Source organism: Nerophis lumbriciformis, linkage group LG35 (genome assembly GCF_033978685.3).
Source record: "Nerophis lumbriciformis linkage group LG35, RoL_Nlum_v2.1, whole genome shotgun sequence".
NCBI classification, from domain to species: Eukaryota; Metazoa; Chordata; class Actinopteri; order Syngnathiformes; family Syngnathidae; genus Nerophis; species Nerophis lumbriciformis.
In genome coordinates, this window is record NC_084582.2 from 6,293,820 (window position 1) to 6,411,361 (window position 117,542).

A 117,542-nucleotide genomic window follows, 5' to 3' on the forward strand; every position below is an offset into this window, starting at 1 on the left:
GTATTTTCCGCACCATAAGGCGCCCTGGGTTATAAGCCGCGCCTTCAATGAACGGCATATTTCAAAACTTTGTCCACCTATAAGCCGCCCCCGTGTTGTAAGCCGCATCTAACTGCGCTAAAGGAATGTCAAAAAAACAGTCAAATAGGTCAGTCAAACTTTAATAATACATTAAAACCAGCGTGATGTGGGCGCGCATGGAATCGTATATCAACATGGACAGAGCTGCGTGAAAAAAGCCACCCGGCCTCTTCGCGTAAACTTAAACTTACCTTAACCACTCGCTCATCTTTTCTTCATCCATCCCTTCGAGTTAGCTTTTATGATGACGCCGGCTGGAAAGGTCTCTTTTGGCAAGGTCTTCCTTTTGAATATCACCATGGGTGGAAGTTTCTGGCCATTAGCATGGCAAGCTAGAACCACAGTGAAGGATGACTTCTCATTCCCTGTGGTGCGAATATTCACCGTACGTGCTCCCGTTGTATCCACAGTGCGGTTCACAGGAATATCAGTTGCTGTGAAATAGTAATCCGTGTGCGGATGGAGAGATTGCATCTTTTCATGAACCGGATCCCTGTCGCTTAGTAGGAGCCATTTTGTGGTCTTTACAGATGTAAACACACAAAGGAAATGAAACGTACGGTAATATCCGCGCGCTTTTTCTTCTTCTACGCGGGCGGGTGGTTGCTTACAGTAGAAGAAGCAGCGCTTCCTGTTCTATGGGGGCAGGTGCTTACCTTGGCGGTTGCTTGCGTAGAAGAAGAAGCGCTTCCTGTTCTACCGGGAAAAAAGATGGCGGCTGTTTACCGTAGTCACGAGACCGAAACTTTATGAAAATGAATCTTAATATTAATCCATATATAAAGCGCACCGGGTTATAAGGCGCACTGTCAGCTTTTGAGAAAATTTGTGGTTTTTAGGTGCGGCTTATAGTGCGGAAAATACGGTACCTTTCAGCATTAATGGTGCCTTCACAGATGTGTAAGTTACCCATGCCTTGGGCACTAATGCACCCCCATACCATCACAGATGCTGGCTTTTGTATCAAAAACCGACATCAATCTCTAAAGGATATCACCACATGGGCTCAGGAACACTTCAGAAAATCACTGTCACTAAATACAGTTCGTCGCTACATCTGTAAGTGCAAGTTAGAGCTCTACTATGCAAAGCGAAAGCCATTTATCAACAACATCCAGAAACGCCGCCGGCTTCTCTGGGCCCGAGATCATCTAAGATGGACTCATGCAAAGTGGAAAAGTGTTCTGTGGTCTGACGAGTCCACATTTCAAATTGTTTTTGGAAATATTCGACATCGTGTCATCCGAACCAAAGGGGAAGCGAACCATCCAGACTGTTATCGACGCAAAGTTCAAAAGCGAGCATGTGTGATGGTATGGGGGTGCATTAGTGCCCAAGGCATGGGTAACTTACACATCTGTGAAGGCACCATTAATGCTGAAAGGTACATACAGGTTTTGGAACAACATATGCTGCCATTTCATGGACGCCCCTGCTTATTTCAGCAAGACAATGCCAAGCCACATTCAGAATGTGTTACAACAGCGTGGCTTTGTAAAAAAAGAGTGCGAGCACTTTCCTGGCTCCGCCTGCAGTCCAGACCTGTCTCCCATCGAAAATGTGTGGCGCATTATGAAGCGTAAAATACCACAGCGGAGACCCCGGACTGTTGAACGACTGCAGCTCTACATAAAACAAGAATGGGAAAGAATTCCACTTTCAAAGCTTCAACAATTAAAAGTGTTGTTAAAAGAAAAGGTGATGTAACACAGTGGTGAACATGCCCTTTCCCAACTACTTTGGCACGTGTTGCAGCCATGAAATTCGAAGTTAATTATTATTTGCAAAAAAAAAAAAAAGTTTATGAGTTTGAAAAAACAAATATCTTGTCTTTGTAGTGCATTCAATTGAATATGGGTTGAAAAAGATTTGAAAATCATTGTATTCCGTTTATATTTACAATCAACACAATTTCCCAACTCATATGGAAACGGGGTTTGTAAAACATTTTTGCGTTAAAATTCTGTTGACTGAGATGCAATATTTTTTACTGTAAAATCTTGTTTTGAACGGTGTATTACTGTAAATGTAAAAACGACACATTTGTTTTTATCAAACTTGCCAACCCTCCCGAATTTTCCGGGAGACTCCCGAAATTCAGCGCCTCTCCCGAAAACCTCCCGGGACAAATATTCTCCAAAAAATCTCCCGATTTTCAGCCGGAGCTGGAAGCCACGCCCCCTCCAGGTCCATGCGGACCTGAGTGAGGACAGCCTTTTTTCATGACGGGAGGACAACAGGGTGACAAGAACTAAATCATCCAGACTAGAGATACAGTAAATTGTATTATTATGTTTATCTTACCTAAAAATAAATATATTTATTAATAAAAAATAAAAATAAAAATAAATACATGTTTACTATATTTTGCTAAAAACATCAAAATTAATTGTATTTTTATTTGTATTTTTTCCTGACTCCTTATTACATCCAGCCATAGAATTACACATTAAAATAAACATATTTGAAATAATTGATTTTAAATTAACATAATAATTCATTTAAAATGACCATATTTAAATATTAAAATAATTGCTTATTTATCAACAACTTCAGCATTTTATTCATTACATTTTGAAACTCTCAGAAGCCAAGTTATGTTATATTCCTTAATATTTATTTATGCAAGTTTGAAGTATCAATTATCTAAACACAGTTTTGTTTGCATATTTTCAGGATGTAGATATCTCTATATATATATATATATATATATATATATATATATATATATATATATATGTATATATATATATATATATATATATATGTATGAAATACTTGACTTGGTGAATTCTAGCTGTCAATATACTCCTCCCCTCTTAACCACGCCCCCAACCACGCCCCACCCCACCCCCAACCACGCCCCCACCCCCCACCTCCCGAAATCAGAGGTCTCGAGGTTGGCAAGTATGGTTTTTATGGTGGAAAAACTGGCAGCAAAGTTGCCAGAATAAAAAAACAACTTGCACTGTTTTTCTATTAACAATACAATGTTGTAAAAACCAATGTAAGTTTGATAGTAAAATTCCGGCAACTCTATTTTCTGTAAAAAAAAACAAACTGTGTTTTTATATTCACTGCAAAATGTTGTAAGAAATAAAATTAAATAAACACTATTTTACAATAGCATTTTGTAAAAGTAAAGTTTTTACTGTAAAATCGATAGTCTACTTAAAAAAAAAATATATATATATATATATATATATATATATATATATATATACAGAGGTGGGTAGAGTAGCCAGAAATTGTACTCAAGTAAGAGTACTGTTACTTTAGAGATTTATTACTCAAGTAAAAGTAAGGAGTAGTGACCCAAATATTTACTTGAGTAAAAGTAAAAAGTATGTTGTGAAAAAACTACTCAAGTACTGAGTAACTGATGAGTAACATATATACACACACACACATATATATATATATATATATGTATATATATATATATATATATATATATATATATATATGTATATATATATATATATATATATATATATATAAATATATATATATATATATATATATATATATATATATAAATATATATATATATATATATATATATATATATATATATATATATATATATATGTATATATATATATATATACATACATTGATATATACAGTATATAATTTATATTTATTTATTTTGCCGTTTTTGTTTACATGTTAAAGGTGTTTTAATGAATATACATGCATGTTTAACACATATAGATTCCTTTCTTTCATGAAGACAAGAATATAAGTTGGTGTATTACCTGATTCTGATGACTTGCATTGATTGGAATCAGACAGTAGTGATGATAACGTCCACGTTTTCAAATGGAGGAGAAAAAAAGTTCCTCCTTTGTGTCTAATACCACATGAAAGTGGTTGGTTTTTGGCTTCTTATTTGTACAGCTTCCATATTTGTTTTTATACACTTTACAAGAAATACATTGGCGGCAAACTCCGTAGCTTGCTAGCTTGTTTGTGCTGGCTTTCGGAGACTCTTATTTTGAAAGCGCAGGCGCGATGGAGCGGCACTTTTATTGTGAAGACAGGAACTGTGAAGTCAGTCTTTAGGCTTTTGACAGGATGTACGGTTGAAATAAAAAAGGGTCTTTTTTCCTTCACACTTTTGATTGATTGATTGGAACTTTTATTAGTAGATTGCACAGTACAGTACATATTCCGTACAATTGACCACTAAATGGTAACACCCGAATACGTTTTTCAACTTGTTTAAGTCAGGTCATGTGACCACCTGGCTCTGTTTGATTGGTCCAACGTCACCAGTGACTGCATCTGATTGGTGGAACGGAGTGAACGTCACCAGTGACTGTATTTGGTGAAACGCAGGCACTATGAAGGTCTGTCTGACAGACCAAAACAAACAAAGCGTGCATTAACAGATCGATAAAAATTAGTAGCGAGTAGCGAGCTGAATGTAGATAAAAGTAGAGGAGTAAAAGTAGCGTTTCTTCTCTATAAATATACTCAAGTAAAAGTAAAAGTATGTTGCATTAAAACTACTCTTAGAAGTACAATTTATCCCAAAAGTTACTCAAGTAGATGTAACGGAGTAAATGTAGCGCGTTACTACCCACCTCTGTATATATATATATATAATTAATAATGAAATCCAGAGGGAAATTCATACATTATTCACTGTTACAAATGGCCCTCTGAAGGCAGCCATAACTGCGATGTGGCCCTCAATGAAAACGAGTTTGACACCCCTTACAGTCAATAGTGAAAAACAACTTTTACAGAATAATCTTTGTGATAAATGCTCAGCGATGTTTAGTGGGGGCCAGAACTAAGCGCTGTGTAAAAAGGTTGTCCAAACAATCGTACAAATGTACTGAAGGACATTGTCGCATGTCTGTTTAAGGGAACAACTAATCTGATTGTCCAAGGAAACGGATTAGAAAAAGACTATAAAACTTTTACAAGGCCTGCTAATGCAGCCACAAAAGGGGAGGATGGCTACTAGCATAATGTGTCTGCCATGGTGTGCTTTGCATCAAAATGTTATTGGAGTCTACTCGCTATTTTATGCTGCACTTTCTTTTCCCCGCTGCAGCTGTTATATATGCTGTAATATTGTACATGGTAATTGAGATTTGTCAAATATTATATATATTATTTACAAATATAATATAATATAATAATGTAAAATATCAGTATGTATTATATACTGTATATATAATATGTAAATATAACATATATTGTATATACAAATATAATATAATACATCAGTATATATTATATACTGTATGCATAATATGTAAATATTACATATATGTTATATTTTATATTGCTACTATGGTACATTTTTAGTCTACTTAATACCTGCATTATCCTTTCCATCCTCACCCTTTCCAGCCTTTAAAACTGAGCTACTGTGTGGAACAATTTGCCTTGTGGATCAATAAAGTTTGTCTAAGTCTAAGTTTTACAGAGCTACATTTCCTGCATTAGAAAGTCCTTTAGTTTCCTTGCTCAATCAACACGGAGAATTGTCAAGACTTGGTCTTGGGTGTTTGCTTTTCCGGAATGCAACGGAAAGTTGGCTCGGGCGAGACGGGAATGTGAGTACATGATTTATTTAATATATTAAAAAAAAGTACAAACGAAAAGCGCGCACAGTGGCGGAGAACAAACTATGAAACCAAAAGACTATAGCATTAATAAACAAAAACTTAACTTGGCTTGGACAAAAATAGTAGCATGAAGGATGGACATGAAAAACAAGTGTCAGGAATGGACAGAGCATAAATGTGAGATGTCACCAGAAAGACAAACTGAAAACAATGAACTTAAATACTACAGACATGATTAATGAAAACAGGTGCGTGACGTGACAGGTGAAAACGAATGGGTTGCTATGGTGACAAACAAGAGTGCACAATGAGTCCAAACGTGGAACAGATGAAACTAATGGGTAATCATGGAAACAAGACAAGGGAGTGAAAAGCCAGAAACTAAAGAGTCCAATAACTAAACATGACTAAAACAAAACATGATTACACAGACATGACAAGAATAACTGTTTATTTTGTCCTTTTACTCATTACAATGCATACAAATGCACAATTTTCAATATTATTCAGGTAAATGTTTTTGCAATTTATGAATGGAATATTAGTAAAAATTAAAACTATGTAATAGTCAGAGGTGGGTAGAGTAGCCAGAAATTGTACTCAAGTAAGAGCACTGTTACTTTCGAGATTTGTTACTCAAGTAAAAGTAAGGAGTAGTCACCCAAATATTTACTTGAGTAAAAGTAAAAAGTATGTTGTGAAAAAACTACTCAAGTACTGAGTAACTGATGAGTAACCTGTTCGTTTAATGACGGCGGCAACAAATAATGCACAAAAACATAAAAATAGCAATGAGCAAATTCAGAGCCAGGAATATCTCTTAAGCAACTAAAACAATAATATATATTAAATAATAATACATTAACATAAAAAAACAATTAAGGCAAATTGAGCCACAATAATTTGACAGCACCATAGGCTCAGTAGGCAGAGATTACAAAGGAAAATAACAAGTCAGCCTTTACGCAAACCATAAACTGATCGGTGTGGGCTGCACCTGGGAAGACACTGATTAGTGTTTCTATGCATGCGTGTGTGTGTGTGTGTGTGTGTGTGTGTGTGTGTGTGTGTGTGTGTGTGTGTGTGTGTGTGTGTGTGTGTGTGTGTGTGTGTGTGTGTCTATGAGGCTGCAGTGCGTTAATAAATGTTCCCACACGATCTACATTTGACAGTGATTCATAGCAGGGAAGCTAACATCAGCAAAAGATCTACTAACGTTACTTACCGCGATGTGCTTCCTCAAATTTGACGTTGAGTTCATGTAAGCTTAAGCTTGTTAATCATGTGACCGCCTGGCTCTGTTTGATTGGTGAAACGGAGTCAAACGTCACCAGTGACTGTATTTGATTGGTGAAACATGCAGGCATGCGATAGATCCTACTTTGAAGGTCTGTCTGACAAACCAAAACAAACAAAGCGTGCATTAACAGATCGATAAAAATCAGTAGCGAGTAGCGAGCTGAATGTAGATAAATGGAGCGGAGTAAAAGTAGCGTTTCTTCTCTATAAATATACTCAAGTAAAAGTAAAAGTATGTTGCATTAAAACTACTCTTAGAAGTACAATTTATCCCAAAAGTTACTCAAGTAGATGTAACGGAGTAAATGTAGCGCGTTACTACCCACCTCTGGTAATGTATGTAACACTTATTGCTTTTATAATAATAATAATCATTTTTTAATAACTTTTTTCCTAAGTGTGAGGTCAGCGGTTCGCTCCATATATGGCAGAAATTCACCCCAAGAGCTTTGTACGAGTCTGCCATTGTTGTCAATAAGCTCCTTCTTTGTCTCCATCCTCTTGTTGTGGGGCAGACTGGCTCGTACATGCACATGCATCTTTTGCTGTGGCCATTTCTAATACAAAGTAGCGTATGATGCTAACTTATATCTGTCAGTAGACTCCGTGTAGAAGAGCAACAAAATACAACATGGACGACAGGGAGAAGACCCTATCGAAGTGGAGGCACGTAATAAGACACAAAACGGCGCATCCCGAAAAGACGGTCAGAAAGCGCCTCGAAGATGGTCGGTAGATATAATCCATGCAAAACACAAGATAGTGGTTTCTTTATGTACAAACCCCGTTTCCATATGAGTTGGGAAATTGTGTTAGATGTAAATATAAACGGAATACAATGATTTGCAAATCCTTTTCAACCCATATTCAGTTGAATATGCTACAAAGACAACATATTTGATGTTCAAACTGATAAACTTTATTTTTTTTTGCAAATAATCATTAACTTTAGAATTTGATGCCAGCAACACGTGACAAAGAAGTTAGGAAAGGTGGTAATAAATACTGATAAAGTTGAGGAATGCTCATCAAACACTTATTTGGAACATCCCACAGGTGAGCAGGCAAATTGGGAACAGGTGGGTGCCATGATTGGGTATAAAAGTAGATTCCATGAAATGCTCAGTCATTCACAAACAAGGATGGGGCGAGGGTCACCACTTTGTCAACAAATGCGTGAGCAAATTGTTGAACAAGGCATGGGTAACTTTCACATCTGTGAAATGCTGAAAGGTACGTACAGGTTTTGGAACAACATATGCTGCCATCTAAGCGCCGTCTTTTTCATGGACGCCCCTGCTTATTTCAGCAAGACAATGCCAAGCCACATTCAGCACGTGTTACAATGGCATGGCTTCGTAAAAAAAAGAGTGCGGGTACTTTCTTGGCCCTTCTGCAGTCCAGACCTGTCTCCCATCGAAAATGTGTGGCGCATTATGAAGCGTAAAATACGACAGCGGAGACCCCGGACTGTTGAACGACTGAAGCTCTACATAAAACAAGAATGGGAAAGAATTCCACTTTCAAAGCTTCAACAATTAGTTTCCTCAGTTTTCAATCGTTTATTGAGTGTTGTTAAAAGAAAAGGTGATGTAACACAGTGGTGAACAGGCCCTTTCCCATACTTGCCAACCTTCCCGGATTTTCCGGGAGACTCCCGAAATTCAGCGCCTCTCCCGAAAACCTCCTGGGACAAATTTTCTCCCGAAAATCTCCCAAAATTCAGGCACACAATATAAACAGCGTACCTGCCCAATAATGTTATAACTGTAGAATGATCGAGGGCGAGTTTCATTAACGTCCTTCCAGCGCGGCAACAACACACAACAACAGCATTTCGTCTACCATAAAGCAGTACGTCTGCCGTAAACAGCAATGTTGTGACACTCTTAAACAGGACAATACTGCCATCTAGTGCATTTGATGAAAGCGCTTTTTGCGTGCCACACAGCAATGCATCATCAGAGAGGGTGTTCAGCATGGTTAGAAAAATAGTGACAAATAGAACAAGGATGGACAATTCAACCCTTAACTCAACAATGAGTAGATGAGTGTTATGTGTGTATATGTGTAAATAAATGAACACTGAAATTCAAGTATTTATTTTATTTATATATATATATATATATATATATATATATATATATATATATATATATATATATATATATATATATATATATATATATATATGAAATACTTGACTTGGTGAATCCTAGCTGTAAATATACTCCTCCCCTCTTAACCACACCCCCAACCACGCCCCCGCCCCACCCCCCACCTCCCGAAATCGGACGTCTCAAGGTTGGCAAGTATGCCCTTTCCCAACTACTTTGGCGCGTGTTGCAGCCATGAAATTCTAAGTTAATTATTATTTGCAAAAAAAATACAGTTTATGAGTTTGAACATCAAATATCTTGTCTTTGTAGTGCATTCAATTGAAAATGGGTTGAAAAATATTTGCAAATCTTTGTATTCCGTTTATATTTACATCTAACACAAATTCCCAACTCATATGGAAACGAGGTTTGTAGAAAAAATAAAAAATATGACCCCGTTTAAACGCACTGATTAAAAAATTAAAAAATATATGTATATCAAGAATAACAGGAGTCCGGCTACTGAAAAATCAAAGATTACTCAGTCCTCTTACACTGACATCATAAAAAAATGTGAACATTCCACAAGTCACATAGTCAGAGGAAGTTGTATCATTCAGATTTTTTGTAAGTTTGCTTATCTATTTTTTTTTTTGCATATTCTAATCTCAATCAATCAATCAATCAATCTTTATTTATATAGCCCTAAATCACAAGTGTCTCAAAGGGCTGCACAAGCCACAACGACATCCTCGGTACAAAGCCCACATACGGGCAAGGAAAAACTCACCCCAGTGGGACGTCGATGTGAATGACTATGAGAAACCTTGGAGAGGACCGCATATGTGGGTAACCCCCCCCCTCTAGGGGAGACCGAAAGCAATGGATGTCGAGTGGGTCTAACATAATATTGTGAGAGTCCAGTCCATAGTGGATCCAGCATAACAGTAAGAGTCCAGTCCATAGTGGGGCCAGCAGGAAACCATCCCGAGCGGAGACGGGTCAGCAGCGTAGAGATGTTCCCAGCCGATGCACAGGCGAGCGGTCCACCCCGGGTCCTGACTCTGGACAGCCAGCACTTCATCCATGGCCACCGGACCTGTGCCCCCCCCCCCCTCAAGGAAAAGGGGAGCAGAGGAGAAAAGAAAAGAAACGGCAGATCAACTGGTCTAACAGGGGGGCTATTTAAAGGCTAGAGTATACAAATGAGTTTTAAGATGGGACTTAAATGCTTCTACTGAGGTAGCATCTCTAATTGTTACCGGGAGGGCATTCCATAGTACTGGAGCCCGAATAGAAAACGCTCTATAGCCCGCAGACTTTTTTTGGGCTCTGGGAATCACTAATAAGCCGGAGTTCTTTGAACGCAGATTTCTTGCCGGGACATATGGTACAATGCAATCGACAAGATAGGACAGAGCTAGACCGTGTAGTATTTTATACGTAAGTAGTAAAACCTTAAAGTCACATCTTAAGTGCACAGGAAGCCAGTGCAGGTGAGCCAGTATAGGCGTAATATGATCAAACTTTCTTGTTCTTGTCAAAAGTCTAGCAGCCGCATTTTGTACCAACTGTAATTTTTTAATGCTAGACATAGGGAGACCCGAAAACAATACGTTACAGTAGTCGAGACGAGACGTAACGAATGCATGAATAATGATCTCAGCGTCGCTAGTGGATAAAATAGAACGAATTTTAGCGATATTACGGAGATGAAAGAAGGCCGTTTTAGTAACACTCTTAATGTGTGACTCAAAGGAGAGAGTTGGGTCGAAGATAATACCCAGATTCTTTACTGATTCGCCTTGTGTAATTGTTTGGTTGTCAAATGTTAAGGTGGTATTATTAAATAAATGTCGGTGTTTAGCAGGACCGATAATCAGCATTTCCGTTTTCTTGGCGTTGAGTTGCAAGAAGTTAGCGGACATCCATTGTTTAATTTCATTAAGACACGCCTCCAGCTGACTACAATCCGGCGTGTTGGTCAGCTTTAGGGGCATGTAGAGTTGGGTGTCATCAGCATAGCAATGAAAGCTAACACCGTATTTGCGTATGATGTCGCCTAGCGGCAACATGTAAATACTAAAGAGTGCAGGGCCAAGAACCGAACCCTGAGGAACTCCACACGTTACCTTAACATAGTCCGAGGTCACATTATTATGGGAGACGCATTGCATCCTGTCAGTAAGATAAGAGTTAAACCACGACAAAGCTAAGTCTGACATACCAATACGTGTTTTGATACGCTCTAATAAAATATTATGATCGACGGTATCGAAAGCAGCGCTAAGATCAAGAAGCAGCAACATAGATGACGCATCAGAATCCATCGTTAGCAGTAGATCATTAGTCATTTTTGCGAGGGCTGTCTCCGTAGAGTGATTTGCCCTGAAACCGGATTGAAAAGGTTCACAGAGATTGTTAGACACTAAGTGTTCATTTAGCTGCTGTGCGACAATTTTTTCGAGGATTTTCGAAATAAAGGGAAGGTGGGACACCGGTCGGTAGTTTACCATGAGGTCAGGATCAAGGTTAGGTCTTTTGAGCAGAGGATGAATAACCGCTTTCTTGAATGCTAGGGGAACAGTGCCAGAGGAAAGTGATAAGTTTATAATATTTAGCACTGATGGACCTAATAATACAAAAAGCTCCTATATATACGATATTATGATTGGTGTCATGATCTGTTGCCCGGATCATGTTTTGTGGCGTTAAAGACTTCCTTAGTTCTGTTTCAGCACCACTGGGTTTGTGTTTTCTTGGTTGCTGTGGGTGCTGATTATTTTCACCTGCCTCTAATTAGTGTTCGAGACGCTCACCTGCTCCCGGGCACTAACCAGAGAGTTATTTATTCCTGCTTTTCGCCACACTCAGTCTGGCTGTTTTGTTTGCTTCATGCAACAAGTTGTGTACCTTTTTGATTCCTGAGCTTAGCTTCGCCATTTGTTTGCCTGTTTCTATGCTAAGCTTTTGCTTTTTCCTTAGCTTCCCGTGTTGTCGGCACGCTTTCCTGTGCTTTTGTATTTTGACCGATTTGTGGAGAATAAATCATTAACCTACCTGCACGCTGCCTCCGGAGTTCCGTCTGCGTCCTGGAAAAACGATCGGGACATTAACATACGACCCCACCGTAACAATTTGTGTTGTTAAAATGTCAGCACCAAATACATTTTTAATGTTTTTTTTTTTTTTTAAATGCCACTTTTTTGTTGAATCACTGTGATTTTCTTAGAGTAAACGTGCAATTAGTATAAATGCCATGTGGTGACATTTTATGTTTTTTGGTGATTCTACGCAATTGTTCCTGTTACTTTCAGTCCTGTAATGTCGTGGTTAAAATAAACTTATTTAGATCAGGATCAAATTGCCTGAGATGAAGAAAAATACACATTTTGGGTAATTCAATAAGTGTATTACCAGATATAGAGTTGAAAAAAGAAAGAAAAAGTAGTTTATTTTCAACGTGGTATAAAAACAAAAAAATGTCCCATATTCGTTGAAATTGCCCATTGTGGAGGGGGGGCGTGGCCTGCGGGCCTGCCGTGGAACGGTGTGTGCCAGGACCGGCCAGGTGGGCCTTGTTATCTAATCACCTGTCGCCTTTATTAGCAGCAGCCGGAATGAGACACGCTGTTGGAGTTGGAGTGGGAGCTAGAGAGAGAGAGAGAGACACGAACAAAGAGAAAAACATTTTGCTGGAAAGCAAAAGCCTCTCCATATTTAAGAAAATAAAACAAAGTTGTACCCTGAATTCCGGGCTCTCCTGGCAGTGTGTGATTGTCCGAAGAACCCACTAGAGGGAAACCTCTACACCCATATATTGTTCTTTCATTAATTCTAATCATAAAGTTTTTCATGTGTAGGTCTAGGGAAATGTACATAGTTCTGCCTTACAGTGATGTGTTTTTTAATAAATACAATAAACAACATCAATATTAGACAAAGGATTTTTTTTCCAATTATTTCGTACAAACCAACAGCAGTATAGATTCAACAACTAAAATGTAATACACTCAAAGTTCGATATAACGCAGCCCAATATAACGCAATATTTTATAAAAGGCGATCGTGCCATGGAACCCGAATTTTCACCCGTTTACGTGACGGTGTGGTGGCTGTAGGACTAGCCCACGAGCTAAATCTGTTATGCAACTTAGCCGACTTATCGTAGTTTGTAGGCCGTTTGGGCTGCTACAAAGGGGGCTAGTTGGCTCAATTTGGCTAACACTAGCAAGCGTATCCACGGCATCTAAAGTTATATATATATATATATATATATATATATATATGTCTTAATAAGGTTATCCAAAAAATAGTGCTCGATACCGTAGTAGAGCGCAATATATGTACCGTATTTTCCGCACTATAAGGCGCACCGGATTATTAGCCGCACCTTCAATGAATTACATATTTCATAACTTTGTCCACCAATAAGCCGCCCCGGATTATAAGCCGCGCCTACGCTGCGCTAAAGGGAATGTCAAAAAAACAGTCAGATAGTTCAGTCAAACTTTAATAATATATTGAAAACCAGCGTTCTAACAACTCTGTCCCAAAATGTACGCAAATGTGCAATCACAAACATAGTAAAATTCAAAATGGTGTAGAGCAATAGCAACATAATGTTGCTCGAACGTTAATGTCACAACACACAAAATAAACATAGCGCTCACCTTCTGAAGTTATTCTTCATTCGTAAATCCTTCGAATTCTTCGTCTTCGGTGTCCGAATTGAAAAGTTGCGCAAGCGTGGGATCCAAAAATGGCCGGCTCCGTCTCGTCGAAGTCATCGGATTCAGTGTCGCTGTTGTTGTGCAGCAGTTCTGTGAATCCTGCCTTCCGGAAAGCTCGGACCACAGTTGTGACCGAAATATCTGCCCAGGCATTTACGATCCACTGGCAAATGTTGGCGTATGTCGTCCGGCGCTGTCTGCCCGTCTTAGTGAAGGTGTGTTCGCCTTCGGAGCTGTGTGAAAAAAGCCACCCGGCCTCTTCGCGTAAACTTCCCTTAACCACTCGCTCATCTTTTCTTCATCCATCCATCCCTTCGAGTTAGCTTTTATGATGACGCCGGCTGGAAAGGTCTCTTTTGGCAAGGTCTTCCTTTTGAATATCACCATGGGTGGAAGTTAGCATGGCAAGCTAGAACCACAGTGAAGGATGACTTCTCATTCCCTGTGGTGCGAATATTCACCGTACGTGCTCCCGTTCCACAGTGCGGTTCACAGGAATATCAGTTGCTGTGAAATACGGTAGTAATCCGTGTGCGGATGGAGAGATTGCGTCTTTTTATGAACCGGATCCTTGTCGCTTAGTAGGAGCCATTTTGTGGTCTTTACAGATGTAAACAGGAAATGAAACGTACGGTGATATCCGCGCGTTTTTTCTTCTTCTTCCGGGGGCGGGTGGTTGCTTACAGTAGAAGAAGAAGCGCTTCCTGTTCTATGGGGGCGGGTGCTTTCCTTGGCGGTTGCTTGCGTAGAAGAAGAAGCGCTTCCTGTTCTACCGGGAAAAAAGATGGCGGCTGTTTACCGAAGTTGCGAGATCGAAACTTTATGAAAATGAATCGTAATAAAGCGCACCGGGTTATAAGGCGCACTGTCAGCTTTTGAGAAAAATTGTGGTTTTTAGGTGCGCCTTATAGTGCGGAAAATACGGTATGTGTGGGGGAAAAAAATCACAAGACTATTTCATCTCTACAGGCCTGTTTCATGAGGGGGGTACCCTCAATCGTCAGGAGATTTTAATGGGAGCATTCGCATACCATGGTTTATATAGGGCACAGAGTGGGTGGGTACAGGCTGGCCTAGGGGCGTGGTGATTTTTAACATGCCTCAAAACAGCAGCTTTGGAATTTGGGACATGCTCTCCCTGAGAGAGTATGAGGAGGTTGAGGTGGGCAGGGTTGCGGGGGGTGTATATTGTAGCGTCTCGGAAGAGTTAGTGCTGCAAGGGGTTCTGGGTATTTGTTCTGTTGTGTTTATGTTGTGTTACGGTGCGGATGTTCTCCCGAAATGTGTTTGTCATTCTTGTTTGGTGTGGGGGTTCACAGTGTGGCGCATATTTGCAACAGTGTTAAAGTTGTTTATACGGCCACCCTCATTGCATTCACTTGTGTGTGTGAAAAGCCGTAAATATTATGTGACTGGGCCGGCACGCAAAGGCAGTGCCTTTAAGGTTTATTGGCGCTCTGAACTCCTCCCTACATCCGTGTACACAGCGGCGTTATAAAAAGTCATACATTTTACCTTTTGAAACCGATACCGATAATTTTGAAACCGATACCGATAATTTACGATATCACATTTTATAGCACGATATCACATTTTATAGCATTTATCGGCCGTCCTTTATCGGACATCCTTAATATATATATATATATATATATATATATATATATATATATATATATATATATATATATATATATATATATATATATATATATATATATATATATATATATATATATATATATATAAAACCTCTGCATGAGAAGGGCGGAAGAAGAACACAAAGCCATACTCACGTTTTTGTCAGGGTTGTCACTGACAGTTTGGTTATGTTTGGGTTTTCCTCTGTTTGTGTTTAATTTCCTGTCAGCGCTCTTATTTTGGTTCCAGTTCCTGCACGTCTCCCTGAGTGCTCGTTTCCCTCACCTGTCCCTGATTGGCAGCCATGCACACCTCAGGCTACTATTTATACCTGCCTCGCCCTGCAGTCAGTGCTGGAGGATTGTATGCTATAGACCAGGGGTGCTCATTACGTCGATCGCGAGCTACCGGTCAATCTCGGAGGGTGTGTCAGTCGATCACCAGCCAGGCATTAAAAAAATAGTCCTAAAAATGAGCGATCATAAATCTTCACTATGACGTCACTTTCGTCACTTGATTGACATTCACGGCACCCGAGGGTCTTCTGAGATGACGCTGGCTGCTGCCAGCTCCTTAAAATTACCGACTGGAAGGCGAGAAACACTTTATTTCAACAGACTCTGGCGCCGTACCTGTCGTCAAAACTCCAAAGACCGACTGCACAGTTGCACAGTTGCGCTAACAAAATAAGAGTCTCAGAAAGCTGGCGTGCACAAGCTAGCAAGCTACGGTGTTTCCCGACAATGTATTTCTTGTAAAGTGTATACAAAGGAGTGCGGAAGCTGGACAAATAAGATGCCAAAAACCAACCACTTTCATGTGGTATTGGACAGAAAGGAGGACTTTTTTTCTCCTCCATTCAAAAATGCGGACGTTATCAGCACCACTGTCTGATTCCAATCAATGCAAGTCATCACAATCAGGTAATACACCAACTTATATTCTTGTCTTCATGAAAGAAAGGAATCTATATGTGTTAAACATGCTTGTATTATCTTTAAACATCTTTAACTTATTAACAATATTAACTATATGTGTTAAACATGCTTGTATTATCATTAAACACCTTTAACTTATTAACAATATTAACTATATGTGTTAAACATGCTTGCATTATCTTTAAACACCTTTAACTTGTTAACAATATTAACTATGTGTTAAACATGCTTGTATTATCATTAAACACCTTTAACTTATTAACAATATTAACTATATGTGTTAAACATGCTTGTATTATCTTTAAACACCTGTAACTTGTTAACAATATTAACTATATGTGTTAAACATGCTTGTATTATCATTAAACACCTTTAACTTATTAACAATATTAACTATATGTGTTAAACATGCTTGTATTATCATTAAACACCTTTAACTTATTAACAATATTAACTATATGTGTTAAACATGCTTGTATTATCATTAAACACCTTTAACTTATTAACAATATTAACTATATGTGTTAAACATGCTTGTATTATCATTAAACACCTTTAACTTGTTAACAATATTAACTATGTGTTAAACATGCTTGTATTATCTTTAACCACCTTTAAGTTGTTAACAATATTAACTATATGTGTTAAACATGCTTGCATTATCATTAAACACCTTTAACTTGTTAACAAAAACATATATTTCATAAATAAGTAAATATAAATTATATATATGAATGAGGTAGATCCCCACGACTTGATCAATTGAAAAGTAGCTCGCCTGCAGAAAAGGTGTGAGCACCCCTGCTGTAGACTGTTCGCTGTCTCCAGTTTTCTTTGAATCCTGAATCCTGTTCCCTGCTTTCCTGGTATCCATGGTCTCCTGGTTCCTAGTTTGTGTTTTCCCTGCATTTTTTTTACATTTAAGTCATGTTTTCCCGCATAAAGCCCGCCATCTCTGCATATTGGGGTTCGTCACCAACAATTCCTGACAGTTTTTTCCTTCACCGAGTCGAGTTCTTGCTGTCTTTGGAGCGGGGGGGGGGGCTTCGGACCGAGGCTAGCTTAACTCCGTTAGCTTAGCTCCGTTAGCTTAGCAGCCAGCAAGCTGAAAGTTAAGCGGTGAAACAAAGAGACAAACAAAGTGCGTTGTAAATTCGATAAAACTACAACATGTGTTGGAGAAGAGCTAAAGAAGGCTATAAAATATTTAGAGGCACACAAAATGTAAAGATAGCACTTAGCTTTGACGACGAAGGAGTACGAAGGTGTAGAGCCGAACTAACCATACTTGCCAACCCTCCTGATTTTCCCGGGAGACTCCCGAATTTCAGTGCCCCTCCCGAAAATCTCCCGGGGCAACCATTCTCCCGAATTTCTCCCGATTTCCACCCGGACAACAATATTGGGGGCGTGCCTTAAAGGCACTGCCTTTAGCGTCCTCTACAACCTGTCGTCAAAATTAGCCTCTAGAATGGAACCGAGGTCACCTACCTAGGTTCCATTCTAGAGGCTAATCTTTCCTGTGATAAAATGGCAACCAAGGTAATCAAAAAGGTCAACCAACGAGCGAGATTTCTCTACAGAATCTCCTCTCTGGTCAACAAAAGCACCATGAGGATTCTGGCGGGAACTCTCGTTCAACCCCTTTTTCGATTACGCATGCACCTCCTGGTACTCTAGCACCTCCAAAACCCTCAAATCTAGACTCCAAACATCCCAGAACAAGCTAGTCAGATTACTTCTAGACCTCCACCCCAGATCCCACCTCACTCCTACCCACTTCTCCAAAGTGGGCTGGCTCAGGGTGGAGGACAGAGTAAAACAACTTGCACTGAGCCTAGTCTATAAAATCCGCTACACCTCCCTGATACCGAAGTACATGTCAAACTGCTTCCTTAACGTAAATGACCGCCATAACCACAACACCAGGGGGAGCTCCACTAACCACGTTAAACCCAGATTCCGATCCAACAAAGGTCTTAACTCATTCTCCTTCTATGCCACATCAATGTGGAATGCGCTCCCAACAGGTATAAAAGAAAGGGCATCTCTATACTCCTTCAAAACCGCAATAAAAGTTCACCTCCAGGCAGCTACAACCCTAAACTAACACCCTCCCCAGGTTGTTAATAATCAAATGTAAACAATCAAATGCAGATACTTTTTCTTATGCCTTCTGATCTCTCTCTCTCTCTCTCTCTCTCTGCCCACTACTTGCTGTCCATATCCTACCAAGTCAGACCTACACTGTTTCAATATCCATTTCTCTGTTCTCATTTGTTGATGACTGATGATAACAACAATTTATTTTAAATTGCCTTTTAAATGTCTATTCTTGGTGTTGGGTTTTATTTAGAGATGTCCGATAATATCGGTATCGTTTTTTGTTTTTTTTGTTTTTTTTATTAAATCAACATAAAAGACACAAGATACACTTACAATTAGTGCACCATTCCCAAAAAAAAACTCCCTCCCCCATTTACACTCATTCACACTCATTCACATAAAAGGGTTGTTTATTTCCTTTATTAATATTCTGGTTCCTACATTATATATCAATATATATCAATACAGTCTGCAAGGGATACAGTCCGTAAGCACACATGATTGTGCGTGCTGCTGGTCCACTAATAGTACTAACCTTTAACAGTTAATTTTACACATTTTCATTAATTACTAGTTTCGATGTAACTGCTTTTATATTGTTTTACTTGATTTTTTATTCAAGAAAATGTTTTTAATTTATTTATCTTATTTTATTTTTTATTTCCTATCCTATCCTTTCCTATCCCACAGGATATTTTTATATCCTGTGGGGAGTGCTCAGAGAGTATGGGGTATCGGACTGTCTGATTGTGGCTGTCCGCTCCCTGTATGATCAGTGCCAGAGCTTGGTCCGCATTGCCGGCAGTAAGTCGGACACGTTTCCAGTGAGGGTTGGACTCCGCCAAGGCTGCCCTTTGTCACCGATTCTGTTCATAACTTTTATGGACAGAATTTCTAGGCGCAGTCAAGGCGTTGAGGGGATCCGGTTTGGTGGCTGCAGGATTAGGTCTCTGCTTTTTGCAGATGATGTGGTCCTGATGGCTTCATCTGGCCAGGATCTTCAGCTCTCACTGGATCGGTTCGCAGCTGAGTGTGAAGCGACTGGGATGAGAATCAGCACTTCCAAGTCCGAGTCCATGGTTCTCGCCCGGAAAAGGGTGGAGTGCCATCTCCGGGTTGGGGAGGAGATCTTGCCCCAAGTGGAGGAGTTCAAGTACCTCGGAGTCTTGTTCACGAGTGAGGGAAGAGTGGATCGTGAGATCGACAGGCGGATCGGTGCGGCGTCTTCAGTAATGCGGACGCTGTATCGATCCGTTGTGGTGAAGAAGGAGCTGAGCCGGAAGGCAAAGCTCTCAATTTTCCCATCCTCACCTATGGTCATGAGCTTTGGGTTATGACCGAAAGGACAAGATCACGGGTACAAGCGGCCGAAATGAGTTTCCTCCGCCGGGTGGCGGGGCTCTCCCTTAGAGATAGGGTGAGAAGCTCTGCCATCCGGGAGGAGCTCAAAGTAAAGCCGCTGCTCCTCCGCATCGAGAGGAGCCAGATGAAGTGGTTCGGGCATCTGGTCAGGATGCCACCCGAACGCCTCCCTAGGGAGGTGTTTAGGGCACGTCCCACCGGTCGGAGGCCGCGGGGAAGACCCAGGACACGTTTGGAAGACTATGTCTCCCGGCTGGCCTGGGAACGCCTCGGGGTCCCACAGGAAGAGCTGGACGAAGTGGCTGGGGAGAGGGAAGTCTGGGCTTCCCTGCTTAAGCTGCTGCCCCCGCGACCCGACCTCGGATAAGCGGAAGAAGATAGATGGATGGATGGATATTTTTTATTTTTTAAAGGACCTTATCTTCACCATACCTGGTTGTCCAAATTAGGCATAATAATGTGTTAATTCTACGACTGTATATATCGGTATCGGTAATTAAAGAGTTGGACAATAGCGGAATATCGGATATCGGCAAAAAGCCATTATCGGACATCCCTAGTTTTATCAAATACATTTCCACAAAAAATGCGACTTATACTCCAGTGCGACTTATACATGTTTTTTTTCCTTCTTTATTATGTATTTTCGGTCGGTGCGACTTATACTCCGGAGCGACTTATACTCCGAAAAATACGGTAAGAGCGCGGATAGGAAATAAGCACACAACAAGGACACACAAACCGAAGTGAAGCAACAGATCGTCACATAAGGACTTTAATATCGACCCTGGGACAGATTATTTATATGACAACCATTCGAGAATTTAGGTATGTGAAAAAGAAGAGTGGCATGAATAAACACAGGTAGATAGCCGAGAGCGGCATGGGGTGACATGTGGAAGAGTGACCCCTCCATTAGTGTGCGACTCTTTTGGTGTGGGCGAGCTCCTTTAGCCACTCGTCTGTGCCGGAGCCTGCGCTGACATGTGTGCTGTTTCTTTTCCACATCACACACGCCAACTTGTCAGATTGCAGGCGCGGGTTTTTGCCATTTTAGTCGCTCTGCGACTTGACGGCGTCTGCACCCAAAACGCATTTTGGGTGCGTGTCAACATCATCTCGTCCGTGCATCTGCAAACACCAGAGGTGGGACCAAGTCATTGTTTTGCAAGTCACAAGTAAGTCTCAAGTCTTTGCCCTCAAGTCCGAGTCAAGTCCCGAGTCAAGACAGGCAAGCCCCGAGTCAAGTCCAAAGTCAAGACTGGAAAGTCTCAAGTCAAGTCCTAAGTCCTGCATTTTGAGTTTCGAGTACTTTCAAGTCCTTTTAACCACAGACTAATATATTAACACAGATTGTGTATGCTTTTCAAACGCTGTATTTATTTATTAAAACAAGTGCATTTTAAATTGCAGGAAAGAAAATTGTGCTGACATTGCACTTTATAATAGCACTATTAACCAGTCATTTTAAACATTAACTCATTCCTTTACAGAACAAACACATTGAAAAATAAAGTGCAAATGTACTTATTTGTACAAAAGTGTTAACATTGAAAAAACATGACATATACGTGAACATAACAAAAAAGTTGTACTTTTTATGTCAGGGCCCTATGCTGCATTGCATTTGCAAAAGACCAAATTAGCCAAGAGTCTGTCAGTCATTTGTGCACGATGGGGGTGTAGTATGATGCCACCATGGCTGAAAACTCGCTCCACTGGAGCACTGGAGGCAGGCACTGCCAAGACTCTCATGGCCACTCGGAACAGTGAAGGAAGAGTCTTCATGTTCAATGCCCAGAACAAAAGGGGGGAGAGAGTTTTTTTGGGTTGGTGCACTACTTGTAAGTGTATCTTGTGTTTTTTATGTTGATTTAATTAAAAAAAGGAAAAAAAAAGAAAAAATTCTTGTGCGGCCCGATACCAATCGATCCACGGACCAGTACCGGGCCGCGGCCCGGTGGTTGGGGACCACTGAGGTAAACAACCAACAGTATGTCAGAAAGCTAGCTAAAACGGTACACATATTCATAATATAGTATACATTTTAACTGACCTTTATTTTACTATTTTTGTCTTTTTTTAGGTGGCTAAAATACGCGGTGCTGCTGACCGCCGTCTAACGTTACGTGTGATATATTGACTAACGTAACCCTGCTTAAAAAAAATCACTGAACAAAAAGTATGAATAAGATAGTGAACTGCAACAGATTCCCGTGTTTGCAATAACGTTATAACGTTAGCAGTGAGTTTACAGCCTCACTACAAATAAAAGTCACGTTACTTAGCCAATAAACGTTATCTTACATTCAAAACTTACCGTTCTTTGTGCAACTTCAAATGCCGGACGAAGTTGGAAGTTGTTGCCTCTCCATCAGTCATTTTCGAACCGCATGTGTTGCATACTGCAAACCGTTTTGTGTTGACCACCTCGTAATTTTTATACCCAAACGAAATTATTTTAGGTATCATTTTTTGTTCACTGGCGTGTGGTTTGGACATGTCTTCTTCCTGCAATTTGATTGGATGAATGCTGTGTGATGAAAACAAAGTAGATCTAATTTGATTGGCTGTTGTACTGAGACCACACCAGCTGACACACGCAACGCTGATAGACAAGTACACGATGAAAAATACGGAGCGCTCCCGAATAACTTTTTCATCTTTGGGTTTTGGGGAAAGTAGCAAGTCATGTCAAGTCATGTCAATTCAAAAGGCTCAAGTCCAAGTGAAGTCACAAGTCATTGATGTTAAAGTCTAAGTCGAGTTGCAAGTCTTTTTACATTTTGTCAAGTCGAGTCTAAAGTCATCAAATTCATGACTCGAGTCTGACTCGAGTCCAAGTCATGAGACTCGAGTCCACACCTCTGGCAAACACCCACCATTGCATTTCAGTCACACAACACACGGCTTATCCGGGCTTATGCAGGACGGTAAAAGAAAAGCGAAAATGGTTCAAATGTTAAAACATACACACGCAAAAAATGTTGGGTTAAAAAATAACCCAATTTTAACCCAACTGTTGGTTCAGAAAAGGACGGACACCTTCTTTGAGTTATTTTAACTCAACATTTTGGGTACATTTTTTCAACCCAACTCTTGCGTCGAATTATTGCACCAAAAAGTTGATTTATGACAACTTAATGTGGTTTGTTTCCAACCAAACTATTGGGTTGAATTATTTAACCCAAAAGTTGAGTTATGCTAACTAGGGATGTCCGATAATGACTTTTTGCCGATATTCCGATATTGTCCAACTCTTAATTACCGATACCGATATATACAGTCGTGGAATTAACACATTATTATGCCTAATTTGGACAACCAGGTATGGTGAAGATAAGGTCCTTTTTTAAAAATATAGATAAAATAAAATAAGATAAATAAATTAAAAACATTTTCTTGAATAAAAAAGAAAGTACAACAGTATAAAAACAGTTACATAGAAATTAGTAATTAATGAAAATGAGTAAAATTAACTGTTAGTACTATTAGTGGACCAGCAGCACGCACAATCATGTGTGCTTACGGACTGTATCCCTTGCAGACTGTATTGATATATATTGATATATAATGTAGGAACCAGAATATTAATAATAGAAAGAAACAACCCTTTTGTGTGAATGAGTGTAAATGGGGGAGGGAGGTTTTTTGGGATTGGTGTACTAATTGTAAGTGTATCTTGTGTTTTTTATGTTGATTTAATAAATTAAAAAAAAACAACCAAAAAAAACGATGCAGATAATAAGAAAACCGATACCGATAATTTCCGATATTACATTTTAAAGCATTTATCGGACAGCTCTAATGTTAACCAAATGTTGGGTGATTGTAAATAATGATAATGAGATTAATCCATAATAAAATTCCCTTCAAGAAAAAAGTAACTTTTTAATAATAATAAAAAAAAAGAAAAAGAATTTTATCCAAAAATGCATCATTCGTTGAAAAATAATTTTGAAAACCCAGAAATTTAGTTAAAATAATACCCTTACAACCCAAAAATGGATTGCTATTCATAAAAATAACTCCACAATTTAACCCAACACTAGCAACTCATAAATTGGGTTATCAAAATGTTAGAATAATTACATATGAGTTATCACACAACTCTTATGCTTAAAGGCCGTTGCTCTAGTTATTTATTGTGCTCAAGCTGTACTTTTTCTGCTTCATGCAAGGGCACACAATTTGTTATCTTCCATGGCATGTGAGGAGTGGCCTCGCCACAGATGTTTTCTGTCTTTCAGCTAGGGATGTCCGATAATGGCTTTTTTGACGATATCCGATATTCCAATATTGTCCAACTCATAATTACCGATACTGATATATGCAGTCGTGGAATTAACACATTATTATGCCTAATTTGGACAACCAGGTATGGTGAAGATAAGGTCCTTTTTTTTAAATATAAATAAAATAAAATAAGATAAATAAATTAAAAACATTTTCTTGAATAAAAAAGAAAGTAAAACGGTATAAAAACAGTTACATAGAAACTAGTAATTAATGAAAATGAGTCAAATTAACTGTTAAAGGTTAGTACTATTAGTGGACCAGCAGCACGCACAATCATGTGTGCTTACGGACTGTATCCTTGCAGACTGTATTGATATATATTGATATATAATGTAGGAACCAGAATATTAATAACAGAAAGAAACAACCCTTTTGTGTGAATGAGTGTAAATGGGGGAGGGAGGTTTTTTGGGATTGGTGTACTAATTGTAAGTGTATCTTGTGTTTTTTTATGTTGATTTAATAAATTAAAAAAAACAAAAAAAAAACGATGCAGATAATAAGAAAACCGATACCGATAATTTCCGATATTACATTTTAAAGCATTTATCGGACAGCTCTAATGTTAAACAAATGTTGGGTGATTGTAAATAATGATAATGAGATTAATCCATAATAAAATTCCCTTCAAGAAAAAAGTAACTTCTTAATAATAAAAAAATAATAATAATTTTATCCCAAAATGCATCATTCGTTGAAAAATAATTTTGAAAACCCAGAAATTGCGTTAAAATTTTCAACCCAAAAATAGATTGCTATTCATAAAAATAACTCCACAATTTAACCCAACACTAGCAACTCATAAATTGGGTTATCAAAATGTTAGATTAATTACATATGAGTTATCACACAACTCAATATATATATATATATATATATATATATATATATATATATATATATATATATATATATATATATACCGTATTTTCCGCACCATAAGGCGCCCTGGGTTATAAGCCGCGCCTTCAATGAACGGCATATTTCAAAACTTTGTCCACCTATAAGCCGCCCCGTGTTGTAAGCCGCATCTAACTGCGCTAAAGGAATGTCAAAAAAACAGTCAGATAGGTCAGTCAAACTTTAATAATATATTAAAACCAGCGTGATGTGGGCGCGCATGGAGTCGTATATCAACATGGACGTAGCTGCGTGAAAAAAGCCACCCGGCCTCTTCGCGTAAACTTAAACTTACCTTAACCACTCGCTCATCTTTTCTTCATCCATCCCTTCGAGTTAGCTTTTATGATGACACCGGCTGGAAAGGTCTCTTTTGGCAAGGTCTTCCTTTTGAATATCACCATGGGTGGAAGTTTCTGGCCATTAGCATGGCAAGCTAGAACCACAGTGAAGGATGACTTCTCATTCCCTGTGGTGCGAATATTCACCGTACGTGCTCCCGTTGTATCCACAGTGCGGTTCACAGGAATATCAAAAGTCAGTGGAACCTCGTCCATGTTGATAATGTTCTCTGGCCGGATCTTTTTTTCAGCTATCTTGTTTTTACAATATGCACGGAAAGTAGCCAGCTTTTCTTGAAAGTCTTTAGGCAGTTGCTGTGAAATAGTAATCCGTGTGCGGATGGAGAGATTGCGTCTTTTCATGAACCGGATCCCTGTCGCTTAGTAGGAGCCATTTTGTGGTCTTTACAGATGTAAACACACAAAGGAAATGAAACGTACGGTAATATCCGCGCTTCTTTTTCTTCTTCTACGCGGGCGGGTGGTTGCTTACAGTAGAAGAAGAAGCGCTTCCTGTTCTATGGGGGCGGGTGCTTACCTTGGCGGTTGCTTGCGTAGAAGAAGAAGCACTTCCTCTTCTACGGGGAAAAAAGATGGCGGCTGTTTACCGTAGTTGCGAGATCGAAACTTTATGAAAATGAATCTTAATATTAATCCATATATAAAGCGCACCGGGTTAAAAGCCGCACTGTCAGCTTTTGAGTAAATTTGTGGTTTTTAGGTGCGGCTAATAGTGCGGAAAATACGGTGTATATATATATATATATATATATATATATATATATATATATATATATCAAGAGGGACAGAGACAGCGCACAGTGCATACATGTTACCATGGCGAGAAAACATGGAGAGACTGCCAGTTATCTAGTCTCCACCAGTTGCAGAAAATGTGCCATCAGTACAACTGGACAGTGATGTTTCAGTTCCATCACCAGGACCATCAAGTGAGTCAGACGCAAACTAGTCTCATCATTGAACCAGATTCAAGGGCTGCTGAGTTGCCATCATCAGAACCCAGATCACCCACAACAAAAACCCCACCAGTGATCCGCAGGTACCCAGAAAGGTTTCGAGTACCACCAAAAAAAACTGAATCTCTGAAGACAGTATAAAAATCTGTGTTAAAGATGTACAAATACTGTTTGTATAATAAGCATGTTATTGTTTACAAATGAGGGTTAAGAGTTCAGTACTAAAAAAAAAAAAAAGAATGTGGCTTAAGTACAGTTTTTTAATTGAGCTGCTGCATTTTTTGGTTGGGTTGTTTATTTCTTTTGAGTAAATTCTACAATTCTAAAAGGGGAGGAATTTAATAGAGTGATCTATGTTTGTCTGTTGCCATCTCCTGGTGAATGTTGGCTATAGCGTACTGGGGTTACTTTTTGGTTGGCCAACGATTTACGTGGTGTTGCTCACCTGACGTCAAGTGTGTGAGTCTGCTCTGAAGTCTACAGTAAAGAGACGTACTTCATCACCTCGCCGGTTTATTGCCTCCAACTCAATATATTACAACAACATTGCTCCATGCGGACCTGGAGGGTGGAGGGGGCGTGGCTTCCAGGTCCGCCTGAATTTCGGGAGATTTTCGGGAGAAAATTTGTCCCGGGAGGTTTTCGGGAGAAGCGCTGAATTTCGGGAGTCTCCCGGAAAATCCGGGAGGGTTGGCAAGTATGTCTATATGATTAATCCGAACGCTGTGACTTTGGAACAGCGAGGGACGACCACATTCGTGACCGCATAGTTGTGGGTATCGTGGACTAAGACCTGGTTTGACGCTAACCCAAACCATACAGACTGTTCGCCAGTCCGATGAGGTGAATGCACAAGTGCACCAGCAACAAGGAGAGGCGTGCACGGCGGTGCAGGAGATCGCCCGCGGACCTGGGAAATTTGCATACAGAGGAAAACAACAGTAATAATAGTGAGCTTTTGTTAAACCTAATCAACCTATCTGGATTCGATAAGAGAATCGATAAGGAATCGGTTCGATAAGAGGATTCGATAATGGGCTCAAACATCATCCCGAGCTGCATATTTCCCATTGATAGTGTTTACTTTCATAAACCCCCCGAGACCTGGCAGAGCACCCACATCATTTTTCTTAATGAATCCACTTTTACTGCCATACAGTGCATGTAACAATGTGAATGAAAATGTCCCCGTCCAGCGTACTGTTCTTTGCCAGGAATCTTTTGGCGTTGGTATGCAGACCACATCTTTTCACCTTGACGGAGGTCTGCACTCCGTTGAGTGCCTTTCTAGTGTATGTAATGTTTCAAGACAGTAATACATCTTTGGGCTTCGAAGAGAGGTGAACCGCAGATAAGATTGTTGGGAAGTTATGTTTCAGAGCAATACAAGCCGAGGTGGCATGTGTTGTGATTTAGCATAATCATGCAATCACATCACTGGAGCCTGATGCATATCTGGCCCCTTGGGCTTCTGATACGCATAAATGTATGCTTTGTATTAGCTTCTGCTCCTTTCTTTGGTTTTTCTTTTTTTATAGGAGTGTTTGTGGCAACACAGTCATGCATTCATCTGTTAAAAGCCTGATAAAAAGCAGCATACAAATCAATGAAAGATTTCAGTTTTTAGTTACAAGCCCTGCCTTATCACTTCAAATCCATCCATCCATCCATCCATCTTCTAAACAGGGAAGCCCAGACTTTCCTCTCCCCAGCCACTTCGTCCAGCTCCTCCCCGGGGATCCCGAGGCGTTCCCAGGCCAGCCGGGAGACATAGTCTTCCCAACGTGTCCTGGGTCTTCCCCGTGGCCTCCTACCGGTTGGACGTGCCCTAAACACCTCCCGAGGGAGGCGTTCGGGTGGCATCCTGCCCAGATGCCCGAACCACCTCATCTGGCTCCTCTCGATGTGGAGGAGCAGTGGCTTTACTTTGAGCTCCCCCCGGATGGCAGAGCTTCTCACCCTATCTCTAAGGGAGAGCCCCGCCACCCGGCGGAGGAAACTCATTTCGGCCGCCTGTACCCGTGATCTTGTCCTTTCGGTCATAACCCAAAGCTCATGACCATAGGTAAGGATGGGAACGTAGATCGACCGGTAAATTGAGAGCTTTGTCTTCCGGCTCAGCTCCTTCTTCACCACAACGGATCGATACAGCGTCCGCATTACTGAAGATGCCGCACCGATCCGCCTGTCGATCTCACGATCCACTTTTCCCTCCCTCGTGAACAAGACTCCTAGGTACTTGAACTCCTCCACTTGGGGCAGGGTCTCCTCCCCAACCCGGGGATGGCACTCCACCCTTTTCCGGGCGAGAACCATGGACTCGGACTTGGAGGTGCTGATTCTCATCCCAGTCGCTTCACACTCGGCTGCGAACCGATCCAGTGAGAGCTGAAGATCCTGGCCAGATGAAGCCATCAGGACCACATCATCTGCAAAAAGCAGAGACCTAATCCTGCAGCCACCAAACCGGTGACTGCGCCTAGAAATTCTGTCCATAAAAGTTATGAACAGAATCGGTGACAAAGGGCAGCCTTGGCGGAGTCCAACCCTCACTGGAAACGTGTCCGACTTACTGCCGGCAATGCGGACCAAGCTCTGGCACTGATCGTACAGGGAGCGGACAGCCACAATCAGACAGTCCGATACCCCATACTCTCTGAGCACTCCCCACAGCACCTACCCTAAATCCAAAGTCTAACAATCCAACAGCATCAAAGTGATTAATAATGAAAGAGAACAAAGGCTTATACTTCATACAGATGAAACCATAGAGCGGTATTAACAAAAGTACAATCAGTGATTCCAGACTTTCAATATTCTTCACAGACTTTCAAGTAAGTGTGTAATCCTTAGGATCTGATCTCAGTGTTGAGTGCAAAGCCTTTGAGTTTGAGTTCGCTCACTGGTCGGCGGATTGCACTGAAGCTTTCTAAAAGATCAAAACACAGTGCGATAAAAACACACTTTTTTTTATTGAGTTTATGTTTGATCAGAACGTAAAAGACGAATGGCACAGGTGATGCGACCATGCCGGAAAACAGTCGTATTGTGTCAAAGACTTTGCTCTTCTTAAGCCAAGTAGTTTTTGGGCGAAATCAGGATTTGTCTCAGTTTGTCTTTAAATGTATTGTTCGGTGGAGCACAGCAGATGTGTATCGTAAGAAAATAAGTGTTGTCGTGGTTCACGTAAGCTTGGCATGTGTCAAGGTGTAGTCGGGCTTCAGCTCCTGGTGTAAAACCGGAACAGAATAAGCAGCAAACAAAATGATAGCATGTCTGAAGGCAGCAGGTGAACCCAGATTCCTGAGAAATGCCCTTTGTTATACGTTTATCTCTGCTACGTTATTGTTCGTCACAGCCGCTGAGGGTTTACTCTTCAGGCCCTCCGTGGCACACCTGGAGGTTTCCACCAGGAGTAAACGTGGGATGCACAAAGCGAGGACGATCGTCTTGTATTCTTTGCGAAAGTTTTGGTTGAGCAGTCCGTATATGATGGCGTTGAGGCAGCTGTTGAAGTATGCCATGAAGTAGCTGGTGACAAACAGCCACTGCGGTATGTTCGGAGCAACTCTGGCCGGGTTGATCGCTACCGCCAGGCCGATCAGGTTCAACGGCGCCCAGCAGACAGCAAACAACACAAACACCATGAACATAGTCAGGAAGTTCCTTACGTCGCTGGGTTTTAGTTTGGCTCTTTGTTCTGGTTTCACCCGATGTTTCACTTGGATCACCCTCACCCATATCCTCAAGTAGCAGTAGGACACCACCAGCAGCGGGATCAGGAAATGGATGATGACCACGGAGATGGTGTAATAAGAGCTAACTGTCTGGGCGAAAGTGCAGGAGTAAATGCGAGGGTCGTACTGAAGCGAGCCCACAAAGAAGTTGGGGACGGTGGCGATGGCCGTGAAGATCCAGGTGAGGCCCAAGTAGCAGCAGGTGTTCCTGAGGCTGAACACGCGGTCGTAGTGGAGGCTGTGGCAGATGTAGCAGTAGCGGTTGATGGCGATGGCCATGATGTTGAAGATGGAGCCGATGACGCTGATGCCCATGATGAAACCGCTCGCCTGGCAGTGCATGTCCCCCATGGTCCAGTCGTCGTGGAAGATGGCCGTCAGTACCAAAGGGTAGGGGTACAGCGCCACCACCAGGTCTGCGACTGACAGACTCACCACAAAGATGTTGCCTGGAGAGACAAAGGAAGTTCAAATACCAGACAAAGCATGACCACAAATAACTAAAACTCAAAAAAACTAAAAGACTGGAGAAAAGACTGGACTAAAACTCAAAAACCTAAAAGACTGCAGAGAAAAAAAGGAAGTTCAAATACCAGACAAAGCATGACCACAAATAACTAAAACTACATAATGAAACCAGGCAGCACCAAAAATAAAACAGTCTCCTAATAACAGCCCAGTTTGTTAAGCCATAAAGTATCTGGGCCAGCAAGGCCTTTTTTCTGGCCTGAACTCAGTCAGAAGCACTGACTTACATACACAACCTAAATTGTACAAACCCCGTTTCCATATGAGTTGGGAAATTGTGTTAGATGTAAATATAAGCGGAATACAATGATTTGCAAATCCTTTTCAACCCATATTCAATTGAATGCACTACAAAAACAAGATATTTGATGTTCAAACTCATAAACTTTATTTCAAAAAATCTCACGTACCCCTTGGCATACCTTTTAAGTACCCCCATTTGAGAACCACTGTGTAGACTGCCAGTCAGTCAGAGGGTCATAGGACTTGTGGCAAACTGTTTTGTTTGGTCAATCCAATTAAGCAGTTCAGAGGCCCAAAGCCTTTTTCATTTTGATGTTTTTTTAATACTCTGTTAGTGGACATAAATCTTTGCAACAGTCTCCTTTTCCTTTTTGAGTGCCAGACACTCTTCTTTTGTCAGTCAGTATCAAAGCTGGGAATTGATAACTTTTGTCGATATAAGTTTGTGATTGTAGATATAGTAAGTTGCCTTTCTGAGGGTAATTGGTGTAAGAGGGATCATTGTTCAGCCCTAAAATGTTGGGTTTGGGCCTCAGATTCCCAGCAGTCCTGTTGAAATGTCCTTGAACATTGTAGAAATGTTTCGTGAAATAAATATTTTGATGGAACAGTACTACCATGTTCAGGCCAAAACAAGTCTTAGCAAACAAACTGTCTCTTTCATGAGTTAGTAGAGTCAAAGTGGCCCTTGTTTGTAGGATTAAACCCAGGCCACCATGACGTTTTCCAGGAAATTAAGGCCAAGACAGATTTTCACTCTGGAATGAAGAGAGAATGAAGAGAACATGGGTTCTCTTTTTTGTAGACTTTGTAGAAAATCCAGTGTTGGGTGATGCATTTTATATCTTGGCCTTCACTTGGGACTTAACAGACCTAACCCACCTCCTGATAACTACCATTATCCCATCAAAACATCAATAAATAGCACAAATCAATGTTTATGTATTGAGGATGAATACTATTATTTCCATTACCAGCAGTATAATTTGCACTTGTAGGCAGGCAGTGGTCTGGATGTTGAGAACAAACACCTTGCTCAGACAAGTTAGCTACTGTAGCTTCAGGATTGTCCGACAAAGCTTAGAAAGTCCCTACGATGTTGAGCTTTTTCTGTAAAAGGCTGATTGAAAATAGATTTTTAAGAATTTTCCGACACCAAGTCCCTCTAAGTCACAGGTGTCAAACTAAAGGCCCCGGGGCCGGATGTGGCCCGCCACTTCATTTTATTCGGCCCTCAAAAGCCTGGAAATAATATGTATCAATGAAGTACTGTAAGTTTTCTTACTAAATGTTTCCTTTCTTTCTATTTTGGGAGAAAAAATATATATGTACCCATTTAATCGCAAATTATGTTAACTTAAATGTTGTCTAACCATCCATCCATCCATTTTCTACTGCTTGTCTTGTTCGGGGTGGCGGGGGGTGCTGGAGCCTATATCAGCTGCATTCGGGCGGAAGGCGGCGTACACCTTGGACAAGTCGCCATTACGCAAAAATATTTTATCAAACCGTTTTTATCAAACCATTTTTTAAATAGAAATAAAAACTAATAATAATGGTTTCAAAGCAAGTTATCCATCAAATTGTGCAATGTAAAAGTAGCAATGGATTTCATGGTAAAATAGTGAAATGTACTGTGGTTTTTACAGCATTTTACTCTAAATGAAAAAAAAGAGTACCTTTTTTTTACTGTGATAAACTGTGGTGCCGTTTTGGCATTAACAGTAATACACCGAAAAATCTACAGTTGTTGATTTGCGGTAAAAAAATAAAAACAATAAAAAAACGACAAACAAACTGGCAGCTAAGGTGCCAAAATGTTACTGTAAAATATATATTTTTTAATTTACAGGAAAAAAAAAACTAATGTTAACTTTACAGTAAAATTGCAGATTTTTTAAAATTTACAGTAAAAAAAACATGTAAATTTTACAGTAAAATTCTGGCAACTGAGCCTTTTTTTTCCCATTAAAACAGTAGTACTGTTTTTCTATTTAGAGTAATATACACTAATTTTTTAGGTTAAATTATTGCAACTTACCATATTTTTTTTTACATTTTAGTTTTTAAAAAAAATCTACTAATAAAATGCATTAAAAACATTGTCAAATAATAGTATTCACTGTTAGAAGAGGCCCTCAGGGGCCAAACATAACTGCGATGTGGCCCTCAGTGAAAACGACTGACACCTCTGCTCTAAGTCGTTGTGGGCAGTTTTGCTCTGATCAACCAATTAGAGAATATTAATTTCAAAGTAAAATTGCAGATTTTTTTAAATTTACAGTAAAAAAAAACATGTAAATTTTAGAGTAAAATTCTGGCAACTAATCTGCCTTTTTTTCCAATAAAAACAGTAGTACTGTTTTTCCATTTAGAGTAATATACACTAATTTTCTAGGTTAAATTATTGCAACTTACCATATTTTTTTTTACATTTTAGTTAAAAAAAAAAATCTACTAATAAAATGCATTAAAAACATTGTCAAATAATAGTATTCACTGTTAGAAGAGGCCCTCTGGGGCCAAACATAACTGCGGTGTGGCCCTCAGTGAAAACGACTTTGACACCTCTGCTCTAAGTCGTTGTGGGCAGTTTTGCTCTGATCAACCAATTAGAGAACAGAACATTTTTTAAATTTACAGTAAAAAAACATGTCAATTTTACAGTAAAATTCTGGCAACTAAGCTGCCTTTATTTTCGCATAAAAACAGTAGTACTGTTTTTCCTTTTAGAGTAATATACACAACATTTTTAGGTTAAATTATTGCAACTTACCATATTTTTTTTTACATTTTAGCTAAAAGAAATCTACTAATAAAATGCATTTAAAAAATTGTCCAATAATAGTATTCACTGTTAGAAGAGGCCCTCTGGGGCCAAACATAACTGCGGTGTGGCCCTCAGTGAAAACGACTTTGACACCTCAGCTCTAAGTCGTTTTGGGCAGTTTTGCTCTGATCAACCAATTAGAGAACAGAAAAATGCTAATGTTATTGTTTCGCTTGCATGCAGGCCCTCAGAAGCAAATCTGAAATCTGATTGGTTAAAGAATCAGCCCCGTTGATAAAAAAAAACCTGAAGTGACATAGTCTCGTACTCCTGATTCTAAAGGCCCCCGGTAGCTTAAATTGACAAGGCAACACACAGACACTGAAATCTTACAAAAAAATGAAGATAATAAACTGTTGTGAATAAATTGATAACATTTCACCAACAAATAGTACAAACCCCGTTTCCATATGAGTTGGGAAATTGTGTTAGATGTAAATATAAATGGAATACAATAATTTTAAAATCCTTTTCAACCCATATTCAGTTGAATATGCTACAAAGACAACATATTTGATGTTCAAACTAATAAACTTTTTTTTTTTTTGAAAATAATCCTTAACTTTAGAATTTGATGCCAGCAACACGTGACAAAGAAGTTGGGAAAAGTGGCAATAAATACTGATAAAGTTGAGGGATGCTCATCAAACACTTATTTGGAACATCCCACAGGTGAACAGGCAAATTGGGAACAGGTGGGTGCCATGATTGGGTATAAAAGTAGATTCCATGAAATGCTCAGTCATTCACAAACAAGGATGGGGCGAGGGTCAGCACCTTGTCAACAAATGCGTGAGCAAATTGTTGAACAGTTTAAGAAAAACCTTTCTCAACCAGCTATTGCAAGGAATTTAGGGATTTCACCATCTACGGTCCGTAATATCATCAAAGGGTTCAGAGAATCTGGAGAAATCACTGCACGTAAGCAGCTAAGCCCGTGACCTTCGATCCCTCAGGCTGTACTGCATCAACAAGCGACATCAGTGTGTAAAGGATATCACCACATGGGCTCAGGAACACTTCAGAAACCCACTGTCAGTAACTACAGTTGGTCGCTACATCTGTAAATGCAAGTTAAAACTCTACTGTGCAAAGCGAAAACCGTTTATCAACAACACCCAGAAACGCCGTCGGCTTCGCTGGGCCTGAGCTCATCTAAGATGGACTGATACAAATTAGAAAAGTGTTCTGTGGTCTGACGAGTCCACATTTGAAATTGTTTTTGGAAACTGTGGACGTCATGTCCTCCGGACCTAAGAGGAAAAGAACCATCCGGATTGTTATAGGCGCAAAGTTGAAAAGCCAGCATCTGTGATGATATGGGGGTGTATTAGTGCCCAAAACATGGGTAACTTACACATCTGTGAAGGCGCCATTAATGCTGAAAGGTACATACAGGTTTTGGAGCAACATATGTTGCCATCCAAGCAACGTTACCATGGACACCCCTGCTTATTTCAGCAATGCAATGCCAAGCCACGTGTTACATCAACATGGCTTCATAGTAAAAGAGTGCGGGTACTAGACTGGCCTGCCTGTAGTCCAGACCTGTCTCCCAGTGAAAATGTGTCGCGCATTATGAAGCCTAAAATACCACAACGGAGACCCCCGGACTGTTGAACAACTTAAGCTGTACATCAAGCAAGAATGGGAAATAATTCCACCTGAGAAGCTTAAAAAATGTGTCTTCTCAGTTCCCAAACGTTTACTGAGTGCTGTTAAAAGGAAAGGCCATGTAACACAGTGGTGAACATGCCCTTTCCCAACTACTTTAGCACGTGTTGCAGCCATGAAATTCTAAGTTAATTATAATTTGAACATCAAATATGTTGTCTTTGTAGTTCATTCAATTGAATATGGGTTGAAAAGGATTTGCAAATCATTGTATTCCGTTTATATTTACATCTAACACAATTTCCCAACTCATATGGAAACAGGGTTTGTAGTTTATCCGCAGCAATGGAAAATTATTGACTTAGGGGAGCTGCTCAATTAGATGCTTACTGCCTCTTTTGCAGCTTTTTGATTTAGCAGCAGGATAGGAATCAGCGTTTAAAAATGTGGACGGCTCTGCGAGAATAGGAATGTAAGTCCTGGTTACCATCGATGGCCAACCCTTACTGTTGATTCAATGATATTGCAGTATTTCACAGACTGTGGCTGACTTTCAAGCAGCCGTCTAGATTACTAAACATTTTATATGTCTTTAGAGCCAGAACTAACACAATTTATGGTTTGACAACACACAGCACACACATCTGTTTAGTCCAGTAATTGCAGAGTGAGGGCAGTCCTTCTCCATCCCTCGTGTTTATGTTTGCACACTGCGGGGACAGACAGACCATGGATTGTGATTTTAGAGCAGGAGCAAGAGCGTTATTATCCCGTCCTCCTCAGGTCAAAGCTGACATTTGCGTGACACTGGGTCTTCTCAGAGGGCATGCATCATACAAAATGACGTTTGATGTCGTTACGGTGCAACTGTCCCGGGCCGGGAAGACGACACATAAATCAAATTGTGATTTTGTGTCGGATAAAATATCAGATAAGAAGCTCATGCAGTGGAGCCTCAATTCTGCAAAAGCATGAGCATTAGCCTCCCTTTTTAAAACAAAAAAATATCACTGTATTTATTTGGTCTAGGAATTCACTTTCCTGGTGGGTTGCAAGTAACCTCAGTGCATTTTAAATAGTTCAAATATTATTTTGATACTCAGGTTATAATATGTATTGTGGTTGGATGCTCACCCTGTTTTATATATTAATATAAAAAAAATATATTACACACAGCATTTTCCTTGCTAACTTGAGCTGCTTCATAAAACCGAAAAAGTAAAGAGAGAAAAAGTCAGGTATTAAAAAAAGTTACTGCAGCATTATAACATTAGGGGTTTTCTAAACCGTATTGTATGGATATTAGCAAACATCTTCGACAATCAAATCATGAACATAACAATCCACATTTTGCGTTATTTATGCGTGAAACAGTTCTTTAAACATGGAAGTGTAGCTCCTCCTCTGAATGCAAGTGCTCCTAAAGCAGGAATACAAATTATGTATTTCTACAAAATACAAAATCTGGTAAGACACCAACACGCAGTAGATATTTTTATTGTTATCATTGTCATTAAATCGTGTTTGTCCTTTTTGTGTTGAGCTGTTTATAAAAAGCATAGAGTTTAAAACACATTTCATTAAAGCAAATTAATTTTCCGTTCATAGTGTTAAAACCTGAAAATGATCTGTCAAGGGTACACTTATTAATGATGAAAAATCCTTTATATCTGTGATTAATTGCGATTCATTTTGAGTTAACTATGAACAATGCGATTAAATATTTACAGTATATATATATATATATATATATATTAGAGATGTCCAATAATATCGGCCGATAAATGCTTTAAAATGTAATATCGGAAATGATCGGTATCGTTTTTTATTATTATCGGTATCGGGTTGTTTTTTTTTGTTTTGTTTTTAATTAAATCAACATAAAAAACACAAGATACACTTACAATTAGTACACCAACCCAAAAAACCTCCCTCCCCCATTTACAGTCATTCACACAAAAGGGTTGTTTCTTTCTGTTATTAATATTTTGGTTCCTACATTATATATCAATATATATCAATACAGTCTGCAAGGGATACAGTCCGTAAGCACACATGATTGTGCGTGCTGCTGGTCCACTAATAGTACTAACCTTTAACAGTTAATTTGACTCATTTTCATTAATTACTAGTTTCTATGTAACTGTTTTTATATTGATTTACTTTCTTTTTTATTCAAGAATTTTTTTTAAATTTATTTATCTTATTTTATTTTATTAATTTTATAAAAAAAAGGACCTTATCTTCACCATACCTGGTTGTCCAAATTAGGCATAATAATGTGTTAATTCCACGACTGTATATATAGCGGTATCGGTTGATATCGGTATCAGTAATTACGAGTTGGATAATATCGGATATCGGCAAAAAGTCATTATCGGACATCCCTAATGAATATATATATATATATATATATATATATATATATATATATATATATATATATATATATATATATATATATATATATATATATATATGTATATATATATATATATGTATATATATATATATTGTCGGAGGCAGATATTTACATATATCCGTATTTAAGTGTTACTTCTTTAATTTCATAATCATATTACAAAACAGCTAGTGTTTTTCTTCCAATTGTGGTCTTTTGGTTGTCTGCAAATACTGTGTGCTAACCTTGAGTGTGGAATGTAAGAAAGAGAGATACTCCTTCTTCTTATCTATTCTTATGTCCTGGTGCGGAGGACAATGGGCATGTGTTTGGGCTGAAAAGACAAGACAGCGAGGGAGGGAGGGAGGGAGAGAGACTTTATAGAATAGAAGGTTTCCATTTCTGAGGGCAGACCATCTTAGCTGCGTGATTGAATGTTCTATGCTGGACTGGTCTCATTTATATTTACAAAGCTTTGCAAATATATACAAAATACCTATTCTGTCGCTGGTGGTTCTTTTACTCAGCTTTAAGTGTCGTAAAGACCTTGGGAGCGACGACCAGAAACTTGAATTCCCTGGGAGGAACAACTGGTCCAAACGCAACAATTTGGGGGCTCGTCCGGGATATATATATATATATATATATATATATATATATATATATAGTTTGTAATGTCTACCAAACCGCCCCCCGGCCGTTTGGTAGACATCCAGACGACCGTGGGCGCCCCCCTCTACCCCCGGCGCACACCAGGGTTCCATCCCACCACTTCAGGTGGGATGGAACAATCCATATAACACGTCACAGAAAACGTCACGCTAACATCACGTGACACCTCTGATGAAGGCTGCAGAAGCAAGGTAGCCGAAACTTGTCAGGTACAAAACTTGACCTTACTAGCCTATATAAATCAACCATTTATAAATACACAACAGTAGGCTAAATGAACCTTTTTAACATATTAGGTAATATTAACTGTTGGGAGTTTTACCGCGGTTATTATTATTAATTAACGTTTATTATTTACCCCTATTTGACGGTACGGGAATTGTCATTCCCATGTAAGATACGGTTGGAATTTGAAACCGCATCATATGAGCAGGTATTTTTTTCATGTCCTTTTATTTTCGGAACAGTATCAATCAATAATGCAGTGCATTTGGAGGTGGAACTAACTGTTTCCGAGTTGTTTCCACAGTCACTTAATGACGTCGCACCAACTTAAAAAAAGAAAAGCAGACAATCACAGTGGATTCGGCAAGTTACAGTAAGAAGGTAGAAGACAAAAGGCATGTTTAGGAACTTTTATGAGGTACAAGCATTGTGGAGCTGTTTGTTGGGAGTGAAGGTCTGAAGTATAAATACATAAATACAAAAAAAGTATTTAATTAGCTCAAATATTCGACTTTTGGAATTTTGCATACATTTTTGTGCAGTAGGAGATTTTTTTCCACAGAGCTTTTTTTCTCAGTTACGAGTAAAACAGCAGCGGCCATTGCTCAGGCTTGATAAAAATAAAAGCATTCGCTCTCCATTCTCAAGTCTGTCACTTTGTATTTGCCATGGTCATCTCGCTGTGTGCTTTTGTCGTCATGCAGAGGTTTGATTTCAGCCCGACACAGCCCAGCGTGTGCATCTGCACAGGCCGGCAGGGCAGGCCGAGCTGCAGCCTGAACTCTTGCCGGCTCAACTATCTCTCCTCCTTATCGTCAAGAGGATGAGGTAAGCACTAAAACGCGGCTCGGAGGACAGCGGTGAAGCGGCCAGGCGACTGACTGTCTTTGTTTAGTCGTTATGCATTATTAAAAAACAAAGAATGAACTATTACTTTGGGTGTTGTTTAAGTAACCACAACGTCAGGAGATTTTCTGACGAGCAAGGAAACCTGCGAAACAGGCTTGTAGGGATGAAATAGCCTCTGTGTTTTTTCCTGACCTCACGTATATTCCGTTCTACCGCGGTATCGAGCACTGTATAACGGTTAAACCGCAGAAAACTTGACTATATATATATATATATATATATATATATATATATATATATATATTAGAGATGCGCGGATAGGCAATTATTTCATCCGCAACCGCATCAGAAAGTCGTCAACCATCCGCCATCCACCCGATGTAACATTTGATCAGAACCGCACCCGCCCGCACCCGCCCCTTTGTTATATATCTAATATAGACGATGCAAGGCATTAGTGAGGTTATAAAGCTTTTGCCTGTTAAAGAAAGGAGACTGATCCAATGCAGCACAGACATTCGCGTGCCACGCTGTCACGACCCAGACGCACACCAGTGCGCAATCATATGGGAGCCGCGCTGAGCGCGTCTCGCTGCCGGCGACGGCCGGGTATGGGCCCGACGCTCCAGCGCCATCCATTTTCAGGGCTAGTTGATTCGGCAGGTGGGTTGTTACACACTCCTTAGCGGGTTCCAACTTCCATGGCCACCGTCCTGCTGTCTATATCAACCAGGGTGAGCCCCACCCCTTTCGTGAGCGCACTGCGCGCGGAGTGACCCCTGTTACGCGCCCCCGGCCACGGGGGTGGCGGGCAGGTAAGCTGCTTACCTGCTGCGCGTGACGCCGGCCGCGGCGGAGGCGGACGAGGCGGGGTGTCGGTGCGGTGGGCGCGGTGGTGACCCTGGACGTGCGTCGGGCCCTTCTCGCGGATCGCCTCAGCTACGGCTCCCGGTGGGGCCCTCTCGGGGGAAGGGGCCTCGGTCCCGGACCCCGGCGAGGCGTCCCTTCTCCGCTCCGTAAAAGTGTCCATCTCTTTTTTTTTTTTTTTTTTCTGTTGTGGCATATGCAGCAGGTGCCTGCTCGTTTTTCGTATGTGGGTAACAAGATTTAACTATGTATATATATTTCCGAATTGGTTTAACTGCCACCCGCCTGAATCTATTTAAAATCTAATTTTTTTTTATTTCAACCGCCCGACCCGACCCGACCCCCGGATAAAATCTAATTTTTTTTAATTTCATCCGCCCGATCCGCGGATAATCCGCGGACTCCGCGGTTGTGCCCGCAAACCGCGCATCTCTAATATATATATATATATAATTTTATTCAAGGACCTTTGTCATGAGATGGCACAAAATTAGTACCCAATGTACCAGATTTAGCCCAATGAGTACCACAAAAACATAGTTTATAAAGAAAGTTATAAATAGACTAGGTTATAATAAGCATAGGTTAATAGCTATATATTGTAAATACAACAGTGTGTATATATGTGTTTTAAGTGTGTGCAAAATACCTGCCTACAGTTGAGTCAGAATATGGTATTATTGTTAAACCCACTGTGAATATTAAAATACGACAATTCATTTACACTGAATCATTACTAATATGAAGTTTGCATTAAAAAAAAAAAACAATTGTTAAAATCAGTTATGTATTGAGAAAGTTCCATCCATCCATCCATCTTCTTCCGCTTATCCGAGGTCGGGTCGCGGGGGCAGCAGCCTAAGCAGGGAAGCCCAGACTTCCCTCTCCCCAGCCACTTCGTCCAGCTCTTCCTGTGGGACCCCGAGGCGTTCCCAGGCCAGCCGGGAGACATAGTCTTCCCAACGTGTCCTGGGTCTTCCCCGCTGCCTCCTACCGGTCGGACGTGCCCTAAACACCTCCCTAGGGAGGCGTTCGGGTGGCATCCTGACCAGATGCCCAAACCACCTCATCTGGCTCCTCTCGATGTGGAGGAGCAGCGGCTTTACTTTGAGCTCCCCCCGGATGGCAGAGCTTCTCACCCTATCTCTAAGGGAGAGACCCGCCACCCGGCGGAGGAAACTCATTTCGGCCGCTTGTACCCATGATCTTGTCCTTTCGGTCATAACCCAAAGCTCATGACCATAGGTGAGGATGGGAACGTAGATCGACCGGTAAATTGAGAGCTTTGCCTTTCGGCTCGGCTCTTTCTTCACCACAACGGATCGATACAGCGTCCGCATTACTGAAGACGCCGCACCGATCCGCCTGTCGATCTCACGATCCACTCTTCCATCACTCGTGAACAAGACTCCGAGGTACTTGAACTCCTCCATTTGGGGCAAGATCTCCTCCCCAACCCGGAGATGGCACTCCACCCTTTTCCGGGCGAGAACCATGGACTCGGACTTGGAGGTGCTGATTCCCATCCCAGTCGCTTCACACTCGGCTGCGAACCGATCCAGTGAGAGCTGAAGATCCTGGCCAGATGAAGCCATCAGGACCACATCATCTGCAAAAAGCAGAGACCTAATCCTGCAGCCACCAAACCGGATCCCCTCAACGCCTTGACTGCGCCTAGAAATTCTGTCCATAAAAGTTATGAACAGAATCGGTGACAATCGGTATTGAGAAAGTTATAATGGATTAAATGTGCTGACACTTCATTGATCCTGTCACTAAATGGAGATGTTGACCGGTTTAAGATAGCGGCCCTATGGCTCGTCAGCGCCAATAGGCAGTAGCGGTCAATGCGGCGTCTACATATTAGATATTTAATCCTACCCCTTCTCTATATCCCATTGGTTGCTAATAAACATGTTCACTTCCTATATCCTGTACTCCTGCACACAAAGGGCTATCGACATCAGACCCTGTCGATACCCTAGGATAAAGCTAGAATGCAACGCTACCTCCATAAGCAAACCCAACCCAACCTCCGCAACACCCGAGCCTCTGCCCAGACGTCCAATGGCCACAAGGATGATCTTTAAATATACCAACCATTTGACTGTTCAATTAGAATTGTCACTTGAACCATTCTTTACATTTTGCTGCTCCACTGAGACCAAGATGGCACCCAGCCAGGTGGTCGGTACCTCAACTTTGCGAGGATGAAATAGCTGGAGCCATATCGATATGCCCACATAAAGAATACTGTATATGACTAGTAGAATATAAAATAGCCATGTCAATGCTCATTCATTTAAGTGTGGTTTGCCAGCTGCACTGCTCAGGAAAAGATAGCGCTCCAGAGGGTGATAAACACAGATAAAAGAAAATAACTGGCTGCCCTTTCCTCTCACTGGAGGAGATGTACAGGTCCTGCTGCTACAGGAAGGCCCGGAGCTTCTTCTGGGATCCATCTCACCTCTGTTCCAACTGCTCCCCTCAGGAAGGCAGTAAAAGATAAGTACATATCACAGGGTGGTCTACTAATACATCAATAACTGCTCCTTCTCATATAGAACCACCTGTGTAATATCCTATGTGAACCTTACTGTTTTAAAGGGGAACAATATCACCAGACCTATGTAAGCGTCAATATATACCTTGATGTTGCAGAAAAAAGACCATATATTTTTTTAACCGATTTCCGAACTCTAAATGGGTGAATTTTGGCGAATTAAACGCCTTTCTAATATTCGCTCTCGGAGCGATGACGTCACAACATTTTCTCAAACACCGAGTCAAATCAGCTCTGTTATTTTCCGTTTTTTCGACTGTTTTCCGTACCTTGTAGACATCATGCCTCGTCGGTGTGTTGTCGGAGGGTGTAACAACACGAACAGGGACGGATTCAAGTTGCACCAGTGGCCCAAAGATGCGGAAGTGGCTAGAAATTGGACGTTTGTTCCGCACACTTTACCGACGAAAGCTATGCTACGACAGAGATGGCAAGAATGTGTGGATATCCTGCGACACTCAAAGCAGATGCATTTCCAACGATAAAGTCAAAGAAATCTGCCGCCAGACCCCCATTGAATCTGCCGGAGTGTGTGAGCAATTCAGGGACAAAGGACCTCGGTAGCACGGCAAGCAATGGCGGCAGTTTGTTCCCGCAGACGAGCGAGCTAAACCCCCTGGATGTCTTGGCTCACACCGTCCCTTATGCCACTGAAGATGATCAAGAGAAGAATATCGACCCTAGCTTCCCTGGCCTGCTGACATGAGGGTATGTCTACAGAATATATTAATTGATGAAAATTGGGCTGTCTGCACTCTCAAAGTGCATGTTGTTGCCAAATGTATTTCATATGCTGTAAACCTAGTTCATAGTTGTTAGTTTCTTTTAATGCCAAACAAACCCATACCAATTGTTGGTTAGAAGGCGATCGCCGAATTCGTCCTCGCTTTCTCCCGTGTCGCTGGCTGTCGTGTCGTTTTCGTCGGTTTCGCTTGCATACGGTTCAAACCGATATGGCTCAATAGCTTCAGTTTCTTCTTCAATTTCGTTTTCGCTACCTGCCTCCACACTACAACCATCCGTTTCAATACATGCGTAATCTGTTGAATCGCTTAAGCCGCTGAAATCCGAGTCTGAATCCGAGCTAATGTCGCTATATCTTGCTGTTCTATGCGCCATGTTTGTTTGAGTTGGCATCACTATGTGACGTCACAGGAAAATGGACGGTGTATATAACGATGGTTAAAATCAGGCACTTTGAAGCTTTTTTTAGGGATATTGCGTGATGGGTAACATTTTGAAAAAAACTTCGAAAAATATAATAAGCCACTGGGAACTGATTTTTAATGGTTTTAACCATTCTGAAATTGTGATAATGTTCCCCTTTAAGAATGGTTACTGTAACCAAGGTGCATTATTATTAACCGCAATATAAATGTATCTATATAAATCAATCAATCAATCAATCAATCAATGTTTATTTATATAGCCCTAAATCACAAGTGTCTCAAAGGGCTGCACAAGCCACAACGACATCCTCGGTATAGACCACATAAGGGCAAGGAAAAACTCACCCCAGTGGGACGTCGATGTGAATGACTATGAGAAACCTTGGAGAGGACCGCATATGTGGGTAACCCCCCCCCAAATGTATCTATATAAATGTACAATTGAAGCCTGAGAATGTATTGTTTTTTTTACATGTGCCGTCCAACCACTCAAACAAATATATATATATATATATATATATATATATATATATATATATATATATATATATATATATATATATATATATATATATATATATATATATATATATATATATATATATAAATCCAGCCATCCATTTTTTACTGCTTGTCCCTTTCGGGGTCCCGGGGGGTGCAGGAGCCTAACTCAGCTGCATTCGGGCGGTAGGCGGGGGTACACCCTGGACAAGTCACCACCTCTTCACAATATAAATATATATGTGTATACCGTATTTTTCGGAGTATAAGTCGCTCTGGAGTATAAGTCGCAACGGCCGAAGATGTATAATAAAGAAAGAAAAAAAACATATATAAGTCGCACTGGAGTATAAGTCGCATTTTTTGGGGAAATTTATTCGATAAAACCCAACACCAAGAATAGACATTTGAAAGGCAATTTAAAATAAATAAAGAATAGTGAACAACAGGCTGAATAAGTGTACGTTATATGAGGCATAAATAACCAACTGAGAACGTGCCTGGTATGTTAACGTAACATATTATGGTAAGAGTCATTCAAATAACTATAACATATAGAACATGCTATACGTTTACCAAACAATCTGTCACTCCTAATCGTATATGCGTATATATATTAGGGCTGCAACAACTAATCGATTAAATCGATTAAAATCGATTATAAAAATAGTTGGCGATTAATTTAGTCATCGATTCGTTGGATCTATGCTATGCGCATGCGCAGAGGCTTTTTCATATATTTTTTTAACATTTTAATTTATTTTATAAACCTTTATTTATAAACTGCAACATGTACAAACAGCTGAGAAACAATAATCAAAATAAGTATGGTGCCACTATGCTGTTTTTTTTTCAATAAAATACTGGAAAAGATAGAAATGTAGTTTGTCTCTTTTATCCAATTATTAATCGATTAATCGAAGTAATAATCGACAGATTAATCGATTATCAAATTAATCGTTAGTTGCAGCCCTAATATATATATATAGCATACTTGCCAACCCTCCTGGATTTTCCGGGAGACTCCCGAAATTCAGCGCCTCTCCCAAAAACCTCCCGGGACAAATTTTCTCCCGAAAATCTCCTGAAATTCAGGCGGAGCTGGAGGCCACGCCCCTTCCAGCTCCATGCGGACCTGAGTCCCTTTCCCACGATATAAACAGTGTGCCTGCCCAATCACGTTATAACTGTAGAATGATCGAGTGCGAGTTCTTGGTTTCTTATGTGGGTTTATTGTTAGGCAGTTTCATTAACGTCCTCCCAGCGTGGCAACAACACACAACAACAGCAGTCATGTTTTTGTCTACCGTAAAGCAGTTCGTCTGCCGTAAACAGCAATGTTGTGACACTCTTAAACAGGACAATACTGCCATCTATAACATCAATAACATATACGGCTTTTAGAGAGTGCAGTGCACAACTGCGCACACAACAAGGAGACGAAGCAGAAGAACGAGGAAGATACAGCCATGGCGACGCCGACGACGAGTAAGATGAAGAAATACGCTTAGTTGCACCTTTCCTGCCTGAGTCCGACGATGAGTTGCAAATCTTGCTTTATTGATTGCTTGCACACAGCCAATCCAACACAAAACAAACTAGTCCCCGCCCGCACTCACGCTACTGCTCCCTCTCTTCTCTCGCCCACACACTCACTGACGTCACTCACCTCACATGCTCACCTATTAAAGGGCCACACACACACATACGCTACTCTCATAACAGCTTTTAAGTTCCAAGCCGCAGCTGCGATTGGACCTGGATAACCTCCGGGAAGAAGTAGTGGACTACCAAGTGCTTGGCAGTGAAGATCTTACTCAGGAAGCAAAGATTGACCGGTTTTGGGCCATGCTAGGGAGAGATGGAAGATTCCAGACTCTAATGCATTTGATGAAAGCACTTTTGTGCGTGCCACACATCAATGCATCATCAGAGAGGGTGTTCAGCATGGTTAGAAAAATAGTGACAGAGAATAGAACAAGGATGGACAATTCAACCCTTAACTCAACTATGAGTAGATGAGTGTTATGTGTGTATATATGTGTAAATAAATGAACACCGAAATTCAAGTATTTCTTTTATTTATATATACATATATATATATATATATAAATATATATATATATATATCCATCCATCCATCCATCTTCTTCCGCTTATCCGAGGTCGGGTCGCGGGGGCAGCAGCTTAAGCAGGGAAGCCCAGACTTCCCTCTCCCCAGCCACTTCGTCCAGCTCCTCCCGGGGGATCCCGAGGCGTTCCCAGGCCAGCCGGGAGAGATAGTCTTCCCAGCGTGTCCTGGGTCTTCCCCGTGGCCTCCTACCGGTCGGACGTGCCCGAAACACCTTCCTAGGGAGGCGTTCGGGTGGCATCCTGACCAGATGCCCGAACCACCTCATCTGGCTCCTCTCGATGTGGAGGAGCAGCGGCTTTACTTTGAGCTCCCCCCGAATGACAGAGCTTCTCACCCTATCTCTAAGGGAGAGCCCCGCCACTCGGCGGAGGAAACTCATTTCGGCCGCTTGTACCCGTGATCTTGTCCTTTCGGTCATAACCCAAAACTCATGACCATAGGTGAGGATGGGAACGTAGATCGACTGGTAAATCTGGGTCCTTGGTTTGTGTTCTTCATCGAGGTCTTCGAGCTGCTCTTTGTCTGATCCCTCACCTAGGACCAGTTTGCCTTGGGAGACCCTACCAGGGGGCATAGAAACCCCCGGACAACATAGCTCCTCCCCTCTTAACCACGCCCCAACCACACCCCCCGCCCCGCCCCGACCACGCCCAACCCCTCCCCCCACCTCCCGAATTCGGAGGTCTCAAGGTTGGCAAGTATGATATATAGTCACGATCAGAAGTTTACATACACTTGTAAAGAACATAATGTCATGGCTGTCTTGAGTTTCCAATACTTTCTACAACTCTTATTTTTTTTTGTGAGAGTGATTGGAGCACATACTTGTTGGTCACAAAAAACATTCATGAAGTTTGGTTCTTTTATGAATTTATTATGGGTCTACTGAAAATGTGACCAAATCTGCTGGGTCAAAAGTATACATACAGCAATGTTAATATTTGCTTACATGTCCCTTGGCAAGTTTCACTGCAATAAGGCGCTTTTGGTAGCCATCCACAAGCTTCTGGTTGAATTTTTGACCACTCCTCTTGACAAAATTAGTGCAGTTCAGCTAAATTTGTTGGTTTTCTGACATGGACTTGTTTCTTCAGCATTGTCCACACGTTTAAGTCGGGACTTTGGGAAGGCCATTCCAAAACCTTAATTCTAGCCTGATTTAGCCATTCCTTTAACACTGCCATTGTCCTGTTGGAACACCCAACTGTGCCCAGGACCCAACCTCTGGGCTGATGATTTTAGGTTGTCCTGAAGAATTTGGAGGTAATCCTCCTTTTTCATTGTCCCATTTAAAGCACCAGTTCCATTGGCAGCCAAACAGGCCCAGAGCATAATACTACCACCACCACTAGACGTATAAGATTTCATGGGATTTAGCGATTCGGAGTGACAGATTGTTTGGTAAACGTATAGCATGTTCTATATGTTATAGTTATTTGAATGACTCTTACCATAATATGTTACGTTAACATACCAGGCACGTTCTCAGTTGGTTATTTATGCCTCATATAACGTACACTTATTCAGCCTGTTGTTCACTATTCTTTATTTATTTTAAATTGCCTTTCAAATGTCTATTCTTGGTGTTGGCTTTTATCAAATAAATTTCCCCCAAAAATGCGACTTATACTCCAGTGCGATTTATATATGTTTTTTTACTTCTTTATCTTGCATTTTCGGCCATTGCGACTTATACTCCGGAGCAACTTATACTCCGAAAAATATGGTAGTCAAGTTGAATCTTTGCATCTTCTAGCTTTGTAATTCACCATTTTAGATTTGTTTTCTTCTAAAAACATAGCCCAGCAAAGAAACCCTTTTTCCATAGTGGTCCGTAAACCTTATGGCCCTCCACAGGAGGAGCTCCTCATCCCAAAGACTATCTCTGATGAATGATGCATCAAGCGAAACAACACAACGGGGAGACATCCCCCGTTCCTGCATATGTTTGTCACCGGCGTACAAAAGGGCTGCAGCACTTTCAGACATACAAACTGACTCACTCCTACAAGCCTGCGCTGAAGTATAAAAATAGATCCTACAAGTCGGCATATTTATGGTACGCCGTGTCAGTCATACAAAACAGCAGAGAGACCGACGCGAATGAGCAACAACAATAATACACCGAGAGGGAAGACAAACAAGGCCAGAGACAGCTTGCATGGCTGCACAAGAGAGTCTCGGAGGGGTTTAATCTTCACTTGTCACACTCTAGGCTGTTTCCGTGTACCTCTCAAAGAATGACCTACAGAGCATAACAAAGAATATGAGCATTCCTTTATTATGATTGAATGTTACAACCGTCCATTTATACCGTTTATCCGATCAGGGTCACAGTAGAGGGGGGACACCTCTGCAGCGGTCACTGGTCAGTCACAGTACAAGTGGAACCTCCACACCAGTGTTGTTTTGGACAGCAGCTTTGAATGTATATGGTAAATGGTAGAGATGTCCGATAATGGCTTTTTTACCGATATTCGATATTCCGATATTGTCCAACTCTTAATTACCGATACCGATATCAACCGATACCGATAAATACAGTCGTGGAATTAACACATTATTATGCCTAATTTTGTTGTGATGCCCCGCTGGATGCATTAAACAACTAAATCAACTGAAGTTATGGAAAACAATTTTTTATTTTATATTAATAATATTTAGGAAGCAGTGCCTGGGGAGTCTGTGGTGGGCTCTCCTATTTCTGGGGCTGAGGTTGCTGAGGTAGTTAAAAAGCTCCTCGGTGGCAAGGCCCCGGGGGTAGATGAGATCCGCCCGGAGTTCCTTAAGGCTCTGGATGCTGTGGGGCTGTCTTGGTTGACAAGACTCTGCAGCATCGCGTGGACATCGGGGGCGGTACCTCTGGATTGGCAGACCGGGGTGGTGGTTCCTCTCTTTAAGAAGGGGAACCGGAGGGTGTGTTCTAACTATCGTGGGATCACACTCCTCAGCCTTCCCGGTAAGGTCTATTCAGGTGTACTGGAGAGGAGGCTACGCCGGATAGTCGAACCTCGGATTCAGGAGGAACAGTGTGGTTTTCGTCCTGGTCGTGGAACTGTGGACCAGCTCTATACTCTCGGCAGGGTCCTTGAGGGTGCATGGGAGTTTGCCCAACCAGTCTACATGTGTTTTGTGGACTTGGAGAAGGCATTCGACCGTGTCCCTCGGGAAGTCCTGTGGGGAGTGCTCAGAGAGTACGGGGTATCGGACTGTCTGATTGTGGCAGTCCGCTCCCTGTATGATCAGTGCCAGAGCTTGGTCCGCATTGCCGGTAGTAAGTCGGACACGTTTCCAGTGAGGGTTGGACTCCGCCAAGGCTGCCCTTTGTCACCGATTCTGTTCATAACTTTTATGGACAGAATTTCTAGGCGCAGTCATGGCGTTAAGGGGATCTGGTTTGGTGGCTGCAGGATTAGGTCTCTGCTTTTTGCAGATGATGTGGTCCTGATGGCTTCATCTGGCCAGGATCTTCAGCTCTCACTGGATCGGTTCGCAGCTGAGTGTGAAGCGACTGGGATGAGAATCAGCACCTCCAAGTCCGAGTCCATGGTTCTCGCCCGGAAAAGGGTGGAGTGCCATCTCCGGGTTGGGGAGGAGATCTTGCCCCAAGTGGAGGAGTTCAAGTACCTCGGAGTCTTGTTCACGAGTGAGGGAAGAGTGGATCGTGAGATCGACAGGCGGATCGGTGCGGCGTCTTCAGTAATGCGGACGCTGTATCGATCCGTTGTGGTGAAGAAGGAGCTGAGCCGGAAGGCAAAGCTCTCAATTTACCGGTCGATCTACGTTCCCATCCTCACCTATGATCATGAGCTTTGGGTTATGACCGAAAGGACAAGATCACGGGTACAAGCGGCCGAAATGAGTTTCCTCCGCCGGGTGGCGGGGCTCTTCCTTAGAGATAGGGTGAGAAGCTCTGCCATCCGGGAGGAGCTCAAAGTAAAGCCGCTGCTCCTCCACATCGAGAGGAGCCAGATGAGGTGGTTCGGGCATCTGGTCAGGATGCCACCCGAACGCCTCCCTAGGGAGGTGTTTAGGGCACGTCCGACCGGTAGGAGGCCGCGGGGAAGACCCAGGACACGTTGGGAAGACTATGTTTCCCGGCTGGCCTGGGAACGCCTCGGGGTCCCACAGGAAGAGCTGGACGAAGTGGCTGGGGAGAGGGAAGTCTGGGCTTCCCTGCTTAGGCTGCTGCCCCCGCGACCCGACCTCGGATAAGCGGAAGAAGATGGATGGATGGATGGATGGATGGATGGATATTATTGAAGTCACAAAGTGCTTTTTTTTTTTTTTAACATGCCTCAAAACAATAACAGTGCAATACTTTTTCATAACATGGTCACTACTGCCTAGTTTCTCTTGTTATATTCTTATTTTACTGCTATATTTTTATTCTCAATGTTGCTTTTTATTTTTATTCTTATTGTAATAGTTTTCTATTCTGTTTCCATTTATACCCCCATTATTTACTTTTTAAATACGATCTGATTCCTGAGGGAACTCTCCTGAAGGAATCAATAAAGTACTATCTATCTATCTATCTATCTATCTATCTATCTATCTATCTATCTATCTATCTATCTATCTATCTATCTATCTATCTATCTATCCAAACAGCAGCTTGGAATTTGGGACATGCTCTCCCTGAGAGACACTATGAGGAGGTTGAGGTGGGCGGGGTTGAGGGGGGATGGGGGGGGGGGGGTATATAAGATGTAGTACTGCAAGGGGTTCTGGGTATATGTTCTGTTGTGTTTATGTTGTGTTACGGTGCGGATGTTCTCCCGAAATGTGTTTGTCATTCTTGTTTGGTGTGGGTTCACAGTGTGGCGCATATTCGTAACAGTGTTAAAGTTGTTTATACGGCCACCCTCAGTGTGACCTGTATGGCTGTTGACCAAGTATGTCTTGCATTCATTCGTGATGAGAACAGCCGGTAGATATCATGTGACTCGGACGGCACGCACGCAAAGGAAATGCCTTTAAGGTTTATTGGCACTCTGTACCTCTCCCTACGTCCGTGTACACAGCTGCGTTTTAAACCGTCATACATTTTACTTTTAGATACCGATAATTATAAAACCAATACCGCTAATTTCCGATATTACATTTTAAAGCATTTATCGGCCGATAATATTGGCAGCCCGATATTATCGGACATCCCTAGTAAATGGTAAATGGGTTATATTTGTATAGCGCTTTTCTACCTTCAAGGTACTCAAAGCGCATTGACACTATTTCCACATTCACCGAATCACACACACATTCACACACTGACGGCTGGAGCTGCCATGCAAGGCGCTAACCACGACCCATCAGGAGCAAGGGTGAAGTGTCTTGCTCAAGGACACGACGGACGTGACTAGGTTGGTAGAAGCTGGGGACCGAACCAGGAACCCTCAGGTTGCTGGCACGGACACTCTCCCAACCGCGCCACGCCGTCCCTAATTTAGTTTTAGTTACAGTCTTTTGACGAAAATGAATTTTTAACTGGATTTAGTTTTAGTCAACAAAATTACGCAACGTTTGGTAACACTTTAGTATGGGGAACATATTCACCATTAATTAGTTGCTTATTAAAGTAACAAAGACTTAATTTTATAGTTATTTGGACACTAGGGGAACATATAAGGGTTAGGGTTAGGGTTAGGGTTACTAATAAGCAATAATTCGGAGGTTATTGAGGGAAAACTCTTAATTAATGGCTTACTGGTTGTATAATAAGGCCATGCAGAATAAGGCACTAATAAGTACTTAATAATGACTAACTAAGAGCCAATATGTTACTAATTTGCAAGTTGATAAGCAACTAATTAATGGTGAATAAGTGTTCCCCATACTAAAGTGTTACCCAACATTTTAGTCAGCTAAAATTACAGTAAATTTAGTCGACTAAAGTTGTTGAGTTTGTGTTTATTTCGAACATGCATGCATACAACATGATACATCACAATTTCCAGTTCCTCTATTCAACATGTTCGAAAAGGAGTAGGAAGAAGCAACTGTGCCATCAGCAGTGTCCTGACTTACAGCTTTTTAGTGTGGTTTGCTAGCTGCACTAAAGCGAACCAACAGGCCCTCCGGCGACTGGTTAAAGCGGCGGGGAAAATTTCAAGGACGATACTCCCAGAGATGAGTGCCATGTACGCAACTCGCTGCCTAAAGCGAGTACATAACATCCTGAAGGACAGATACCACCCAGCACATGGCCTCTTCAACCTGCTACCCTCTGGAAGGAGGTATAGATCGATTCGCGCCAGGACCACCAGAATGTCTCACAGTCTGTATCCCCAGGCTGTGAGACTGCTAAATGAACAGCCTGCCCCTTTGCTGCCCCGGACCATCTTATTACCTCACTCTTCACCACCTCAATAATTGTGCTCTGGACATTGCATTGCTGCAACATCAACGTAACACCTATCAGACACCTGACTGTTCCCACCCCCACGCCCCTCTATTCGCAATCTTCTTGACAATGCTAAACTGTAGACTATGGTCAACATGCACTTCAATGCAGTTTCTATGCCGCTAGACAAAGCTCAAACAAAATCTCGTTGACATGTATGACTTAAGTGTTATTATGACAATGACAATAAAGGAATTGATTGATTGATTAATTGATTGATTTAATCCTACCCCTTTTCCTTTGTCCCGTTGTCTATTTATTCACAATATACTCCATAACTAAAAACATTAAAAAAAATAAAATAAATAATAATTGCTGAAGTAAGTTATATTTCATGTGGTGAGATAAATAATATTATCTAGAAAATGAATGGATGGATTAAAATAAATTCAGAATGTTTATCATGGTTCTTCTTCTTTGTACTTTGTAAACACTTTAAGTTTGAATAGTTTCTTGAAGTGGATCATATTAGTACATTGTTTGATTTATTTGCTTAATCCATTCCATAATTAAATTCCACATACAGATATACTGAAGGTCTTAAGTGTTGTACGTGTGTACAAAAGTTTTAAATTACATTTTTCTCTAAAATTGTATTTCTCCTCTTTTGTTGGGAAAAATTGTTGTATATTCTTGGGTAGCAGGTTATACAGGTAAAAGCCAGTAAATTAGAATATTTTGAAAAACTGGATCTCAGGAAGCAGAGTGGACCGACACCAGCAGATGACATGGCACCCCAAACCATCACCCAACCATGCAAATTTTGCATTTCCTTTGGAAATCGAGGTCCCAGAGTCTGGAGGAAGACAGGAGAGGCACAGGATCCACGTTGCCTGAAGTCTAGTGTAAAGTTTCCACCATCAGTGATGGTTTGGGGTGCCATGTCATCTGCTGGTGTCGGTCCACTCTGTTTCCTGAGATCCAGGGTCAACGCAGCCGTCTACCAGCAAGTTTTAGAGCACTTCATGCTTCCTGCTGCTGACCTGCTCTATGGAGATGGAGATTTCAAGTTCCAACAGGACTTGGCGCCTGCACACAGTGCAAAATCTACCCGTGCCTGGTTTACGGACCATGGTATTTCTGTTCTAAATTGGCCCGCCAACTCCCCTGACCTTAGCCCCATAGAAAATCTGTGGGGTATTGTGAAAAGGAAGATGCAGAATGCCAGACCCAAAAACGCAGAAGAGTTGAAGGCCACTATCAGAGCAACCTGGGCTCTCATAACACCTGAGCAGTGCCAGAAACTCATCGACTCCATGCCACGCCGCATTAACGCAGTAATTGAGGCAAAAGGAGCTCCAACCAAGTATTGAGTATTGTACATGCTCATATTTTTCATTTTCATACTTTTCAGTTGGCCAACATTTCTAAAAATCCCTTTTTTGTATTAGCCTTAAGTAATATTCTAATTTTGTGACACACGGAATTTTGGATTTTCATTTGTTGCCACTTCAAATCATCAAAATTAAATGAAATAAACATTTGAATGCATCAGTCTGTGTGCAATGAATAAATATAATGTACAAGTTACACCTTTTGAATTCAATTACTGAAATAAATCAAGTTTTTCAAAATATTCTAATTTACTGGCTTTTACCTGTAGTTTGCTATGTGCATAGTTTTAGCTGTTTGCAAATTCACTATGTCGTGGAATTTCAGTATTTTCGATTAAATGAATAAAGGGTTGGAATGTTCTCTACATCCAACATTATATATTATTCCAACTGATCTTTTTTGATCTGATTTGGGCTAAGGGGAAGCTGCTTTATGTGTTCTGAGAAACAGCTGGTGTTGAACTGTAAACCCTCTCATCAATCTTAACACTTACGTGTGAGAAAAGACGGCATCTAGCTTTAATGTAATTGCCGTCATCTGGTGCGATTTAATCGGATAATCCCAACTTTCGTCATGCTTACCGCGTTAAGACAAAAACAACGCGTCATCAGCTGTTTCGTTCCCAGAAAAATGAGACATATCTAATGTGGCGTACGAAGCAATGTTCCTTGTGGAGCCGTCCTGGCCATTTGAGACGTGGTTGGACTCAGTCCAATGACTCAATTAACCACCCCTGAGGGACACCCCGGTTTTGAGGTTTTATTCAATAAGAGCAGGAAGAGTTGCAATACAGTTAATGACCTTCCAGCATAAAGGGATGCAATTCCTTCAATTTACCCGAATGGCAGCTACTGTCATGGAGGTGCAAGCTGAACAAGTCATTCTTTCCACCATCTGCTCCCTCTGCTCCTCTTATATGCGCGCTTTTTAGGAGTGTATTTTTAGTTTAGTTTAACCCCACCGGGACGCTGTGATGTTGACACCCTGTTGGCGGTGCCACAGTGTCATGCCTCCTCCTTTCCAATACAAATGTACAAAAGATAAGATGTACAGTTGTGCTCATAAGTGTACATAACCTGGGAGAATTTATGATTTCTTGGCCATTCTTCAGAGAATATGAATGATAACACAAAAACCTTTCTTCCACTCATGCTTAATGGTTGTGTGAACAACTGTCTTTACTCTTTTTAAATCAAAATGACAAAAGAAAGTACCCAAATGACCCTGATCAAAAGTTTACATACCCAAGTGACTTTGATCTGATAACATGCACAAAAGTTGACACAAACAGGTTTGAATCAAGGTTCCAATCCTCACCTGTGACCTGTTTGTTTGTAAATAATGTGTGTGTTAGAGATGCGCGGTTTGCGGGCACAACCGCGGAGTCCGCGGATTATCCGCGGATCGGGCGGATGAAATAAAAAAAAATTAGATTTTATCCGCGGGTCGGGTCGGGCGGTTGAAAAAAAAAGAAAAAAGATTTTAAATAGATTCAGGCGGGTGGCAGTTAAACCAATTCGGAAATATATATACATAGTTAAATGTTGTTACCCACATACGAAAAACAAGCAGGCACTGCTGCATATGCCACAACAGAAGAAAAAAAAAAAAGAGATGGACACTTTTACGGAGCGGAGAAGGGACGCCTCGCCGGGGTCCGGGACCGAGGCCCCTTCCCCCGAGAGGGCCCCACCGGGAGCCGTAGCTGAGGCGATCCGCGAGAAGGGCCCGACGCACGTCCAGGGTCACCACCGCGCCCACCGCACCGACACCCCGCCTCGTCCGCATTCGCCGCGGCCGGCGTCACGCGCAGCAGGTAAGCAGCTTACCTGCCCGCCACCCCCGTGGCCGGGGGCTCGTAACAGGGGTCACTCCGCGCGCTCCGCCCGCGCAGCTTACCTGCCCGCCACCTCTGTTGCCGGGGGCGCGTAACAGGGGTCACTCCGCGCGCAGTGCGCTCACGAAAGGGGTGGGGCTCACCCTGGTTGATATAGACAGCAGGACGGTGGCCATGGAAGTCGGAACCCGCTAAGGAGTGTGTAACAACCCACCTGCCGGATCAACTAGCCCTGAAAATGGATGGCGCTGGAGCGTCGGGCCCATACCCGGCCGTCGCCGGCAGCGAGACGCGCTTGGAGGTGCGCTCAGCGCGGCTCCCATATGATTGCGCACTGGTGTGCGTCTGGGTCGTGACAGCGTGGCACGCGAATATCTGTGCTGCATTGGATCAGTCTCCTTTCTTTAACAGGCAAAAGCTTTATAACCTCACTAATGCCTTGCATCGTCTATATTAGATATATAACAACGGGCGGGTGCGGGCCGGTGCGGTTCTGATCAAATGTTACATCGGGTGGATGGCGGATGGTTGACGACTTTCTGATGCGGTTGCGGATGAAATAATTGCCTATCCGCGCATCTCTAGTGTTTACTCTTTTTAAATCAAAATGACAAAAGAAAGTACCCAAATGACCCTGATCAAAAGTTTACATACCCCAGTGACTTTGATCTGATAACATGCACAAAAGTTGACACAAACAGGTTTGAATGGCTAATCAAGGTTCCAATCCTCACCTGTGACCTGTTTGTTTGTAATTAATGTGTGTGTATAAAAGGTCAGTGAGTTTCTGGGCTTCTGACAGACCATTGCATTTTTCATCCAGTGCTGCACATATGTTTCTGGATTCTGAGTCATGGGGAAGGCTAAAGAATTGTCAAAGGATCTGTGAGAAAATATAATTGAACTGCATAAAACAGGAAAGGGGTATAAAAAGATATCCAAGGAATTGAGAATGCCAATCAGCAGTGTTCAAACGCTGATTAAGAAGTGGAAAATGAGGGATTCGGGTAGACCAGCAAATATTTCAGCCACAACTGCCAGGAAAAATGTTTGAGATGCAAAGAAAAATCCACAAATAACTTCAGTTGAAAAATTGTGGTGTGGCTGTTTCAAGATGCACAATAAGGAGGCACTTGAAGAAAAATGGGCTGCACGGTCGAGTCGCCAGAAGAAAGCCATCACTCCAAATTACTTTGTTCCAGAAGTTTTGAGCCTTGTCTCTGTGCTGTTTGGCGTAACGTAAGCGGGATACTTTGTGACATTTGCGCGGAAATGGCTTGACATGTCGGGGTTGCGGCGGGTGTTGGATGGGAATTGCTGGTTTACATCCAAGATGTCTCTGTACATTGCTGCCTTCGTCTTAGTCTAGTGGTGGCTGTGGGGATGTTTTTCAGCGGCAGAAACAGGGAGAGTACTCGGAATAGAGGGAAAGATGAATGCAGCAATGTACAGAGACATCCTGGATTAAAAACCAACGCTTCCCATCCAACCTGGCGGAGCTTGAGAAGTGCTGCAAATAGGAATGGGCGAAACTGCCCCAAAGATAGGTGAGCCTAGCTTGTAGCCGCATATTCAAAAAGATTTGCGGCTGTAATTCCTGCCAAAGGTGCATCAAAGTAGTGAACAAAGACTGTGAATACTTACGTACATGTGATTTTTATTTTACCGTATTTTTCGGACTATAAGTCGCAGTTTTTTTTCATAGTTTGGCCGGGGGTGCGACTTATACTCAGGAGCGACTTATTTGTGAAATTATTAACACATTGCCGTAAAATATCAAATGATATTATTTAGCTCATTCACATAAGAGACTAGAGCAGGGGTCGGCAACCTTAACCAGTCAAAAAGCCATTTTGACCAGTTTCACAAATTAAAGAAAACAATGGGAGCCACAAAAATCTATTAAAATTTAAAATGAAGTAACACTGCATATCAGGGCGACTATTGTCTCGAACGTGCCGTGATGGAACAGCATTTGGTGCCCACTACAACCAGCATGCCGGCCCAGCCACACGTTGTTTGGGGCTTCTACGTGCTCACGTAAGGGACAGCAAGGCATACTTGGTCAACAACCACACAGGTTACACTGACGGTGGCGGTATAAACAACTTTAACACTCTTACTAATAATGCGCCACACTGTGAACCCACACCAAACAAGAATGACAAACACATTTCGGGAGAACATCTGCACCGTAACACAACATAAACACGACAGAACAAATACCCAGAATCTCACGCAGCCCTAACTCTTCCGGGCTACATTATACACCACCCCCCTGCATTGAAGTGTTGGGTTTTATCAAATAAATTTCCCCAAAGAATGCGACTTATACTCCAGTGCGACTTATATCTGTTTTTTTCTCCCTTCTTTATTATGCATTTTCGGCCGGTGCGACTTATACTCCGGAGCGACTTATACTCCGGAAAATACGGTAGTTTTTTTAAATTTCTAATAAATTCGCAACATTTAAAAAAAATACTTTCCACATTGTCATTATGGGGTATTGTGTGTAGAATTTTGAGGACAAAAATTAATGTATTACATTTTGGAACAATACTGTACTAAAAAAATTGTGTAAAAAGGGAAGTGCTGTGAATACTCTCCGGATGCATCGTATAAACAGTATACTGGTGGTTGTATGCACCTAAGTTTACCTAGTGCAGGGGTCGGCAACCCGTCGCTCTAGAGCCGCATCGGCTCTTTAGCGCCGCCCTAGTGGCTCTCTGGAACTTTTTCAGAAATGTATGAAAAATGGAAAAAGATGAGGGGAAAAAAAATCTATTTTTTGTTTTAATATGGTTTCTGTAGGAGGACAAACATGACACAAACCTCCCTAATTGTTATAAAGCACACTGTTTATATTAAACATGCTTCACTGGTTAGAGTATTTGGCGAGCGCCGTTTTGTCCTACTAATTTTGGCGGTCCTTGAACTCACCGTAGTTTGTTTACATGTATAACTTTCTCCGACTTTCGAGGACGTGTTTTATGCCACTTCTTTTTCTGTCTCATTTTGTCCACCAAACTTTTAAGGTTGTGCATGAAAGGTGAGTTTTGTTGATGTTATTGACTTGTGTGGAGTGCTAATCAGACATATTTGGTCACTGCATGACTGCGAGCTAATCGATGCTAACATGCTATTTAGGCTAGCTATATGTACATATTGCATCATAATGCCTCATTTGTAGGTATATTTGAGGTCATTTAGTTTCCTTTAAGTCCTCTTAATTCAATTTATATCTCATGACACACTATCTGTATGTAATATGGCTTTTAATTTTTTGCGGCTCCAGACAGTTTTTTTTTGTATTTTTGGTCCAATATGGCTCTTTCAACATTTTGGGTTGCCGACCCCTGACCTAGTGAATGTGACCTCATGAGTTTTTATTCACTATTTACGCATTTACTGTAATAGTTTGGTACCCAGTGAAGTGCATCAATGATAAAAAAAACAGCACAGAAAATATGAATTAGCAACTCATTATAGTACTTTGCAAAAGACATCAACATGACTGCAAGCTACTGTAACTAAGGTTGAATTGATTCATGTGGACCCCGACTTAAACAAGTTGAAAAACTTATTCGGGTGTTACCATTTAGTGGTGAATTGTACGGAATATGTACTGTGCTGTGCAATCTACTAATACAAGTTTCAATCAATCAAAGCCTTCATGCTGGCACACTTTAGTCCATTTTAATTGAACATGCACCTTCCATTTGAGCCATTTAAACACAGTGAAGTGAACAAAGTACTGCTAAGGGGGGGGGGGGGAGTCGCGGTAAGGTGTCAAAGCGGTCACAAGCAGCAGGAGAGATTTTCATTTTTGGCGTCTACTCGGACTGCATGATTAACTGACATCGAATCGACATTGAGGTTTTAATTAGTGCAATAAATAACCACAAGAGGCGAAGTGGGGTTTTTTTTTTTCTCCGCCGTCACCTTCATTTGAGTGACGGACATGTTCGCCAGTTTGAATTGTTGAGCCTTGCTTCAATCAAGTAGAACGACGTCTCGCTTTGCTCTCATCACCTGAGCGTGTTTCTTCAACAGTAGAATGAACTGAACGCAGTGAGCCCTCTTTACAGTCATTCACAATCTTTGTTTCGCTGGGCGGAGAGCGGGGCGCCAGCATTCCACGCACTACTCGTGACTCGTCAGCAAGAAGTAACAAAATATAGGAGGAAAAAAATATGATTACAAATAGGGATGTCCGATATTGGCTTTTTTGCCGATATCCGATATTGTCCAACTCTTAATTACCGATATCAACCGATACCGATATATACAGTCGTGGAATTAACACATTATTATGCCTAATTTGGACAACCAAGTATGGTGAACATAAGGTCCTTTTTAAAAAAAATTATAAAATAAAATAAGATAAATAAATTAAAAACATTTTCTTGAATAAAAAAGAAAGTAAAACAATATAAAAACAGTTACATAGAAAATAGTAATTAATGAAAATGAGTAAAATGAATTGTTAGTACTATTAGTGGACCAGCAGCATGCACAATCATGTGTGCTTACGGACTGTATCCCTTGCAGACTGTATTGATATATATTGATATATAATGTAGGAACCAGAATATTAATAACAGAAAGAAACAACCCTTTTGTGTGAATGGAGAGGTTTTTTTTTTGGTTTGGTGCACTAATTGTAAAGTTAAAGTTAAAAGTTAAAGTACCAATGATTGTCACACACACACTAGGTGTGGCGAAATTATTCTCTGCATTTGACCCATCACCCTTGATCACCCCCTGGGAGGTGAGGGGAGCAGTGGGCAGCAGCGGTGGCTGCGCCCCCGGGAATCATTTTGGTGATTTAACCCCCAATTCCAACCCTTGATGCTGAGTGCCAAGCAGGGAGGTAATGGGTCCCATTTTTATAGTCTTTGGTATGAAGTGTATCTTGTGTTTTTTATGTTGATTTAATAAAATAATAAGATAATAAAAATAATAAAAACAATACCGATAATAAAAAAACCCGATACCGATAATTTCCGATATTACATTTTAAAGCATTTATCGGACATCTCTAATTACAAAGCCAAATGAGGTAACATTTCAGGTTCAAATTGGATGGGCAATATACGCCCATCAACTTACATTGTCCGACCTCGTTTTACCATTTTCGAAAAAAATACACTTTAAGATGTTCAATATTTATTTATCTAAATTTTTTCTTACAGAAATAAGAGTCCATTTAATTTTTTGGTTTGTTTATTTATTTAGGATAATAAAGTTATTTACCTTTCAGTTACAGTACAATGGTAAACAATTCTACAGTAATGAGAAATAATAGTTGATGGTTTTAAATGGTTACGTTTATTACTTGTATCACTTTTGTCATTACTATATATTATGATTACATGAGGCAGCACGGTGGTGCAGTGGTTAGTGATTGTGCCTTACAATAGGAAGGTCAAAAGCTGTCCGAATGCAGTACAACTTTTGCTGAGCGTGACAGTGACAGTGTAAGTAGGTTACATATAATTATTGAATACGATTAAAATCAAGAGTAAGAATACGAATTCAGTGTTAATATTTGAGTGGGCCTTGGGCCACTAGTGGAAAAGTTTAATCCCAAGGTCAAAAAGGCTTAAGGTAGTTTAAATTTCATCTTTTATATTGTACAAAACCCAAAACCAGGGAAGTTGGCACATTGTGTGAATAAAATAAATAAAAACAGAATACAATGATTTGCAAATCCTTTTCAACTTATATTCAATTGAATGGACTGCAAAGACAAGATATGTAATGATCGAACTGAGAAACGTAATTTCTTTTTTTTTTGCAAATAATCATTAATGAGCTCGGGCCCAGTGAAGTTGGCGGCGTTTCTGGGTGTTGTTGATAAATTGCTTTTGCTTTGCAAAGTAGAGTTTTAACATGCACTTACGAACTGTAGCTACTGACAGTGGTTTTCTGAAGTGTTCCTGAGTCCATGTGGTGATATCCTTTACACACTGATGTCGTTTTTTTGGGATGCAGTACCGCCTGAGGGATGGAAGGTCACAGACATTCAATGCTGGTTTTGAGCCTTGCCGCTTACGTGCAGGTTTTCTCTAGATCAGGGCTCCCCAAACCTCCCCCCCAGCATCTAAAATCCGGCCCACAGGAAGTTCCAAGTTAAAAAAAAAAGTTTTTTTTTTTTGTTTTTTTTTAATCTTTCCTTTCTAATCCATTTTCTACCGCTTGTTACTCTAGGTGTCTACTAGCCGCTCAGGCAAATCATATTGTCTAAAAATGAATTTTCCCATCGATAACGTGACCATGTTAAATGTTGATGAACATCAATGTTAATTGATGTTAAATGACAAAACGGATTATAAAGACAATGTATATATATATATATATATATATATATATATATATATAAACAGCCTGGCCACCGGCCAAATGTTTTTAACCCAATGCGGCCCCCGAGTCAAAAAGTTTGGGGACCCCTGCTCCAGATTCTCTGAACCTTTTGATGATATTACGGACCGTGGATGGTGAAATCCCTAAATTCCTTGCAATAGCTCGTTGAGTAATGTTGTTCTTAAACAGTTTTCTCACGCATTTGTTCACAAAGTTGTGACCCTCGCCCCATCCTTGTTTGTGAATGATTGAGCAATTCATGGAAATGTAATTTATACCCAATCATGGCACCCACCTGTTCCCAATTAGCCTGTTCACTTGTGGGATGTTCCAAATAAGTGTTTGAGGAGCATTCCTCAACTTTCTCAGTCTTTTTTGCCACTTGTGCCAGCTTTTTTGAAACAGGCATCACATTCCAAATGAGCTAATATTTGCAAAAAATAACAAAGTTTACCAGAATAGAATAGAATATATTTTTATTGTCATTGTACAACGAAATTGTAAGCAAAACTAATTTAGTGCAAATTCATAATAACACATAAAAACATGGATATATAGATAAAAAATACATAAAAAATACCAAGCACACAGCTCACATGCACAGTTATTATTGTCTTGTGGTCAGCGACACTATTGCTCTCGGGTAAAAAGTGTGAACTACCAGTTCGAACATTAAGTATCTTGTCTTTGCAGTCTATTCAATTGAACATAGGTTGAAAAGGATTTGCAAATCATTGTATTCTGTTTTTATTTACCATTTACACAACGTGCCAACTTCACAGGTTTTGGGTTTTGTATATTAAATATGCAATCAGATCAATGCTCAGGACATTTGGCTTAACAAAATAAAAAAAAATGCTGTGCTCTTAATTTTATAGCACAGATATATAATAGAAATTCAAATGGCACAGATTTGGTGGGGTGATTTATGGGCTATGATGTGAATTTAACCTGACATGCATGATTGTGGACTGTGCGCACTGGAAGAAGACATGTCAACTTTTTAAAGCAAGAAGCCTTCTGCAGTGAGGTGACAGTACTAAACGAGTGCATTGTTTGCCACAGTTTTATAACCTCTGCACAAACCTATTAACGCCAAACAAGAGCAGGAACAGCTTTGCTCCGGGACTGTGCTTTCCTGTAGGGGAACTCTGTACAATCAAACATTCATACGAATGAATAGTTTCCTAAGAACAGAGAAGAGATTGTTGAGAAACTGACAGTACCAACAATTCCACCGACTTCGGGACAAAAATAAATAAAAAAAAACATAGTGCTGCTCAGACTTTCACACGAGCCAAGAAATGTGACTAACTGTAAACTGGTGTGACTGTTCTCATCATTCAGTTCCATTTGCATTCCTGCAGCCAACCATGCAAGACTTTTGAATGCGCCCATGGTGTTCTTGTCAGGATCCATTCAACGGTGTCCATAAATCGATAATCAAATTGTTTCCCCATACATCATGCCAAACTGCTTTTGCGTTACGTAATGTACGGTGTCTGAAAAGACTAGACGCTCATTGTTGCAATTGTTGTCTCTTGTGGGCTCATTAGCATCGTTGTGCGACTTACTCTTGCAAGACTTTACCATCTTTACTGAGAGGACACGGTACGAAGAGTCTAGTCTTTTTAAGTCCAACAACTTAAAGGAAAACCATTAAAAATCAGTTCCCAGTGGCTTATTATATTTTTTGAAGTTTTTTTCAAAATTTTACCCATCACGCAATATCCCTAAAAAAAGCTTCAAAGTGCCTGATTTTAACCATCGTTATATACACCTGTCCATTTTCCTGTGACGTCACATAGTGATGCCAATACAAACAAACATGGCGCATAGAACAGCAAGCTATAGCGACATTAGCTCGGATTCAGACTCGGATTTCAGCGGCTTAAGCGATTCAACAGATTACGCATGTCTTGAAACGGATGGTTGTAGTGTGGAGGCAGGTAGCGAAAACGAAATTGAAGAAGAAACTGAAGCTATTGAGCCATATCGGTTTGAACCGTATGCAAGCGAAACCGACGAAAACGACACGACAGCCAGCGACACGGGAGAAAGCGAGGACGAATTCGGCGATCGCCTTCTAACCAACGATTGGTATGTGTTTGTTTGGCATTAAAGGAAACTAACAACTATGAACTAGGTTTACAGCATATGAAATACATTTGGCAACAACATGCACTTTGAGAGTGCAGACAGCCCAATTTTCATTAATTAATATATTCTGTAGACATACCCTCATCCGCTCTCTTTTCCTGAAAGCTGATCTGTCCAGTTTTGGAGTTGATGTCAGCAGGCCAGGGAAGCTAGGGTCGATATTCTTCTCTTGATCATCTTTGGTGGCATAAGGGACAGTGTGAGCCAAGACATCCAGGGGGTTTACTCAGTGGCCTAGTGGTTAGAGTGTCCGTCCTGAGATCGGTAGGTTGGGAGTTCAAATCCCGGCCGAGTCATACCAAAGACTATAAAAATGGGACCCATTACCTCCCTGCTTGGCACTCAGCATCAAGGGTTGGAATTGGGGGTTAAATCACCAAAATGATTCCCGGGCGCAGCCACCGCTGCTGCCCACTGCTCCCCTCACCTCCCAGGGGGTGATCAAGGGTGATGGGTCAAATGCAGAGAATAATCTCGCCACACCTAGTGTGTGTGTGACAATCATTGGTACTTTAACTTTTAACTTTAACTTTTAGCTCGCTCGTCTGCGGGAACAAACTGCCGCCATTGCTTGCCGTGCTACCGAGGTCCTTTGTCCCTGAATAGCTCACACACTCCGGCAGATTCAATGGGGGTCTGGCGGCAGATTTCTTTGACTTTATCGTTGGAAATGCATCTGCTTTGAGTGTCGCAGGATATCCACACATTCTTGCCATCTCTGTCGTAGCATAGCTTTCGTCGGTAAAGTGTGCGGAACAAACGTCCAATTTTTTGCCACTTTCGCATCTTTGGCCCACTGGTGCAACTTGAATCCGTCCCTGTTCGTGTTGTTACACCCTCCGACAACACACCGACGAGGCATGATGTCTCCAAGGTACGGAAAACAGACGAAAAAAACGGAAAATAACAGAGCTGATTTGACTCGGTGTTTGTAATGTGTTTGAGAAAATGGCGGATTGCTTCCCGATGTGACGTCACAACGTGACGTCATCGCTCCGAGAGCGAATAATAGAAAGGCGTTTAATTCGCCATATTTCACCCATTTAGAGTTCGGAAATCGGTTAAAAAAATATATGGTCTTTTTTCTGCAACATCAAGGTATATATTGACGCTTACATAGGTCTGGTGATAATGTTCCCCTTTAATGATAGAGTACCGTATTTTCCGGACCATAGGGCGCACCGGATTATAAGGCGCTTTAAAGGGGTCATATTATTATTTTTTTTCTAAATGTAAAACACTTCCTTGTGGTCTACATAACATGTAATGGTGGTTCTTTGGTCAAAATGTTGCATAGATTATGTTTTACAGATCATCTTCAAGCCGCTTTCTGACAGTCGCTTCCGGATGCACCGTTTTGTGGGCGGTCTTATTTACGTGGCTCACCTTCGACAGGTGAGGTGTACTGGAGAGGAGGCTACGCCGGATAGTCGAACCTCGGATTCAGGAGGAACAGTGTGGTTTTCGTCCTGGTCGTGGAACTGTGGACCAGCTCTATACTCTCGGCAGAGTCCTTGAGGGTGCATGGGAGTTTGCCCAACCAGTCTACATGTGCTTTGTGGACTTGGAGAAGGCATTCGACCGTGTCCCTAGGGAAGTCCTGTGGGGAGTGCTCAGAGAGTATGGGGTATCGGACTGTCTGATTGTGGCAGTCTGCTCCCTGTATGATCAGTGTCAGAGCTTGGTCCGCATTGCCGGCAGTAAGTCGGACACGTTTCCAGTGAGGGTTGGACTCCGCCAAGGCTGCCCTTTGTCACCGATTCTGTTCATAACTTTTATGGACAGAATTTCTAGGCGCAGTCAAGGCGTTGAGGGGATCTGGTTTGGTGGCTGCAGGATTAGGTCTCTGCTTTTTGCAGATGATGTGGTCCTGATGGCTTCATCTGGCCAGGATCTTCAGCTCTCACTGAATCGGTTCGCAGCTGAGTGTGAAGCGACTGGGATGGGAATCAGCACCTCCAAGTCCGAGTCCATGGTTCTCGCCCGAAAAAGGGTGGAGTGCCATCTCCGGGTTGGGGAGGAGATCTTGCCCCAAGTGGAGGAGTTCAAGTACCTCGGAGTCTTGTTCACGAGTGAGGGAAGAGTGGATCGTAAGATTGACAGGCGGATCGGTGCGGCGTCTTCAGTAATGCGGACACTGTATCGATTCATTGTGGTGAAGAAGGAGCTGAGCCGGAAGGCAAAGCTCTCAATTTACCGGTTGATCTACGTTCCCATCCTCACCTATGGTCATGAGCTTTGGGTTATGACCGAAAGGACAAGATCATGGGTACAAGCGGCCAAAATGAATTTCCTCTGCCGGGTGGCGGGGCTCTCCCTTAGAGATAGGGTGAGAAGCTCTGCCATCCGGGGGGAGCTCAAAGTAAAGCCGCTGCTCCTCCACATCGAGAGGAGCCAGATGAGGTGGTTTGGACATCTGGTCAGGATGCCACCCGAACTCCTCCGTAGGGAGGTGTTTAGGGCACGTCCGACCGGTAGGAGGCCGCGGGGAAGACCCAGGACACGTTGGGAAGACTATGTCTCCCGGCTGGCCTGGGAACGCCTCGGGATCCCCCGGGAGGAGCTGGACGAAGTGGCTGGGGAGAGGGAAGTCTGGGCTTCCCTGCTTAGGCTGCTGCCCCCGCGACCCGACCTCGGATAAGCGGAAGAAGATGGATGGATAGATGGACCTTCGACAGCGTCTTCTCCCCGTCATCTTTGATTTTGATTTGATTTTGATTTGATTTTGATTTGATTTTGATTTTTATTAAGGATCCCCACTAGCTGGTTGCCACAACAACCCACTAGTCTTCCTGGGGTCCACAAACTCAATACAATTACAAGTAAAAGCATATAATTATACAAACCCTGTTTCCATATGAGTTGGGAAATTGTGTTAGATGTAAATATAAACGGAATACAATGATTTGCAAATCATTTTCAACCCATATTCAATTGAATGCACTACAAAGACAAGATATTTGATGTTCAAACTGATATACTTTTTTTTTTTTGCAAATAATCATTAACTTTAGAATTTGATGCCAGCAACACGTGACAAAGAAGTTGGGAAAGGTGGCAATAAATACTGATAAAGTTGAGGAATGCTCATCAAACACTTATTTGGAACATCCCACAGGTGAACAGGCAAATTGGGAACAGGTGGGTGCCATGATTGGGTATAACAGTAGATTCCATGAAATGCTCAGTCATTCACAAACAAGGATGGGGCGAGGGTCAGCAGCTTGTCAACAAATGCATGAGCAAATTGTTGAACAGTTTAAGAAAAACCTTTCTCAACCAGCTATTGCAAGGAATTTAGGGATTTCACCATCTACGGTCCGTAATATCATCAAAGGGTTCAGAGAATCTGGAGAAATCACTGCACGTAAGCAGCTAAGCCCGTGACCTTCGATCCCTCAGGCTGTACTGCATCAACAAGCGACATTAGTGTGTAAAGGATATCACCACATGGGCTAAGGAACACTTCAGAAACCCACTGTCAGTAACAACAGTTGGTCGCTACATCTGTAAGTGCAAGTTAAAACTCTCCAATGCAAGGCGAAAACCGGTTATCAACAACATCCAGAAACGCCGTCGGCTTCGCTGGGCCTGAGCTCATCTAAGATGGACTGATGCAAAGTGGAAAAGTGTTCTGTGGTCTAACGAGTCCACATTTCAAATTGTTTTTGGAAACTGTGGACGTCGTGTCCTCCGGACCAAAGAGGAATAGAACCATCTGGATTGTTATAGGCGCAAAGTTGAAAAGCCAGCATCTGTGACGGTATGGGGGTGTATTAGTGCCCAAGACATGGGTAACTTACACATCTGTGAAGGTGCCATTAATGCTGAAAGGTACGTACAGGTTTTGGAGCAACATATGTTGCCATCCAAGCAACATTAGCATGGACACCCCTGCTTATTTCAGCAAGACAATGCCAAGCCACGTGTTACATCAATGGGGCATCAAAGTAAAAGAGTGCGGGTACTAGACTGGCCTGCCTGTAGTCCATACCTGTCTCCCATTGAAAATGTGTGGCGCATTATGAAGCCTAAAATACCGCAACGGAGACCCCCGGACTGTTGAACAACTTAAGCTGTACATCAAGCAAGAATGGGAAAGAATTCCACCTGAGAAGCTTAAAAAATGTGTCTTCTCAGTTCCCAAACGTTTACTGAGTGTTGTTAAAAGGAAAGGCCATATAACACAGTGGTGAACATGCCCTTTCCCAACTACTTTGGCACGTGTTGCAGCCATGAAATTCTAAGTTAATTATTATTTATATTAAAAAAAATAAAGTTTATGAGTTTGAACATCAAATATCTTGTCTTTGTAGTGCATTCAATTGAATATGGGTTGAAAAGGATTTGCAAATCATTGTATTCCGTTTATATTTACATCTAACACAATTTCCCAACTCATTTGGAAACGGGGTTTGTAACTACACAATACAGAAAAAAATAAAAGCATCAATAAAAAAACAAAAGCATCAATAAGAAAACAAGCAAACAATGTACAGTCACAGAATAATAATTACCATATAAATGTAACTACACTATACAAAACCAAACACAAATCATCAACAAGCAAACTAATTTACAGACTCAGATAAAATATTACTTTCCTTTTAAAAACCTGTTTACTTTCAATGCCGGTGAGAATTCGAGGCAGGTTATTCCAGAGCGATACAGATCTATAAATAAAAGATTTCCGCAAAGCATTCTACCTGGGACGAGGGAGTACAAAATGCCCCTCACTAGACGCCCAGGTATTATGATTATGCATAGTGCTACTGTGAACTATTTGGGCCATGAGAAAAGCAGGTGTTTTACTACCGGTTACTGATCTTTCTATCTTTCTTCTATCTTTGTTGTAGCGGTGTAGCGTGCAAGGACGGGAGTGGAAAAAGTGTCAAAAGATGGAGCTAACTGTTTTAATAACATTCAAACTTTACTTAAATCAAAAACGGAGCAGCATCTTCTCATCCGTGGCTCGCTGGTACAACAACGAACGGAAATGTGTCCCGTGAAAAGCAGTCCGACCGGAACTCTCTAATAACTAAAGTTCCGTGGGTGAATTATGTAAACCCACTACACCGGTAGTTTTTAGCGCTTTCACAGCAAGATATAAGTTAGAACTTTATGCTGCTTTATATTAGAAATGGCAACAGCAGAGGATTAATGCACCATAACAACAAAATAGTGAAAAAGAAGAAGCTTATCGACACGGACTACAATGGCGGACGTGCGCAAATTTTCAAGACTTATGCAGATCTCAAATACACATCAGCAGGTACCAGAAGGTAAAAAATGTTGGTTTTGCATAATATTGTGAAACAAAACGGCAGATAATATGTCTGCTGAAGTGTTCCATTGTGCAGTCCTTATACACACACCATAGTAATACTTGTATCTCTGACTAGGGTAGCCGTTATGGGCCGACAATCCATCAAGCGGTGCGGCTTCAAAGTCGTACTAAAACATTTTGACAGATTTCTGAGTGCCGTGTGTAATGTTCTATATTTTCCATGGAACATTTAAAGTTTTGGTGTTGTTAACTGGCGTCATATTGCAGTCTACATGTATCTCTTATGTGTGACTGCCATCTACTGGTCACACTTATCATCACACCAAATAAAATTGCTTCGAGGTCAGTAAGCCCAACCAGAATTATTCTGTACATCAGGCGCACCGGGTTTTAAGGCGCAGTCGATTTTTGAGAAAATGAAAAGATTTTAGGTGCGCCTTATAGCATACTTGCCAACCCTCACGGATTTTCCGGGAGACTCCCGAAATTCAGCGCCTCTCCCGAAAACCTCCCGGGACAAATTTTCTCCCGAAAATCTCCCGAAATTCAGGCGGAGCTGGAGGCCACGCCCCCTCCAGCTCCATGCGGACCTGAGTCCGCTTTCCCACAATATAAAGAACGTCTACAGTAAAGCAGTCCGTCTGCCGTAAACAGCAATGTTGTGACACTCTTAAACAGGACAATACTGCCATCTAGTGCATTTGATGAAAGCACTTTTGTGCGTGCCACACATCAATGCATCATCAGAGAGGGTGTTCAGCATGGTTAGAAAAATAGTGACAGAGAATAGAACAAGGATGGACAATTCAACCCTTAACTCAACAATGAGTAGATGAGTGTTATGTGTGTGTATATGTGTAAATAAATGAACACTGAAATTCAACTATTTCTTTTATATATATATATATATATATATATATATATATATATATATATATATATATATATATATATATATATATATATATATATATATATATATATATATATATATATACATATAATATATATATATATATATATATATATATTTATATATATATATATATATATATATATATATATATATATATATATATATATATATATATACATATATATATATATATATATCCATCCATCCATTCTTCCATTTACTACCGCTTATTCCCTTCGGGGTCGCGGGGATATATATATATATGAAATACTTGAATTGGTGAATTCTAGCTGTAAATATACTCCTCCCCTCTTAACCACGCCCCAACCACGCCCCCCGCAACCCCCCACCTCCCGAAATTGGAGGTCTCAAGGTTGGCAAGTATGCCTTATAGTCCGAAAAATATGGTAGTTATATTGGAGGCTTTTGTTGTTTGTTTAGCCCAAAGTGGGGCCCGCCGGCCAAATCTGGTATGCCGAGTTTTTTCGTTTAACCCTGCAAAAAGGGTGGCTTACCAAACGTACTACATATTCATGCCGACCCCTTTCAAGTCCACAAAAGTAGTTTCCATGGATCCAAGGCCACGCGCTGAGCGTAGGGGCCTGCTATCCGTAGGGGGCTCCATTTAGCGTGGATAGACGCATGTAAAATGTCAATTAATGAATGATATTTTACTGCAAACATATTCCAGGCCCCTTCCTGGCCTGTCACTGATAAGAATGTAATAGCACATTTCCCTCCACATTGTTTCTCTCATCCTTGGCGCGCAGCATTGGAAGCGCTCGTCTTGCGAGGCAGACATATGAATGGTATTCCACCCATAAATAATTATTGAACTGTTTATTTGACCTTGAATTTGTTTTAGTCCAAAACAAATTAAATTCAAGTTTGTTTGAAATAGGGAAAAAAAAAATCACACAAATAAAAAAAGTGAAAAAAAATCCCAATTAAATTCTGCTCATGGCCCCAATTTAATCATTTATCCATGTAATTTGCACTAAAACTGGAGTTTTACTATTTATATTTAGGCGGTATTGGGGCGGTATAGCTCGGTTGGTAGAGTGGCCGTGCCTGCAACCTGAGGGTTCCAGGTTCGATCCCCGCTTCCGACATCCTAGTCACTGCCGTTGTGTCCTTGGGCAAGACACTTTACCCACCTGCTCCCAGTGCCACCCACACTGCACTGCAAAAAGGCAGTGTTCAAAAACAAGAAAAAAAAATATGCAAAAATGAGGGGTATTTAATTGGAACTAAGCAAAATTATCTGCCAATAGAACAAGAAAATTCGGCTTGTCAAGACTTTCCAAAACAAGTAAAATTAGCTCACCTCAATGAACCCAAAAATACCTTAAAATAAGTATATTCTCACTAATAACAAGTGCACTTTTCTTGGTAGAAAAAAAAAGAGACCTTTTTGCTCAATGTATTGAAAAATATTCTTAAATTAAGTAAATGCTAGTGCCATTATCTTGACATAATGATAGGCGCTCGGCATAAGTAAGAAATTATTACTTCAAAAAAGTAGTTTTATACTTGATGACACAGCTTTGCAACAGTTGATATTCTAGTTTCAAGCATGTTTTACTCAATATAGGTCATACAATCTCAGCAACAAGCTGTAATATCTTACTGAGATCATTTCGGACCAAAACCCTTAAAACAAGTAAAACACTCGAACATAAAATCTGCTTAGTGAGAGGAATTATCTTATCAGACAGAAAATAAGCAAATATCACCCTTATTCATACTTGCCAACCTTGAGACCTCCGATTTCGGGAGGTGGGGTTTGGGGGCGTGGTCGGGGGTGGGGCAGGGCGTGGTTGGGGGCGTGGTTAAGAGGGGAGGAGTACATTGACAGCTAGAATTCACCAAGTCAAGTATTTCATACTACATCCTGAAAATATGCAAACAAAACTGTGTTTAGATCATTGATACTTCAAACTCGCATAAATAAATCTTAAGAAATATAACATAACTTGGCTTCTGAGAGTTTCAAAATGTCATGAATAAAATGCTAAAGTTGTTGATAAACAAGCAATTATTTTAATAATTAAATAAGGTCATTTTAAATGAATTATTATGATCATTTAAAATTAATTATTTCAAATATGTTTATTTTAATGTATAATTCTATGGCTGGATGTAATAAGAAGTAAAAAAAAAAAAAAACAAATAAATATACAATTAATTTTGATGTTTTTAGCAAAATATAGTAAAAAAAAATTTTTTATTTTTTATTTTTTTAATTAATAAATATATTTATTTTTAGGTAAGATAAACATAATAATACAATTTATCTCTTGTCTGGATGATTTAGTTCTTGTCACCCTGTTGTCCTCCCGTCGTGAAAAAAGGCTGTCCTCACTCAGGTCCGCATGGAGCTGGAGGGGGCGTGGCCTCCAGCTCCGGCTGAAAATCGGGAGATTTTCGGGAGAATATTTGTCCCGGGAGGTTTTCGGGAGAGGCGCTGAATTTCGGGAGTCTCCCGGAAAATTCGGGAGGGTTGGCAAGTATGCCCTTATTTGAGATATTTAATCTTACTTAGATTTCAGTTTTTGCAGTGTGGTTTAGCTCGGTTGGTAGAGTGGCCGTGCCAGCACCTTGAGGGTTCCGGGTTCGATCCCCGCTTCTGCCAACCTAGTCACTGCCGTTGTGTCCTTGGGCAAGACACTTTACCCACCTGCTCCCAGTGCCACCCACACTGGTTTAAATGTAATTTAGATATTGGGTTTCACTATGTAAAGCGCTTTGAGTCACTAGAGAAAAGCGCTATATAAATATAATTCACTTCACTTCACAAATGTAACTTAAATATTGGGTTTCACTATGTAAAAGTGCTTTGAGTCAATAGAGAAAAGCGCTATATAAATATAATTCACTTCACTATTTAAGTGTCATGCTTACCACCATTGTGTTAGGCCCGTGGGGCATTAGCACAGTTTCACTTTGACTCCTGGAAGTAAAAAAGTTTGTCGTCTTCCGCTCCATATAGAGATGTAACAATATGAACATTTCCAAATCATTTTGAATATGTTTATCCTCTTCCGTTTTAATTTGTAAAATATTTTAAAGTGTTTTTTATTGATAAAGTCAAAATCGGGGTCGCTTGATTGAATTGATTGAAACTTTTATTAGTACCGTATTTTTCGAAGTATAAGTCACTCCGGAGTATAAGTCGCACCGGCCGAAAATGCATAATAAAGAAGGCAAATAACATATATAAGTCGCACTGGAGTATAAGTCGCATTTTTTGGGGAAATTTATTTGATAAAACCCAACACCAAGAATAGACATTTGAAAGGCAATTTAAAATAAATAAAGAATAGTGAACAACAGGCTGAATAAGTGTACGTTATATGAGGCATAAATAACCAACTGAGAACGTGCCTGGTCTGTTAACGTAACATATTACGGTAAGAGTCATTCAAATAACTATAACATATAGAACATGCTATACGTTTACCAAACAATCTGTCACTCCTAATCGCTAAATCCCATGAAATCTTATACGTCTAGTCTCTTACGTGAATGAGCTAAATAATATTATTTGATATTTTACGGTAATGTGTTAATAATTTCACACATAAGTCGCTCCTGAGTATAAATCGCACCCCCGGCCAAACTATGAAAAAAACTGCGACTTACAGTCCGAAAAATGCGGTAGATTGCACAGTACAGTACATATTCCGTACAATTGACCACTAAATGGTAAAATCAATTCATGGTACGCTGGTTTACTTACAACGTATTAGTAAGTTCAATGTACACCATTGAATAGCTTAGTTGCTCAGACAGTAATGTGTTTGTCCAGGTTTAGATTGGGTTTGTATGTTGTTTCTCAATGGAGAAAGATGTTAATGTCTCTTGTTTTAATGTTAGCATTTGCTTCTCAAGTTTTACGATATTTCGATAATTCAGATATACAACGCTAGTTGTATATCTGATTGTATAGCTTTGATCCTGACCTCATGGTAAACTACCGACCGGTGTCCCACCTTCCCTTTATTTCGAAAATCCTCGAAAAAATTGTCGCACAGCAGCTAAATGAACACTTAGTGTCTAACAATCTCTGTGAACCTTTTCAATCCGGTTTCAGGGCAAATCACTCTACGGAGACAGCCCTCGCAAAAATGATTAATGATCTACTGCTAACGATGGATTCTGATGCGTCATCTATGTTGCTGCTTCTTGATCTTAGCGCTGCTTTCGATACCGTCGATCATAATATTTTATTAGAGCGTATCAAAACACGTATTGGTATGTCAGACTTAGCTTTGTTGTGGTTTAACTCTTATCTTACTGACAGGATGCAATGCGTCTCCCATAATAATGTGACCTCGGACTATGTTAAGGTAACGTGCGGAGTTCCTCAGGGTTCGGTTCTTAGCCCTGCACTCTTTAGTATTTACATGCTGCCGCTAGGCGACATCATACGCAAATACGGTGTTAGCTTTCATTGTTATGCTGATGACACCCAACTCTACATGCCCCTAAAGCTGACCAACACGCCGGATTGTAGTCAGCTGGAGGCGTGTCTTAATGAAATTAAACAATGGATGTCCGCTAACTTCTTGCAACTCAACGCCAAGAAAACGGAAATGCTGATTATCGGTCCTGCTAAACACCGACATTTATTTAATAATACCACCTTAACATTTGACAACCAAACAATTACACAAGGCGAATCAGTAAAGAATCTGGGTATTATTTTCGACCCAACTCTCTCCTTTGAGTCACACATTAAGAGTGTTACTAAAACGGCCTTCTTTCATCTCCGTAATATCGCTAAAATTCGTTCTATTTTATCCACTAGCGACGCTGAGATCATTATTCATGCGTTCGTTACGTCTCGTCTCGACTACTGTAACGTATTATTTTCGGGTCTCCCTATGTCTAGCATTAAAAGACTACAATTGGTACAAAATGCGGCTGCTAGACTTTTGACAAGAACAAGAAAGTTTGATCATATTACGCCTATACTGGCTCACCTGCACTGGCTTCCTGTGCACTTAAGATGTGACTTTAAGGTTTTACTACTTACGTATAAAATACTACACGGTCTAGCTCCGTCCTATCTTGTCGATTGTATTGTACCATATGTCCCGGCAAGAAATCTGCGTTCAAAGAACTCCGGCTTATTAGTGATTCCCAGAGCCCAAAAAAAGTCTGCGGGCTATAGAGCGTTTTCTATTCGAGCTCCAGTACTATGGAATGCCCTCCCGGTAACAATTAGAGATGCTACCTCAGTAGAAGCATTTAAGTCCCATCTTAAAACTCATTTGTATACTCTAGCCTTTAAATAGCCCCCCTGTTAGACCAGTTGATCTGCCGTTTCTTTTCTTTTCTCCTCTGCTCCCCTATTCCTTGTGGAGGGGGGGGGCACAGGTCCGGTGGCCATGGATGAAGTGCTGGCTGTCCAGAGTCGGGACCCGGGGTGGACCGCTCGCCTGTGCATCGACTGGGAACATCTCTGCGCTGCTGACCCGTCTCCGCTCGGGATGGTGTCCTGCTGGCCCCACTATGGACTGGACTCTTACTATTATGTTGGATCCACTATGGACTGGACTCTCACAATATTATGTCAGACCCACTCGACATCCATTGCTTTCGGTCTCCCCTAGAGGGGGGGGGGGGGTTACCCACATATGCGGTCCTCTCCAAGGTTTCTCATAGTCATTCACATCGACGTCCCACTGGGGTGAGTTTTTCCTTGCCCTTATGTGGGCTTTGTACCGAGGATGTCGTTGTGGCTTGTGCAGCCCTTTGAGACACTTGTGATTTAGGGCTATATAAATAAACATTGATTGATTGATTGATTGATAGTACTAACCATTGGAAGTTTTACTGTGGTTTGTCGTCAATACCCAGTGATGGGCAGTAACAAGCTAAATGTAAATAAGCTACGTAACTTAAGTACATTTCCCAGTAGCTTGGCGGTAGAGCTGCTTTTTTAACATGTAGCTTTTCCTCTAGCTTAGCTAATTTTAGACCTAGGTAGCTTACATCAAAGCTACAAGCTACAAAGAGAGAAAATGGACTGCGAATCTAGGCCCCAAAAAACTATGGAGAAAATACAATGACCTGGGTGAATGAGAACATCCATACAGAAGTTGAAAATCCATGATGATTTGTTGGCGTTCGTATGGTGAGTCACAATTGGCTAAGGTTAGGACGAAACATTACGGACTGGCCAATAAGAGTCATCGAAACTAGTAAGCGAAATCATAACAATCACACACTCATGTCACATGACGACGAGGGAGTCGGAGACAGAGGGACGCTTCAAGCTGACCCCTCACAAAAATAAAAAAAACATACTTGAAAATGGCAGAGGAATTCTCTCCCGCAGATTAGATTGTTCCTTTAGTGATGAAGATGACGTCCAGGAAACCCACAACAATGTGTGTCCTTGGCCATATTTAGACAAATGTGTGTGTCTCGAGAAAACAATGCCCAAACTGCTCTCTTCATCTAAGACGCCCAACACAAATTTAGGAACACACATTAAGGTGAGTTGAGTTCATGAAAAGTTTTACTGCACATAACTATTACCAACTGTTCCCAAACAACACACAAGTCATTGTTGTTGTTGTTGTTGTTGTCAAGATATAGATAGATTCTGTTTTGTTTTTTTAACTGTAGAAACAGAAAATTATTAACGTTATAAGGGTGGGCCAAAGAAAAGGCAAACTAAATAAATACATACAATGGGGTGTGGGGACCCCCAGAGGAAGGTGTCGGGTGTCTCCAGCTAAATGACAGATAGTTAATAGTAATGGAACCTTATTGGTACCATTTGTACACTCTCAGTTACATTAACATTGATATTATGCATGTGGGCCCATAGATATAAACGTCGTTAAAGGCCTACTGAAACCCACTACTACCGACCACGCAGTCTGATAGTTTATATATCAATGATGAAATCTGAACATTGCAACACATGCCTATACGGCCGGGTTAGCTTACTAAAGTGCAATTTTAAATGTTGCGCAAAATATCCTGCTGAAAACGTCTCGCTTTGATGACGCCTGCGCGTGACGTCACGGATTGTAGAGGACATTTTGGGACAGCATGGTGGCCAGCTATTAAGTCGTCTGTTTTCATCGCAAAATTCCACGGTATTCTGGACATCTGTGTTGGTGAATCTTTTGTAATTTGTTCAATGAACAATGGAGACAGCAAAGAAGAAAGCTGTAGGTGGGAAGGGGTGTATTGCGGCAGGTGTTGTGCCGGATAACGCACCCCCGCCGTAGAATGCACCCCCTGACTGTTGTGCCGGATAACACAGCCGGTGTTTCATTGTTTACATTCCCGAAAGATGACAGTCAAGCTTTACCATTGGCCTGTGGAGAACTGGGACAACAGAGACTCTTACCAGGAGAACTTTGAGTTGGATACGCAGGCGCGGTACCGTGAGTACGCATGCAGCTGCGGTTTCCAAACATTTGATCGCTTGCCCGTACGTGCGTGCCGCTATGTGCATGTCACGTACGTAACTTTGGGGAAATATATGTGCTGTATGAACTTTGGGGAGGTGATCGGTACTTTGGGCTGTGGGATTGAGTGTGTTGTGCAGGTGTTTGAGTTGTATTGGCGGGTTATATGGACGGGAGGGGGGAGGTGTTTGTTATGCGGGATTAATTTGTGGCATATTAAATATAAGCCTGGTTGTGTTGTGGCTAATAAAGTGTTTATATGTCTTGTGTTTATTTACTGTTTTAGTCATTCCCAGCTGAATATCAGGTCCCACCCGCCTCTCACAGCCTCTTCCCTATCTGAATCGCTCCTACTGCCCTCTAGTCCTTCACTCTCACTTTCCTCATCCACAAATCTTTCATCCTCGCTCAAATTAATGGGGAAATTGTTGCTTTCTCGGTTCGAATCGCTCTCGCTGCTGGTGGCCATGATTGTAAACAATGTGCGGATGTGAGGATCTCCACAACCTGTGACGTCACGCGCATATCGTCTGCTACTTCCGGTACAGGCAAGGCTTTTTTATCAGCGACCAAAAGTTGCGAACTTTATCGTCGATGTTCTCTACTAAATCCTTTCAGCAAAAATATGGCAATATCGCGAAATGATCAAGTATGACACATAGAATGGACCTGCTATCCCCGTATAAATAAGAGAATCGCATTTCAGGAGGCTTTTAAATGTAGGTTTGATCTTTGATGGGCAAGCTACTTGGAAAATGTAGTAAGCTTAGCTACAAGTAACTCTCGATTAAATGTAGCTAAGCTACAGGGGAGGCTATCCCTGCAGAATTGTAGCAAGCTACACTACAAGCTACACGGCAAAAGTAGCTTGCGACAATTCTGCAGGGATAGCCTCCCCCCTGTATCTTAGCCACATTCAATCGAGCGTTACTTGTAGCTAAGCTTACTACATTTTCCAAGTAGCCTGCCCATCGCTGTTAATACCGTTTATCGTTGCATCCCAAGCTACAAACCAAAACAAACTCAAAAAGATAACGATGGCAACCCCAGGCAAATAAACTTTAGTTTGTTATTTGAACTGAGGATGAAGTACAATTACTTATGCAAGTCACATTAGATTACACAAGAAAATATCAGGGGAATGTCGTCCAGGGGGGGGTCTCTTTTGTGCTTCCAGTCACATGTCGGTGTTCTTAAAAAGCCGTGGTTTGCTTGTCCGCATGACTTTTGTACCCGATGTCAGCCCATTTGGATGAAAAACTGAAACAATATAATACTTTAACGTTCAGAGGACATTGAGGACTCAACCATAGCAGTAAGGGCGGAGCTTGTTTACTTATTTCAATAGCAGTACTGAACAGTCACATGGCTGTCCTACTTTGTCTACTGTGTCATATCCCTCTTTGCTAAATTCAGCGTCGGTTTACAACTGCGTTGCGTTACTATTTACTGTACAAAGCTGACACAGCTACTGTTATCCCGTCTTTACCCTTTAGCGGTGGTAACACAAGCCAGGACAGGGCGAGCTGAAATGAACACCAGTGAAAACTGGGCTAAGTGCTTTGTATAATAAATCACAACCTGAATACTTTATTGCTAGGAAGATGCCTGTCAATGGAAATAAAACAAATACTTGTTTGTTCCACATTGTCCTTCGACTCTGGCCGTCAATAGCGAGATGACAAATATGTCTCACTAATTTCCAGTGGCTTATAGGCTAATTATTTATATTGAGCTCAACAGCCAAGATTCTAAAAGCCACCGTGGGACTGAAATAGATTCTTCTCAAAGGGTAGGAAAAAGAGCATTACAGTGACCGTAAAAAACACCTTGCTCACCTTCACGCTGCACTCGGGACCCCTCAAGTGTATGACAACATGATATGAGGTGTAGTGATGCAACAGTCTGTCACCTTGGCACCTCATGAGCCATCTCCAGGTCTTCATACAGATGTGATTTATCAGCGATGGAGACCCAAGGATAAAGCCCAATGGAGGCAATGGAGGGTTGTTATTATTTATGGACACGCAAGGCTGTGGAAACTCCATCACACCTCGCGGGACTCACTTTAGATAACAGCCTGCCAGGCAAAGCAGTTGGAAGCCACTTTTTAGGTTTTATTTTTCATAAGAGGATTTAGGTGTAACCTCCAAGAATCCCAAACATTATTCATGTTATAAGCTGAGGCACAAACTATTATCAAGAAGACTGGGACACATTGGCGTTGTTAGGCCTATTTTAGGGGGGCTCAAGCCCCCCTAAAATATTCTTAAGCCCCCCTAAATAATTTGGTGTTTTTTTTGTTTTTTTTTTACAAATAAATGCCGACATATTCATTATAAAGTGGCCCAAATATGAGTTTAAATAAATAATCATATAACCTGTTATTATTCACTCAGTTTCCCCTCACTTCGTAGCGTAAGGTAGAGAGCCCCTTTCGTGCGTCGGTATCCAATCCATTCCACTTGTTCATATAGAAAATGCCCACATCACTCAAATTCCAGCCCGCATTTTCTCTGCGACCTTGCTTGCGGTCCTGCAGGTGTACAAAGCACATTATCTTCCTTTACAATGCGTGAAGCTGCACAAAACCTTGTGTGTGCAATTGTAAATCATTTATTTTTTAAGTTTTGTGTTTCTTGTAGAATCTATATAAAGTAATATACATAAGCCTATTGTTAAAATAATGAAAAAAACATCATTCAATATATTTGTTTTATTGTATTGTTACATTAATAGCTGTTTTATTATTATAGAATGGCTTGTTAAACATTTAATAGGATTTTCAGAGGAAGGAAAAACCAAGACATTTAATATAAAATGTAAAATGAATAAATACATAAAAAGAAAAAGAAAATATATGGTTAAAAGCCATCGTCCTGGGGAGCATTTCATTTCGTCCCATCCATCCATCCATTTTCTACCGCTTATTCCATTTGGGATCGCGGGGGGCGCTGGAGCCTATCTCAGCTACAATCGGGCGGAAGGCGGGGTACACCCTGGACAAGTCGCCACCTCATCGCAGGGCCAACACAGATAGACAGACAACATTCACACTCACATCCACACACTAGGGCCAATTTAGTGTTGCCAATCAACTTATCCCCAGGTGCATGTCTTTGGAAGTGGGAGGAAGCCGGAGTACCCGGAGGGAACCCACGCAGTCACGGGGAGGACATGCAAACTCCACACAGAAAGATACCGAGCCCGGGATTGAACCCAAGACTACTCAGGACCTTCGTATTGTGAGGCAGATGCACTAACCCCTCTGCCACCGTGAAGCCTCATTTTGTCCCGTGCATTAAAAAAAATAATAATAATAACAATGAATAATTTCTAAGTCTTTGTTAGCCGTTTGTGAAGTTTTGTGCTCGTGCGTAACATTCGCTCGCATCCTGTGCATCTCCTGGGGGCAAAGCCCCCCCTGTACTTAAAAGCTAGTGACGCCCCTGCTGGGACATAACACATTGTGTCATTGGTCTACTGCTGCCATATTTGCATTTTGTTGGATTATCACGATACATGTGACCTGAGCATGATCCAATAATAATATCTTTCATGATCATCTTATGACATTACCGTCTTAAGACAGATAGCACTTTTGTGAGGTATCGAGGAGTCGATGGACTGTTGTTTAACAAGAATAGATTCACTTTAAATGTTATTTAAGTTCTGCGTGAATTGGAATGCATGGCAAAATCCAACAATGTCTAAAGCAGGAATGTCAAACATGCAGCCTGCGGGCCGGATCAGGCCCCGAATAGGTTTAAGTCGGCCCGCAAGATGTGTGCTTAGTGTAAAATTGAGCTGCATTTTTATATTAAAGAAACTGCCATTCTAAATGTGTCCACTGGATGTCGCAATAGCAATTCTGTTAGGCAAGCGAATAGTTTATACCGGGGTGAGCAAGTATACCAAGCAAGATGTACACGGTAAAGCGGGGCTGTGACTCCTCCCCCTCAACCCAACGTACAACAAACAGGAGTAAAATAAACAATTGGTAACTCCACTTAAAGGCCTACTGAAACCCACTACTACCGACCACGCAGTCTGATAGTTTATATATCAATGATGAAATCTTAACATTGCAACACATGCCAATACAGCCGGGTTAGCTTACTAAAGTGCAATTTTAAATTTTGCGCGAAATATCCTGCTGAAAACGTCTCGGTATGATGACGCCGGCACGTGACGTCACGGATTGTAGAGGACATTTTGGGACAGCATGGTGGCCAGCTAATAAGTCGTCTGTTTTCATCGCAAAATTCCACAGTATTCTGGACATCTGTGTTGGTGAATCTTTTGCAATTTGTTCAATGAACAATGGAGACAGCAAAGAAGAAAGCTGTAGGTGGGAAGCGGTGTATTGCGGGCGGCTGCAGCAACACAAACACAGCCGGTGTTTCATTGTTTACATTCCCGAAAGATGACAGTCAAGCTTTACCATTGGCCTGTGGAGAACTGGGACAACAGAGACTCTTACCAGGAGGACTTTGAGTTGGATGCGCAGACGCGGTACCGTGAGTACGCATGCAGCTGCGGCTTCCAAACATTTGATCGCTTGCCCGTACGAGCGTGCCGCTATGTGCATGTCACGTACGTAACTTTGGGGACTTTGGGGAAATATATGTGCTGTATGAACTATGGGGAGGTGAACGGTACTTTGGGCTGTGGGATTGAGTGTGTTGTGCAGGTGTTTGAGTTGTATTGGCGGGTTATATGGACGGGAGGGGGGAGGTGTTTGTTATGCGGGATTAATTTGTGGCATATTGAATATAAGCCTGGTTGTGTTGTGGCTCTTGTGTTTATTTACTATTTTAGTCATTCCCAGCTGAATATCAGGTCCCACCCGCCTCTCACAGCATCTTCCCTATCTGAATCGCTCCCACTGCCCTCTAGTCCTTCACTCTCACTTTCCTCATCCACAAATCTTTCGTCCTCGCTCAAATTAATGGGGAAATCTTCGCTTTCTCGGTCCAAATCGCTCTCGCTGCTGGTGACCATGATTGTAAACAATGTGCAGATGTGAGGAGCTCCACAACCTGTGACGTCACGCTACTCGTCTGCTACTTCCGGTACAGGCAAGGCTTTTTTTTATCAGCGACCAAAAGTTGCAAACTTTATCGTCGATGTTCTCTACTAAATCCTTTCAGCAAAAATATGCCAATATCGCAAAATGATCAAGTATGACACATAGAATGGACCTGCTATCCCCGTTTAAATAAGAAAATTGCATTTCAGTAGGCCTTTAAAGAAAGTGAACAGTGGAAATGACAAATGAGGTCATTGATACACAGAAGAGTTTGTATTTATGCTTCATTTTGTTTTTTGTTCAAGCCTAAACGGGCTATGATTTAAAGTTTAATTGCTTTGTAAATACACTGAGATTAAGTATAATTTCATTGTGTTTTTGAAACTGCACCAATTTTTTCCCGAGAATTTTCAAATAACTTGCCGTGTTTTGTCAAGAGGATTATTTTCAGAATGTGCTTTTTCTATTTTGCACCAAAGTACAACAAAGAAAACTATCTGAAGGTGTCGTAGTTGTATTTTTAAGTTATTATGCCATGATTTTACCCGTCCGGCCCACGTGGGAATAGATTTTCCTCCATGCGGCCCCTGAGCTAAAATTAGATTGACACCCTTGGTCTAAAGCAGGGGTGTCAAACTCAAATACAGAGTGGGCCAAAATGTAAAACTGAACAAAGCCGCGGGCCAAGGTTGAACAAATCAACCTTTTAATAGGGACCCAAACAAGTTTTGCATTGAATATTGAACAAGCAAGGTTTATATAACTTTATAGTGACATGCAAAATCGAGTTTCAAACAATAATAATAATAATTTAAAAATATCAATGGCATATCAAATACAATTTAAATAAAAGCTGAATGCCTCTTTTCTATTTGCAGCCTTTTGAGGTAAATATCAACATTAACTTTTTCCACAGGCTAATAAATTTGAAAATAAAATAACAATGAATAAACCAACCATTCAGGACTTTAAACTGCTCAGTTTGCAACACACTGATCTAATCTGATGTGCCCAAGCCAGATACCTGCTATCTTTTCTGGGATGCTAGTTCATTAATGTCGGGGCTCAGGCTTTGAGCTGAGGCAACCTTCATTATCGAACGAAGGTGTTCATCTCGTTCACCCGGACCACAGTCTTGGGGGCGTGCCTTAAAGGCACTGCCTTTAACGTACTCTACGAGCTATCGTCACGTCCGCTTTTCATCCATTATAACATCGTGCAGACCCAGTTACAAGATATGTGCGGCTTTTGTACGCATACACACGTGAATGCCATGCATACTTCATCAACAGCGATACAGGTTACACTGAGGGTGCCTGTATAAAAAACGTTAACACTGTTAGAAATATACGACACACTGTGAATCCACACCAAACAAGAATGACAAACACATTTCGGGAGAACATCCGCACCGTAACACAACATAAACACAACAGACCCAGAATCCTTTACAGCACTAACTCTTCCAGGACGCTACAAAATACACCCCCTTACCCCCCCACACACACACCTTGTAGTGTCCCGGAAGAGTTAGTGCTGCAAAGGGTTCTGGGTATTTGTTCTGTTGTGTTTATGTTGTGTTACGATGCGGATGTTCTCCCGATATGTGTTTGTCATTCTTGTTTGGTGTGGGTTCACAGTGTGGCGTATATTTCTAACTGTGTTAAAGTTGTTTATACGGCCACCCTCAGTGTAACCTGTATCGCTGTTGATCAAGTATGCATTGCATTCACTTGTGTGTGCTTGCAGAAGCCACAAACATTATGTAACTGGGCCAGCACTCGTTGGACTGGATGAAAAGCGGACGTGACGATTTTCGGAAGGGGCACTGAAATTTGGGAGTCTCCCGGGAGGGTTGGCAAGTATGAGAATTAGCGGTGAATGCGCTGTATGTAATCGGCGGGCCAGCTCTAGTGTTAATTTGATATCGCCTCAAGGGCCAAGTGAAATTACACGGTGAGCCAATTTTGGCCCGCGGGCCAGAGTTTGACACCCACGGTCTAAAGGAATGAATGATGTTGTCCACAGTTATTATTGTTACGGTCTACTTTGAAACTTGGCTGGACACAATATGGTTGTGGCTAACAATGCATGACTAATCAATATTATTTGCTATAACAACAAGGGCGACTTAATTGCAAAAGACATCTGGTGGGATAGATTATACTTGTCTTTAAACCTGCCTTCCAAGTTATTTGTACTTTCTGTAAGAAATGTGAGGCTGAAATCAAAATAGCGTCTGGTGGAATGCTTTATGGGCCTGATCTACTGAAGGTTTGCATGTATTAAAACATGTGCACACTTGATAGCACACGCAAAGCTGGTTTACTAGACTTGTGAGCAGAAGATTGCGTCTCTTTAAGTGTGCGAAATAAGGAGCGCAGTCTTCATGAATATGCAGAATATATGCCGATGATAATAAACTGTCAGGACGTGGACTATGGTGTGTTTGTTTTCCCGAGATGCAAGTAAAGCTGGACTGGTCATGGCGTGAAGGTAAATACATATTTAATAATAACACTCAAAGGAACAAAAAGCGCGCTCAAGGCGGATGTACAAACTTGACTAACGAAACAAAAAGACTTGCACGTGGGCAAAAAAACTGTGAACAATTAAACAAAAACACTAACTGTGGCATTAATAGAAAAAAACTTACTTGGACATGGCATGAAGTGCGCAGAGGTGGACAGAGTGTGACAGGGGTAAGAATGCGGGATGTCACCAGAACGACAAACTGAAAACAATGAACTTAAATACTACCGACATGTTTAGTGAAAACAGGTGCGTGACTCAAAACGTGAAACAGGTGCGTGACGTGACAGGTGAAAACTAATGGGTTGCTATGGTGACAAACAAGAGTGCACAATGAGTCCAAACGTGAAACAGGTGAAACTAATGGGTAACTATGGAAACAAGACCAGGGAGTGAAAAGCCAGAAACTAAAGAGTCCAATAACTAAACAAAACATGATTACACCGACATGACATGTAGTTTGAACAGTCTCTTAAACTGAATCATATTGGTGCTTTCTTTGATTTATTTGGTTAATCCATTCCATAATTTAATTCCACATACTGATATACTAAAGGTTTTAAGTGTTGTACAAATGTTTTAAATTAGATTTTCCTCTAAGGTTATACGTCTCCTCTTTTGTTGAGAAGAATTGTTGTACATTCTTGGGTAGCCATAAGACTAAGTAGATATTTATGTATGTTTTTACCCCAAAAATGTTTTGAATGTATGATAATATAATATATGTTGCATTATTAGATAGATAAAGTTTAAACAATATTCAACTGCATGCAGCACATGTCTTTTTTTTTTGTCGAAATAGAAAAAGAAAGAAAGATAAAGCACTTCATCCATGCATATTTTTTACAAGCTTTCACGGGCCATTCAAAATTATGCGGCGGGCCAAATCTGGCCCTAGGGCCTTCAGTTTTACACATGTTGTAAGCTGAGGTTCTACTGTACTCATTTGGCACCTCACTATCGGTTAAAATATACTATTGGAAAGTCCAGTCTAATGTCACAAACCGTTGGATTTATTTCGATACTTCAAGACTTTTGTCATTTTAAAAATAGCAATGCAAATCACACTTCCAATGTTAAAGGTTTTTAAAAATTACATATTATTTGTTCATGGCTGCTCTCAACCTTTATACAGTTGATTTGCCCAATCCCCTTGCATTGCTCGAACGCACAGACATGCACGTGTGCATATGTTATGTAATCATTGTGATTCACTAAAGCAGGGGTCGGGAACCTTTTTGGCTGAGGGAGCCATGAAAACCAAATATTTTAAAATGTATTCCCGTGAGAGCCATTTATATACTTTAACACCGAATACAACTAAAAGCGTGCATTTTTAAGTAAGACCAACATTTTTAGAGTATAATAACATACCTGCCAACTTTTGAAATCAGAAAAACCTAGTAGCCAGGGTCCAGGGGTTGCAGGCCCCGGTAGGTCCAGGACAAAGTCCTGGTGGGGGTTTCAGGCTTCGCCCCCCCGACGCAAAATGATTATTAGCATTCAGACAGGTTAAAATGTTGCTAAAACCATCACTTTTCTATCAGTCACAGTGACTTTTCAAAACAAAAATATTACAGCAAAAATCATATGGGTTGATTGACATGTTTATTCTGTAAGCTAACTTCAATAGTTTGAAATTATTTTGACAGTTAATGCCAGTTATCCTGTCAACCTTTCACAAGACTTCAATTTTTTAATTGAAAGTATAAACAGTATAAACACTTTTTACAGTAAACAAATGGTAAAACAGTACTAAACAATTCCATTAAAAAAAAAAAAATTGGTGTCATTATTAACTTTCTGTCCAAGCTTGTATAATCTACTGCCTTGTTCAATTGTATAAAATATTCTGTGCCTAAAATTCACATTTCTATCACAATTATCATACTGTAAACATGGTAAGCTAACTTCATTAAAATTAATAGTCCTGTCAATAGCATGGAATTACAATTCAAATGTAGTTTTTTTGTAAGCCTTTCAAAAGAATTCAAAATATGAAAAATTAATGAAAATTAATTTAAGCCATCAGACACTTGAAAAGTGGCACATCACATCTCTAATGTAATCATTTTAACTTTTCAACAGAAATAGCACTGCAAAAATATTAAGGACATACTTCTGTATTTTGGTAGTTATGCTGTCAACATTTAACAAGATTTCTTCAACTTGAACTTGAAAGCATAAATAGTATAAACACTTTTAACAGTATAACAGTACTAAATAATTCCAATAGATAACATTGGTGTCATTACCTTTTTGTAGCTAAAATCCAAATGTATTCTATCAGATTGATCATACTGCAAAAATGATATGGTAACTTTATGATAAGTTTACTTCATTAAAATGTAATTCAATAGCATCATAAATAAAACTTCGGCATTTATCACATCCAAAGAATCTGTTTGGGCGACGAAAAACGTTGAAAGTTTTCCACTTGTATCGCTAGCAACGGCATTAGACTTGTGTTTTTTTGTCCCAACGTGGTCTTTTACATCGCTAATTCCTCCGTGTCCGATCGAAAAATCTTGTCTGCACAAGGTGCAATTCGCGTAGTTTTCACCCTTTTTGGAACGGATAATTATTCCCGGATAGGCTTTTGAATATTCTTCACGGATTGACTGCAGTTTTCTTTTCGGTTTAAGACTCGTTTGCGATTTTTCTCCGGCTGATTCCATGATCATTCGCTCGTTTGGAAACAATGGCAACTGGTGCCTCGTGCTTGGCAGCGGTGCTATAAATAGCCTCGCGCATGGCATTCGGAATGGCTCGATAGGAAGTTACGGGAAGCAGTGTCGATTGTCATTGTTGTTACGCGATTTCGTGAATAAAACTTTTTTTTAAATATTTTTTTTTAATTAATGAAAAACCGTATTTTTTATCACTGCAACCGTAACCCGGAATAGGTTGATGAAAACCGTACTAATTACGGGAAAACCGGAGTAGTTGGCAGGTATGTAATAAGTCTCTTATTCTTTTTAAAACCATTGTTATTCTGCAGCTAACCAATAATAAATAAAATACTTCTTACCATTAATGCGACTTCTTGAACAGGTGCGGTAGAAAACGGATGGATGGATTCATAGGCGCCGATTGATGGCAACTTTCAATCTTTAAAATACTTTTTGAGAAATCGATCTTGTTGCTGTTAATTTTGTGGTGAGTTTGGTCTGTTTTGCATAAAAAAAAAGTTACAAATCATATAATCTCTAATTAACAAAGTCTAACCAAGATGTCATTGTGCCCAATAATGAACTAATGAAACAATCATCTTGACTTTCAACACACTGCACACGAGCGAATGAAGGGCATTCCTTTTCAACAGCCATAAATGTCACACTAAGGGTGGCAGTATGAACAATGCCAACACTGTCATAAAAATGTGCCATATAGTGAAACCACACGAAACAACTAGGACAAACACATCTTCGAAGAATATAACAACATAAACACTACTGAACAAATCTCAGAATTCCCTGCAGCGACAATATAAACAAAACGCTATTAGTGGATCTACACCTAACATCCACTGTAATGATACCACGTAAAATAGCGTATATAGTCGATACTACTATGATTACATCAATATTTTTTAACATCACAAAATCTTCTTTCGTTTTTAAAAAATGGATATTATGTTTATAAACTCTTGAAATATGTCCCTGGACACATGAGGACTTTGAATATGACCAATGTATGATCCTGTAACTACTTGGTATCGGATTGACACCCAAATTTGTGGTATCATCCAAAACTAATGTAAAGTATCAAACAACAGAAGAATAAGTGATTATTACATTTTAACAGAAGTGTAGATAGAACATGTTAAAAGAGAAAGTAAGCAGATATTAACAGTAAGTGAACAAGTAGATTAATAATTCATTTTCTACCACTTGTCCTTAATAATTTTGACAAAATAATAGAATGATAAATGACACAATATGTTACTGCATATGTCAGCAGACTAAATTAGGAGCCTTTGTTTGCTTACTTACTACTAAAAGACACGTTGTCTTGTATGTTCACTATTTGTTAGACATTTAGTGTCTAACAATCTCTGTGAACCTTTTCAATCCGGTTTCAGGGCAAATCACTCTACGGAGACAGCCCTCGCAAAAATGACTAATGATCTACTGCTAACGATGGATTCTGATGCGTCATCTATGTTGCTGCTTCTTGATCTTAGCGCTGCTTTCGATACCGTCGATCATAATATTTTATTAGAGCGTATCAAAACACGTATTGGTATGTCAGACTTAGCTTTGTCGTGGTTTAACTCTTATCTTACTGACAGGATGCAATGCGTCTCCCATAATAATGTGACCTCGGACTATGTTAAGGTAACGTGCGGAGTTCCTCAGGGTTCGGTTCTTGGCCCTGCACTCTTTAGTATTTACATGCTGCCGCTAGGCGACATAATACGCAAATACGGTGTTAGCTTTCATTGTTATGCTGATGACACCCAACTCTACATGCCCCTAAAGCTGACCAACACGCCGGATTGTAGTCAGCTGGAGGCGTGTCTTAATGAAATTAAACAATGGACGTCCGCTAACTTCTTGCAACTCAACGCCAAGAAAACGGAAATGCTGATTATCGGTCCTGCTAGACACCGACATGTATTTAATAATACCACCTTAACATTTGACAACCAAACAATTACACAAGGCGAATCAGTAAAGAATCTGGGTATTATCTTCGACCCAACTCTCTCGTTTGAATCACACATTAAGAGTGTTACTAAAACAGCCTTCTTTCATCTTCGTAATATCGCTAAAATTCGTTCTATTTTATCCACTAGCGACGCGGAGATCATTATTCATGCGTTTGTTACGTCTCGTCTCGACTACTGTAACGTATTATTTTCGGGTCTCCCTATGTCTAGCATTAAAAAAAAAATTACAGTTGGTACAAAATGCGGCTGCTAGACTTTTGACAAGAACAAGAAAGTTTGATCATATTACGCCTATACTGGCTCACCTGCACTGGCTTCCTGTGCACTTAAGATGTGACTTTAAGGTTTTACTACTTACGTATAAAATACTACACGGTCTAGCTCCGTCCTATCTTGTCGATTGCATTGTACCATATGTCCCGGCAAGAAATCTGCGTTCAAAGAACTCCGGCTTATTAGTGATTCCCAGAGCCCAAAAAAAGTCTGCGGGCTATAGAGCGTTTTCTATTGGGGCTCCAGTACTATGGAATGCCCTCCCGGTAACAGTTAGAGATGCTACCTCAGTAGAAGCATTTAAGTCCCATCTTAAAACTCATTTGTATACTCTAGCCTTTAAATAGACCCCCTTTTTAGACTAGTTGATCTGCTGTTTATTTTCTTTTCTCCTCTGCCCCGCTCTCCCTTGTGGAGGGGGGGCACAGGTCCGGTGGCCATGGATGAAGTGCTGGCTGTCCAGAGTTGGGACCCGGGGTGGACCGCTCGCATGTGCATCGGCTGGGAACATCTCTGCGCTGCTGACCCGTCTCCGCTCGGGATGGTTTCCTGCTGGCCCCACTATGGACTGGACTCTCACTGTTATGTTAGATCCACTATCATACTTTCCAACCTTGAGACCTCCGATTTCGGGAGGTGGGGAGGCGGGGGGGTGCGTGGTTGAGGCGGGGGCGTGGTTAAGAGAGGAGGAATATATTTACAGCTAGAATTCACCAAGTCAAGTATTTCATATATATATATATATATATATATATATATATATATATATATATATATATATATATAAGAAATACTTGACTTTCAGTGAATTCTAGCTATATATATATATACATATATATATATATATATATATATATATATATATATATATATTTTATTATATATATATATATATATATATATATATATATATATATATATATATATATATATATATATATATATATATATATATATATATTAATAAGAGAGATACTTGAATTTCAGTGTTCATTTATTTACACATATACACACACATAACACTCATCTACTTATTGTTGAGTTAAGGGTTGAATTGTCCATCCTTGTTCTATTCTCTGTCACTATTTTTCTAACCATGCTGAAAGTTAAAGTTAAAGTTAAAGTACCAATGATTGTCACACACACACTAGGTGTGGCGAAATTATTCTCTGCATTTGACCCATCACCCTTGATCACCCCCTGGGAGGTGAGGGGAGCAGTGGGCAGCAGCGGTGGCTGCGCCCGGGAATCATTTTGGTGATTTAACCCCCAATTCCAACCCTTGATACTGAGTGCCAAGCAGGGAGGTAATGGGTCCCATTTTTATAGTCTTTGGTATGACTCGGCCGGGATTTGAACTCCCAACCTACCGATCTCAGGACGGACACTCTAACCACTAGGCCACTGAGTAGAACTAGAACACCCTCTCTGATGATGCATTCTGCTTCGTCTCCTTGTTGTGTGCGCAGTTGTGCACTGCACTCTCTAAAAGCCCTACATGTTATTGTCACATATGTACAGTAGATGGCAGTATTGTCCTGTTTAAGAGTGTCACAACATTGCTGTTTACGGCAGACGAACTGCTTTACGGTAGACGAAAACGTGACTGCTGTTGTTGTGTGTTGTTGCCGCGCTGGGAGGACGTTAATGAAACTGCCTAACAATAAACCCACATAAGAAACCAAGAACTCTCCCTCGATCATTCTACAGTAATAACGTCATTGGGCAGGCACGCTGTTTATATTGTGGGAAAGCGGACGTGAAAACAGGCTGTCGACACGTCACTCAGGTCCGCCTGAATTTCGGGAGATTTTCGGGAGAAAATTTGTCCCGGGAGGTTTTCGGGAGAGGCGCTGAATTTCGGGAGTCTCCCGGAAAATCCGGGAGGGTTGGCAAGTATGTCCACTATGGACTGGACTTTCACTACTATGTTAGATCCACTATGGACTGGACTTTCACAATATTATGTCAGACCCACTCGACATCCATTGCTTTCGGTCTCCCCTGGGGAACAGGGACAGATTCAAGTTGCACCAGTGGCCCAAAGATGCGAAAGTGGCAAGAAATTGAACGTTTGTTCCGCACACTTTACCGACGAAAGCTATGCTACGACAGAGATGGCAAGAATGTGTGGATATCCTGCGACACTCAAAGCAGATGCATTTCCAACGATAAAGTCAAAGAAATCTGCCGCCAGACCCCCATTGAATCTACCGGAGTGTGTGAGCAATTCAGGGACAAAGGACCTCGCTAGCACGGCAAGCAATGGCGGAGTTTGTTCCCGCAGACGAGCGAGCTAAACCCCCCTGGATGTCTTGGCTCACACCGTCCCAAGATGATCAAGAGAAGAATATCGACCATAGCTTCCCTGGCCTGCTGACATGAGGGTATGTCTGCAGAATATATTAATTGATGAAAATTGGGCTGTCTGCACTCTCAAAGTGCATGTTGTTGCCAAATGTATTTCATATGCTGTAAACCTAGTTCATAGTTGTTAGTTTCTTTTAATGCCAAACAAACACATACCAATCGTTGGTTAGAAGGCGATCGCCGAATTCGTCCTCGCTTTCTCCCGTGTCGCTGGCTGTCGTGTCGTTTTCGTCGGTTTCGCTTGCATACGGTTCAAACCGATATGGCTCAATAGCTTCAGTTTCTTCTTCAATTTCGTTTTCGCTACCTGCCTCCACACTACAACCATCCGTTTCAATACATTCGTAATCTGTTGAATCGCTTAAGCCGCTGAAATCCGAGGCTGAATCCGAGCTAATGTCGCTATAGCTTGCTGTTCTTTCCGCCATGTTTGTTTGTGTTGGCTTCACTATGTGACGTCACAGGAAAATGGACGGGTGGTTAAAATCCGGCACTTTGAAGCTATTTTTAGGGATATTGCGTGATGGGTAAAATTTTGAAAAAATCTTCGAAAAATATAATAAGCCACTGGGAACTGATTTTTAATGGTTTTAACCATTCTGAAATTGTGATAATGTTCCCCTTTAAATGTTTACTGTCATGTCTGTGTAATCATGTTTTGTTTTAAGTCATGTTTTGTTTAGTTTCTGGCTTTTCACTCCCTTGTCTTGTTTGCATGATTACCCATTAGTTTCACCTGTTCCACGTTTGGACTCATTGTGCACTCTTGTTTGTCACCATAGCAACCATTAGTTTTCACCTGTCACGTCACGCACCTGTTTCACGTTTTGAGTCACGCACCTGCTTTCACTAATCATGTCCATAGTATTTAAGTTCATTCATTTTCTGTTGTTCGTCCCGACGACATCCCCGCATTCATGCCCCCTGTCACACTCTGTCCACCTCTGCGCACTTCATGTCCATGCCAAGTAAGTTTGTTTATTATTGCCACAGTTAGTGTTTTTTTTGTTGTTCCTAGTTTTTTGCCCCCCTGCAAGTCTTTTGTTTTCATTAGTCAAGTTTGCGCATCCGCCTTGAGCGCGCCATTTGTTCTTTTGAGTGTTATTATTTAAAAATGTATTTACCTTCACGCCATGACCAGTCCAATTCACTTGCACCTCGGGAGAACAAACCAAGCCAAAGTCCTAGTCGTGACATTTACATTGTTACAGAATATTTTGTCATGCCTTTTGAAAAAAACTGGCCTACATTTATTTTTTCATCCATCCATCCATTTCCTACCGCTTATTCCCTTTGGGGTCGCGGGGGGTGCTGGAGCCTATCTCAGCTACAATCGGGCGGAAGGCGGGGTACACCCTGGACAAGTCGCCACCTCATCGCAGGGCCAACACAGATAGACGGACATTTTAAATAAAAAAAATAATCGGTAAAAGGAAAAATAATCTATAGATTAATCGAAAATAATAATCTATAGATTAACCGATTAATCGAAAAAATAATCTATAGATTAATCAATAGAAAAATAATCGTTAGCTGCAGAACTTAGTGTTAAGCCATGTCAGGTAAGATTTATCTGAGAGCCAGATGCAGTCATGAAAAGAGCCACATCTGGCACCAGAGCCATAGGTTCCCTAACCCATGCACTAAAGGATTAGATGCCTTCTTTTGTTTGTTGTCCACTCCAACTGTAAAAGGTGTGTTGTCACTCTCTCACCTGCATTCCTGAGCTTTTTATTCCTGTACACGGACAGAATGACGAGCACGTTGCCCAGGATGTCGACCACGATGGTGAAGATCAGCACGCTGGCCAGCGCAGTGGACAGTCCGGCGGAGGCGCGCGGCAGCCCGGCGCCGCCGCTCTCGTTCCGGGGCATACAAGCGGAGCCGTTCAGCTCCTCTCCCTCCAAGTCCATCTCCCCCTCAGGGCACAGCGACCATAGTGGAAGTGCTCGTCCGTGTTCCGGCGGGGTGGAGGGAAAACAGCACGTAACCGGACTCACCCGGAGGGAGTTTGGAACTTCCCGGCGGGGCGAAACTGAAAGCTCCTGCTGCGTCGTCGGTGCTTTTGGGGCAGCGGCGTTTTGTTTTTTTAACGCCATAAGTTGACGGAAGTGGTGAAGACGACGTCCGAGTCCCCGTGTGTCAGGGGGTGCCGGTCCGGGGAGTCCATGAGAGCCCTCTGGGTGCGTAATGTGGACGGATGCGCAGAGTCTCGTGTTGGCGCCAATGAAGGCTACGCTTGTGCTCGAGCTCTCTCAAGGCAGATGACTTGTGTGCGCGCGCACTCGACACGTCCCTGACAGGTCTCTGCAGATGACATCCAGTCGCGGTGAAGCAAGTAAACTATGCAGGCTGTTGTTAATGACGGTCTGTTTTTCCAGTGAGTGACCCTTCTTATAATAGATAATCACAGAATGTAGTGACGACTATGACTGTTTTATTATGGATTAGCAGTCACTTCATCTGACGCTACTTTTCTGAGGCTATGTCTCTTTAGCGCCGCCCTAGTGGCTCTCTGGAGCTTTTTCAAAAATGTATGAAAAAATGGAAAAAGTTGAGGGGAAAAAAAAGATGTTTTTTGTTTTAATATGGTTTCTGTAGGAGGACAAACATGACACAAACCTCCCTAATTGTTATAAAGCACACTGTTTATATTAAACATGCTTCACTGATTCGAGTATTTGGCGAGCGCCGTTTTGTCCTACTAATTTTGGCGGTCCTTGAACTCACCTTAGTTTGTTTACATCAGAGGTGCTCACACTTTTTCTGCAGGCGAGCTACTTTTCAATTGATCAAGTCGTGGGGATCTACCTCATTCATATATATAATTTAGATTTACTTATTTATGAAATATATGTTTTTGTTAACAAGTTAAAGGTGTTTAATGATAATACAAGCATGTTTAACACATATAGTTAATATTGTTAAAAAATTAAAGGTGTTTAATGATAATACAAGTATGTTTAATACATATAGTTAATATTGTTAACAAGTTAAAGGTGTTTAAAGATAATGCAAGCATGTTTAACACATATAGTTAATATTGTTAACAAGTTAAAGGTGTTTAATGATAATACAAGCATGTTTAACACATATAGTTAATATTGTTAACAAGTTAAAGGTGTTTCAAGATAATACAAGCATGTTTAACACATATAGTTAATATTGTTAATAAGTTAAAGGTGTTTCAAGATAATACAAGCATGTTTAACACATATAGATTCCTTTCTTTCATGAAGACAAGAATATAAGTTGGTGTATTACCTGATTGTGATGACTTGCATTGACAGTGGTGATGATAATATCCGCATTTTCGAATGGAGGAGAAAAAAAGTCCTCCTTTCTGTCCAATACCACATGGAAGTGGTTGGTTTTTGGCATCTTATTTGTCCAGCTTCCGTACTCCTTTGTATACACTTTACAAGAAATACATTGTCGGCAAACTCCGTAGCTTGCTAGCTTGTGCACGCCAGCTTTCTGAGACTCTTATTTTGGTAGCGCAACTGTGCAACTGTGCAGTCGGTCTTTGGAGTTTTGACGACAGGTACGGCGCCAGAGTCTGTTGAAATAAAGTGTTTCTCGCCTTCCAGTCGATAATTTTAATGAGCTGGCAGCAGCCAGCGTCATCTCAGAAGACCCTCGGGTGCCGTGAATGTCAATCAAGTGACAAAAGTGACGTCATAGTGAAGATTTATGATCGCTCATTTTTAGGACTATTTTTTTAATGCCTGGCTGGTGATCGACTGACACACCCTCCGAGATCGACCGGTAGCTCGCGATCGACGTAATGAGCACCCCTGGTTTACATGTATATCTTTCTGCGACTTTCTAGGACGTGTTTTACGCCACTTCTTTTTCTGTCTCATGTTGTCCACCAAACATTTAACGTTGTGCATGAATCCACAAAGGTGAGTTTTGTTGATGTTATTGACTTGTGTGGAGTGCTAATCAGACATATTTGGTCAGTGCATGACTGCGAGCTAATCGATGCTAACATGCTATTTAGGCTAGCTATATGTACATATTGCATAATTATGCCTCATTTGTAGCTATATTTGAGCTCATTTAGTTTCCTTTAAGTCATATTAATTCAATTTATATCTCATGACACACTATCTGTATGTAATATGGCTTTTAATTTTTTGCGGCTCCAGGCAGATTTGTTTTTGTATTTTTGGTCCAATATGGCTCTTTCAACATTTTGGGTTGCCGACCCCTGGTCTACACTAAGCCGGATAACCCCACTTAAACGAATAATTATTTAGCCTAAGCCCCGTTTCAGCCACACTAAACTATCGTTTAAGGCATACTTGCCAACCTTGAGACCTCCGATTTCGGGAGTTGAGGGTGGGGGGTGGGGGCGGGGGCGTGTTTGGGGGCGTGGTGACTTTCAGTGAATTCTAGCTATAAATATTTTTTTTATTTTATATATATATATATATATATATATATATATATAAATAAAATAAATACTTGAATTTCAGTGTTCATTTATTTACACGTATACACACACATAACACTCATCTACTCATTGTTGAGTTAAGGGTTGAATTGTCCATCCTTGTTCTATTCTCTGTCACTATTTTTCTAACCATGCTGAACACCCTCTCTGATGATGCATTGCTGTGTGGCACGCACAAAAGTGCTTTCATCAAATGCACTAGATGGCAGTATTGTCCTGTTTAAGAGTGTCACGACATTGCTGTTTACGGCAGACAAACTGCTTTATGGTAGACGAAAACGTGACTGCTGTTGCTGTGTGTTGTTGCCGCGCTGGGAGGACGTTAATGAAACTGCCTAACAATAAACCCACATAAGAAACCAAGAACTCGCCCTCGGTCATTCTACAGTTATAACGTGATTGGGCAGGCACGCTGTTTATATTGTGGGAAAGAGGGCGTGAAAACAGGCTGTCGACACGTGGAGGGGGCGTGGCCTCCAGCTCCGCCTGAATTTCGGGAGATTTTCGGGAGAAAATTTGTCCCGGGGGTGGTTTTCGGGAGAGGCGCTGAATTTCGGGAGTCTCCCGGAAAATCCGGGAGGGTTGGCAAGTATGGTTTAAGGTCCCCCTCCTCGGACATTTTTTTTTACACGGTTAAGCGCGCCGGGTATTATTTTGAATCTCCATAGACATCTTATAAGTAGACGCAGCATTGGCTGCTGTGACGCGAGAATTTCGGCCGCCATCTTGAAGTGGTGATGGTGATGTTCACTACAGACATCATTCAAATCCACTATTCATGGAGTTAAAGCAACTCAAACTGCACGATGTGATCAACTTTAAAACTGCTCAAATTATGTTTAGGGCATCCCAAAACTCTCTACCATCTAATTAACAGAACCTATTCCAAGATAGAGATGCTCACTGTAAGTGTCGTTGAAACTTACAACTTAATATTTTTGTGGATGCATATTTCAAAATAGCCACCCTTTGCTCTGATTACCGTTTTGCACACTCTTGGCATTCTCTCGATGAGCTTCAAGAGGTAGTCACTTGAAAGGGTTTTCACTTCACAGGTGTCATAGTTTTGAGGCCTTCAGTGACAATCTACATATATATATATATATATATATTAGAGATGCGCGGATAGGCAATTATTTCATCCGCAACCGCATCAGAAAGTCGTCAACCATCCGCCATCCACCCGATGTAACATTTGATCAGAACCGCACCCGCCCGCACCCGCCCGTTGTTATATATCTAATATAGACGATGCAAGGCATTAGTGAGGTTATAAAGCTTTTGCCTGTTAAAGAAAGGAGACTGATCCAATGCAGCACAGACATTCGCGTGCCACGCTGTCACGACCCAGACGCACACCAGTGCGCAATCATATGGGAGCCGCGCTGAGCGCACCTCCAAGCGCGTCTCGCTGCCGGCGACGGCCGGGTATGGGCCCGATGCTCCAGCGCCATCCATTTTCAGGGCTAGTTGATTCGGCAGGTGGGTTGTTACACACTCCTTAGCGGGTTCCGACTTCCATGGCCACCGTCCTGCTGTCTATATCAACCAGGGTGAGCCCCACCCCTTTCGTGAGCGCACTGCGCGCGGAGTGACCCCTGTTACGAGCCCCTGGCAACAGGGGTGGCGGGCAGGTAAGCTGCGCGGGCGGAGCGCGTGGAGTGACCCCTGTTACAAGCCCCCGGCCACGGGGGTGGCGGGCAGGTATGCTGCTTACCTGCTGCGCGTGACGCCGGCCGCGGCGAAGGCGGACGAGGCGGGGTGTCGGTGCGGTGGGCGCGGTGGTGACCCTGGACGTGCGTCGGGCCCTTCTCGCGGATCGCCTCAGCTACGGCTCCCGGTGGGGCCCTCTCGGGGGAAGGGGCCTCGGTCCCGGACCCCGGCGAGGCGTTCCTTCTCCGCTCCGTAAAAGTGTCCATCTCTTTTTTTTTTTTTCTTCTGTTGTGGCATATGCAGCATATATATATCTATCTATATATACAGTATATATATATCTATCTATATATACAGTATATATATATATATATATATATATATATATATATATATATATATATATATATATATATATATATATATAATAAAAATGATAATAGTGGATTAGATTTATATAGCGCTTTTCTAGACACTCGAAGCGCTTCACAGAGAAGTGAGAACCCATCGTTCATTCACACCAGGTGGTGGTAAGCTACTTTCGTAGCCACAGCTGCTCTGGGTTAGACTGACGGAAGCGTGGCTACCAGTTTTGCGCCTTCGGCCCCTCCAACCACAACCTATCATTCATCATTCATTCATCAGTGTGAGTGACACCGGGGGCAAGGGTGAAGTGTCCTGCCCAAAGACACAACGACAGTGATTTGGATGGTAAGAGGCGGGGAGTGAACCTGCAACCCTCAGGTTTCCGGCACGGCCGCTCTACCCACTACGCCATGCATATATATATGTATGTATATATATATATATATATATATATATATATATATATATATATATATATATATATATATATATATATATATATATATATATATATATATATATATATATATATATATATATATATATATATATATATGTGTGTGGGAAAAAAATCACAAGACTACTTCATCTGAAGAGATGAGATGAAGTAGTCTTGTGATTTTTTTCCCACACATACATATATTGCGCTCTACCACGGTATCGAGCACTATTTTTTGGATAATCTTATTAAGACATATATATATATATATATATATATATATATATATATATATATATATATATATATATATATATATATATATATAAAAAGTTTCCTTAAAAAAAATATATATATATATATATATACATATATATATATATATATATATATATATATATATATATATATATATATATATATATATATATATATATATATATATATATATATATATATATATATATACAGTACATATATATATATATATATATATATATATATATATATATATATATATATATATATACAGTACATATATATATATATATATATATATATATATAATTGATTTTTAATCAGATTAATCACACTTTTAAATTTGGATCAATCATGATTAATTACAGTAATTACTCCCTTGCATAGTTCAAATAACTTATATTATATATATATATATATATATATATATATATATATATATATATATATATATATATATATATATATATATATATATATATATATATATATATATATATATATATATATATTGTACACCAATCAAATGTAATTGTCATAAAGTCATCCAGGATTTTTTTTTTTTACTCAAATGCTTGTAATTTATTTGTTCAACAGTTTTATCTAAAGTCCAATCTAAATGTATTTTGAATTGAAATTTGCCAGGGAGCACACCTGTTGGAGTCTCCTCACTCATCTTTGCACTGACGTATGCATTGATCAAAAAATGACATTTTAGATTTTTCTCATGGTGCTGAAAAAATAGGTTCTCTAGACATATTCTGCCGTTATAACATCATGAAAATGCTAGTTTTTTCATAATTGAATGTATTTAAAAAAAATACATGATTTAGTCTACGCCACAGCAAAGTACAACCACAGTATGACTATTATGTTGAATTAATGCATCTCTGACATTGTCAGTCAAAATTCAATATTGTTGTATTTTTTTGGATCTCATTAGAATGAAGTGTGAACGGTTTGGGTTAAAAAAAAGAAGTGTGACATGATCCTCCAAAAACATCAAATATGTGATAAATTATAACCAGAGCTTTTGCAATACAGAGAAAAGTCAATAAATCCGTCTCATGTTTGCTTTATTTTGAAGGAGACTAGACAGGAACTTTCGGGAGACAGACGTCCATATATGGTCACGTTATAGCCAGAACATAGAATTACCAGCATACCTCACAATGGACACTTTATTAGGTACATACAGCGACCCTTGTTCTACTTTCAATTGAACAGTATCTGCAATATTGTAGTTGTGTTAAGTTATGCTGTTAAAATTTTGCACATCTCATGCAGCTTGCTGAATTGTTAGATGAATATGTTCTCTATGTGTGTTTTTTTTATTTTTTAAACTAAGCAGGAACCTTAATTGCACAGGTGCACGCAGTGAAGAGGCCGGCGAGTAAATATGGGAAACACCTGACAGGAAGTGGGGAAGTTATTAAAAGTGACACACAATAAGTGCTCTAAAAACAAAAAGGAGGGAACAAGCAATAATTTACAAGCCACACGGAGTAAAGTAAAAGAAGCAAAAGGAAGATGAGATGAAAAATAAATATGTACATACCGATGAAGATTTAAAACAGAATGTTATGATGTAATGTTTGCTCATGCTCTCTGTGGAATTCCCTCCTCGGACTGTCCTAGAAGCCCACCTATCCATCACCTCAGTGAAAAGTAATCAACACAAAAGCTAAGTGGAGTCTATTGTCTACTCTATTCCGACCTAAATCTATTATATATACTTTCTCACACTGACACAGTCTTACACACTTTATACACATCCTTACAATTATATTGCATGCTGACTAAAAGACACATTTCAGTGATTTTTCAATGTAAAAGTATTTTTTTTCCTGTATGGCTATGCTACATACAGTATTCATCTTAGGAAGACTCAACATGTGTATTTAAGGGGAACTGCACTTTTTGGGGGGATTGTTGCCCATCATTCACATGCGAGACAAGAACAAACAAATATGTAGCTTTTCCGTGCATTCTAAATATTGAAAAACTGCTAGTACAAGCCAGCTAACACCGCTGGTCTTGGGATTTGTCTTTTCCTCCTATAAAACCCTCTTAAAAACATCCAAAAACTGCCAACAACACTATGTTTACATGACGTGACCTGCATTGGAACTCAGCATCAAGGGTTGGAATTGGGGGTTAAGGCCATGTCTACACTAAGTCGTCTAACCCCTTAAACAAATATTTATTTAGCCTAAGCCCCTTTTCAGCCACACCAAACCATCGTTTAAGGTCCCCCTCCATCTTCAGCTGAAAGATGGAACCTTCCCCTCGTGTCCCAAACAACTGCTGGAGGATGAAGATCCGGTCCCTGTTTTTCTTTTGGGTGACCCAACTTATCCCCTGATGCCATACCTCACGAAAGAATACCCCAGCGGCGGAGTCAACCCACAACAATATATACAGGTAAAAGCCAGTAAATTAGAATATTTTGAAAAACTTGATTTATTTCAGTAATTGCATTCAAAAGGTGTAACTTGTACATTATATTTATTCATTGCACACAGACTGATGCATTCAAATGTTTATTTCATTTAATTTTGATGATTTGAAGTGGCAACAAATGAAAATCCAAAATTCCGTGTGTCACAAAATTAGAATATTACTTAAGGCTAATACAAAAAAGGGATTTTTAGAAATGTAGGCCAACTGAAAAGTATGAAAATGAAAAATATGAGCATGTACAATACTCAATACTTGGTTGGAGCTCCTTTTGCCTCAATTACTGCGTTAATGCGGCGTGGCATGGAGTCGATGAGTTTCTGGCACTGCTCAGGTGTTATGAGAGCCCAGGTTGCTCTGATAGTGGCCTTCAACTCTTCTGCGTTTTTGGGTCTGGCATTCTGCATCTTCCTTTTCACAATACCCCACAGATTTTCTATGGGGCTAAGGTCAGGGGAGTTGGCGGGCCAATTTAGAACAGAAATACCATGGTCCGTAAACCAGGCACAGGTAGATTTTGCGCTGTGTGTAGGCGCCAAGTCCTGTTGGAACTTGAAATCTCCATCTCCATAGAGCAGGTCAGCAGCAGGAAGCATGAAGTGCTCTAAAACTTGCTGGTAGACGGCTGCGTTGACCCTGGATCTCAGGAAACAGAGTGGACCGACACCAGCAGATGACATGGCACCCCAAACCATCACTGATGGTGGAAACTTTACACTAGACTTCAGGCAACGTGGATCCTGTGCCTCTCCTGTCTTCCTCCAGACTCTGGGACCTCGATTTCCAAAGGAAATGCAAAATTTGCATGGTTGGGTGATGGTTTGGGGTGCCATGTCATCTGCTGGTGTCGGTCCACTCTGTTTCCTGAGATCCAGGGTCAACGCAGCCGTCTACCAGCAAGTTTTAGAGCACTTCATGCTTCCTGCTGCTGACCTGCTCTATGGAGATGGAGATTTCAAGTTCCAACAGGACTTTGCGCCTGCACACAGCGCAAAATCTACCCGTGCCTGGTTTACGGACCATGGTATTTCTGTTCTAAATTGGCCCGCCAACTCCCCTCACCTTAGCCCCATAGAAAATCTGTGGGGTATTGTGAAAAGGAAGATGCAGAATGCCAGACCCAAAAACGCAGAAGAGTTGAAGGCCACTATCAGAGCAACCTGGGCTCTCATAACACCTGAGCAGTGCCAGAAACTCATCGACTCCATGCCACGCCGCATTAACGCAGTAATTGAGGCAAAAGGAGCTCCAACCAAGTATTGAGTATTGTACATGCTCATATTTTTCATTTTCATACTTTTCAGTTGGCCAACATTTCTAAAAATCCCTTTTTTGTATTAGCCTTAAGTAATATTCTAATTTTGTGACACACGGAATTTTGGATTTTCATTTGTTGCCACTTCAAATCATCAAAATTAAATGAAATAAACATTTGAATGCATCAGTCTGTGTGCAATGAATAAATATAATGTACAAGTTACACCTTTTGAATGCAATTACTGAAATAAATCAAGTTTTTCAAAATATTATAATTTACTGGCTTTTACCTGTATATGTATATATATATATATATATATATATATATATATATATATATATATATATATATATATATATATATTAGGGGTGTGGGGAAAAATCGATTCGAAATCAAATCACGATTCTCACGTTGTACGATTCAGTATCGATTCTCATTTTTCAAAAATCGATTTTAATTTTTTTAATTTTTATTTATTTATTTATTTTCAATTGATTTTTTATTTTTTTAATCAATCCAACAAAATAATACAAAGCAATACCATAACAATGCAATCCAATTCCAAAACCAAACCCGACCCAGCAACACTCAGAACTGCAATAAACAGAGCAATTGAGAGGAGACACAAACACGACGCAGAACAATCCAAAAGTAGTGAAACAAAAATGAATATTATCAACAACAGTATCAATATTAGTAACAATTTCAACATAGCAGTGATTAAAAATCCCTCATTGACATTATCATTAGAAATTAAAAAAAAAAAAGAAAAAAAAAAGAACAATAGTGTCACAGTGGCTTACACCTGCATCGCATCTCATAAGCTTGACAACACACTGTGTCCAATATTTTCACAAAGATAAAATAAGTCATATTTTTGGTTCATTTAATAGTTAAAACAAATTTACATTATTGCAATCAGTTGATAAAACATTGTCCTTTACAATTATAAAAGCTTTTTACAAAAATCTACTACTCTGCTTGCATGTCAGCAGACTGGGGTAGATCCTGCTGAAATCTTATGTATTGAATGAATAGAGAATTGTTTTGAATCGGAAAAGTATCGTTTTTGAATCGAGAATCGCGTTGAATCGAAAAAATCGATTTATAATCGAATCGTGACCCCAAGAATCGATACCCTCATAAATATACATATATATATATATATATATATATATATATATATATATATATATATATATATATATATCACAAGACTACTTCATCTCTGAGATGAAGTAGTCTTGTGATTTTTCCCACACATACATATATTGCGCTCTACCACGGTATTGAGCACTATTTTTTGGATAATCTTATTAAGACATATATATATATATATATATATATATATATATATATATATATATATATATATATATATATATATATATATATATATATATATATATATATATATATATATATGTCTTAATAAGATTATCCAAAAAATATATATAAATATATATAAATATATATATATATATATATATATATATATATATATATTTTTTTTTTTATTTTTATTTTTGGATAATCTTATTAAGACATATATATATATATATATATATATATATATATATATATATATATATATATATATATATATATATATATATATATATATATATATATGTCTTAATAAGATTATCCAAAAATAAAAATAAAAATATATATATATATATATATATATATATATATATATATATATATATTATATATATATATATATATATATATATATATATATATATATATATATATATATATATATATATATATATATGTATGTATATATATATATATATATATATATATATATGTATGTATATATATATGTATGTATATATATATATAAATATATATGTATATATATATATATACTGTATGTATGTATATATGTATATATATACATATATATATATATATATATATATATATTATGTATGTATGTATGTATATATATATATGTATGTATATATATATGTATGTGTATATATATATGTATATATATATATATATGTATGTATATATATATATATATATATATATATATATATATATATATATATATATTAAAAACCCTGAAAATGGGATTTAGCGATTTTATATATATATATATATATATATATATATATATATATATATATATATATATATATATATGCCACAACACTGGATATTGTTCAAAGGAGATACATTTTAATTTAAAACTTGCACACAAAACAGAGCAAACAAATGTAAAATGCACAGCAAACTATTTACAATAAAGCTCTTTTAAATAACAACTTCGCAGTGAAGTAAAATCATCTACTGGAGAGCTTGGACAGAGGATGGATGGACGCTCAGGTGGAGTTTTTATTTTTTTCCACACATGCGTACGAGGTCGCGTTGCGCCACCGTACGGAGGGGTGCGGGGGGTCTTAAACGGTGGCAATGTTGTGTGTGGACACGGATAAGGTTAGGTGGGATTTACCTTGGATAACCTTATCCCGGCTTAGTGTAAACGGGGCCTAAATCACCGAAATGATTCCCGAGCCCGGCCACCGCTGCTGCTCACTGCTCTCCTCACCTCCCAGGGGGTGGAGCAAGAGGATGGGTCAAATGCAGAGGGTAATTTCACCACACCTAGTGTGTGTGTGACTATCAGTGGTACTTTAACGTCAACTTATTAACCGAGCTAAAGCAACATTGTTATTGTAAGAGCTAACACAGAGGAACTACCGTATTTTTCGGACTATAAGTCGCAGTGTTTTTCATAGTTTGGCCGGGGGTGCAACTTATACTCAGGAGTGACTTATGTGTGAAATTATTAACACATTACCGTAAAGTATCAAATAATATTATTTAGCTCATTCACGTAAGAGACTAGACGTATAAAATTTCATCGGATTTAGCGATTAGGAGTGACGGATTGTTTGGTAAACGTATAGCATGTTCTATATGTTATAGTTATTTGAATGACTCTTACCATAATATGTTACGTTAACATACCAGGCACGTTCTCAGTTGGTTATTTATGCCTCATATAACGTACACTTATTCAGCCTGTTGTTCACTATTCTTTATTTATTTTAAATTGCCTTTCATATGTCTATTCTTGGTGTTGGGTTTTATCAAATAAATTTCCCCCAAAAATGCGTCTTATACTCCAGTGCGACTTATATATGTTTTTTTTTCTTTTTTATTATGCATTTTGGGCGTTTGGAAAAAGTTAAAGCTCGATTATAAATCATGCATATCACCTTTTGTAGAAGATTGCGGCACCAAACTGAGATGTTGGTCAATTTTGAAAAGCCACACGCTACCTATGACTTTCAACTTGGCTCTCAAAAAATGCAACGCAGCATAGGACTGTTGCAACATGAATAGGAAGCATTTTTATCTGAGGGGTGAGGATTATTCTGAATCCAGCAGCTCAAGAGAGACAACATCCCGTCAGTCGGCACCCCAGTGAGAGACATTGTAAGTCACTTGAAATGTTTAGCGCTATATGATAACCTAAGGCTCTAACAAAGTCGGCCATGAGTGGTGACAAGCACAAAAAGTGCTCTCCGTGTTGTTGACATTGATTTCACAGAGCAACGAACGCGACCATTGCTCTGTGACTTCAATGTGTTTTAGCACATCCACATTATGTAATACAGTCCTTCTCAAATAGTAGGACGGGCCCCCCCCCCCCAGGGTGGGTGCAATGCCAGTGGGGTTGCATGTGACCAGAGTTGTGTACAAAGGGAGCATGGGGTTCGTACGGGCGCTTAAAAACCTTGAAAATGCTTGGATTTTAATGTTGTGTTTTCAAGGTTTGAAAAATGCTTGAATTTTGGGTGAAGTGCTAGTAAATGCTTGGAAATGTTCATCATATTTCTCGGCAGTTTGACTCAATTGGCTAATTATAAAATGGGAAAAAAATAAAATAAGTATCCTTAAAAATTAAAGCTACAGGCTTGATATGTTGGCTTTGCACGAGCCCTTACATTAGGTTGTTGTCATGCCAGAGCCGTATATACGGCTCTGTGTCGCCCCCAAGAGGACAGTGGTGCATCGGTCCATCATGCCGGGAGGTTGTCGTTTTAATGAACATGATGTATGCATGAATTATGATCCAAACAAACAAGTAAACAATAATAATTTGTTATTTCTTGTAAGGATTGATGTAAACATAAATGATGATGATACAAACAAACAAGTAAACAACGTTTGCAAACACCAATGACATTAAATAGTCTACAGAAACACTGCTTCATTTTCTATTCCCCATTCAGTTAATGATAACTGCTGGTTCAATATTAGGCTTAGGTTTTAGCAGATTTCCCGTATTTTTCCGACCAGATTTGGTGACCTCAAACAACAAGGCTATGGATTGATCCACACTGGTTTTCGCCTTTTAAAGGGTACTGAAAAAACTGGAAAATTGATCTTGAAAGTCCTTAAAAAGTGCTTGAATTTGGCCATGGAAAAGGTGTACGAAGCCTGCAAACAACAGGCGCCATGACTGCTACCAAGGACGTGTGCCCGGATGCATGCCATAGCTGCCGTTTTGACTTTCTGACGAAATAAACCAAAAAATAATAAATCTTTGATTGATTGATTGAGACTTTTATTAGTAGGTTGCACAGTAAAGTACATATTCCGTACAATTGACCACTAAATGGTAGCACTCGAATACGTTTTTCAACTTGTCTATATATATATATATATATATATATATATATATATATATATATATATATATATATATATATATATATATATGTAGCCGAGCTAAATTTTATTCTATTTTATTTTAATTTTGGTCATTTATTCACATCATTTTTGATGGTGAACTTCCCCAAAAGTGTTTCTCATTGTAAATAGGTTCCACTCTAATATTTTCCATTACATACCCTTTTGTTTCCCTGGGGGGTGATTTGGCGTTGCACCTTTGTCACCAGCTTCAGTGAGCACTGACGCTCGGAGCTGTGGAGAGAGATCCTTTTTGCTGTGGACTGTGTGTGACGCCCCGTTGTTTTTGTTTCTGTTCAAAAAAAGGTATGTGTGTTATGAGTTTCTTTGGCATAGTTTATTGTATAAAAAATATAAAAACAGTTGATGTGGGTGGGAAAGATGAAGTGTATAGCTGCACATATTAGGATCATTTTTCTTAATATATATTGTTATTTGCTGAAGTATATATTTTATATACTGTGTTTTATTCAATTAATTTATTTGAGACTATTTTATGCTTTATTTACCTTTTCATTATTATTATTATTATTACTATTTTATTTATTATTATTATTATTATTTCCACATTAAGCATACATAATTGAATAGAGTGAGCACTGACGCTCGGAGCTGTGGAGAGAGATCCTTTTTGCTGTGGACTGTGTGTGACGCCCCGTTGTTTTTGTTTCTGTTCAAAAAAAGGTGAATAAATCCTCCATGATTCAACTCCTGTGTGTGCGCCTCACTACAAGATACACAACGCAGAACAGTGACTGTTACATATATATATAAGTCTATATATAGTTCTAAACATACTCCAGCTCGTAAACTTACAATAAAACATGCTTTTATTTCGTGAAAGATAACTGACAATAAAACCTGTTCCCTACACACTGAGCTCTTGTAAAAAGAGCTCAGCAGCGCATGCACTTTTTGCGTTGGATGAAAAGAGCACAGCTCCCTCCCCCCATTCTCACCACATTCTACAGAGGCACTATAGAGAGCCTGCTGACCAACAGCATCACTGTCTGGACTGGAGCCTGCAATGCCTCAGACTGGAAGTCTCTCCAGAGAGTGGCGAGGACGGCGGAAAAGATCATCAGGACTCCTCTTCCTCCTATCCAGGAGATCTCAAAAAGCCGCTGCCTGACCAGGGCTCAGAAAATCTGCAAAGACTCCTCCCACCCCCACCAAGGACTGTTTTCACTGCTGGACTCTAGAAAGAGGTTCCGCAGTCTCCGAAGCAGAACCTCCAGGTTCTGTAACAGCTTCTTCCCTCAGGCCGTAAGACTCTTGAACGCATCATAATTATCCCCTCAACTCCCCCCAAAATGGATTAACTCGCTGGAATAAAAAAGACAATATAACATACATCCATAAACGTGGATGCATATGAAAAAGTGCAATATATTTATCTGTACAGTAACCTATTTATTTATTTATATCTGCACCTCATTACTTTTTTATCCTGCACTACCGAGCTAATGCAACGAAATTTCGTTCTTATCTGTACTGTAAAGTTAAAATTTGAATGACAATAAAAAGGAAGTCTAAGTCTAAGTCTAAGTCTAATATTGCGGCCGTATTTGACGCACTCTGCTGCTACATTTCAGCAGTGTTTCGTGACCAGCAGGCACTCTAACACGCACTCGACAGAAAAATAAACGTAATTTTTTTTTTAAATACACAGAACGACTAAAGAAATGACTTAATACCCTAATTTTGCCAAAAATCTTCATTAGCTCTGGACCAACAAACACGGAGAAATTCTGACTTTTGTGTGAAGTATGTTTACTGTGGTGGCTGCCTCCAATGTATTTGTAATCCCTGTCTGTATCTCTCATTATGTATTATTCTAACTGATCTTTCTTTTTTGTAACATGTTAAGTGAATAATTATACTTTTGTAGTTATTTCCCCATATTTCTGCACTATAACTCAGATATGGTTACCCTGGCAAGCAGTAGAGAATATGGAGTGATTTTTTTATCCAGAACATACCGTATTTTCCGGACCATAGGACGCACCGGATTATAAGGCGCACTGCCGATGAATGGTCTATTTTTGATATTTTTCATATAATAGGCAGACAGGATTATAGGGCGCAATAAAGGAGTTATATATATATATATATATATATATATATATATATATATATATATATTTTTTTTTTTTCTTTTCTAAATGTAAAACACTTCCTTGTGGTCTAAATAACATGTAATGGTGGTTCTTTGGTCAAAATGTTGCATGGATGATGTTTTACAGATCATCTTAAAACCGCTTTCTGACAGTCGCTTTGTGGGCGGTCTTATTTACGTGGCTCACCTTCGGCAGCGTCTTTTCTCCGTCATCTTTGTTGTAGCGGTGTAGCGTGCAAGGACGGGAGTGGAAGAAGTGTCAAAAGATGGAGCTAACTGTTTTAATGACAATCCTGACTTTACTTAAATCAATAACGGAGCAGCATCTCCTCATCCGGAAACAACAATACCGGAAATGTGTCCCGTGAAAAACCGTCCGACCGGAACTCTAATAACTAAAGTTCCTTGAGTGAATAATGTAAACTCACTACACCGGTATGTTTTAGCGCTTTCATGGCGAGTTTACTGACAGATATAAGTAAGAACTTTACACTACTTTATATTAGAAATGGCAATAGTGGAGGATGAATGTCCCATAACAAGAAGATAGAGAAAAAGAAGAAGCTAATCAACTACGGCGTCGGCGCGGACGTGCGCTAGTTTTTAGGTACGCAGATCCCAAATACAGATCAGCAGGTACCAGAAGATAAGAAAAGTTGCTTTTGCATATTATTGCGAAACAAAACGCCAGATAATATGTCTTACCTTATACCAGGGGTCGGCAACCTTTACCAGTCAAAGAGCCATTTTGACCAGTTTCACAAATTAAAGAAAACAATGGGAGCCACAAAAATCTTTTGAAATTTAAAATGATATAACACTGCATACAAAGTTTTTTTTCTTGCTTTGTGCTATGTAAAAACCAAGGGTCTCAGACACGCGGCCCTCACCTTAATATGATAATTGCATGTTTGTGCGGCCCGCAGGTTTTATATTAATGGCGCTTGACAGCGTCATACTCATCAACTCTCCCGATTTTCCCTGCAGACTACGTATTACAAGGCAACTGTTCTCTCGGACGTGGCGTGATGGTACAACATTTAACGCTTACTACACCCAGCGTGCCAGCCCAGCCACACGTTGTATGGGGCCTCTGCTTGCTCACGTAAGTGACAGCAATGCATACTTGGTCAACAACCACACAGTTTACACTGATGGTGGCGGTATAAAAAACTTTAACACTCTTACTAATAATGCGCCACACTGTGAACCCACACCAAACAAGAATGACAAACACATTTCGGGAGAACATCTGCACCGTAACACAACATAAACACAACAGAACAAATACCCAGAATCCCATGCAGCCCTAACTCTTCCGGGCTACATTATACACCCCCGCTACCAAACCCCGCCCACCTCAACCGACGCACAGAGGGGGCGGGGTTGATGTGTGAGGGAGCAGGGTTGGGGTGGGGGCGGGGTTTGGTGGTAGCAGGGGTGTATAATGTAGCCCGGAAGAGTCAGGGCTGCATGGGATTCTGGGTATTTGTTCTGTTGTGTTTATGTTGTGTTAAGGTGTAGATGTTCTCCCGAAATGTGTTTGTCATTCTTGTTTGGTTTTGGTTCAAAGTGTGGCGCATTATTCGTAAGAGTGTTAAAGTTGTTTTATATGGCCACCGTCAGTGTAACCTGTGTGGCTGTTGAACAAGTATGCCTTGCTGTCACTTACGTGTGCAAGCTGAAGATGCATATAACAAGAGGCAGGGCTGGCACGCTGATTATACAGATTGTAGAGGGTGCTAAATGCTGTACCATGATGGCACGCCCTAATTATAATTGTAAGGGTGAAAATCGGAGAATATTAATCCCGGGAGTTTGCTGCAAGAGGCACTGAAATCCGGCAGTCTCCCGGGAAAATCGGGGGGGTCGGCAAGTATGCTGCTGAGCCGCATCAGAGTGATCAAAGAGCCGCATGCGGCTCCGGAGTCGCGGGTTGCCGACCCCTGCCTTATACACACACCATAATAATACTCGTATTTTAATGCGCCGACAATCCTTCAAGCGATGTGGCTTCATAACTTACCAAAGTCGTACCAAAACATTTTGATCGATTTTTGAGCACAGTGTGGAATGTTCGATGTTTTCAATGGAACATTTAAAATGTTGGTGTTGTTTACTTGAAACCCTTCATAGTGCAGGCTACACGTATCCCTTATGTTTGACTGCCATCTACTGGTCACACTTATCATTACACCATGTACCAAATAAAATAGCTTTGAGGTGGGTAATCTCAACCAAACTTATTCCTTACATTAGGCGCACCGGGTTATAAGGCGCATTGTCGAGTTAAAAAAAAAAAAAAAAGGATTTTAAGTGCGCCTTATATTCTGAAAAATATGGTATATTGCTTTATTCATTATTTATTTTTTGACATTTTATGTTGTATATTTTTTCTGAGATTTCCAGTTGATTTTCTTAACTATTACTACTCTCAAAATGTAGTTCCTTTCACTCTTTCATTGTCTGTCTATTTGTATTTGTGTTTGACTTTCTCTTCTACTGTTACGGTTAGGTAGGTAAGTCTGACAAGTTGTAAATGTAGGCTCGGCCCCTCTGACTTACTAAACACTTATTCAGTGTTGGTGTTTGAAGGTTCCCACTCACAGTAACATACCTGCCAACTACTCCGGTTTTCCCGTAATTAGTACGGTTTTCATCAACCTATTCCGGGTTACGGTTGCAGTGATAAAAAATAAGTTTTTTCATTAATTAAAAAATTTTTTTTTTTTAAGTTTTATTCACGAAATCGCGTAACAACAATGAGAATCGACACTGCTTCCCGTAACTTCCTATCGAGCCATTCCGAATGCCATGCGCGGTGCTATTTATAGCACCGCTGCCAAGCACGAGGCACCAGTTGCCATTGTTTCCAAACGAACGAACGATCATGGAATCAGCCGGAGAAAAATCGCATACGAGTCTTAAACCAAAAAGAAAACTGCAGTCATTCCGTGAAGAATATTGAAAAGCCTATCCGGGAATAATTATCCGTTCCAAAAAGGGTGAAAACTACGCGAATTGCACCTTGTGCAGACAAGATTTTTCGATCGGAAACGGAGGAATTAGCGATGTAAAAGACCACGTTGGGACAAAAAAACACAAGTCTAATGCCGTTGCTAGCGATACAAGTGGAAAACTTTCAACGTTTTTCGTCGCCCAAACAGATTCTTTGGATGTGATAAATGCCGAAGTTTTATTTACGGAGGCAATAATTGAGCAAACAAAAAGGTAATGACACCAATGTTATCTATTGGAATTGTTTAGTACTGTTATACTGTTAAAAGTGTTTATACTATTTATGCTTTCAAGTCCAAGTTGAAGAAATCTTGTTAAATGTTGACAGCATAACTACCAAAATACAGAAGTATGTCCTTAATATTTTTGCAGTGCTATTTCTGTTGAAAAGTTAAAATGATTACATTAGAGATGTGATGTGCCACTTTTCAAGTGTCTGATGGCTTAAATTAATTTTCATTAATTTTTCATATTTTGAATTCTTTTGAAAGGCTTACAAAAAAACTACATTTGAATTGTAATTCCATGCTATTGACAGGACTATTAATTTTAATGAAGTTAGCTTACCATGTTTACAGTATGATAATTGTGATAGAAATGTGAATTTTAGGCACATAATATTTTTTACAATTGAACAAGGCAGTAGATTATACAAGCTTGGACAGAAAGTTAATAATGACACCAATTTGTTTTTTAATGGAATTGTTTAGTACTGTTTTACCATTTGTTTACTGTAAAAAGTGTTTATACTGTTTATACTTTCAATGAACAAATTGAAGTCTTGTGAAAGGTTGACAGGATAACTGGCATTAACTGTCAAAATAATTTCAAACTATTGAAGTTCGCTTACAGAATAAACATGTCAATCAACCCATATGGTTTTTGCTGTAATATTTTTGTTTTGAAAAGTCACTGTGACTGATAGAAAAGTGATGGTTTTAGCAACATTTTAACCTGTCTGAATGCTAATAATCATTTTGCGTCGGGGGGCGAAGCTGAACCCCCCACCAGGACTTTGTCCTGGACCTACCGGGGCCTGCGGCCCCTGGACCCTGGCTACTAGGTTTTTCTGATTTCAAAAGTTGGCAGGTATGCAGTAATAATGGAAACACTTCCCATTGTATTGTACATTCAAACTCAACACAATTACAGTAAGACCTCATTGCACGACTTATTGACCAGATGTGTGAAACTAAAGCATTTACAGGTCACAAACACTCTGCCATTGCTTGCTAAGACAGAGCGTTCTAGAAACATTTATTTTTTTTACCTGCTCGCTGCTGAACCTCTCAGGAAAGTACAGTCACGCAATTGTACCATTTTCACTCTTCATCCAATTCCTACCTCATCTTTAATTCACAGTCATGACAATTATTAATCACTCTCTGCAAGCTGCTGTTTTCCCTATATACGGCATGCCTCGCTGCACTGTGCTCTTTGCAAAAAAAACATCTTTGATGCAGCAGCACGGTGTTTTTGTGTAAAGTCGCTGGAATATTTTAACTGAATTTAAGATTTAATTTATTATAAACAATGTGACATGGTGTAGAACAGGGGTAGGGAACCTATGGCTCGAGAGCCAGATGTGACTCTATTGATGACTGAATCTGGCTCTCAGATCAATCTCAAATCCCGGCCGAGTCATACCAAAGACTATAAAAATGAGACCCATTACCTACCTGCTTGACACTCAGCATCAAGGGTTGGAATTGGGGGTTAAATCACCAAAAATGATTCCCGGGCGTGGCACCTGCTGCTGCCCACTGCTGCCCACTGCTCCCCTCACTTCCCAGGGGGATGGGTTGAATGCAGAAGAAAAATTTCACCACACCTAATGTGTGTGACAATCATTGGTACTTTAAAGGGGAACATTATCACCAGACCTATGTAAGCGTCAATATATACCTTGATGTTGCAGAAAAAAGACCATATATTTTTTTAACCGATTTCCGAACTCTAAATGGGTGAATTTTGGCGAATTAAACGCCTTTCTAATATTCGCTCTCGGAGCGATGACGTCACAACGTGGCGTCACATCGGGAAGCAATCCGCCATTTTCTCAAACACAGAGTCAAATCAGCTCGGTTATTTTCCGTTTTTTTCGACTGTTTTCCGTACCTCGGAGACATCATGCCTCGTCGGTGTGTTGTCGGAGGGTGTAACAACGCGAACAGGGACGGATTCAAGTTGCACCAGTGGCCCAAAGATGCGAAAGTGGCAAGAAATTGGACGTTTGTTCCGCACACTTTACCGACGAAAGCTATGCTACGACAGAGATGGCAAGAATGTGTGGATATCCTGCGACACTCAAAGCAGATGCATTTCCAACGATAAAGTCAAAGAAATCTGCCGCCAGACCCCCATTGAATCTGCCGGAGTGTGTGAGCAATTCAGGGACAAAGGACCTCGCTAGCACGGCAAGCATTGGCGGCAGTTTGTTCCCGCAGACGAGCAAGCTAAACCCCCTGGATGTCTTGGCTCACAACGTCCCGAAGATGATCAAGAGAAGAATATCGACCCTAGCTTCCCTGCCTGCTGACATGAGGGTATGTCTACAGAATATATTAATTTATGAAAATTGGGCTGTCTGCACTCTCAAAGTGCATGTTGTTGCCAAATGTATTTCATATGCTGTAAACCTAGTTCATAGTTGTTAGTTTCCTTTAATGCCAAACAAACACATACCAATCGTTGGTTAGAAGGGGCTCGCCGAATTTGTCCTCGCTTTCTCCCGTGTCGCTGGCTGTCGTGTCGTTTTTGTTGGTTTCGCTTGTACGGTTCAAACCGATATGGCTCAATAGCTTCAGTTTCTTCTTCAATTTCGTTTTCGCTACCTGCCTCCACACTACAACCATCCGTTTCAATACATGCCTAATCTGTTGAATCGCTTAAGCCGCTGAAATCCGAGTCTGAATCCGAGCTAATGTCGCTATAGCTTGCTGTTCTTTCCGCCATGTTTGTTTGTGTTTGCTTCACTATGTGACGTCACAGGAAAATGGACGGGTGTTTATAACGATGGTTAAAATCAGGCACTTTGAAGCTTTTTTTAGGGATATTGCGTGATGGGTAACATTTTGAAAAAAAACTTCGAAAAATAACTGATTTTTAATGGTTTTAACAATTCTGAAATTGTGATAATGTTCCCCTTTAACTTTACACTAAGTAATGAATAATTCCCCTGGTAATCACAGTGTTAAAAATAACGTTCAAAATATAAAACATTCTCATGCATTTTAATCCATCCATCCCTTTTCTACCGCACCTGTTCAAGAAGTCGCATTAAAGGTAAGAAGTATTTTATTTATTATTGGTTAGCTTCAGAATAACAATATTGTTAAAAAGAATAAGAGACTTATTGTACCGTATTTTCCGCACCATTAGCCGCACCTAAAAACCACAAATTTACTCAAAAGCTGACAGTGCGGCTTTTAACCCGGTGCGCTTTATATATGGATTAATATT

At 40.4% G+C, this 117,542-nt stretch overlaps 1 protein-coding gene across 1 annotated transcript; it reads right to left on the reverse strand.

The window, feature by feature from the left end:
• Positions 1-29,346: 29,346 nt before the first annotated feature.
• mtnr1c (melatonin receptor 1C) lies at positions 29,347-95,457 on the reverse strand. The gene is made up of 2 exons (XM_061927532.2): positions 95,040-95,457; positions 29,347-30,553 (listed from the first exon to the last, which is right to left on the reverse strand). The coding sequence occupies exons 1-2, from the start codon at positions 95,422-95,424 to the stop codon at positions 29,688-29,690; spliced, it is 1,251 nt and encodes a 416-aa protein (XP_061783516.2). The 5' UTR covers positions 95,425-95,457; the 3' UTR covers positions 29,347-29,687.
• Between the last annotated feature and the right edge of the window lie 22,085 nt (positions 95,458-117,542).

Excerpts from the sequence above, each read along its gene's own strand:
- mtnr1c (XM_061927532.2), bottom strand. The coding sequence starts at position 95,424 with ATGGCGTTAAAAAAACAAAACGCCGCTGCCCCAAAAGCACCGACGACG. Across the intron at positions 30,554-95,039 it reads TAAAAAGCTCAGGAATGCAG|GCAACATCTTTGTGGTGAGT; the intron begins GTGAGAGAGTGA and ends TTGTCTCTCCAG.